The sequence below is a fragment of the Hevea brasiliensis genome, chromosome 11 (assembly GCF_030052815.1).
Source record: "Hevea brasiliensis isolate MT/VB/25A 57/8 chromosome 11, ASM3005281v1, whole genome shotgun sequence".
Classification (NCBI taxonomy): domain Eukaryota; kingdom Viridiplantae; phylum Streptophyta; class Magnoliopsida; order Malpighiales; family Euphorbiaceae; genus Hevea; species Hevea brasiliensis.
In genome coordinates, this window is record NC_079503.1 from 18,267,367 (window position 1) to 18,411,545 (window position 144,179).

At 35.4% G+C, this 144,179-nt stretch overlaps 2 protein-coding genes across 2 annotated transcripts; one reads left to right on the top strand and one right to left on the bottom strand.

Moving 5' to 3' along the window:
* Window positions 1-9,669: 9,669 nt before the first annotated feature.
* LOC131170228 (uncharacterized) lies at window positions 9,670-110,622 on the top strand. The gene is made up of 3 exons (XM_058129296.1): window positions 9,670-10,149; window positions 10,450-12,019; window positions 110,570-110,622. Exons 1-3 carry the CDS (start codon window positions 9,670-9,672, stop codon window positions 110,620-110,622), a joined length of 2,103 nt encoding a protein of 700 aa, XP_057985279.1.
* A 12,813-nt stretch (window positions 110,623-123,435) lies between these two features.
* On the bottom strand, window positions 123,436-123,996 carry LOC131170229 (uncharacterized). Its single transcript, XM_058129297.1, has 2 exons — window positions 123,826-123,996; window positions 123,436-123,696 (listed from the first exon to the last, which is right to left on the bottom strand). The coding sequence occupies exons 1-2, from the start codon at window positions 123,994-123,996 to the stop codon at window positions 123,436-123,438; spliced, it is 432 nt and encodes a 143-aa protein (XP_057985280.1).
* Window positions 123,997-144,179: the final 20,183 nt, after the last annotated feature.

Consider the following 144,179-nt stretch of genomic DNA (forward strand, 5'->3'; position numbering starts at 1 on the left):
CAAACTACCCCAGAATCTAGAAGTGAACCTTGGATCTCTGTCTCACACAATTGACACTGGCACCCCATGTAGTCTCACAATCTCATCAATGTACAATTTAGCTAGTCTGTCCAGACTGTAGTCCATCCTCACTAGTAGAAAGTGAGCACACTTGGTCAATCTGTCCACTATGACCCACACTGCATCATGATTCTTATGCGTTCTCGGATGTCCCATCACAAAATCCATTGTGATCCTTTCCCATTTCCACTCAAGCACTGGCAATGGATGTAACAGACCAGCTGGCACTTGGTGTTCTACCTTTACTTGTTGAGAAATCAGGCATTTAGATACAAAATCAGCTATATCCTTCTTCATCCCATTCCACAAATAATGTTCTTTTTACCCCTCTGTACATCTTAGTGCTACCAGGGTGCATAATAAAAGGAGAGTCATGTGTTTCCTTCATAATGATTTGTCTCAATTTCACATCATTAGGAATGCACATTCTGCCTTGGTGTAATAGTAAGCCATCATTATTTACTGAAAATTCAAATTTCTTGCCATCCTGAGGTTTTTTCATTAATTTCTGATATTTCTCATTCGTTTGTGCAGCCATTTTTATCTGATCAATCAGTACTGATTTTACTTGCCATGCAACTGTCATTTGCCCCTCATCATCAACCTCTAAGCTAGCATGTAGTGTTTTCAACTCATGTACCATGGATAAAGGAGAAACTCTCAAACTAGCAATGGTTTTACGGCTCAGAGCATTAGTAACCACATTTGTTTTTCCTGTGTAACACCCCTCAACTGTCTACAGTGTAGTCGAGCAAGGTGTGCTACATTTGGTGCCGGAGCACCCTATTTTATCTTACTTTATTCCTTTAAAAATTTTGTTCTCATTATATTTTAATATTCATTATTTTTCTATGGAGAAACCAGCGAAGTTTCCCTTGTTTCTATTACTATTTGGCATATTTCACTATTCACCTGCTTGAAATTTCAATAATATTTTCATAATAAAATTTCATCAGTTACTTTCGTAATCATCTCATCACACATTCAATTCTTATAACTCATTTGCATACATATCCATTCATACTCAATTTATGTATCAAAATTCTCAAACTTCATAATTTACATGATTTACAAGCTAATTTCATAAATTCACAATTTACATGATGTACAAATTAATTACAATACCATAATTTACATTACAATTGATTACTAATTATAAATACATAAAATAACTTTTGTGAGCCCTATCTACATGCATTGCTGAGGAGGTGACTACTTGAACACTTCTGACACTTCTACAGATCCGGACTCCAAAATCCCAGTCTAATATCCACTGGGCTTTATCTTCAGTACCTGTACGAAGGAAACAAATCCATTGGGCTCAGCATTTCTACTTAGTGGTGTAATAATATAACAAGAAAATAATATATAAAAATAAGAAAGACTGAAGTATAATTCTAAAGTATAATTTAGATCCTCGGGTATCAATTAAATTTGCTATGATATTTCTAATATCAACTATCTTATATTCTATTTTGTCCCTCTTTGGAAGTGCTGAGTTTATACAGTAATAATATTCGATATACAGATTAATTCTAGGAATATTGTATTTTTTGTTCCTGCAATTCTGAAAATTTCATTTGTACTACTTGATTCAGTTATGTTTCCATTGCTAATCTTTTTCCTCATTTCATTCAATACTTTCTAATGTTTTTAATTACTAATATTCTTAAATAATTTCAATAATTTACACTGCCCAGGTAACCTATGACAGGCTGACTAAACTGGATAACGGATTGCTGGCACTGGACACAGCGGTGCCTCGGGCCGTCATACCATGGGACGCAGAACGTCAATCATGTATGCAGTCAGTATGGCTAAAAAGCCATGATAACATATAATCAGGCATAAAAGCCATGAGTGTAGGCATAAAGCCATGAGTGCGGGCATAAATCCTTACGTAGTACTGCTAAAACAATACCCTATTGGCATGCCAATCTATCCAATCTGACACACGTGTCTAGGCAATACATGGCCACATATACCATTATTTTATTAAATACTCCGATTCTAATTTATAATCTTTTAAATTTTTATTCATAGCAAAAGCATAAATACCCAAATTTCATTCCTACATAATTTATATAATTCATTACACCATTTATGATAAATTTCAATTCACATCAATCAACTTTCATGTACCATTTGTATATCGAAATATTTTCCTAAGGCCTTCCACATAGGTCATTCTCTTAAGTCCTAGAATCATTCAAGTTTAAGAATTAAAATTTACTAATTACATTATATGTTCCAATTATAATTTCTAGTATTTTAATCTTTTTCATAATAGAAATATAAATCTCCAAGTCTAATATTTACATAATTTAGGCATTGATAATAAATATATATTCATTAGATCACCCATAATTATTCACGATCCAAAACAATGGTTCTCATGCACCATTGTATTCAAAATACTTTTTCTTATCTTTTCTCCAATAATGGGAACTAAAGTCTTATTTATACATTCATTTATTCATTACCCTATTTATATAAATTATTATTCATATTCCAAGTAATCCATGAATATTTCATGGATTTCAAATTTAGCTAAATTTTCCTTAAATCCTAATGTCACTAAAATTCAAAAATTTAAATCAACTATTTACATTATCTATATATTAACCATTACAATAGCTTTCTAATTTTTTATACTCTTTCCTATATCATTGGGGTCACTCAACTTCACCATTCACAATTTGCCTACCACATCCTATATTAACAACTACAATGGTTCTTATAGTTTGTTTTTCTACTTCACATAATTTAGTGGTTACTATTTGTAGACCCTTATTTTGTGATGAGTATGTGCATTGAGGCCGTGGGAAACCCGATGATGAAAAATTATATGAATGTAAGATGTAATTGGAGGCATAGAGCTGAATTATTAATTCTGTGGCATGATCTTGAAAAAAATAAAAATAAAAATAAAAATAAAGTTTTAGGGAAATTAATTTAATTAAATTTAAATAAAATTTTATTTTGTTTAAATTTAATATGGGTAGTTCTTAAATGAATCTAACTAAGTTTAATTGGGCTCCATGGGCCTAAGAAAGCTTAGTTAGGAATTTTAAATGAGACCCATTTAATTATTTTCTAAAAATTAAAATAACAAAATATCTCTCTCCTCCTTGGCCCCACTCTTTTCCTCACTCCCTATTGGTGCCTTCCATTTTTTCCTGTCTTCCTATTGGTTGAAACACCTCACCCATATCCCAGTTTTATTCTAATTCTGCAATCGTAGTTGTTTAAGTCATCTAAACTTTATCACCCTAAGACTCCAAACCCTACCACACCTTTTCCTCACTCCCTATTGGTGCCTTTCATTTTTTCCTGTCTTCCTATTAGTTGAAACACCTCACCCATATCCCAGTCTTATTCGAATTCTGCAATCGTAGTTGTTTAAGTCATCTAAACTTTATAACTCTAAGACTCCAAACCCTATCACACCTCTCTCCCAAAGCCCTATAAATACCCTACTAGAGAAGGGAAGAGGGGATGATGATAGGAAAGAAAAAGAGAAAATTTAGAGCTATAGGAAATTTAGAGATATTCAAGACTCTTTGAGTTCTTCCTTATTTTTTCTTTTCTTCAAGAAGATTTTCATACAAAATTTCTGGAAGGTCAGTTTTTATTGTTTTCTTTTCAAGATCTATGCCACACAATATTTTAATTCTATGGTCCTTGTCTTTAATTTATTTTATATGTTCATATTGATCATGTAATCATGTTTAATTTGAGGGGATACACAACTCTGCACATGTTTAGTTTCTTTCTCTCATATTTTTATTATTTTTCTTTATTTTCTAAATCTGTAAAAATTATATTCATATTCTACATGAAATTCCATTAATTTTATGCTCAAGAATCACTAAAAAAGCTTTAATATTTTGTAAGTTATGGCTGTTTGAAGTTAGGGTTCCTGTAAAATCTGATTTGCAGGATAGCCGACTTGTGGAGCTTATATCTCCCTTGTTCCTTAATATTTTGGTGCAAATCTAGTGTTTAAAATTAACTTCAAAATCTTATGAATCTTTTCCAATTGGCTTTTCATTCATATCTATTGTGGTTAATGAGTTATGAATTTTACAAAAAAAATATTACGATTCTATCACTTAGAAAAGTTACGATTTATGTAGACCATTCGGCTAGGGTTTTGTTTGATTTATAAATTTTATGATCTTTTATGATATGTAGGCTGTCTTCTGTAATTTTTTTTATGATTTTTAGGCATGTATAACTATTTTTAAAAAATCAGATTTCTTACTATCGTTAATCTGCTAGAATTTAGAAATTGTATATTTATGCATGTTCTTGTATTTTCTTAGGTTTTAATTGATATTTGATATATTTTTCTGTGTTCTTTTAATTCAAGAAGTGTTATGAAGTGTTTGGATCATGTTAGAAGACTTAGACTATTAGGTAGTTGTAACTAATTAGGAGTCTTAACCCTTTAGGAGACTAGAGTTAGAATCCAATGTAAATTGTTATTAATATTTTCTTTATTTCTTTTATTTTCTTTAGTTTCTTTATTTTTTATTACAAACAAAATTGGTAAGTAGCCCTAAGGTAAGTACCAAAGAGGGCATTTGCGTGGAGCTTATATGGAGCTAAACGGGAGTAAGCCAGGGATATCATTGCCATACTAGAAGAGAAAACCTTTTTTAAGGGTAGCTTGCCCCAATGGTAACTGCATTTACCAACAGGTAAGTAGCTCTAAACTTCTCGAATAACCATTGGCATGAAATCGTAGTAATAATAGTACTTTTATTTGGTAAATTAAAATTAACTTTATTTTTAATTTTACTGACTTTTGCATGTAATTAATTTAAATAAATACTTTGTAAATTAAAATTAATCTTGTTTGTAAATTAAACTAACATTGGCATGTAAATAAATTTAATTTAATACTTGGTAATTGTAAAATAAATTTGCATGTTAGAAATCTTTATTAGGTTGTGATTGTTTGGGCCTTATGTGATATTAGAATAAATTACACATGTACATAATTAACTTAGTTTAATTATACTTAGGGTAACTTGGTAAAAATTAATTAATTATGTTAAATAGAAACGTAGGGTTATTTGAAATTGAATTTGTTTGTAAATTAAATTCTCAATGATAAATTAATTTTAATCATCTAGTAAATATTATTTAAATAATTAGCAACCCCATAGATAGGAATTACTTGTGCATGAAAGTTGTATGTAAACAAAAATCCTTTTGTGAATTACTTGCGTGTGTAAGATTAGAATTGCTTTTTTAGGATAAAGTTTAATAAAGGAATAATAAACAAGACTTCTAGAAACATTAGTAGAGGACTAGCACTCGAATTAACGAAGTTAGACCAGGCGTAAGGGGTGCCTAACACCTTCCCCTTACGTACCCACTATCCCGAACCTAGACATTGGGCTATGGTAATGACGGTTGTGGAAACTCTGCAAGGAGTAAGTTGCCATCCATGACCCTCGGAAGAAACACTGAATATGTCCCGATTATTACCCGGGTGGCGACTCCTGTCTATCTATGCCTTCGTGGCATAAATCCTTAGTACCGTGGTAGTGTTATGGGAAGACGGTACTTACCAGTGGTTTGATTCTATTAGGATTGTATGAAGTGCATGTCTAGGAAATGCTGTATAAGGAGGTGGTACTTAAGTGAGACCATTGTGACTCCACCATCTTTCCTGGGCATTACCTGGTGCATTTTATATAATTTTAATGGATGATATTTCGCCTCACGCCCCCTCCCCTACAGTTTGGCAACTCCACTGGGGACTAAATGGATAGTTAGTCCAACATGTTTCTATTAGTCTAATATTATTCCTTTGTTAAACTTTTTGCACTGTACTACACTATCACACCGATCACCCTTACCCTTTTAGCCTCGTTAGTACTAGCCAAGGAGACCATGGTTCTACTTGAGCTATGATGAATTGGTGAATGCTAGCACCCCATGCCCGTACCTTCGAGTATATAAAAGAGCCACAGCTCTGGCCGTTATGCTTAATGGACAAGCTCTCGCATGGGTGACCCTTTTCCTACCCAATAAAGCCCATGAGCCATAGATTTCAACCCTAGGTACCCCGTAGATTTTTGTTGTGCTGGATTCGTATCCTTACTGTTCAAACCATAAGTTCTAGTGGTAGTTGAGATGAACCTAGGCCTATGCATAAACCCAATGTGTGTATAGGCCCAAGTCCATTTTAAAACCCATGTTAAGCAAGAGGATGCTTACTTATGGTTAAACTTTAAGGATACAAATCCTTTGTTTATAGAGGAAAGGTCGTCCTGGACCACCTCTTGTTGGTGCGTCTAGTGTACCATAGCCTAGGATAGAATTTTTTTCCTTACCCTACACGTGAGAGTTGAAGGTATAAGGGAGCGAAGATTCAGTTCTGGAGACATTCTTTTCAGTTTATCATTTAGTCTTTGGTCCGATTTTAGTTCGGTTTATAAAGTTCGATTTTGATTCAATTTTGGTCGTATTAGTACGGTTCAGTTTTGGTTTTGTAAAGGCAAAGGTAAAAATGAAAGTGCATATTCACGCATTCATGCATTGCATTTGTACATACCTTGTATTTTTTTTCTCTTGTAGTAAACATAGCTTTAGAACACATCAGGAAGACTTTTAATCAGGTCACTTGGGTTAGGGAGGGAAAGAGATTAGTAAGTGTTACACCTGCACAAGCTAAAATGGAAGACACTAAGGTCATGTTTAGACAGATGCTTGAAGAAGCTTTGAATGCCAAGATGGCTGAGCTTGAAGGAAAAATCATAGCTAACTTTGAGAAGAAGCTAGAGATGAGTGGGCCTAGTGATGTTCACATGAAAAGGCTCGAAGAAGAGACTAGTAAAAAGAAGGCCTTTAATGACGTTTGGGATGAAGATGATTATCTCCAAGACAAGGCCAAAAAGAAAGAAAAGGGGACAAGTGAGGAGATTAGAGTTGTTACTGAGATGATGGAAAAACTTCAAGCTAGTGTGAAAAAGCAAGCTGAATTTGCTGGAATGGGGCTATAAGATGCAGATGACTTTGACATCCAGTTGGATGGAAATCTACTTGAAAAATTCAAGATGCCTGATTTGGCTAAATTCAGTGGTACTGGTGACCTAAAAACCCATCTCAGGTCTTATCTTATAGTATGAAAATAACTAGTTTGACTAAGAACCAAGTCACTCAGTTCTTTTCTATGTCACTAGAAGGGGTTGCATCTTCATGGTATCATGGGCTAGAAGCCACTGTGAGAAAAGATTGGGAGGAGCTAGTTAGGAGATTGGTGCAACAATACTCCTATAATACAACTTTAGATGTTACCCTGAGAGACTTAGAGACCACTAGGCAAAAACCAAATGAAACCTTTTCAAAGTATTTATTGAGATGGAGGAAAAAGGCCATGAAGATGACCAATAGGCCTGCTGAAAAGGATCAAGTGCGATTGGTTGTGAAAAGTCTGTAGCCTAGTTATTATGAGAAACTTTGTTATTATCCCTTGGCTACCTTTGAACAGCTATATGATGCTGGGGTATTAGTGGAGGATGTATTGAACAATGAAAGGAAGAGTTATCAGCCCAAGAGGGGAGGATACCAGTCAGCTGGCAACATTACTGGGGAAAAAAAGTCATTGAGGTTCAAACCGTGTCCCGCACCCCTAGAAAGTTCTCTCAATTCAACCAACCTCTATCTAAAGTCTTCGAGCGACTCAAAGCTCGGGGCCTCCTCCAACCCTTGGCGCCTAGACCACCACCAAACCCACTGCCACCCAATTACAATGCTAACCTATACTGCCAATTCCATCAAACTCATGGCCATGACACTGATAGATGTTTTCTGCTAAAACACGAAGTTCAAGACCTAATCGATGCTAAGAAAATAGCTGACCCAGAAAATCGACCCAATACACGCACCAACCCAATGCCCAACCATAATGTTCCACCTCCACCAGGACTTTACATAATTTCCACCACCTCAATTGACCCTGACCAAATTCTCAACCTTATCCAACCTATCCAAAAGCTTGATGAACCTCGATCTATAGTGGCAATTGATATTTGGGATAGTTCCAGAGATGAGGAAGGTTTGTTAGATGTTTGGGTTGACTCTTACGGAGAGGAAAAGAGTAGGGTGAGCCACATGACCAAGAGTGGTAGATATTATCCTGATCCACCCATGGAGAAAGACAACGTGAGAGGGAAAGCCAAGGTGTTGGCTGAAGAGGACACAGATGAAGAAGATGTTTAGTTCCTTAGGCAATTGAAAAGGACTCAGGCTAGCGTAATGGTCTAGGAATTGCTATTGGCATCAGAAAAACATAGAACCGCACTTACCAAGGCCCTGAGTGTACTCAAGGTCTCCACAGAGATAACTCCAGAAGAGATTGCCAAAGTTGTGCTTATAGAAGACGGGGGTCATATTACTTTCTCTTATCATGATCTCCCAGCGGACGGGAGAAACCATAGCAGGGCTCTGTTTGTGACCGCCGACGTTAGAGGGTGGAAAGTGCCTTGTGTGATGATAGATGATGGGTCAGCCATCAACGTATGCCCTCTAAAGATTTTGCCAAAATTAAGAATTTCTATGTCTGAACTAACTGGTTTTGATCTGGTTATTAGGGCCTATGATGATTCAAAGAGAAACATGATAGGGGTATTCAAGACTATGGTTAAGGTGGGGCCTACAGAAACTGAAGTTGAGTTCACTGTGCTAGACATCCCCATGACATTCTCCTTATTATTGGGTAGAATTTGGTTCCATCCCTTAGGTGGAGTCCCCTCTACACTCCACCCAAAGATCAAGATCCCGCACCAAGATGGTATAATCACCGTCAATGCTGAAAGAGATGGGGAAGTAGCTATACTGCAAGTGGATGGTTCAGTACCAGTATTGTCTGGTTTCCAAGTTGCTAGGATCTATGGAGACTGGATGGACCCTAGGGTGGCCACTATGATGAAAGAGATGAAGTTTTTTCCTAGCATGGGTCTGGGAAAATGAGCTAATGGCTTAGTGACTTTTCCAGAAATAAAGGGGCAGATCACTAGATATGGGCTGGGCTATCAGCCAACTGAAGATGAAGAGGGACTCAAGCCCACCAAGTTTATCAGGGAGGGCGCAATTGCATGGACTGATGACCAGGAGCTGCCGCATGTTGAGGAATTAGAACAAGAGGTCAGTGCCATCAAGTTAAGGTCTGCATGGAAGCCAAGCACTTGGACCTACACCCCTAAGTTTGAGTCTGTCTTTTGTAATGCTCACAGTAGTGATACTGATATTGTTATTTCTGATGTACTTGATGACGATTTTGAGGCAAAAATAAATAATATGACTAGTCCTTTTGCTTATTTGTTTGATGTTCATCCTAATGGCTACACGCATGGCATTCATAATCATTTAGAATCTGTTTCTGTTAATGCATTAAAATCAATCTCTATTAATTTGGGTACACCAGATGATCCTAAAGACATTAAGTTAGCTGAAGATTTAACCCAAAAAGAAAGAGATAAATTTGTAGCCTTATTAATAAAGTACCAAGAAGCATTTGCCTGGTCTTATAAAGATATGCCGGGAATTGATCGAGACATAGTACAACACAAGATCCCCATAGACCCTAACATGAGGCCAGTAAAACAAAAGAAGCGTCGGCTTAGGCCAGAATGGGAAGAAAAGATAGCTCAAGAGGTGAAAAAGCTCATTGAGGCTGATTTCATTGAAGTAATTGAGTATCCCGAGTGGTTAGCCAACATTGTGCCAGTCCCCAAGAAGGATGGGCGAGTTCAGATGTGTGTAGATTATAGGGACCTGAATAAGGCTACTCCTAAGGATGATTTCCCATTGCCTCACATCGATGTGCTTGTTGACAGTGCTGCTTGCATGGCCATGTACTCTTTCATGGATGGTTTTTCGGGATATAATCAGATCCTCATGGATTTGATAGATAAAGCAAAGATAGCTTTTATCACTAAATGGGGGACTTATTGTTATAAGGTCATGCCTTTTGGGCTAAAAAATGCTAGTGCGACTTATCAGAGAATGGCTACTATGTTATTTCATGACATGATGCATAAAGAAGTTAAAGTATATGTGTATGACATGGTAGTAAAATCCCCAACTAGGGAGAGACATTTTGAGGCATTAGAAAAGTTCTTTCAGAGGGTCATCAAGTATAAATTGAGACTGAACCCTAGCAAGTGTGTGTTTGGGGTCACTTCAGGCAAACTGTTAGGGCATATGATCAGTAGGAAAGGGATTGAGGTTGACCCAGATAAGGTGAAGGCAATCCAGGAGATGCCAGCCCCGAGAACAGAAAAAGAGATTAGAGGTTTCTTAGGAAAATTACAGTACATCAGTAGGTTCATAGCTAGGCTCATAACTACCTGTGAACCAATTTTTAAGCTACTAAGAAAGAATCAGCCAGTGGTGTGGAATGAGCAATGTCAAGAGGCATTTGAAAAGATAAAGCAGTACTTGAGTAATCCACCAATTTTGTCACCACCCATCCCTAGCATCCCTCTAATCCTCTACCTATCAGTGGAAAACATGGCCCTGGGGGTAATGTTGGCACAAGAAGTAGAGAATCTGGAGAGAGCCATCTATTACATCAGTAAGAAACTCCTTGCTTATGAGGAGAATTATTCACTAATAGAAAGAACCTGTCTGGCTATAGTATGGGCAACTAAGAAGTTAAGGCACTACTTTCAGACCCATCGAGTTATTGTAGTATCCCGGATGGATCCTTTAAAGTACCTATTTGAAGTACCGACGCTAGTTGGAAAATTGGCCAAATGGTTGGTCCTACTGTGTGAATTTGATATTGTGTATGAGACTCGAAAAACCATCAAAGGGCGTGTAGTGGCCGAATTTCTTTCTGAAAATCCAGTTAATGAAGGGGAAGAAGTCGAAACAACCTTCCCGGATGAAAGTCTCAAGCTAGTAGAGGTCCAGCCATGGAAAATGTACTTTGATGGGGCCATGAATAAGAGCGGAGCCGGTATAGGGGTAGTTTTGGAAGCACTGAATGGAGAACAATTGTTAATGTCAAAAAGGCTATGTTTCCCAACCACTAATAATATTGCAGAATATGAGGCTTGCATTTGTGGCCTAGAGTCATTAATAGCTGTTGGGGCTAAAAAAGTGGAGGTGTTCGGAGATTCAATGCTAGTGGTTTCCCATGTTAAAGGTGAATGGGAATTGAAAGAAGAAAAGTTGAGGCCATACCTGGAGTATGCTAAGAAACTATTATTTAGTTTTGAGGAAGTGACAATGAAGCACATGCCTAGAGCTCAAAACCAGATGGCTGATGCTCTAGCCATGCTGGCATCCTTATGGGAGAAGGGTGATCAGAAGCTGACCCAGCCAGTTATCCTGATGAGGAGTAGAATCCCATGCTATGAAGGGTTAATAATAGCACATTTAGATCTAGAAGATGAGATGAAATTATATGAAGACATAAGAAGATATTTAGAGGTAAGAGAATACCCACAGTCAGCCAATAGTAGGGATAGAGCTACAATTCGTAGATTAGCCACTCAGTTCACTTTGGCTGGGGGGCAACTCTACAAAAGGTTCTTCGAAGGACTATTGCTCTTGTGTGTGACGAAAAAGCGGTCTGAGCAGATAATGGAGGAAGTACATGCAGGAGTGTGTGGTCCTCACATGAAGGAAAGGGTATTAGCGGGCAAAATTTTAAGATTGGGCTATTACTGGTCTACCATGGATACTGACTGCGCTAAATTTGTGAAAAGATGCCATGAGTGCCAAATCCATGGGAATTTGAATCACCTACCGTCCAGTGAACTCTACAGTATGACTTCACCGTGGCCATTCTCAATATGGGGCATAGACATTATTGGGAAGATTTCTCTCACGGCTTCTAATGGCCATAGATTTATCATTGTGGCAATTAACTATTTCACCAAGTGGGTTGAAGCTGAATCTTATAAAGTAGTAGGGGCCAAGCAGATAAGTAAGTTTGTGCGAAAGAACTTGATTTGTAGGTTTGGGGTACCCCATGAGATAGTATCAGATAACGGCAGCCAGTTCAAAAGTGATTTCTTAGAATTAATTACCGAATTCAAGATTAAGCATCACAAGTCCTCACCATACAGGCCACAGACTAATGGAGCAGTAGAAGCAGCAAATAAGAATGTGAAAACCATTCTGAGAAAAATGGTTGAAAACTATAAGGATTGGCCTGAGAAACTCCCTTATGCTCTTTGGGGTTATCGCACTACTACAAGAACATCCATAGGGGCAACTCCATTCTTTTTAGTGTATGGGACTGAAGCAGTGCTACCCATTGAGCTAGAGGTTAAATCCTTGAGAGTGATATTAGAAGCTAAGATTCCGGAAAATGAGTGGGCCCAGAAAAGATATGAAGAACTAGCTTTGATTGATGAGAAGAGGATGCAAGCCTTATATCATATGCAGGCTTATCAAAGGAAGATAGCAAGGGCCTTTAATAAGAAGGTGAAGCCAAGAAAGATCAAAGAGGGAGACATGGTTTTGAAACAAGCTCGGCCCATCCCTTTTGATCCAAGAGGAAAGTTTAAGCCAAACTGGGATGGTCCATACATAGTCAAAAAGATCTTGTCAAGAGGTGCTGTAAGAATATCAGACCTGGATGGGAATGAATTTCAAGAACCAGTCAACTTAGACAAGCTCAAATGGTACTTTGTGTGAGATAGGACCGCTAGGCTATAAACTTATAAAAGATGGTCTAGGCAAAAGTAAAGGTAAAAAAAAAAATGCTAGATTGAAAACTTGCGAAAGGCAGTCTAGGCAAAAGGAGAGATGAGAGAAGATCTGGATGGAAAACCTGAAAAGGTCATTCAGCAAGTTATAAAGCTTATTTCTAACTTTGGAAGGTTAAAAATTTAGCAAAACCAAATGTAAGAGGGAGTAATGATGTACCAGAATAAATAAAGATATTTTTATTGCATTAACTAGGAATGGATTTTATTTAATTATGATCGCGAATGTTTGTGTCTTGAGGGATACATCAAATGATTAAGTAATTAAACTGCATTATTTTGATTTAATTTATGTCTTTTGAGTATGACAGAATAGGTGCTTGATATGAATGCCCTAGTGATTGTCTAATTTCAAAAAAAAAAAAAAAAAGAAAAAGAACAAGAAAAAGAAAAGAAAAAAAGGAGCTCGCTAGGTGGAAAACCCAAAAAGGCCGCTTAGGCAAAAGTTAGAGCAAGCCCGCTGAGATGAAAATCCAAAAGGACATTTCAGGCAAAAGTTAGGGCACAGAGAATAGAGTTCATGGAATAGAAATGAGTCAAGGCAGAAACCATGGGGGGAGAGAAGAAAAAGAAAAATCAGAGGGCAATTGTATTGTGACCTTAAGGAAGTCTTTTTAGTGAATAATTTTCTTCAAAAATTTTGAGGCTAAAAGAAAGTTTCTGCAAAAAGAGGTCCCTCAGAAGACTAAGTGTTTTTTAGAATCTCTAGCAAAATCAGCATGCCCATGATAGGAAGCAGCATACAAGAAGCACAAAAATCACAAAAAGAGTTTTGAGGTCCAGTCATCTAAATTTTTTTTCAAATCATGAAATAGATATTTTTTGGTAAGTCCTTAGATGTTGTTTAGGGCGCATGACATAGTTGTGTAAGGCATAGAAGAACATGCATCAACATGTCACCTGTAGGTGTGTAAGGCGTAGCATAACATGCATCACCACAGTTTCAATTGTCGAACTACGAGGGGGTCTGATTCTTCCTCAGGATAGCGAGGGGGATACGTAGGTAGTTTAGGACTGCGGTCCAAAATACGAACCCACAACATTACATGACAAATATTTTTTAATAAGTCCTTAGACGTTGTTTAGGGCATATGGCATAGTTGTGTAAGGCGTAGAAGAACACGCATCAATATGTCACTTGTAGGTGTGTAAGGCGTAGAAGAACATGCATCACCACAGTTTCAAGTGTCGAACTACGAGTGGGTCTGATTCTTCCTCAGGATAGCGAGGGGGATACGTAGGTAGTTTAGGACTACGATCCTAAATACGAATCCACAATATTTCAAATCACACAGTTGCCACTGTCATGAGACCGTAGCTAGTCTCATGACACAGAGTGTATCGACAGAGCAAGATGCACTCAATTTTCACATGGCACAGTTATCACTGTTATGAGACCATAGCTAGTCTCATGATGCAGAGTGTATCGACAGAGCAAGATACACTCATTTTTTCACATGACACAGTTATTACTGTTACAAGACCGTAGCTAGTCTCATAACATAGAGTATGTCGACCGAGTAAGATATACTTGATCCTCATAGCCAATGTTTCATAGTTATTAGAAATTTGAGTTTCACTTTGACGAAACTTGAGCAATGCTTTCGCATTGATTTCAACTTTTGCCAAAGTGGGGGGCAAACAGTAGACCCTTATTTTGTGATGAGTATGTGCATTGAGGCCATGGGAAACCCTATGATGAAAAATTATATGACTGTAAGATGTAATTGGAGGCATGGAACTGAATTATTAATTCTGTGGCATGATCTTGAAAAAAATAAAAATAATAATAAAGTTTTGGGGAAATTAATTTAATTAAATTTAAATAAAATTTTATTTTGTTTAAATTTAATATGGGTAGTTCTTAAATGAATCTAACTAAGTTTAATTGGGCTCCATGGGCCTAAGAAAGCTTAGTTAGGAATTTTAAAATGGGACTCATTTAATTATTTTCTAAAAATTAAAATAACAAAATATCTCTCTCCTCCTTGGCCCCACTCTCTTCCTCACTCCCTATTGGTGCCTTCCATTTTTTCCTGTCTTCCTATTGGTTGAAACACCTCACCCATATCCCAGTTTTATTCGAATTATGCAATCGTAGTTGTTTAAGTCATCTAAACTTTATCACCCTAAGACTCCAAACCCTACCACACCTCTTCCTCACTCCCTATTGGTGCCTTTCATTTTTTTCTGTCTTCCTATTGGTTGAAACACCTCACCCATATCCCAATCTTATTCGAATTCTGCAATCGTAGTTGTTTAAGTCATCTAAAACTTTATCACTCTAAGACTCCAAATCCTATCACACCTCTCTCCCAAAACCCTATAAATACCCTACTAGAGAAGGGAAAAGGGGATGATGGGAGGAAAGAGAAAGAGAGAATTCAGAGCTATAGGAAATTTAGAGATATTCAAGACTCTTTGAGTTCTTCCTTATTTTTTCAGTTCTTCCTTATTTTTTCTTTTCTTCAAGAAGATTTTCATACAAAATTTCTGGAAGGTCAGTTTTTATTGTTTTCTTTTCAAGATCTATGCCACACAATATTTTAATTCTATGCTTCTTGTCTTTAATTTATTTTATATGTTCATATTGATCATGTAATCATGTTTAATTTGAGGGGACACACAACTCTGCACATGTTTAGATTCTGTCTCTCATATTTTTATTATTTTTCTTTATTTTCTGAATCTGTAAAAATTATATTCATATTCTACACGAAATTCCATTAATTTTAGGCTCAAGAATCACTAAAAAAGCTTTAATATTTTATAAGTTATGGCTGTTTGAAGTTAGGGTTCTTGTAAAAACTGATTTGCAGGATATCCGACTTGTGGAGCCCATATCTCCCTTGTTCCTTAATATTTTGGTGCAAATCTAGTGTCTAAAATTAACTTCAGAATCTTATGAATCTTTTCCAATTGGCTTTGCATTCATATCTATTGTGGTTAATGAGTTATGAATTTTACAAAAAAATAGTACGATTTTGTCACTTAGAAAGTTACGATTTATGTAGACCATTCGGCTAGGGTATTGTTTGATTTATAAATTTTATGATCTTTTATTATATGTAGGCTGTCTTCTGTAATTTTTTTATGATTTTTAGGCATGTATAACTATTTTTAAAAAATCGGATTTCTTGCTACCGTTAATCTGTCAAAATTTAGAAATTGTATATTTATGCATGTTCTTGTATTTTCTTAGGTTTTAATTGATATTTGATCTATTTTTTGTGTTCTTTTAATTCAAGAAGTGTTATGAAGTGTTTGGATCATGTTAGAAGACTTAGACTATTAGGTAGTTGTAACTAATTAGGAGTCTTAACTCTTTAGGAGACTAGAGTTAGAATCCAATGTAAATTGTTATTAATATTTTCTTTATTTCTTTTATTTTCTTTAGTTTCTTTATTTTTTATTACAAACAAAATTGGTAAGTAGCCCTAAGGTAAGTACCAAAGAGGGCATTTGCATGGAGCCTATATGGAGCTAAACGGGAGTAAGCCAGGGATATCATTGCCATACTAGAAGAGAAGACCCTTTTTTAAGGGTAGCTTGCCCCAATGGCAACTGCATTTACCAACAGGTAAGTAGCTCTAAACTTCTCGAATAACTATTGGCATGAAATTGTAGTAATAATAGAACTTTTATTTGGTAAATTAAAATTAACTTTATTTTTAATTTAACTGACTTTTGCATGTAATTAATTTAAATAAATACTTTGTAAATTAAAATTAATCTTGTTTGTAAATTAAACTAATATTGGCATGTAAATAAATTTAATTTAATAGTTGATAATTGTAAAATAAATTTGCATGTTAAAAATCTTTATTAGGTTGTGATTGTTTGGGCCTTATGTGATATTAGAATAAATTACACATGTACATAATTAACTTAGTTTAATTATACTTAGGGTAACTTGGTGAAAATTAATTAATTATGTTAAATAGAAATGTAGGGTTATTTGAAATTGAATTTGTTTGTAAATTAAATTCTCAATGATAAATTAATTTTAGTCATCTAGTAAATATCATTTAAATAATTAGCAACCCCATAGATAGGAATTACTTGTGCATGAAAATTGTGTGTAAACAACAATCCTTTTGTGAATTACTTGCGTGTGTAGGATTAGAATTATATTTTTAGGATAAAGTTTAATAAAGGAATAATAAACAAGACTTCTAGAAATATTAGTAGAGGACTGGCACTCGAATTTACGAGGTTAGACCAGGCGTAAGGGGTGCCTAACACCTTCCCCTTACGTACCCACTATCCCGAACCTAGACATTGGGCTATGGTAATGACGGTTGTGGAAACTCTGCAAAGAGTAAGTTGCCATCCATGACCCTCAGAAGAAACACTGAATATGTTTCGGTTATTACCCGGGTGGCGACTCCTATCTATCTATGCCTTCGTGGCATAAATCCTTAGTACCGTGGTAGTGTTATGGGAAGACAGTACTTACCAGTGGTTTGATTCTATTAGGATTGTATGAAGTGAATGTCTAGGAAATGTTGTCTAAGGAGGTGGTACTTAAGTGAGACCATTGTGACTCCACCATCTTTCCTGGGCATTACCTGGTGCATTTTATATAATTTTAATGGATGATATTTCGCCTCACGCCCCCTCCTATACTATTCATTTGACCATTTCCATTCAAAGGTTGACTTTTTGATCCATAATAGATTTCTTAAGTCTAAGTTCACCAATATACTACATTTTACATTTTATTTTTGTTGGCATTGGTTGCCAAATTCAATTCCTGGACTCCTAGGTTTTATTTCAAATTTTTAGAATTTGAGGTCCAAATTCACTATTCCATTGGACCTTGCTACGGTAACAATTTAACAAAACTTTTTTCATGAAAGTTGTTCCTTTATATGTCTTCTTTAATTCCCTTTTTGAATCGCTCAATTTGGAGTTTTGTATCTCAAGTTATGGCCAAATTACCATTACTGGCCGGATTAACTTGTACCCAGAATTTCTGGGCAATTTGGTTCTGCTAGATTGGTATCCTAACTTGGACTAGCAATTTGAATTGGTTATGTTCAGAATTTGAGTTTGTGTTCTCCATGAAAGTTGTTCTAAATTGTCTAAGCTTTCCATTGACATAAAATTCAGGTCATTTGGATATTTCTACAGAGTTTTGGCTAAATGAACAAACATTATTTGTTTGGTCAATTTTCTAGGGTAGTATGTATGTTTCCCAGATTAGGTCAATTTTTAGGCCATTCTATTGTGGTTTTCTGGGCATGGTTTCTTCATCAAAGTTGTGCCATTATGTTTCTTGTTTCATTTCCATTTAGCCTTGCACCAATTGAACCTACACCTCTGAAGTTACAACTGCCTAAACTTGCTGGACTCACATCCAGCCCTGCAGGTCCTATGAGGCAGCATACCCAACCTCAAATCCAAAGCTACAATTCACCTCAATTCCTCATCAACACAGCCAAATGGTCACTAATTGACTATTAGGACTTTCATTCACCAACACATGAGCAAAACCCTAAGTTTGCTCCAAACCCTAATTTCCTAAAGTTTCATTTTAACACTCTACATAGAAATTGATCTTCAAATCTTTATTTTCTCATCAAAGGCAATCATGGTACCACTTTAATTCAATTGAAAACATCAAAACCCTAGCACACCCATGGCTGCCAAAAGTTAAAAATTGCCCTAACTTGCATATCTTTGCTCAAATTCCCAAATTTCTAGCTTACTTCATGCTATTAAAATTGAATCTAAAGAAAAAGAGAATATTAAGGACTAACCTTTTTTGGTGATTTTCTAAACTTCTCCACACCTCACTTTCTTTCACTTTCTTGGTTGCCAAACATCTTAGCAAGGTCCAAGGTTAAGTTTTTATGTTTGGAGATAGAGAAAATATGAAGAGATTTGAGGGAAATTAAATGTTTAGTGGAGCATCAATGGAAGATGCCTTAGAAGAGTGAATCGGCCAAGTGAGGGAAGAGTAAGAAAGTGGCTGATTTTTACTTTAATTTAACTCTTTTTACCTTTTTTAATTAGTCTTGTTAAATTATGATTGGCTAGTAAATTTTTAATGATATCGTCCTAGGTCTTGCTTATGTGATAATTTAAATTTTATTTCATTTTTTTCTTTCCTTTTCTACTCATTTTCTATTAAATTTTTAGCAATATTTATTCATATTTTATGTCATATAATTTATTTACTTAATTGGACAAGTTGGTCAAAAATCGTCTCTGAAGGCGAAATGACCAAAATGCCCTTCATTTTGCTTAAGGAGCCAAAACTGTCTGTACCGATCTTAAAAATTCTCCTAACCATTTCTTGGCATTCTAATACTACCTAGGGCTTCTTAACTCTTCTCTAGCATCCCAGAAATTATTTCACGGGATTTCCTTGGGTTTAGGATTACTAGCTGTTAGGGCCACCCATCACCGGGGCACCGGCTCATTTAACTTTGTTGTGTTTTATTTTTAAAATTTTTTCTTAATTTTTCTTACACTTATTTGAATTATTTATGACTCCTTACTCTAGTCTAAATATAGTTCCAGATATTTTAGCTGTTCAAACTGACATCAGTTACCGGAACAGTAGAATGTACGGACTTGCTAAAGTGAGGGTGTTACAATTCTTCCCCTCTAACAAAAATTTCATCCTCGAAATTTAACGAGTGTAGGTATCTGAGATAATTCCTTAACTTTTCTATTGCTTCCTCTGTCTACTCCTTTTATATATATGGTATTATTTAGTCTTTTCGAATCTATCATTATACACTTAGGCATATCATAAAGGAATGATACTTTATCTCAAATTCACATTTGGGGCATCTTTCTCCTCTCCGGCTTGGGTGACATTTGCAAGTGGTGTTACTGTTGCACTTGGTCCTTCCACGACCTCTGTTTCGGTCCATAGTAAATTCCTCTTAGGATAATCTTTTAGACGATGGTCCATGGCCCCACATCTATAACGGGCTCCAATCAATTCCCTACATTCACCTTTATGCTAATTGTTACAATGGCCACATTTTTTTGCTAGTCTTGGTTCACTCACCACTGGTATCTCTGATTGACCTCTTCTGGGTATAGGCCTGGGTTTAGGTCTCCTACTTTGATTAAATGTCTGACTTAACTGTTCTCTCATTCTCTTATTACTAGACTGTCCAAATTTCCTCTTTTGCTGATCACCACTCCTCTTTTGTTTCTCTTTATGAACACAACTAATATATTTCTTTCTGAACTCTATCAAAAAGAATTTCGAAGTTACCTCAGCTGGTGGCACTACCTTGGTTATGACATCCCACCACCGATATGCAGCTTCTTGTAGCAGTGAAACTGCACACTCTAAACTCTGTTCTGGGGAACAATGGAGCTGCTGCAGGACTCTTTCAATCCTTTCTAACCAACACTCTGTAGCTGAAGTACCGTCCTCCTTTCTACCATTGAAATCTACAGCTCCATACTTACTAATTTTTCCCAAAGGTGATTTTTGTTGAGGCGGTGGTGGAATAGCCCCAGTCATCTGTCGAAAGAATTTAGTCATTTGCTCAAACAAGGCATGTTGGGTTTGTACAGGCACCTCTTGCACTAGTGGAGCAAGATCTCCCCAATTTCCAACATCACTCCTAATCGGGATACGGCTTACTACTTCTTCCTCTATTGCCCCCTATGATTCTAGGTCCATACTTTAACCTAAAATAATCAAAGAAAACATATCTGCATTAGTGTCACCTCGACTCATATGAATGCAATGCATGTTATGCACACTATCTCATTCTATCTATCGATGCCTAGGAACGCCTAAACTGTGCTCTGATACCAATAAATGTAACACCCCTCACCCGTCTACAGTGTAGCCGAGCAAGATGTACTACATTCGGTGCCGGAGCACCCTATTTTATCTTACTTTATTCCTTTAAAAATTTTGTTCTTGTTATATTTTAATATCAATTATTTTTCTATAGAGAAACCAGCGGAGTTTTCCCTGTTTCTATTACCATTTGGCGTATTTCACCATTCACCTGCTTGAAATTTCAATAATATTTTCACAATAAAATCTCATCAGTTATTTTCATAGTCATCTCATCACACATTCAATTCTTGCAACTCATTTGCATACATATCCATTCATACTCAATTTATGTATCAAAATTCTCAAACTTCATAATTTAAATGATTTACAAGCTAATTTCATAAATTCACAATTTACATGATGTACAAATTAATTACAATACCATAATTTACATTACAATTAATAACTAATTATAAATACATTAAATAATTTTATGAGCCCTATCTACATGCATTACTGAGGAGGTTACAACTTGAACATTTCTGACACTTCTGCAAATCCGGACTCCAAAATTCCAGTCTAATATCCACTGGGCTTTATCTTTAGTACCTGTGCGAAGGAAACAAATTCATTGCGCTAAGTATTTCTACTTAGTGGTGTAATAATATAACAAGAAAATAATATATACAAATAAGAAAGACTAAAGTATAATTCTAAAGTATAATTTAGATCCTTGGGTATCAATTAAATTTGGTATGATATTTCTAATATCAATTATCTTATATTCTATTTTGTCTCTCTTTGAAAGTGCTGAGTTTATACAGTAATAATATTCGATATGCAGATTAATTCTAGGAGTATTGTATTTTTGGTTCCTACAATTCTAAAAATTTCATTTGTACTACTTGATTCAGTTATGTTTCCATTGCTAATCTTTTTCCTCATTTCATTCAATACTTTCTAATATTTTTAATTACTAATGTTCTTAAATAATTTCAATAATTTACACTACCCAGGTAACCTATGACAGGCTGACTAAACTGGATAACAGGTCGTTGACATTGGACACCGCAGTGCCTCAGGCCGTCATACCATGGGACATAGAACATCAACCACGTATGCAGTCAGTATGGCTAAAAAGCTATGATAACATATAATCGGGCATAAAAGCCATGAGTGCGGGCATAAAGCCTTACATAGTACTGCTAAAACAATACCGTATTGGCATGCCAATCTATCTAATCTGACACACGTGTCTAGGCAATACATGGGCAAATAATACCATTATTTTATTAAATACTCTGATTCTAATTTATAGCCTTTTAAATTTTCATTCATAACAAAAGCATAAATGCCCAAATTTCATTCCCACACAATTTATACAATTCATTATACCATTTATGATAAATTTCAATTCACATCAATCATCTTTCATGTACCGTTTGTACATCAAAATATTTTCCTAAGGCCTTCCACATAGTTAATTCTCTTATGTACTAGAATCATTCAAGTTTAAGAATTAAAATTTACTAATTGCATTATATGTTTCAATTATAATTTCTAGTATTTTAATCTTTTTCATAATAGAAATATAAATCTCCAAGTCTAATATTTACATAATTTAAGCATTGATAATAAATATATATTCATTAGATCACCCATAATTGTTCACGATCCAAAACAATGGTTCTCATGCACCATTGTATTCAAAATACTTTTTCTTATCTTTTCTCCAATAATGGGAACTAAAGTTTTATTTATACATTCATTTATTCATTGCCCTATTTATATAAATTATTATTCATATTCCAAGTAATCCATGAATATTTCATGGATTTCAAATTTAGCTAAATTTTCCTTAAATCCTAGTCTCACTCAAATTCAAAAATTTAAATCAACTATTTACATTATCTATATATTAACCATTACAATAGCTTCCTAATTTATTATACTCTTTCTTATATCATTGGGGTCACTCAACTTCACCATTCACAATTTACCTACCACATCCTATATTAAGAACTACAATGGTTCTTATAGTTTGTTATTCTACTTCATATAATTTAGTGGTTACTATTCATTTGATCATTTCCATTCAAAGGTTGACTTTTTGATTCATAATAGATTTGTTAAGCCTAAGTTCACCAATGTAGCACATTTTACATTTTATTTTTGTTGGCATTGGTTGTCAAACTCAATTCCTAGTCTCCTAGGTTTTATTCCAAATTTTCAGAATTTGAGGTTCAAATTCACTATTCCATTGGACCTTGCTACGGTAAAAATTTGACAAAACTTTCTTCATGAAAGTTGTTCCTTTATGTGCCTTCTTTAATTCCCATTTTGAATCACTCCATTTGGAGTTTTTTAGCTCAAGTTATGGCCAAATTACCATAACTGGCCGGATTGACCTGTACCCATAATTTCTGGGCAATTTGGTTCTGCTAGATTTGGTGTCCTAACTTTGACTAGCAATTTGAATTGGTTAGGTTCAGAATTTGTGTCACACCCTACCCCTCTGTAAGGCATAACATGATCCCTTAGTATACCTAATGAATTACCAACTCCGTCTACTGATAATCCATTAAATACACTACAAGGGATTTTAAAAACTTTTCTTACTTCTTTTACAGTGGTGAGCACTATTTACAGGTGTGAAAGACTTTGGTGAACTGAAGTGAAACAACTAACTCATTTGATTTATTTGGAGTATCTGTAAAAATTTTGGCAAGGTGCCATTTGTATTTTGGACAAAACAGTTCATCAGAAAACCTGTAAAAAGCACTTCAATATATTTTCAAATCTCAACTCCAACATTTTTATCAACACAACACATTTCTCAAGTCAAATCCACAGTGATTTTCAAAGAGTAAGATACAAAAATATAACACAATTTTTACAAGCCAAATAACTCATAATTATTTTACAACTTTACTGTACAACTTAAATTTACAACTGCTCAAAACCAAGAACAAAATATACATACAGTGAATATACATTACAGTACAAAATGCCACATATGGTATACTCACTATACCCAAAAATCTCTCGCTGGCGGTACTAGCAGCCTAGTCTCACGCCTGTCTGTCTCTACTGCGACAATAATAAAGCTATCATTTGAGACAATGTCTCAGTGGTGCACAACATTAACCAAATACAAATTTTAAATCACAATTCATAAATCATATCAATAGTGGATACTTAAAACCATAGTTAAATTCAAGACAATGAATGTCATAAGGAATTTAAACTCCAATTCACAAATTATCAAAATTCATAATAACACAATTTAGTCAAATAGTTTAAGAATACCGTATTGCCAATTCATGCACAATTTGATCAAATAACTGAATAATACCTTTTTGCAAATCAATAATACAATTGATCAAATAACTGAATAATATCGTTTTGCAAATCAATAACACAATTCGATCAAATAATTGAATAATATCATTTTGCAAATCAATAACACAATTCGATCAAATAATTGAACAATACAATGTTGCCAATCAATAACACAATTTAGGTCATGACACAAATTTTTCCATATATGCCGTGTTGTACACCACGACAAGACATACTCACCCCAATAATCGAAATCAATGAGGGAGGAAGCTAGCTATCTAATGAGTACTCATCCATACTCACCTCAGACTGGGAAGTTAAAGAGGGAGGAACATAATCATACTCACCCCAGACTGATAAGTCAAAGAGGGAGGAATAATCACACTCACCCCATTAATAGAGGAGGAACATAATATCCGTGTCATGCCAATTGTGAGTCAAAACAATTCCAAACATTTTATTCAAATGATCCGTAAGAATCCAATAAATTTCCAAAGTTATAATTTCATTCACAAAATGGCAACACAATTCGTAATTCACTTCAATTTCCACAAAAACCATTTACAGTGCTTTTCAATCAATAAGTATCCATCAATATCATTCAAACAATTTTTCACAGTTTCAAACCATTCACAATGTTTTTCAATCAATAAGTGTCCACCAAACACATTTCCACAATTTAAAACAATAATATACAAATAGTCATAATTTATTTCAATTGAAAAATTCAAAAGAAATAGCCGTTGTGCACAAACCTCTGATATTTGTCTCTGGTCGACTCGATTTCTTTCCCTTTTGCTGAGTCCTTGTTAACTGAGAAACACAATTCGAAGTGTTTCAGTACCAAATTAAATTGTCTCTATCGATGGTGTTTGGTAAATAATGCACTGAACTCAATTATTCACTTAATCACCTAATATATCGACCCTCGTTGCGTTTTAGGTAAATTAGGTTTTAGTGTCGTTAATATGTCACATTCGATAGGGTTTTAGGTTTGGTACGTTTTACCAAAGTCATTTCCTTGTTTAGTGCATTTTAATGCAAATTGCTGGATTCCGGGACACTAGTTTGACCTAGCCGGACGATCTAGTTCCCTCAGTTTTCGGGTTTCGGTCAAAACTACAAACTTGTAGATCTATGTCTTATTGCATGCGGCGCAAAATTTCAGGTCAATCCGAGTTAAGTAGACCAAGTTATGGTCATTATACTATTGCTGGTCAATTGGTATCAATTAGGTCAATTTTTGGTCAATTTGGTCAACTCTGGTTCGGCCAGTTTTTGGACCCGAACTTGTGCAAGCTTTTTGACTTGCTTATGGTCATTTCTGGGCTTTGGTGTCTTCATAAGACTTGTAGGTATGGGTCTTAACTATGCATGGTTAAAATTTCAGGTCAATTGGACCTGTTTTGAGTGAGTTATGGCCTAAACACTCACTGCTGCCCAATTGGTCATTTTTCAGGTCCTAATTGCACCTAATCCGAATTGGTCATTTTCTTAGGTCACCTTGCAAGCAGAATTTTGGTATGTTTTCTCAATGAAAGTTGGCACATTTTGTGCCTAGTTCCACCTCCAATTGGTCTCATACCAATTGAGGTTACACATTTAAAGTTATAGGTCTATTTGCACACTGTCCTCTATATGTCTTTCAAACCCCAATTCAAACACACATATACCTTGCAATTTGGTTCACTTCCCTACCAATCTGTTTTGGTACATTACCAAAAGCATTTTCTACTTTACATTAACATTACTTTGGGCAGATTACAATTACCCTCAACACACCAAATATAATTCACATTTACAAGTTCTAAATACCATTACATACACACCTAACCATTACATATAATCTCCACTACTAATTTACATATACATTCATCAATTCTTCTATGTCAACATTCTGCCAACACTTCCATCAATACATACAATTATTCAAGGGTTCCCAAGCTGCCGAAATCTTCTTCAACACCACATTGCCCTACAATCCATCAATTCTCATCCAAGTGCCAAAATCACCATATATATGTGAAACAATTCATTAGGATATTAATTTACCATGATCAACATTATTTGTCATCAATTATATGCATAATAAATCATCAAATGTGTGACCCCATGGCTGTCCAAAAATGGCTATCTCAATAACTATTTAAACTTCAAAATTTCCTTCACAAAACTAACACCCATAACATAAACATAAAGTTTAACAAGGAAATTCTCAAAAATGTAAACTTACCTTTGTTTGTAACTTGCTAAACCTTCACCAAACTTCTCAAATTTGGTATCAATATCTTTCTTGTGATGTGTAGACCATTTTTTTATGAAGGAACTTAAAGGATTGGAGTTGAAAATGGGGAGGTTAAGTGAGCTCATGCAAAACGTCAATGGTGGATTCTTTCATCTTCATTCACGGCATGGTTGAGCTAAGTGAGGAAGATGAGGTTTGAGTGGGAGAAATATGCCCACTTATGAGTATATTTAATCCATTTAATGTTCTTAGTGGTCCACTAAAAAAAATTATATCATATAATAAGCCAAATGTGCATTTATTCCACATTAACCCATGATTTTAGCTATTTGCATTAGGTACCACTAAACTAATTTTTCATTTCATTTTCTAAGTGTAATATTATTTATTTTTAATGGACATTTAGGTCAAAAGACAATTCGGGGTGTCAAATGACCATAATGCCCCTGTTCGGGTTATGTTCCCGATTTTTCAGATACGGATTTTGTCTGTAGTTTCGATTTCTCACTTTTCTTTGTACTATTTATTTAATTTTTCTTTGATATTTCTAATGATATTTATTCTTCAACAAGGGTCTATTTAAGTCCTAAAAATATTTTCCAGGGTTCCATGATCCGAGGGCGATCAACGGTCCACGCCGTGACTTCAGGTCTGATCACCATCGCTAGGGTTCTCGCCGCTTAACTTGATCACATTTCTTTGCTATTATTTTTCCTTTATTTTTCTTGTATTTTCTTTTCTTGTATTTCATTATTTTATGTCTCCTCACTCACATTGAAGTGTGGTTCTAAGCATCCTAGCTATCCGGACAACACTGGTCATCGGAACAGCAGAACGCACTACCGAACTTAGGGGTGTTACAATTTTCCCCCCCTTAAATAAATTTCGTCCACGAAATTTTTACCCAGTAGCCATCTTACAATAGTCATACGTTTATTTCTCCTTTCTATATGATCGTAAGACTTTTAACAATCTAATACAATGTTTAATTTGTTTGTATAACACCAATCTCCTCTTACTATTGTGCTGTCTAATATTTCGGTTCATGTTCCTTCTTGAATGACCCTTGAGGTCATGTTAGAATCATTCCTCAGTCATTGGTCCTTTGACCATTCTAATCCATAGTTTTCCTCACATTCGCAATACTTCTTTGTTATATATGAATCAACTGTTCAATTCTCTACTTTCATAACTCTTTTTATCTGTCAATATTCTATAACTTACTTCCTTTTGTACTGAACTATAACCTTTCGATATTCTAACTTTTGGAGTTTTAGATCCCTAAGTAGGATTTTCAACTTAATTCCAACAATAAAATTCTGTCCTGGCATAACTACACCAAAACAGATGCCGTTGGCAACTATTCTCAGCTAGGTGTACTATCGGATAGAATGTAGCTCTACACAATAATCTCAAGTCAGTACTGTAATCTGCAGCTTACAGTATAAACATCAAGAACATTGCATAGTTACTACGATACATCCCAATAGATCAAACTTTGTTATCTTTTATTCTTTTTGAATTCACTGATATTCGAATCTTATTCTGATTACAATATCCATTAGCAATTTCTAACAGTAACCTCCTTGCCCTCATCTAGAGCAATTCCATTACTGCATCTTACTTTTACGTCCTCTTGCCTTACATTAAGTAGGCTCGCCAATTAGCTTTATAATTTATGGTGTGTTAGAAAATACTTTTCGCCGATAAACTCTTTCAAAATTAATTTCACTTATTATCACAATCCTTATCTTAAGGGCTAATCACTAATGCGTCAAAATTTATTCCCCTGTAAAGGAATAACAACAGAACATATAGTTCTAACACTAACGTAAAAATATGCAAATTCCAGGTCAAACAATACATATATATATCTTAGTTGCTAATTGAGAAAGTACCAGCAATGATGTCAAAAGTCTCAGTCTCTTTTCTGTCGTATAGCGTATACTCTAGTTGAAGCATCACCCTGTTTTGGCTGATTCACAGTAGTCTGACTTCTAGGTGTACTACCCCTACCTCTACCTTTGCCTCTACTAGCGATGGTGAACTATTTGGGGTAGAAACTTGGGTTGATCCCTTTGGTGTAGTAAATGATCGAGCGACACGGATTTACACAATCCCTAGCAAAATGACCAGTCTCTCCACGGTTAAAGCATGCTCCTACGGCTTTATAACATAGCCCACTATGTGGTTTACCATAAGTTTCACAAAGTCGATCCGACAGCGCATTTACGGGTTTCTGTTGAGTTTCTTTGATCGGATCGAGGTGGTTTACGTCCAAAAGATCTATTTCTACCGGACTTCTTACTATCTCTGCCATTATCCCCAAAGTTTTTCCTCTTTCCGGTGGGACCACTAGAACTCTGTTCTCTTGACTTTCCCTCTTTTCTGTCTTCTCGATTTCTTTTCTCGGGGGCCACTTGATTCAATTCTTTCTAATTCTAGTGCTTGAGAAATAAGTTCGGAGAAGTTGTTATGTTTGAATCCGACCACTTGTAATCGATACTAGGCTTCAAGCGGTTTCAAACCTCTTACATCTCTCCTCTTGGTAGAAAGTAGACTTCTTGCATAATGGCTTAGGCGGAAAATTCCCTTTCATACTCGACCGATCCGCCCCGTGTTTGGACTTAGGAATTCTTGCGACTACGGTCTACATAAGCATCAGGGACATATTTTTGCATGAATTCCATGAGGAAGTCATTCAATGTTAGCACTGTAGGTTCTACTGCATGTGGGAATGGTTTTCCACCAATCATAAGCATCCCCTGTAGCAAAGATCTGAGTACTCAAATCAGAGCTCCTCTGCAATGCGGTTTCTTGAATACCCTATCCATCCTCTCTAACCATTGTTCACTTCTAGAGGATCTCTGTCCTTAAACTCTGTAGCCCCATACTTCATCAATTTGTCATATTGTCTCGCAGTAGTCTGTGGTTGTACCACTGCAGTCTGTATTGGGGCTTGAGTAGGCACATTACCATCCATTTGTTGGAACATTGCAGCCGTCTCTTGGCGAGCGGCAGAAGCTGCGATGCTATGAGGGTGGTGCTACTAAACCACTGACATTATGTAGGGCTGGGGCATCCCCTTGCACCTCAGCCTCTATAGATTGATCGACTGAACGATCACCCTCTTCCATAGTCAATTCGAGGATCTTAGACCTCCTGTACAATAATACAAGGAGATTTCCTCCCGTTAGTGCATATTTATAATGTAATGTCTTGTATGTATCAAACAATGATATTGGCGGTTGTCTTGTGAAGAAAGAATATTCAAATAACAAGTGAAAACAGAATTTAAAAACTTTGCTCTGATACCACTAAAACATGTCACACCCTATCCCTCTGTAAGGCATAACATGATCCCTTAGTATACCTAATGAATTACCAACTCCGTCTACTGATAATCCATTAAATACACTACAAGGGATTTTAAAAACTTTTCTTACTTCTTTTACGATGGTGAGCACTATTTACAGTGTGAAAGACTTTGGTGAATGAAGTGAAACAACTAACTCATTTGATTTATTTGGAGTATCTGTAAAAATTTTGGCAAGGTGCCATTTGTATTTTGGACAAAGCAGTTCATCGGAAAACTTTGTAAAAGCACTTCAATATATTTTCAAATCTCAACTCCAACATTTTTATCAACACAACACATTTCTCAAGTCAAATCCACAGTGATTTTCAAAGAGTAAGATACAAAAATATAACACAATTTTTATAAGCCAAATAACTCATAATTATTTTACAACTTTACTGTACAACTTAAATTTACAACTGCTCAAAACCAAGAACAAAATATACATACAGTGAATATACATTACAGTACAAAATGCCACATATGGTATACTCACTATACCCAAAAATCTCTCGCTGGCGGTACTAGCAGCCTAGTCTCACGCTGCGTCTCTCTCTACTGCGATAAAGAATAAAGCTATCATTTGAGACAATGTCTCAGTGGTGCACAACATTAACCAAATACAAATTTTAAATCACAATTCATAAATCATATCAATAGTGGATACTTAAAACCATAGTTAAATTCAAGACAATGAATGTCATAAGGAATTTAAACTCCAATTCACAAATTATCAAAATTCATAATAACACAATTTAGTCAAATAGTTTAAGAATACCGTATTGCCAATTCATGCACAATTTGATCAAATAACTGAATAATACCTTTTTGCAAATCAATAACACAATTGATCAAATAACTGAATAATATCGTTTTGCAAATCAATAACACAATTCGATCAAATAATTGAATAATATCATTTTGCAAATCAATAACACAATTCGATCAAATAATTGAACAATACAATGTTGCCAATCAATAACACAATTTAGGTCATGACACAAATTTTTCCATATATGCCGTGTTGTACACCACGACAAGACATACTCACCCCAATAATCGAAATCAATGAGGGAGGAAGCTAGCTATCTAATGAGTACTCATCCATACTCACCTCGATCGGGAAGTTAAAGAGGAGGAACATAATCATACTCACCCTGCATCGATAAGTCAAAGAGGGAGGAATAATCACACTCACCCCATTAATGGAGGAGGAACATAATATCTGTGTCATGCCAATTGTGAGTCAAAACAATTCCAAACATTTTATTCAAATGATCCATAAGAATCCAATAAATTTCCAAAGTTATAATTTCATTCACAAAATGGCAACACAATTCGTAATTCACTTCAATTTCCACAAAAACCATTTCTGAGTGCTTTTCAATCAATAAGTATCCATCAATATCATTCAAACAATTTTTCACAGTTTCAAACCATTCACAATGTTTTTCAATCAATAAGTGTCCACCAAACACATTTCCACAATTTAAAACAATAATATACAAATAGTCATAATTTATTTCAATTGAAAAATTCAAAAGAAATAGCCGTTGTGCACAAACCTCTGATATTTGTCTCCTGGTCCTGACTCAGTATTTCTTTCCCTTTTACTGAGTCCTTGTTAACTGAGAAACACAATTCGAAGTGTTTCAGTACCAAATTAAAATATATATATCTATGGTGTAATGTAAATAATGCACTCAACTCAATTATTCACTTAATCATCTAATATACAGACCCTCGCTATGCTTTTAGGTAAATTAGGTTTTAGTGTCGTTAATATGTCACATTCGATAGGGTTTTAGGTTTGGTACGTTTTACCAAAGTCATTTCCTTGTTTAGTGCATTTTAATGCAAATTGCTGGATTCCGGGACACTAGTTTGACCTAGCCGGACGATCTAGTTCCCTCGGTTTTCGGGTTTCGGTCAAAACTACAAACTTGTAGATCTATGTCTTATTGCACGCGGCGCAAAATTTCAGGTCAATCCGAGTTAAGTAGACCAAGTTATGGTCATTATACTATTGCTGGTCAATTGGTATCAATTAGGTCAATTTTTGGTCAATTTGGTCAACTCTGGCTCGGCCAGTTTTTGGACCCGAACTTGTGCAAGCTTTTTGACTTGCTTATGGTCATTTCTGGGCTTTGGTGTCTTCATAAGACTTGTAGGTATGGGTCTTAACTATGCATGGTTAAAATTTCAGGTCAATTGGACCTGTTTTGAGTGAGTTATGGCCTAAACACTCACTACTGCCCAATTGGTCATTTTTCAGGTCCTAATTGCACCTAATCCGAATTGGTCATTTTCTTAGGTCACCTTGCAAGCAGAATTTTGGTATGTTTTCTCAATGAAAGTTGGCACATTTTGTGCCTAGTTCCACCTCCAATTGGTCTCATACCAATTGAGGTTACACATTTAAAGTTATAGGTCTATTTGCACACTGTCCTCTATATGTCTTTCAAACCCCAATTCAAACACACATATACCTTGCAATTTGGTTCACTTCCCTACCAATCTGTTTTGGTACATTACCAAAAGCATTTTCTACTTTACATTAACATTACTTTGGGCAGATTACAATTACCCTCAACACACCAAATATAATTCACATTTACAAGTTCTAAATACCATTACATACACACCTAACCATTACATATAATCTCCACTACTAATTTACATATACATTCATCAATTCTTCTATGTCAACATTCTGCCAACACTTCCATCAATACATACAATTATTCAAGGGTTCCCAAGCTGCCGAAATCTTCTTCAACACCACATTGCCCTACAATCCATCAATTCTCATCCAAGTGCCAAAATCACCATATATATGTGAAACAATTCATTAGGATATTAATTTACCATGATCAACATTATTTGTCATCAATTATATGCATAATAAATCATCAAATGTGTGACCCCATGGCTGTCCAAAAATGGCTATCTCAATAACTATTTAAACTTCAAAATTTCCTTCACAAAACTAACACCCATAACATAAACATAAAGTTTAACAAGGAAATTCTCAAAAATGTAAACTTACCTTTGTTTGTAACTTGCTAAACCTTCACCAAACTTCTCAAATTTGGTATCAATATCTTCCTTGTGATGTGTAGACCATTTTTTATGAAGGAACTTAAAGGATTGGAGTTGAAAATGGGGAGGTTAAGTGAGCTCATGCAAAACGTCAATGGTGGATTCTTTCATCTTCATTCACGGCATGGTTGAGCTAAGTGAGGAAGATGAGGTTTGAGTGGGAGAAATCTGCCCACTTATGAGTATATTTAATCCATTTAATGTTCTTAGTGGTCCACTAAAAAAAATTATATCATATAATAAGCCAAATGTGCATTTATTCCACATTAACCCATGATTTTAGCTATTTGTATTAGGTACCACTAAACTAATTTTTCATTTCATTTTCTAAGTGTAATATTATTTATTTTTAATGGACATTTAGGTCAAAAGACAATTCGGGGTGTCAAATGACCATAATGCCCTGTTCAAGTTATGTTCCGATTTTTCAGATATCTGATTTTGTCTGTTTTTCGATTTCTCACTTTTCTTTGTACTATTTATTTAATTTTTCTTTGATATTTCTAATGATATTTATTCTTCAACAAGGGTCTATTTAAGTCCTAAAAATATTTTCCAGGGTTCCCCGCAGTCCAGGGCCAGTCAACGGTCCACGCCGTGACTTCCCGGTGCGGTCACCCATCGCTAGGGTTCTCGGCTCGCTTAACTTGATCACATTTCTTTGCTATTATTTTTCCTTTATTTTTCTTGTATTTTCTTTTCTTGTATTTCATTATTTTATGTCTCCTCACTCACATTGAAGTGTGGTTCTAAGCATCCTAGCTATCCGGACAACACTGGTCATCGGAACAGCAGAACGCACTACCGAACTTAGGGGTGTTACAATTTGAGTTTGTGTTCTTCATGAAAGTTGTTCTAAATTGTCTAAGTTTTCCATTGATAAAAAATTCATGTCATTTAGATATTTCTACACTGAGTTGTGGCCATACTGTTCATTTGGTCAATTTTCTAGGGCAATATGTATGTTACCCAGATTAGGTCAATTTTTAGGCCATTCTATTGTAGTTTTCTGGTCATGATTTCTTCATCAAAGTTATGCCATTATGTGTCTAGTTTCTTGTCCAATTGGCCTTGCACCAATTGAACCTACACCTCTCAAGTTACAACTGCCCAAACTTGCTAAACTCATATTCAGCCCTGTAGGTCCTATGAGGCAACATACCCAACCTCAAATCCAAAGCCACAATTCACCTCAAATCCTCATCAACATAGCCAAATAGTCACTAATTGACCATTAGGACTTCCATTCACCAATACATGAGCAAAACCCTAAGTTTGCTCCAAATCCTAATTTCCCAAAGTTTCATTTTAACACTTTATATAGAAATTGATCTTCAAATCTTTATTTTCTCATCAAAGGCAATCATGATACCACTTTTATTCAATTGAAAACATCAAAAACCTAGCACACCCATGGCTGCCAAAAGTTAAAAATTGCCCTAACTTGCATATCTTTGCTCAAATTCCCAAATTTCTAGCTTACTTCATGCTATTAAAATTGAATCTAAAGAAAGAGAGAGAAAATTAAGCACTAACCTCTTTTGGTGATTTTCTAAACTTCTCCACACCTCACTTTCTTTCACTTTCTTGGTTGCCAAACATCTTAGCAAGGTCCAAGGTTAAGTTTTTGTGTTTGGAGATAGATAAAATATGAAGAGATTTGAGGGAAATTGAAGGCTTAGTGGAACATCAATGGAAGATGCCTTAGAAGAGTGAATCGGCCAAGTGAGGGAGGAGGAAGAAAGTGATTGATTTTTACTTTAATTTAACTCTTTTCACCTTTTTTAATTAGTCTTGTTAAATTATGATTGGCTAGTAAATTTTTAATGACATCGTCCTCAATCATGCTTATGTCATAATTTAAATTCTATTTCATTTTCTTTTCTTTCCTTTTCTACTCATTTTCAATTAAATTTTTAGCAATATTTATTTTTATTTTATGTCATATAATTTATTTACTTAATAGGAAAAGTTGGTCAAAAATTATCTCTGAAGGCGAAATGACCAAAATGCCCTTCGTTTTGCTTAAGGAGCCAAAATTGTCTATACCGATCTTAAAAATTATCCTAACCTTTTCTTGGCATTCTAATACTACCTAGGGCTGCGTAACTCTTCTCTGGCATCTCAGAAATTATTTCACGAGATTCCCCTCGGGTTTAGGGTTACTAGCTGTCTTTACCGCTACTTCCCGTTAGGGTCACCCATCACCGGGGCACCGAGTCATTTAACTTTATTGTATTTTATTTCTAAAATTTTTTCTTAATTTTTCTTACACTTATTTGAATTATTTATGACTCCTCACTCTAGTCTAAATATAATTCCAGACATTCTAGCTGTCCAGACTGACACTGGTCACCGGAACAGTAGAATGTACGGACTTGCTAAAGTGAGGGTGTTACATCTTGGCTGGTAGTCTATTAAGCAGTCATAGTCCTTAATCAATTCTAGCCATCTTCTCTACCTCAAATTCAGCTCTTTCTGTGTACTTCAATACTTTAAGCTCTTGTGATCTGTGTAGATATAACACTTCTCTCCATACAAATAATGTCTCTAGATCTTCAGAGCAAATACAATGGCAGCAAGCTCCAAGTCATGTGTAGGGTAGTTTCTCTCATGTGGTTTCAACTGGCGTGATGCATAAGCAATGACATTTCGATCTTGCATCAGTACACAGCCTAACTCATTGTGAGAAGCATCACTATAAACTGTGTATTCTTTACCTGGGGTAGGTAAAGTCAGGACTAGAGCTTCAATCAAACTTCTCTTCAATTCATCAAAACTCTTCTGACATTTATTAGTCCACTGAAATTTCACAACTTTTCGAAGTAGCTTGGTCAGTGGAGATGCCAACATAGAAAATCCCTTAACAAAGCGTCGGTAATATCCTGCTAAATCCAGAAAACTGCGGACTTCAGTAACATTCCTGGGTGGCTACCAATTAAGGATAGCTTCCACCTTGCTAGGATCTACCTTAATCCCTTCAGCTGACACAATGTGCCCTAAGAAAGAAATCTCTTTTAGCCAAAATTCACATATCGATAATTTGGCATACAACTATTTCTCTCTTAGGGTCTGCAATACAATCCTCAAGTGCCTATCATGCTCCTCTGCATTCCTCGAATATACCAAAATATCATCAATAAACACAACCACAAATTAATCGAGGTATGATCTGAAAGTAGTGTTCATCAGATCCATAAAAGTAGCTGGAGCATTAGTTAACCCAAATGGCATAACTAGAAACTCATAATGGCCATATCGAGTTCTAAAAGCAGTTTTGGGAATACTCTACTCTTGCACCCTCAACTGATAATAGCCCGATCTTAAGTCAATTTTGGAGAACACAACTGCACCCTTTAATTGGTCAAATAGGTCATCTATGCGGGGCAATGGATATTTGTTATTTATTGTCACCTTATTCAACTGCTTGTAGTCAATACACAAACGGAAAGTGCCATCTTTCTTCTTAACAAACAATATTGGCACTCACCAAGGTGACACACTAGGGCGAATGAAGCCCTTGTTAAGCAATTCTTACAACTGCACCTTCTACTCTTTTAATTCAGCAGGTGCCATTCTGCAAGGTGTAATGGAGATTGGGTCCACACCAGGCATAACATCTATTTCAAACTGCACCTCCCTTTCCGGAGGTAATCCTGGCAACTCATTAGAAAACACATCCAAAAAATCACATAATGTAGGGATGTCCCTCAATGCTGGACTCCTCACTTAGGTGTCTACCACATGTGCCAAATAAGCTTCACACCCCTTTTCTGATCATTTTTCTAGTTAGTGCAGCTGAAATAATGTTTGATGGTAATAACTGTCTCTCCCCATATATTACCACATCACCATACTGAGGGAGACCAAAAGTGACTGTCTTCAGTCTACAGTCAATCATTACATGATGCCTGGCTAACCAATCCATGCCCAAGATGATATCATAATCTCTGAAGGGCATTTCAATCAAGTCAGATAGAAAAGTATGTCCTTGGATTACCAAAGGACAATCCCTATACATTTTTTTGACCCTGACTTTTTATCCTAGTGGACTAGTTACTAACACCTCAAAATCTACTTTTACACAAGAAATAACGAGATAACCAATGATGCTGGCACTGACATAAGAGTGGGTAGAACCCGGATCAAACAACACAAACACATCTTGATCAAAGGTAGAGAATGTACCAGCCACAATATCGGATGTTTCAGCCTCTTCCCTCTGTCTCATAGCGTAGACTCTGGCTGGAGCACTGCCTTGCTCTGACTGATTCACTATGTCTTGGCTGGCTGAGGTACTACCCCTGCCCCTGCCTCTGCCTCTGCCTCTGCTTATTGGCTGTGAACCTCTAGTGGCAAAACTCTGAACAAACCCTTCTGTATTAATAGGAGGTGGCCCAAACCTACGGGCATTAGTGCAGTCCTTAGCAAAGTGTCCTGTGCCCCCGCAATTATAACAAGCTCCCATGGCCTTGTAGCATATCCACCATGATTTCTACTGCATGTTTCACATGGATAGAGAGGCAAGGAACTTCTGGTCATCTGTTGACCAGATCGAGGGGGTCTCTGTCCCGAAAATCTCCCCCTACCAAACTTTTTACCACTGTTCTATCCTCCAAAATTCTTTCTCTTACCCGTATTACCACCGGAACTCTAATCTGCTGGTTTCCCACTTTTCTCTTTTTCTATTTTCTCTTTTTCTAGTGCCCCTTCTACTTCTATTCTTTCCAAATCTAGTGCTTGAGACATGAGTTCAGAAAAATTATCATGCCAGAATCTGACCACTTGCATTCTTAAACTGAGCTTTAACCTGGCTTCAAACCGTTTACACCGGTCTCTGCTGGTGGTGAGTAGGCTCCCAGCATAGTGGCTCAGACTAGAAAATTCTCTTTCATACTCTGCCACTGTTCTACTCCCTTGTTTTAGACTTAAGAATTCCTGTAGCTTCATATCCACATAAGCATCTGGGACATATTTCTATCTGAACTCTCTAAGGAAGTCGTCCCATATCAGTACTAGGGGTTCTACCAGACTGTGGGGGATGGTTTTTCACAAATCATATGCATCACCCTGTAAAAGTGAAACTAAGTACTCAAATTTTAGCTCATCTGTGCAGTGCAGCTTCTTAAAAACTCTTTCTATTCTTTCTAACCACTGTTCTGCTTCTAACGGATCTATTGTCCCTTTGAACTCAGTAGCCCCATATTTGATTAGCTTGTCATACTACTTGGCTGTGGGCTGTGGTTGCATTACTAGTGTTTGCATGGGGCTTAAATAGGCATGTTACCAGCCATTTGTTAGAATAATGTAGCCATCTGCTGAGCGAACTGAGCAGGAAACTGCGGCATAGGAGGAGCAGGTGCAACTGACCCACTCACATTTTGAAGGGTTAGGGCTTCTCCTTGTGCCTCAACCTCTACTGATTGTTCAACAGAATGGTCCCCTTCCTCCATAGTCAATTAGAGGGTATTCTATCTCCTGAACAAATAACATAAGGAGATTTCCCTCCTTTAGTTTATATTTATAATATAATGCACTGTATGTATCAAACAATGACATTGAGCAGTTATACTATTAAAGAAAAATATTCAAATTCACAGTTTAAAACATAATTTAAAAACTTGCTCTGATACCACTTAAACATGTCACACCTTACCCCCTTCGTAAGGCATAACATGATCCCGTAGTATACCTAATGGATTACCGAACTTCGCCTACCGTTAACCCATTAAATACACTACAAGGGATTTTAAACCCTTTCCTTTTAATTGAAAATGGTGGGTCATATTTCTTAATTATTAAAATACTCAAATTGGAACTTATCTCAAAATCAAAATTATTGATTAATTTAAAATCTCCGTAATTTTTATAAAAATTTTGGTAGAGTGCCATCTATAATTTGGAAAAATAGTTCTTCCAAAAATCTGTAAAAGCACTCCCAATATATTTATTTCAACCCCAAACTCCAATATAGTTTAACTTAACTCAATTTCAACAACTCAATTCAAACTCAATTCAATATCATTCCCAGCAATTTATAAAAACAAACCTCAACATAACTGAGAATTTCATAAATTGAAATAAGAGGTTTATATTACAATATTTTTACAAATCAAAATAATTTATAACTTTATTGTGACACCCCTTACCCCTCTACATTGTAGCCGAGCTAAATATGTCACACAGTGTGCTGGTACACCATATCTTATCCTATTTCAATTTATTATTTCTTAATTTATTTATTTATAAGTCACTAAGTGAAATTTATGTCATTTATATCATTTATTGAAATTATGAATTAATTTGAGATTTTGAAAGTTTTACAGAAAATCCGGAAGAGTGCCAGCTAAAAATTGACAAAACAATTCTTCCAGACCTGAAAAATAAACACTTCCAATATATTTTTCACACATCTAGAACTCCAGTAGCATCAACACAATCTCATCAATCTCTATTTATTATTCATAACTCAGTTTCACAATTTCATTCATCACATATTTAAGATCAATTTCATAAATGAATACTCAAATATTTATTTATTAACAAAATTTACAACTCATTACATTAATCCATAAGTACATGAGTTTATACAGTGCATGTCAAAATGATAATCTAACTACAAAATCCAAAATGTCCAATGAGGCTTAGTGGCCCTACGAAGTTGCACAGTAGTGGAGGTGACTCTACACTCAATGCAGATCTAAATGATCACGCAGTCTGGGTCTGGTGGGTTCTCACTCCGTGTCTCCAGTACCTACGCGTTGCATACAGCGACGCGCTAAGAAATATTACTTAGTGGTGCCAATATAAAATAAAAATAAACTAAAATAAAATAAAATAAATGTTTATGCAAATTTGTTGTTAATATTTTATGCAGAATAAAATTTTTGGTACTTATTAACAATCTTATCAATTTGGTACATTAGTTAACAATCTTATCAATTTGGTACATTAGTTAATAATAATTTATTAAGACTTAATTTAATTGCCCAAGTAACCTATACAGTTGACCGGACTGGATAAACGGGTAAACTGGCACTGGGTACTAAGTACCTCGAGCCATCACACCATCAGTCACAAAGTGTCTCCAGGTGTGCAACAGAACAGCTAATGAGCTGTAATAATCATTGGGCACAAGGCCAAATGTATCTAGTATAGCTGAATGGCCATAGGCCATAATATCACAGAATGGCACGAAATGCCATAAATCACAGAATGGCATAATGCCATGTGTAGTACTACTAACAGAACCCTATTGGCATGCCAACCTATCCAAACTAATCACACTAGGCATACTAGAGCATGTTATAAAATTTAATTATGCAATTCTTTTCATTTGACAGACATTGGTTACTATTCACTTTGCTAGTCAACGAAAATATTGATTTTTTCATACACAATAGGTAAGTTGGTTTTAAATATACCAACATATCACATTTTGCATTCTACACATGTTGGTATTTGTTGCAAATTCAATTTCAAAACTCATTTAATGTTATTTCAATTTTTCAGATTTTACGCCTTATGTTTTCTGTTCCATTGATCATTGCTACAGTGAAAATTTGACCAAACTCTCTACATCAAAGTTGTTCCTTATTGTCTCTTAATTAATTTCCTTTTTTAAATTACTTTATTTGGAGTTTTCTAGCTCAAGTTATGCTAATTTCTTTAGGACTGACCGGATTGGTATCTACCCAAAATTTCTGGGCAGAATTGGTTCTGGCAATTTTGGTACCCTGATTTTGGCTAGTAATTCATATTGGTTATGGTCATAATTTAGGTTTGTGTTTTTCATGAAAGTTGTTATAAATTGTCTACGCTTTCCATTGATATAAAATTCAAGTCAATTGGACATTTCTACACTGAGTTATGACCATTTGAACAAATAATGTTCATTTGGTCACTTTTCCAGGGCAGCATGTGTGCTACCCGGATTAGGATAATTTTTAGGTCAACTTAGGTTGGTTTTCTGAGCCAAGTTACTTCACCAAAAATGTTGCATTAAGTGTCTAATTTCACCTCCAATTAGCCTTGCACCAATTAGAGCTACACAAGTTCAACTAAAGCTGTTCAAACACATTGGACTCTAATGGTCTAGAATTCCAGCATGAGGGCAGCATGTTCAACTCACCATTCCATGCCACAATTGGTTCAATTTTTAGGTCAAATAATATCACAAGGTCACTAATTGACCTCAGGAACACCAATTTAACCACACTTTGGCAAAACCCCCAAATTGTAATTCCAAACCCTAGCTTCAATTCAAAATTCATGCAACACCTATCAATTAGACATATATTATCAATTGGTATCTACACATCTAACATCCTTTCTAAATCTTTTAAATCCATCAAAACCCTCAAACTCTCACTCTCGTAAGGCTAGCTGAAATTCCATGAAACCTAAGCATGCATATTTACTTCATTTTTCATCAATTTCTAACCTAACTTAACTTGAATTCATGCTTAAAAGGGAATAAAGGTAAGAAATATGGCACTAACCTTGTTTGATGGAATTCCCAACTTGATAAACTTTCAATTCTTCTCTTCTTTTTACTGCCTAGAGGATGTTTAAGGTATAAGAAATAATTTTAGTAAAACAAGCAAGTGGTTTAATGAGATTTTTACAAGCAATTTCTAGTAAGAAAGAGAAATAAAAATGGAGGTATGTAGAGAGATATGGGTCTCGGCTGAACAAGGAAGAAGGAGCAGAATTTGCTTTCTTAATTTTGACTTATTTTTCCCTTTTTAAAGAAATTTAAGTGTGTTGTTGAATTGTGATTGGTCCATGAGTTTTTATTGCATCACCCTTGCATAGGCATGATGTCATATTAAGTATTTAATTCATTTTCTTTTCTTTTCTTTTTTACTCATTTTTAATTTAATTTTTAGTAATATTTATTTATATTTTATGTCATATAAATTATTTACTTAATTGGAAAAGTTGGCCAAAAATTATCTCTGAAGGTGAAATGACCAAAATGCCCTTCGTTTAGCTTAATGAGCTAAAATTGTCTATACCAATTGATAAAATTTTCTAAGCATTTTCTTGGCATTCTAATGCCATCGAAACCTCAATGACTCTTCTCTAGAGTTGCAAATATTATTTCACAAAATTTTCCTTGGGTTTAGGGCTACTAGCTATCTTCACAGCAACTTCCCATTAGGTCACCTATCGCTAGGACTACAGCTCATTTAACTTCATTGCATTTCATTACTAAAATTTTTTCTTAATTTTTCTTACTAATATTTAAATTATTTATGACTTTTCACTTTAGTCTAAATATAATTCTAGACATTCTAGCTGTCTGGATAGATATTGGTCACCGGAACAGTAGAATGTACGAATTAGTTAAAGTGAGGGTGTTACAATTCTTCCCCTCTAAATAAAATTTTGTCCTCGAAATTTACCTGATGTAAATGGTCGAGGAATCAGCTACCTCCTTGATTCTCCATGTCACACCCTACCCCTCTGTAAGGCATAACATGATCCCGTAGTATACCTAATGAATTACCAACTCCGCCTACTGATAACCCATTAAATAAACTACAAGGGATTTTAAAAACTTTTCTTGCTTCTTTTACAGTGGTGAGCACTATTTACAGGTGTTAAAAACCTTTGTGAACTAAAGTGAAACAGCTAACTCATTTGGACTATTAGTAATTTCTGTAAAAGTTTTGGCAGAGTGCCCTCTATTTTTTTGGATAAAACATTTCTTCAGAAAACCTGTGAAAAGCACTTCAATATATTTCCAATATCTCAACTCCAACATATTTCTCAACACAACATATTTCTTAACCCGAATCCACAGTAATTTTTCAAAGATTGAGATACAAGAAATATAATACAATTTTTACAAGTCAAAATAACTCATAATTTACTTTACAACTTCAATGTACAATTTTAATTTACAACTGCTCAAACCAAGAACAAAATATACATACAGTGACTATACATTACAGTACAAAATGCAAAATGTGGTATACTCATTATACCCGATAATCTCTCGCTGGATGTACCAGCAGCCTAATCTGCTGCCCTGTCCGTCTGTCTACCTGTGACAACAATGAAAAGCTATCGCTGAGACAATGTCTCAGTGGTGCACAACATTAACCAAATACAACTTTAAATCACAATTCATAAATCATATAAATAGTGGATACTTAAAACCATAGTTAAATTCAATACAGTAATTGTCAACAAGAATTTAAACTCCATTTCTCAATATCACAATAAATTTTAATAAGTCAAATCATGGTTAAATCCAAAAGACAGTGAATGTCAATAAGAATTTAAACTCTATTTCACAATTTCACAATACATATCAATAAACCACACACAGCTTAATCATGTTCCAAAGTTCAATTCGTCCCAAAAGTCAATGACTAATGAGGAATAACATAGCTAGCTAGCAAAAATATGAGTACTCATCCAATTCGTCCTCAACAGGCACACACCTCAACACTTCAACCAGAGAGGGAATTCAATTCGTACCACTAGACAAGCTAGTGAGGAATACAATCAATATACATGATAGCTGTGGTTTCAAACTATTTCCAATGCTTTTCAATCAATAAGTATCCATCAATATCATTCAAACAATTTTTCACAGTTTTAAACCATTTAGAATGTTTTTCAAGCAATAAGTATCCATTCAAATACATTTCCATAATTGAAAACAATAATATACAAATAGTCATAATTTATTTCAATTGAAAAATTCAAAAGAAATAACTGTTGTGCACAAACCTCTGATAACTGTCTCCTGGTCTTGACTCAGTGTTTCCTTCCCTTTTCCTGAGTCTTTGCTAACTGAGAAACATAATTTGAAGTGTTTCAGTACTTAATTAAACTATCTCTAACGATAATGCTTGATAAATAATTCACTGAATGCTATTATTTGCTTAATCAACCTAATATCTTGACCCTCGATGCATTCTAGGTAAATTAGGTTTTAATGTTACTAACATGTCACATTCGATAGTCTTTTAGGGTTGGTACATGTTACCGAGTTCATTTCCGTGTATACTGCATTTTCTTGCAATTTGCTGGATTCCGGGATACTAGTTTGACCTAGTCGGATGACCTAGTTCCCTCGGTTTTCGGTTTTTGGTCAAAACTAAAAACTTGTAGATCTATGTCTTATGGAACGCGGGGCAAAATTTCAGGCCATTCTGAGTTATGTAGACTAAGTTATGGTCATTTTACTATTTCTGGTCAAATTGCAGTAAAATTGGTCACTCTAGGTCATTTTAGGTCATTTTAGGTTCGGCCAGTTTTTGGATCCGAACTTGTGCAAGCTGTTTGACTTGCTTATGGTCATTTCTGGGCTTTGGTGTCTTCATAAGACTTGTAGATATGGGTCTTAACTATTCTTGGCTAAAATTTCAGGTTAATTGGACTTGTTTTGACTGAGTTATGGGCTAAGCACTAACTATTGCCCAAATGGTCAATTTTCAGGCCTTATTTGCACTTAATCCGGATTTGGTCATTTTTCAAGCTAGCTTGCAAGCAGAATTTTGGTATGCTTCCTTCATGAAAGTTGGCACATTTTGTGTTTAGTCTCACCTACAATTGGTCTTATGCCAATTGCAGCCGCACACTTAAAGTTATAGGCCTAAAACACAAACTGCCTTATTGCATTTCTTTCATACACATCAAGGATCACTCCTAACACTTACCAAACTCAATATTCAAGTCAATTCTGATTGTATCATGACCTAAACATAATTCACAACACATTATAGGTCATTTTGGCAGCTTACAATTGCATTCAACATACACCATAAAGTGCAGAATTTTTCAACTCAATTTACAACAATTCAATCACCTAACCATAACACTTTTCTCATGTCCAACTTCACACCATCATATATACACTCAAACTGCCCTAACATCCAACACAATTCAACATTAATATACCATAAACCAAGCATGAATTCCAGCATTCTTCAAGAGTTAACAACCTGCCGCAATGGTGCCTTTACATTCCATTAATTTCCAAGCTTCAAATTTCAATTCACATTTACATATACTAAGTATACATCACCCAAACAAGTTCCTATACAATATACATTTAATCAATCATTTAATTCACCATTTACAAGCAAAAATAAACTGTCTTCAAGGTGTTTCCATGGCTGCCAAAAGTACACTTCTCCATTCAACATCAAACCTCAAAAATCTCTCCATAAATCAAACACCCATAACATCCTTACAAACTTTAATTGAACAATAATCAAAAACACAAACTTACCACTTTGGAAATTCTTCAAAACTCTACAAAAACTTTCCTTTCTTGCTGCCTATCTGCTGCCCATGGTGTGGTGGTTACTTTTAGTGAATAAACCCTAACCACTTGAAGCTTGGATCATGGATGCATGAAGCTCACAAATGGGACAACAATGGTGGTTTGGGAGAAAAGTTGGATTCGGCAACTTTGAAGAATTTGTGGAAGAAGAAGATAAAATGGTTAGTGGTCCACTAATCTGTTCCATAATAATTTTTTAAGGTTTCCATAGTGCTCCACTAATCTTTTTTTAACCTTATTATAGTTTAAAGTTTACATTATTGCACTTAATCCCCACATTTCCCTAAATTTCATTACCCATTTAATTTCCTTTTTCACGGGGTCCCCAAATTTAAATACTATTTATTTTTAATGGAAATTTAGGTCAAAAGGCAACTTGGGGTGTCAAATGACCACAATGCCCTGCTGGGTTGCATTCAGATTTTTCAGAATAACAGGGTTTTGTCCGTTTTTCGATTTCTCACTTTTCTTTGTACTAATTAATTAATTTTTATTTGATATTTTTAATGGTATTTATACCTCAATTGATGTCTCTTTAAGTCCTAAAAAATATTTTCCAGGGTTCCCCGCGGTCCAGGGCTAGTCCACGATCCACGCCGTGACTTCCCGGTGCGGTCACCCATCACTAGGGTTCTCGGCTCGCTTAACTTGGTTGCATTTCTTTACTATTATTTTTCCTTTGTTTTTCTTGTATTTTCTTTTCTTGTATTTCATTATTTTATGTCTCTTCACTCATATCGAAGTGTAGTTCTCGGCATCCTAGCTGTCCGGACAACACTGGTTACTGAAACAGTAGAACGCACTACCGAACATAGGGGTGTTACAATTCTCCCCCCCTTAAAATAAATTTCGTCTCGAAATTTTGCCTGGCATTATTCTCTGAATAGTTGTGGGTGTTGTCTTCTCATATCCTCTTCACGTTCCCAAGTAGCTTCCTAGCCTGAATGATGGTTCCACAGCACTTTAACCAGGTGTATCTGTTTGTTCCTCAGCTGCTTCACCTCATAAGCCAGTATTTCTATGGGTTCTTCTTCATATGAGAGGTATGGATTTACTTCAATCTCTTCAACTGATAGTACATGAGATGGGTCTGATCTGTACTTCCTTAACATGGACACATGGAAGACACTGTGTATCCTTGCTAACTCCGGAGGTAATGTCAACCGATATGCCAAAGGACCCACTCTTTCCAGAACCTCATATGGTCCGATGAAATGAGGACTCAGTTTCCCCTTTCTGCCAAATCTCATAATCCTCTTCCAAGGAGAAACTTTGAGGAATACTTTATCACCCACTGCATATTCAATATCTCTTCTCTTCAGATCAACATAGGACTTATGACGGTCTGATGCAGCCTTGAGTCTATCTCTGATCAATCTGATTTTTTCCTCTGTCTGCTGTACAATTGCTAGATCATCTTCCTTTCACCTACTTCATCCCAACATAAGGGAGTTCTGCACTTTCTGCCATATAAAGCTTCATATGTTGGCATCCCAATGCTTGATTGGTAGCTGTTGTTATAAGCAAACTCAATCAAAGACAAGTGTGTATCCCAACTACCTTCAAATTCAATCACACAAGCCCGTAGCATATCCTCCAATATCTGAATAACCCTCTCAGACTGGCCATCCGTGCTGGGTGGAATGTTGTCTTTGAAGTTCAATCTAGTTCCTAGGGCTCTCTGAAGACTACCCCAGAATCTAGAAGTGAACCTAGGATCTCTGTCAGACACAATTGATACTGGCACTCCATGCAATTTTACAATCTCATATATGTACAATCTGGCCAATCTTTCCAGGCTATAGTCCATCCGCACTGGTAAAAAGTGAGCAGACTTGGTCAGTCTGTCAACTATAACCCATACTGCATCATGACTATTCTGTGTCCTTGGAAGTCCTGTAATAAAATCCATAGTTATTCGTTCCCATTTCCACTCTGGTACTGATAAAGGATGTAACAAACCAGCTGGAACTTGATGTTCTGCCTTTACTTGCTGAAAAGTCAGGCATTCGGAAACAAACTCAGCTATATCTCTCTTCATACCCATCCACCAGTAATGCTCTTTTAGCCCTTTGTACATTTTAGTTCCACCAGGGTGCATAGCAAAAGGAGACTCATGTGCTTCCTTCATAATGACTTGTCTCAATTTTACATCACTAAGAACGCACATTCTGCCCTAATGTAGTAATAAACCATCATTTCTCACAGAGAATTCAGGTTTCTTGCCCTGCTGGACTTCTTTCAGTAGCTTTTGATATTTATCATCACTCTGAGCAGCCATTCTGATCTGATCAATCAACACTGGCTGTACATGCCATGCAACTACTGTCTGTCCCTCATCATTAATCTCTAAACTGGCATGTTGTGCTTTCAATTCATATACCATGGACAAAGGAGAAACTCTGAGACTTGCCATAGTCTTGCTACTTAAGGCGTCAGCCACCACATTTGCTTTCCTTGGCTGATAGTCTATTAAACAATCATAGTTTTTAATCAGTTCTAACCATCTCCTCTGCCTCAAATTTAATTCCTTCTGGGTGCCCAAATACTTCAAGCTCTTGTGATCTGTGTAAATGTAGCATTTCTCCCCATACAAATAGTGTCTCCAGATTTTTAGAACAAAAATAATAGCTGCTAGCTCCAAATCATGTGTTGGGTAGTTCCTCTCATGTGGTTTCAGCTGGCGTGATGCATAAGCAATGACATTCCGATCTTGCATTAGTACACAGCCTAACCCATTGTGAGAAGCATCACTATAAACTGTGTATTCTTTACCCGGAGTAGGTAAAGTGAGGACTAGAGCTTCAGTCAAACACCTCTTCAACTCATCAAAACTCTGCTGACATTTATCTGTCCACTGAAATTTTACATCTTTCCAAAGCAGTTTGGTCAGTGGAGAAGATAACATAGAAAACCCCTTCACAAACCGACGGTAATATCCAGCTAAACCCAGAAAACTGCAAATTTCTGTGATATTCCTGGGTGGCTTCCAATTAAGATAGCTTCTATCTTGCTGGAATCTACCTTGATCCCTTCAACTGACACAACATGTCCCAAAAAGGAGATTTCTTTCAGCCAAAATTCACACTTCGACAATTTGGCGTATAGTTGTTTCTCCCTTAAAGTCTGCAGTACAATCCGCAGATGTTTATCATGCTCCTCTGCATTCCTCGAATATATCAAAATGTCATCAATAAACACCACCACAAATTGATCAAGATATGGTCTAAAGATAGTGTTCATCAGATCCATAAAAGCAGCTGGAGGATTTGTTAACCCGAATGGCATTACTAGAAACTCATAGTGGCCATACTGAGTTCTGAAAGCAGTTTTTGGAATACTCTGCTCTTGCACCTTCAACTGATAATAACCAGATCGCAGATCAATTTTGGAGAATATAGCTGCACCCTTCAATTGGTCAAACAGATCATCAATGCGAGGTAATGGATATATGCTCTTTATTGTCACCTTATTCAACTGCCGGTAATCTATACATAAGCAGAGAGTACCATCCTTCTTCTTAACAAACAACACTGGTGCTCCCCAAGGTGACACACTAGGGCGGATGAAGCCCTTTTCAAGTAGTTCTTGCAATTATATCTTCAACTCCTTCAACTCTGCTGGTGCCATTCTGTATGGTGTTATGGAGATTGGATCCACACCAGGCATAACATTAATTTCAAACTGCACTTCTCTTTCCCGAGGTAATCCTGGCAATTCATCAGGAAACACATCTGGAAAGTCATATACTGTAGGGATGTCCTTCAATGCTGGACTCCCCAATTGGGTGTCTACCACATGTGCCAAGTATGCTTCACACCCCTTTCTGATCATTTTTCTGGCTAGTGCAACCGAAATGATGTTTGATGGCAATAACTGTCTCTCCCCATGTATTACCACATCACTGTACTGAGGGAGACCAAAAGTGACTGTCTTCAGCCTACAGTCAATCATGGCATGATGCCTAGCTAACCAATCCATGCCCAAGATGATATCATAATCTCTGAAGGGCATTTCAATGAAATCAGATAGAAAAGTGTGTCCTTGGATCACTAAAGGACAATCTCTATACATTCTATTAACCCTGACCTCCTGTCCTAGCGGACTTGTTACTAGCACCTCAAAGTCCATTTTTGTACATGGAACAGCAATGCAATCGATGATGCTAGCACTCACATAAGAATGGGTAGAACCCGGATCAAATAACACAAACACATCTTGATTAAAAGTTGAGAAGGTACCAGCCACAATATCAGATGTCTCGGCCTCTTCCCTCTGTCTCATTGCATAGACTCTGACCGGAGCACTGTCTTGCTCTGAATGTTTCAATGTGCCTTGGCTGTCTGCTGGGCTACCTCGACCCCTACCTCTACCTCTGCTAGGTGGTTGTGAACTTACGTGACAGTGGCTCGAATCGACCTTCTGCAGTAGTAGGAGGTGGTCCAACTCTGCGACTACTGGTGCAGTCCTTGGCAAAGTGTCCTGTGCCTCCACAGTTATAACAGGCTCCAATAGCCTTGGAGCATATCCCACCATGATTTCTTCCACAGGTTTCACATTGGCAGGAAGGGTAGGAACCTCTAGTACTCTGCTGACCAGATAGAGGAGGTTTTTGTCCTGAATATCTTCCCCTACCAGACTTCTTACCACCTCTGCTGTGTCTCCCATAGTTCTTCCTCTTTCCAGTAGGACCACTGGAACTCTATTCTACTGATTTTCCCTCTTTCTCTGTCTTCTCTGATTTCTTTTTCTCAGGAGCTGCTTCAAACTCAATTCTTTCCAACTCTAGGGCTTAAGAAATAAGTTCAGAGAAGTTAGTGTGTTTGAAGCTGACCACTTGTAATCTGATACTGGGCTTCAAGCCGGTTTCAAACCTCTTGCATCTCTCCCTGCTGGTAGCAAGTAAACTTACTGCATAATGGCTCAGGCGGGAAAATTCTCTTTCATACTTAGCCACTAATCTGGCCCCCTGTTTCAGACTTAGGAACTCTTGTAGCTTCTAGTCTACATAAGCATCGGGGGCATATTTTTGTCTGAATTCCCTGAGAAAGTCATTCCATGTTAGCACTATAGGTTCTACCAGACTGTGGGGAATGGTTTTCCACCAGTCATAAGCATCCCCCTGTAGCAAAGATACTGAGTATTCAAATCTGAGCTCCTCTGTGCAGTGCAGTTTTTTGAATACCCTATCCAACCTCTCTAACCACTGTTCAGCCTCTAGAGGATCTACTGTCCCCTTGAACTCTGTAGCCCCATATTTCATCAATTTGTCATACTGCCTAGCAGGAGACTGTGGTTGTACCACTGGTGTCTGTATTGGGATTTGAGTAGGCACATTACCAGCCATTTGTTGGAACATTGCAACCATCTGCTAAGCGAACTGAGTAGGAAACTGTGGTACTGCAGGGGCTGGTGCTGCTGAACCACTGACATTGTGTAGGCCTGGGGCATCCTCTTGCACCTCAGCCTCAATAGATTGATCGACTGAACGATCACCCTCTTCCATGGTCAATGCGAGGATCTTAGATTTCCTGAACAAATAACACAAGGAGATTTCCTCTCGTTAGTGCATATTTATAATGTAATGTACTGTATGTATCAAACAATGATATTGAGCAGTTGTACTATGAAGAAAGAATATTCAAGTAACAGGTGAAAACATAATTTAAAAACCTTGCTCTGATACCACTAAAACATGTCACACCCTACCCCTCAGTAAGGCATAACATGATCCCGTAGTATACCTAATGAATTACCAACTCCGCCTACTGATAACCCATTAAATACACTACAAGGGATTTTAAAAACTTTTCTTACTTCTTTTACAGTGGTGAGCACTATTTACAGGTGTTAAAAACCTTTGTGAACTGAAGTGAAACAGCTAACTCATTTGGACTATTAGTAATTTCTGTAAAAATTTTGGCAGAGTGCCCTCTATTTTTTTGGATAAAACAGTTCTTCAGAAAACCTGTGAAAAGCACTTCAATGTATTTCCAAATCTCAACTCCAACATATTTCTCAACACAACATATTTCTCAACCCAAATCCACAGTAATTTTTCAAAGACTGAGATACAAGAAATATAATACAATTTTTACAAGTCAAAATAACTCATAATTTACTTTACAACTTCAATGTACAATTTTAATTTACAACTGCTCAAACCAAGAACAAAATATACATACAGTGAATATATATTACAGTATAAAATGCAAAATGTGGTATACTCATTATACCCGATAATCTCTCACTCGATGTACTAGCGAATTAAATCACGCCTGTCTGTCTGTCTACTGCGACAAAGAATGAAAGCTATCGCTGAGACAATGTCTCAGTGGCGCACAACATTAACCAAATACAACTTTAAATCACAATTCATAAATCATATAAATAGTGGATACTTAAAACCATAGTTAAATTCAATACAGTAATTGTCAACAAGAATTTAAACTCCATTTCTCAATATCACAATAAATTTTAATAAGTCAAATCATGGTTAAATCCAAAAGACAGTGAATGTCAATAAGAATTTAAACTTCATTTCACAATTTCACAATACATATCAATAAACCACACACAGCTTAATCATGTTCCAAAGTTCAATTCATTCCAAAAGTCAATGACTAATGAGGAATAACATAGCTAGCTAGCAAAAATATGAGTACTCATCCAATTCGTCCTCAACAGGCACACACCTCAACACTTCAGCCAGAGAGGGAATTCAATTCGTCCCACTAGACAAGCTAGTGAGGAATACAATCAATATACATGATAACTGTGGTTTCAAACCATTTCCAATGCATTTCAATCAATAAGTATCCATCAATATCATTCAAACAATTTTTCACAATTTCAAACCATTTACAATGTTTTTCAAGCAATAAGTATCCATTCAAATACATTTCCATAATTGAAAACAATAATATACAAATAGTCATAATTTATTTCAATTGAAAAATTCAAAAGAAATAACTGTTGTGCACAAACCTCTGATAACTGTCTCCTGGTCTTGACTCAGTGTTTCCTTCCCTTTTCCTGAGTCTTTGCTAACTGAGAAACACAATTTGAAGTGTTTCAGTACTTAATTAAACTGTCTCTAATGATAATGTTTGATAAATAATTCACTGAATGCTATTATTTGCTTAATCAAGCTAATATGTTGACCCTCGATGCATTCTAGGTAAATTAGGTTTTAATTTTACTAAAATTTCACATTCGATAGTCTTTTAGGATTGGTACATGTTACCAAGTTCATTTCCGTGTATACTGCATTTTCTTGCAATTTGCTGGATTCCGGGATACTAGTTTGACCTAGCCAGATGACCTAGTTCCCTTGGTTTTCGATTTTCGGTCAAAACTACAAACTTGTAGATCTATGTCTTATGGAACGCGGGACAAAATTTCAGGCTATTCTGAGTTATGTAGACTAAGTTATGGTCATTTTACTATTGCTTGTCAAATTGCAGTAAAATTGGTCACTTTAGGTCATTTAGGTCATTTTAGGTTCGGCCAGTTTTTGAACCCAAACTTGTGCAAGCTGTTTGACTTGCTTATGGTCATTTCTGGGCTTTGGTGTCTTCATAATACTTGTAGATATGGGTCTTAACTATTCATGGTTAAAATTTCAGGTCAATTGGACCTGTTTTGAGTGAGTTATGACCTAAAAAATAACTACTACCCAAATGGTCAATTTTCAGGCCTTATTTGCACTTAATCCGGATTTGGTCATTTTTCAAGCTACCTTGCAAGCAGAATTTTGGTATGCTTCCTTCATGAAAGTTGGCACATTTTATGTCTAGTCTCACTTCCAATTGGTCTCATACCAATTGGAGCCACACACTTAAAGTTATAGGCCTAAAACACAAACTGCCTTATTGCATTTCTTTCATACACATCAAGGATCACTCCTAACACTTACCAAACTCAATATTCAAGTCAATTCTGGTTGTATCATGACCTAAACATAATTCACAACACATTATAGGTCATTTTGGCAGCTTACAATTATATTCAACATACACCATAAAGTGCAGAATTTTTCAACTCAATTTACAACAATTCAATCACCTAACCATAACACTTTTCTCATGTCCAACTTCACACCATCATATATACACTCAAACTGCCCTAACATCCAACACAATTCAACATTAATATACCATAAACCAAGCATGAATTTCAGCATTCTTCAAGAGTTAACAACCTGCCGCAATGGTGCCTTTACATTCCATTAATTTCTAAGCTTCAAATTTCAATTCACATTTACATATACTAAGTATACATCACCCAAACAATTTCCTAAACAATATATATTTAATCAATCATTTAATTCACCATTTACAAGCAAAAATAAACTGTCTTCAAGGTGTTTCCATGGCTGCCAAAAGTACACTTCTCCATTCAACATCAAACCTCAAAAATCTCTCCATAAATCAAACACCCATAACATCCTTACAAACTTTAATTGAACAATAATCAAAAACACAAACTTACCACTTTGGAAATTCTTCAAAACTCCACAAAAACTTTCCTTTCTTGCTGCCTATCTGCTGCCCATGGTGTGGTGGTTACTTTTAGTGAAGAAACCCTAACCACTTGAAGCTTGGATCATGGATGCATGAAGCTCACAAATGGGACCACAATGGTGGTTTGGGAGAAAAGTTGGATTCGGCAACTTTGAAGAATTTGTGGAAGAAGAAGATAAAATGGTTAGTGGTCCACTAATCTGTTCCATAATAATTTTTTAAGGTGTCCATAGTGCTCCACTAATCTTTTTTTAACCTTATTATAGTTTAAAGTTTACATTATTGCACTTAATCCCCACATTTCCCTAAATTTCATTACCCATTTAATTTCCTTTTTCATGGGGTCCCCAAATTTAAATACTATTTATTTTTAATGAAAATTTAGGTCAAAAGGCAACTCGGGGTGTCAAATGACCACAATGCCCCTGTTCAGGTTGCATTCCCGATTTTTCGGTAACACTGGGTTTTGTCCATTTTTCGATTTCTCACTTTTCTTTGTACTAATTAATTAATTTTTATTTGATATTTTTAATGATATTTATACTTCAATTGATATCTCTTTAAGTCCTAAAAAATATTTTCCAGGGTTCCCCGCGGTCCAGGGCTAATCAACGGTCCACGCCATGACTTCCCTGTGCGGTTACCCATCGCTAGGGTTCTCGGCTTGCTTAACTTGGTTGTATTTCTTTACTATTATTTTTCCTTTGTTTTTCTTGTATTTTCTTTTCTTGTATTTCATTATTTTATGTCTCTTCACTCATATCGAAGTGTAGTTCTAGGCATCCTAGCTGTCCGGATAACACTGGTTACTGAAATAGTAGAACGCACTACCGAACATAGGGGTGTTACACTCCACTTCCTTGTGTTGCCTCATCAATGTCTGGGTTCGGCTCCTCTCCAGCCTCCATAGCATATACCCGTGGTGCCACCCTAATTTTGGGCCTTTTAACCATCTCAGAAATAGCCTTCTGTTAAATATCAGTCATCTCTGCTCTACTGGTCTTACCCCTTTGCCTTTGTGGGGTAGGTGCATCGACTTGTCTTTGGAGCTGTTGAACCACTCCTCTAGGGGCAATCTCTTATGAAATGATCCATAGCCCCACACTTGAAATACTCTCCCTTTAACAGTCGACATTCCCCTCTATGTCTCCTACCACAGTTCGTACATTCTAGCACTGGGGCTGATCCCCTTGTTACTATACTCGGGGAGCTAGCTATAAATATCCCAAACTGGCCTCTCTGGCCCTGTGTCTGGTCCTGTGAACCCTTAAGCTTCTTACTATCGGTTGATATACTTGACTGCCCTGATCCAAATTCCCTCTTACGTTGCCTATCTTTCCTACTCTGTTCACTTACTCTGACCCTTTCCACTTTCAGTGTAGCTTCAACTAGTTTTGCAAAGTCTGTAATGCCCAAAGCTGTTATCATAATTTTAATATTATCATTTAGCCCCTCTTCAAACCTTCTACACCTCTCAGCTTCTGTGGGGACTATCTCCCTTCCATATCTACTCAGTCTAACAAATTCTCTCTCATATTCTGCTACGATCAACTGTCTCTGCCTCAAACTAATGAACACTCTTCTTCTATCTTCTAGATATACATTTCTAATGTACTTTTTCTTGAACTCCATAAGGAAAAACTCCTAAGTAATTCTATCTGGCTGCACCTCCTGGGCTGCTGTGTCCCACCATTGATAGGCATCGTTATGGAGCAAGGACACAACACCCTCCAGGTTCTGCTCTGGGGTGCAATGAAGTTCCTTCAGTACTCTTATAGTTCGGTCTAACCAATTCTCAATTGCCACCGGATCATTTTCTTTCTTACCCACAAAATCCATAGCTCCAAACTTCCTAATCTTTCCCAAATGAGATTTCTGCTATGGAGGCGGTGGCAGTGGCTTAGCTCCTGCCACCTGTATGAAAAATTCGGCCATTTACTAAAACATGGCCTGTGGAGGCTGTACAGGCAGCTCTGGCACTAGTAAAACAGGTCCCCCCCTGCCTGCAGCTTCAGTCATAGGTGGAGCATGACTCTCCACCTCTTCATCGACTGCTCTCTGTGATGTTGGGTCCATATCCTAACCAAAATAACCAAAAACAACAAATCTGTATCAGTGTCACCTCAACACTTACAAATGCAATGCAATGGTGTGCACTTTATCTAGACCCAGAAACACCTAAATTGTTCTCTGATACCACTAAATGTGACACCCCTTACCCGTCTATGGTGTAGCCGAGCTAGACATGTCACACAATGTGCCGGAGTACCATATCTTATCTTATTTCAATTTATTATTTCTTAATTTATTTATTTATAAGTCACTAAGTGAAATTTATGTCATTTATATCATTTATTGAAATTATGAATTAATTTGAGATTCTGAAAGTTTTACAGAAAATTCGGCAGAGTGCCAACTAAAAATTGAGAAAACAGTTCTTCCAGACCTCAAAAATAAACACTTTCAATATATTTTTCACACATCCAGAACTCCAGTAGCATCAACACAATCTCATCAATCTCTATTTATTATTCATAACTCAGTTTCACAATTTCATTCATCACGTATTTAAGATCAATTTCATAAAGGAATACTCAAATATTTATTTATTAACAAAATTTACAACTCATTACATCAATCCACAAGTACATGAGTTTATACAGCACATGTCAAAATGATAATCTAACTACAAAATCCAAAATGTCCAATGAGGCCTAGTGGCCCTACCAAGTTGCACAGTAGTGGAGGTGACTCTGGAATCAATGCAGATTTGAATGACTACCTAGTCTAGGGTCTGCTGGGTTCTCGCTCCGTGTCTCTAGTACCTACGCATTACAAACAGCGAAGCGCTAAGTAATATTGCTTAGTGATGCCAATATAAAATAAAAATAAACTAAAATAAAATAAAATAAAATAAATGTTTATACAAATTTATTGTTAATATTTTATGCAGACTAAAATTTTTAATACTTATTAATAATTTTATCAATTTGGTACATTAGTTAATAATAATTTATTAAGACTTAATTTAATTGCCCAAGTAACCTATACAGTAAATCAGACTGGATAAACGGGTAAACTGGCACTGGGTACTAAGTACCTCGGGCCATCACACCATCGGTCACAAAGTGTCTCCAGGTGTGCAACAGAACAGCTAATGAGCTATAATAATCATTGGGTACAAGGCCAAGTGTATCAAGTATAGCAGCATGGCCATAAGCCATAATATCACAGAATGGTACGAAATGCCATAAATCGCAGAATGGCATAATGCCATGTGCAGTACTACTAACAGAACCCTATTGGCATGCCAACCTATCCAAACCAATCACACTAGGCATACTAGGGCATGTTATAAAATTTAATTATGTAATTCCTTTCATTTGACATACATTGGTTACTATTCACTTTGCTAGTCAACCAAAATGTTGACTTTTTCATACACAATAGGTAAGTTGGTTTTAAATATACCAACATACCACATTTTACATTCTACACATGTTGGTATTTGTTGCAAATTCAATTTCAAAACTCATTTAATGTTATTTCAAATTTTCAGATTTCATGCCTTATGTTTACTGTTTCATTGGTCATTACTACAGAAAGAATTTGACCAAACTCCCTTCACCAAAGTTGTTCCTTATTGTCTCTTATTTAATTTCCTTTTTGAATCACTTCATTTGGAGTTTTCTAGCTCAAGTTATGCTAATTTCTTTAGGACTGGCTAGATTAGTATCTATCCAGAATTTCTGGGCAGAATTGGTTCTGGCAGTTTTGGTACCCTGACTTTGGCTAGCAATTCAGATGGGTTATGGTCATAATTTAGGTTTGTGTTCTTCATGAAAGTTGTTATAAATTATCTAAGATTTCCATTTATATAAAATTCAGGTCAATTAGACATTTCTACACTGAGGTACGACCATTTGAACAAACACTGTTCATTTGGTCACTTTTCTAGGGCAGTATGTGTGTTACCCGGATTAGGACAATTTTAAGGTCAACTTAGGTTGGTTTTCTGAGCTAGGTTACTTCACAAAAAATGTTGCATTAAGTGTCTAATTTCACCTCCAATTGACTTTGCACCAATTAGAGCTACACAAGTTCAACTAAAGCTGTTCAAACACACTGGACTCCAATGGTCTAGAATTCCAGCATGAGGGCAGCATGTTCAACTCACCATTCCATGCCACAATTGGTTCAATTTTTAGGTCAAATAATATCAAAAGGTCACTAATTGACCTAAAGAATACCAATTTAACCACACTTTGGCAAAACCCCCAAATTGTAATTCCAAACCCTAGCTTCAATTCAAAATTCATGCAACACCTATCAATTAGATATACTAATCACTATCAATTGGTATCTACACATCTAACATCCTTTCTAAACCTTTTAAATCCATCAAAACCCTCAAACTCTCACTCCCATAAGGCTGGCCGAAATTCCATGAAACCTAAGCATGCATATTTACTTCATTTTTCATCAATTTCTAACCTAACTTAACTTAAATTCATGCTTAAAAGGAAATAAAGGTAAGAAATATGGCACTAACCTTGTTTGATGGAATTCCCAACTTGATACACTTTCAATTCTTCTCTTCTTTTTATTGCCTAGAAAATGTTTAAGGTATAAGGAATAATTTTAGTGAAACAAGCAAGTGGTTTTATGGGACTTTTACAAGCAATTTCTAGTGAGAAGGAGAAACAAAAATGGAGGTATGTAGAGAGATATGGGTCTCGGCTGAACAAGGAAGAAGGAGCAGAATTTGCTTTCTTAATTTTGACTTATTTTTCCCTTTTTAAAGATATTTAAGTGTGTTGTTGAATTGTGATTGGTCCATGAGTTTTAATTGCATCACCCTTGCATAGGCATGATGTCATAATTAAGTATTTAATTCATTTTCTTTTCTTTTCTTTTTTACTTATTTTTTAATTTATTTTTTAGCAATATTTATTCATATTTTATGTCATATAAATTATTTACTTAATTAGACAAGTTGGCCAAAAATCATCTCTGAAGGTGAAATGATGAAAATGCCCTTTGTTTAGCTTAATGAGCTAAAATTGTCTATACTAATTGATAAAATTTTCTAAGCATTTTCGTGGCATTCTAATGCCATTGAAACCTCAATGACTCTTCTCTAGAATCCCAAAAATTATTTCAAAAAATTTCCCTCGGGTTTAGGGCTACTAGCTGTCTTCATAGCAACTTCCCGTTAGGTCACCCATCGCTAGGACTATGGCTCATTTAACTTTATTATATTTTATTGCTAAAACTTTTTCTTAATTTTTCTTACCAATATTTGAATTATTATGACTCCTCTCTTTAGTCTAAATATAATTCCAAACATTCTAGCTATCCGGACATACATTGGTCATCGGAACAGTAGAATGTACGAAGTAGTTAAAGTGAGGGTGTTACATTTATTATACAACTGCTCAAGACCAATTACAGTACATACATACAGTTCATATACATTAAAAATAAAAATTTACAAAGGGGCATAATCTATATACCTGGCAAAAATCTAAAATGTTGTTACTTTAATTCACAAGCAGCCTACTATGCTGCTTTATTTGTCTCTCTACCTGCGACAGCAATGAAAAGCTATCACTGAGCCATTGTCTTAGTGGTGCACGACTTTAAGAAAATGATAATTTAAACAATGAATAAATCACAAATAAATCACTTGATGTATGGATACATAAAATCATACTTAATTTCAAAAGACAAAAAATTTCTAAAAGAAATTAAATTTCATTTCATAATTCACTAAATAATAATTTTAACAAGTCACACACAGCTTAACCATGATACCAATGTCCAATTCGTCCCAATAGCAAACGGCTAATGAGGAATAACATAGCTAGCTAGCAAAATATATGAGTACTCATCCTATTCGTCCTCAGCTGGCACACACCTCAACACTTCAGCTAGAGAGGAAATTCAAAACCAATTCATCCCACTAGGTACGTTAGTGAGGAATTCAAACAATTAATCATGATTGCTGTGGTTTCAAAGCATTTGAACTATTCCCAAGCACCAAAGCATTTAGCAATTTGCATTTAAATGAATTCCTCAACATTTAGGCCAACAGTATACAATTTGTTTTATTCATAATTCTCGATAGAAATAAAATCATAAATTAATTTCACAGTTTGCTCAAAATAAAATTTCAATTGAAAATCAACAAGAAATTAATTGTTGTGCACAAACCTTTTATGAGTCTCCTCTTGGCCTTGACTCACTTTCTCTTTGTCCTTTCCAATATCTTTTTCTACTAAAACACACAATTTAAAGTGTTTCAGTACTCATTTAAATCATTTCTAATAAGAAATTCCAACTATTAAATTTTTGCAAAGTTACTCCACCCACTACGGTTTATAAATTCGGGTCCTTTACATTTTTGTTCATAAAGGTACTATTCATTATACTATTCAAGTCAAAATATTGACTTTTTTCATCTTTAATATGTATGTTAGTCCTAAATGCACTCACATACCACATTTTGAGTGTCAAATTTATTGGCATTGATTGTCATTCTAAATTCAAAGTTTCCTAGGAGAATTTGTAAATTTTCAGTTTTGGGTCACTATTTTCTGCTGTTCCATTGAACTTTTTACAGTGGGAATTTGGCTAAATGTCCTTCATCAAAGTTGTTTCTTATTGTGTCTGGTTTAATTCCCTTTTTGAATCACTCCATTTTGAGTTTTGTAACTCCAGCTATGGCCATTTAACCATAACTGGTCGGATTGGTTACAACCCAAAAATTCTGGGCAATTTAGGGTTCTGGCAGATTTAAGGACCTAACTTTGGTTGGCAAATTGACTTGGTTCTGGTCAAAATTTGGGTTTAGTTTCTTCATGAAAGTTGTTCTACTATGTCATAGCTTTCCAATGCCAGAAAATTAGGTCATTTAAACCTTTCTACTGAAGGAACAGAAGCGCGAAAAATACAAGTTTATACCATTGAATTCAAAAATTTTCACCTAGGGTCACATGCATCATGCAAGATTTATTTTTATCTATTTGATTTCAATGATAAATAATATATTAAAACACTTTTAATATGTTTTTGGATCTGTATTTGCTATTTAAGATTTTAGAATTAATCAGATTAATTTTAAAACCCTAGATTAAATCAAGAATAAATACACTAACCTCTTAATGCACTGCAGTGTATTTGTGCCTTTCAGATGCGTCTTCAGGACACCAGATGTTGTCCCTCTAGCTTGTCCACACCAAGAACACCAATGGCAGCCCTTGAACAGCTTCTAAAGCTTTTTCTATTCATTAGAAAACCAAGTTCTGCCTTTTAAGAGATTAAAGATGTAAACAGGACACTAAAAACGATTTCTAGTATTTTTAATTCAAGAGATTGTTTGCTAATCTCTTGGAATTGGTGAGAGATGAAGAAGAAGAGAAGGAAGAGCCTCAAGGTGACGGCACAAATGAGAACAGCAGCTGGTTTTTTTCTTCATAACAACACTTATATAGCTAGGTTAACACATTAAACCCTTGCCACATGTCACCCTCTGATTGGTTCTAGGTTTAATTGACCCAATCACATTGTGCCAAGTGTCAAACCTATATTTAATCTTAATTTTAATCATCTTACATGATTAAAAGACATTTGGCAAGCTTATGTGTAATGCCATGTGTCACCATCTCATAGTGCCACATATCACCCTGTGAAATGACCAAAATGCCCCTTTGTCTTAATTTTGAGTTCTCAATCCAAAATAATTATTTCTCTTCTTCTAATCAATTTATATCAAATATAAATTAATTAACTAATATTTATTAATTAATTTCTCATTAATTAAATTCATATTTAAACACTTTAAATATAAATTTAACTTATACTGTATATCCAATAATATAGATTTGGTTTCAAGTCATGCTAGGGACTTTGCAATCTAATTGCAAACCAAACTTATTTAATTAATCAATTAAACTCTTTAATTAATTAATTAAATCATATTTAATTAGGTGATAACTTGTGTATGTGTGTGACTTACTAGGCTCATCACTAATTGGCAATGAGATATGATATCAACTCTTAATATCATTAGAACTCTTTCTTACCATAAATGATTTCTCTAAATCATTTTATGCACCTCATAGACCATGGTTAACACCTAGCATAGCATGCCATGGCTGCCCAATTAGTAATAAGGTTTACCTTAAATGAACCTATAATCATATGTTACCATGCACTAGAATCTCTCTGTTACAAAATCCCAACTCAAGCTGGAGTCATGGTTTATGTCAAACTCCATTTGCTATGAATATTATGTTCTCTTTTAATTCTAGTTCTTGATTAAAAGACTTTCTCATCAGAAACTCTTTTCTGATCAAATCTATCTGTCCTGGCCAAGAACTTGAAACATCAAGAACAATTAAATGAACATAGGATTTTATCCCTATTTACTTAGATCAACAGATTCCATCTTGATCAACACCTACCTCCATATATAACTAGTAGGAGCCAACACATGCCCATATACTCATACACAGTACAAGTATGAAAGCAGTATCAAACTCAAACCACCTATATACAAGATAACTGTACTATCTCAGGTCTAAAGATTATATGCACTGATATGATTTATGACAATGTATTGACAAGAGTAAACTCCATGTGCTTGTCATAAGTGTCACTGGTTCGGCCTACTTATCATTTACAAGTGCCTATCATGTTTTTCATATGGCATGAGACTCACCATTCCATCTTATTTATATCTCATATAAATAACTTGGGAACAAATATGAATACAATCTTTCTGGATAAGTCATGTCCTTATTATGAAGTATCCTCGATTGTGAACCTATTTATGATACTTTGTACTAGAAATACTATCACTCATATTCTTAACAACTTAAGAATAGAATTTCTAACAAAATATCAATGGACCTTTTCTATTACACATAAATATATTATGTAAATGGAAAAGTGGAATTGTCTTCTATTAATAAAAACATATACAATATACATACTAAATGATATGCTCTAGGCCACACTACTAACATCTACACCAAGTTAATACTATTTGAATAAGTACTATTCATATGGTCAATTTTGTATAGGGGCAGTGTGCCTAATTCGGATTTAACCTAATTTTACACTAGCTTATGGTCATTTTCAGGGCAGGGTTTCTACATAAAAATTATTGCATTATGTGTTAATTTTCATCTCCAATTAGCCTCACACCAATTGGAGTAACAAAATTTTAATTTTGGTCCCTTAAGTGGACGATGGTCAGGTTGTCCATATTGGGCAGCACCACATTCACCATTTTAACCCAATTCCAACCATTCAAACACACTCCATTTCATACCAATTGACCATTTTAGGCCTCAATTAGGTCAATTGACAACAATTCCCAAAATCCCTAATTTTTTCCCTCAATTTCTTATTGGTTAAAAACCCTAATTTTCTAATTTACACAATTTCATGAAATTAAAGTGTCCAAGACACATTTCCATACTCAATTGAACTTAATTACATGATTAATTGCAATGAAACACATCACTTCCCTCCCAACACTCATGGCTACTGAATTCCATTACTCCCATAATCTATCTTTTTTTTTTTTTACTCAAATTCTATCTTAATTCAAGTTTCTAAGCATAAATATAAAGAGAATTTAGGAGATTCATAACTAACCTCTTTTGTTGAATTTCCTCTTTCTCTAAATCTCCTTTCTTTCCTCTTCTTTTTGTTGTCAATAGCTTTACCAAGGTTCAAAAGCAAGATTTAATGAAAGAATTTAGGGGATTTATAGCTCAATTTAGGGTTTAGGAAAGCTTCACATGAGCTTTAATGGAGGAAAAATGGAAGAGATGGTGAGGAGAGAGAGAGGTCACAGCAATTGAAGAAGAAGGAAATAAAAATTTTATTTTTGATTTGTTTATTTGTCTTTTTATTTGCATAATTATCCCCCAAATTTTCAAATTATAAATTATATGATTTACTATGTCATGCTTACATGTTAGTGATGTCATAATTCACTTTAAATTGATTTTTCTTTTCTTTTCTTTTCTTTTCTTTTCTTTTCTTTTCTTTTCTTCCATTCACCTCTTCAATTTATTTTCATCTTTCAAAATACTAATTTCCTACATTTTATTAAACAATTAGGCCAAGAGTCACCTCTAAGGATGTATTGACCAATTTGCCCCTTGCCGGTCTGATCCAATTTTCCAATAACTCTGTATTGCTTCCTGAACTCTGATCTAATTATTTGACCTAGTTATCAACTCTTTTTTATGGTTCTCTCATTTCCACTAGCTTCGTAATAATTCCTAGGACTGCGGTGTCCTAATGTCCCATACAAAAATTAGGGTTACAACTGACCTCGCAGTCACGGTCACCCATCGGTGTGACCCAGGCTCATTTAACCTTTTATACTCTGTTTTTCTTATTTATATTTCACTTCCTGGTACTTACTATTTAATTTTATTCAGGGCTTTTCTAGATTGTTCAGACGTGCATCTAGACATCCTGACTGTCCGAACAAACACCGGTCACCGGAATAGTAGAATGCATAGACTGCTCAATATAGGGGTGTTACATTGTCATACTCCAATTTATTTTGAGGGATCTCCTGGAGTCCCTCCTTATCGAATCCAAAAACAGCATTGAACTTGTCCATGTTCATGACCCTATCCACACCGAAGAGTCTAAACTTAATTATGCCCCTGTCTTGTGACACCCCTTACCCGTCTACAGTGTAGCCGAGCAAGACATGCCACACAGCATACCGGAGCTCCATATCTTATCTTATTTCAATTTGCAGTCCTTAATTTATTGATTAAAAGGCTTTTGAATGAAACTCATAACATTTATATTATTTATTAAAATATTGATTAATTTAGAATTTCCGAAAATTTTTACAGAAAATTCGGCAGAGTGTTGGCTAAAAATTGAGAAAATAGTTCTTCGGAACCTGTTAAAAACACTTCCAATTAATCATATCATCAATTTTAGTCAACCACCAACACATTTCCACAATTTCTCAATAATCTCAATAATTCAAAACTCAATTTTTTTCATATCATACTCAAGCTCAATTCAATAAGAAATACTCAGATTTTATTTATTAATAAAATTTACAGATAATTACATCATCATATAATTACATGAGTTTCAAATGTACAGAACAAAAACTAATATTTATTACAAAATGTAAAATAAAAAAATCCAAAAGATGCGTAAGAGTCCTACCAAGGATGCACTGCAATGGAGGTGACTCTGGACTCTACGCAGATCTGGACTTTCACCCGATCTGAGGTCGGCTGGGCTCCTCAGCTGTGTCTCCAGTACCTATGCATCGCAAAAAGTGACGCGCTAAGCAATACTACTTAGTGGTGCCAATATAAAATAATAATAAATTGAAATAATTAAATATGCAGGTATTTTATTGATATTTTATGCAACCTAAAATTTTGGTAATTATTACTAATGTTACCAATTTGATACTTTTATGTTCATTATTTGGTAATAATTTATTAAAACTCAATTTAGTTGCCTAAGTAACCTATACAAATTGACCAGACTGGATAAATGGGTAAACTAGCACTGGTGACCAAGTACCTCGGGCCATCACACCATCGATCACAAAGTGTCTCCAGGTGTGCAACAGAATAGCTAATAAGCCATAATAAACATCAGGCACAAGGCCCGGTAAATCAAGAATATCAAATGGCCATAAGCCATCATATCATAGAATGGCCACAAGAGCCATAAATCACAAAATAGCATGATGCCATATGCAGTACTGCTATCAGAACCCTATTGGTATGCCAACCTATCCAAACCAATCATACTAAGTATACTAGGGCATGTTACAAAGTTAATTGTGTAATTCTTTACATTTGATATTTATGAGTCCCAAAAATTATTTCACAGGGTTTCCCCATGGGTACAGAGTCAACAACTGTCTTCATAGTCGCTTCCTGTTAGGTCACCCATCGTCTGAGCACCGACTCATTTAACTTTGTTGTATTTCATTTCTAAAATTTTTCCTTAACTTTTCTTACCATTATTTGGTCTATTTATGACTCCTCAATCTAGTCTAAATATAGTTTCAGACATCCTGGCTGTCCAGATAGACATTAGTCACCAGAACAGTAGAATGTACGGACTATCTAAAGTAAGGGCATTACAGCTCTTCCCCACTAATAAAAATTTCATCCTCAAAATTTACCTGATGCAAAGAGTTGAAGGAACTATTGCCTCATTGTCTCTTCACTTTCCTAAGTTGCCTCCTCAGTATTGTGGTGCCTCCAAAGCACTTTCACCAGTGGGATTTGCTTGTTTCTCAGTTCTTTCACTTCTCGGGCCAGGATCCATAGTGGTTCCTCTTCATATGTCAAGTCCAGTTGGATTTCAATTTCTTCCATGAAGATGACATGTGAAGGGTCTGAGCAGTATCTTCTTAGCACAGACACGTGAAACACATTGTGGATCTTGTTTAGCTCTAGTGGCAAAGCTAGCTTATAGGCCATTGGACCCACACGTTCAATAACTTCATATGGGCCAATGAACCTAGGGCTTAACTTACCCTTTCTTCCAAATCTTAATACCTTCTTCAAAGGTGATACTTTGAGGAACACTATGTGGCCAACTGCATACTCTATTTTTTCTCCTCAAGTCAGCATAAGATTTCTGTCTGTTTGAGGCAACCTTCAAATTGGCTTTGATTAACTTCACTTTCTCCTTAGTCTATTTCACCAGGTCTAGTCGAATAAGCTTATATTCGCCTAACTCAGTCTAACATACTGGTGTTCTACATTTCCTCCCATACAGTGCCTCATACGGAGCCATCTAAATGCTAGCTTGGTAGCTATTATTGTATGCAAATTCTACTAGTGGGAGGTATCTGTCACAACTTTCCTCAAACTCTATAACACAACTCCTAAGCATATCCTCAAGGATTTATCACATATTTCATGTTATTATTATCATTTCAATTTAATATTTGTAGCAATTCAATGAATTTTAAAGTTTTACCTGGATTACTCATTTTGATTGTCCATCTGTCTGAGGATGAAAAGCCATGCTAAAGTGGAGTTGTGTGCCCAAGGCTTCTTACAACTTTTCCCAAAATCTAGATGTAAACCTTGGATCTCTATCAGATATTGTGGAAAGTGGGATTCCATGCAGTTTAACTATCTCACTGATATACAATTTTGCTAGCTTCTCCAGTGAGTAGTCAGTTCTAACTGGCAGAAAATGTGCTGATTTGGTCAACCTATCTACTATCACCCATACTGCATCATGTTTCTTCTGGATGAGAGGTAGACCACTGATAAAATCCATGGTGACCCAATCCCATTTCCATTCAGGTATGATGATGGGTTGTAACAAACCTGATGGAACTTGATGTTCTGCCTTGACTTTCTAATATGTCAGACATCTAGTCACATAGTCAGCTATATCCTTCTTCATACCAGGCCACCAGTAGTGAGGCCTCAGGTTATGGTACATTTTTATGCTTCTAGGGTGCATAGCATAAACATTGGTGTGTACCTCTTTCAGAATGCTAGTCTTCAATTCCCTATCATCTCGTACAAACACTCTTCCTTTGTAGTACAAACGCTAATATGCTTTCACCTCATAATCAGTTTCTTTCCCTTTCGAGATTTTGCTCATAATAGCCACTAGCTTCTCATCTACCTTTTGCCCATCCTGAATCTGCTATAGCAGGTTTGGCTTTGCTTACAACTCTGCCAAAATAGCTCCATCTTGAGCTAAGGACAAACGGGCATTCAATGATCTCAAAGCTGTGATGGACTTCTGGCTCAAGGCTCAACTTGTTAGTAGTATGCCCTAGAGCATATCATTTAGTATGTATCTTGTACATGTTTTATTAATAAAAGGCATTTCAACTTTTCCGTTTACATAATATATTTATGTGTAATAGAAAATGTCCATTGATATTTTGTTAGAAATTCTATTCTTAAGTTGTTAAGAATATGAGTGACAGTATTTCTAGTACAAAGTATCATAAATAGGTTAATGATCAAGGATACTTCATAATAAGGACATGACTTATCCAGAAAGATTGTATTCATGTTTGTTCCCAAGTTATTTATATGAGATATAAATAAGATGAAATGGTGAGTCTCATGCCATATGACAAACATGATAGGCACTTATAAATGATAAGTAGGCCGAACCAGTGACACTTATGATAAGCACATGGAGTTTACTCGTCAATGTTTTGTCATAAATCATATCAGTGCATATAATCTTTAGACTTGAGATAGCACAGTTATCTTGTATATAGGTAGTTTGAGTTTGATACTGCTTTCATACTTGTACTGTGTATGGGTATATGGGCATGTGTTGGCTCCTACTAGTTATACATGGAGGTAGGTATTGATCAAGATGGAATCTGTTCCACTAAGTAAATAGAGATAAAATCCTATGTTCATTTAATTGTTCTTGATGTTTCAAGTTCCTGGCCAGGACAAATAGATTTAATCAGAAAAGAGTTTCTGATGAGAAAATCTTTTTAATCAAGAACTGGAATTAAAAGAAAACATAATATTCATACTGTGTATGGGTATATGGGCATGTGTTGGCTCCTACTAGTTATATATGGAGGTAGGTATTGATCATGTTGGAATCTGTTCCTCTAAGTAAATAGAGATAAAATCTTATGTTCATTTAATTGTTCTTGATGTTTCAAGTTCCTGGCCAGGACAGATAGATTTAATCAGAAAAGAGTTTCTGATGAGAAAATCTTTTTAATCAAGAACTGGAATTAAAAGAAAATATAATATTCATAGCAAATGAAGTTTGACATAAACAATGACTCCAGCTTGAGTTGGGATTTTGTAACAGAGAGATTCTAGTGCATGGTAACATATGGTTATAGGTTCATTTAAGGTAAACCTTATTACTAATTGGGTGGCCATGGCATGCTATGCTAGGTATTAACCATGGCCTATGCGATGCATAAAATGATTTAGAGAAATTATTTATGGTAAGAAAGAGTTCTGATGATATTAAGAGTTGATATCATATCTCATTGCCAATTAGTGATGAGCCTAGTAAGTCACACACATACACAAGTTATCACCTAATTAAATATGATTTAATTAATTAATTAATTAAATAGGTTTGGTCTGCAATTAGATTGCAAAGTCTCTAGCATGACTTGAAACCAAATCTAGATTATTGGATGTACAGTATAAGTTAAATTTATATTTAAAATGTTTAAATATGAATTTAATTAATGAGAAATTAATTAATAAAGACTAGTTAATTGATTTATATTTGATATAAATTGATTAGAAGAAGAGAAATAATTATTTTGGGTTAAGAACTCAAAATTAAGACACAGGGGCATTTTGGTCATTTCACAGGGTGACATGTGGCGCCATGAGATGGTGACACATGGAATTACACATAAGCTTGCCAAATGTTTTTTAATCTTGTAAGATGATTAAAATTAAGATTAAATATAGGTTTGACACTTGGCACAATGTGATTGGGTCAATTAAACCTAAAACCAATCAAAGGGTGACATGTGGCAAGGGTTTAATGTGTTGACCTAGCTATATAAGTGTTGTTATGATAAAAAAATAACACAACCAGCTGCTGCTCTCATTGGTGCTCCCACCCAAGGCTCTCCCCTCTCCTCTTCTTCATCTCTCATCAATTCAAAGAGATTAGCCATCAATCTCTTGAATTAAAAATACTAGAAATTGTTTCTAGTATCCTGTTTACATCTTTAATCTCTTAAAAGGCAGAACTTGATTTTCTAATTCATAAAAAAAGCTTTAGAAGCTATTCAAGGGCTTTCATAGGTGTTCTTGGTGTGGATAAGCTAGAGGGACAACATTTGGTGTCCTGAAGACGAATCTCAAAGGCGCAAATACACTGCAGTGCATCAAGAGTTTAGTGTGTTTGTTCTCAATTTAATCTAGGGTTCTAAAATTAATCTGATTAATTCTAAAATCTTAAATGGCAAATACAGATCCAAAAATATATTAAAAGAGTTTTAATATGTTGTTTATCATTGAAATCAAATAGATAAAAAAATAAATCTTGCATGATGCATGTGACCCTAGGTGAAAATTTTTGAATTCAATGGTATAAACTTGTATTTTTCACGCTTCCGTTCCTTCAATTGGCATCAGAGCCACTATATTTGCCATTTAGATTGTTGATTATATGATTTAATTGTGTGTTTTGATCATGAGATGATTTATCCATTGCTAGTTGCAATGGATGTGTGGCGGCATGCTTGAAGAACACCATCAATGGTGCGCATGGTTTGGCTTCATGGGTGGTGCAAAGGTTTGGCTTTTTAATTTACAATTGTTGTATGATCTAAAAGCTCATCCTATGTCTAATTAAATTGTTTAATTAGAATTTTAATCACACAATTAAATTTTGATTCAAATCAAAATTTTAAAAATTGTTTGAATGTGGTTCAAATCTGAATTTTAAAAGTTGTTTGAATGTGATTCAAATCTGAATTTTTAAAGTTGTTTGAATCATATTTAAATCTGATTTTTTAAAGTTGTTTGAATAATATTCAGATCTGAATTTTTAAAAATTGTTTGAATGTGATTCAAATATGATTTTTTAAAAATTGTTTGAATGTGATTCAAATCTGAATTTTTAAGGTTTTTTAATATAATTCAAATCTGAATTTTTAAATTTGTTTGAATGAGATTCAAATCTAAATTTTTAAATTTATTTGAATCAAATTCAAATCTGGATTTTTAAGTTGAATATGAGATATTCAATTTAATTTAAGTATGTATGTTTTATTTAATTGTTAAATAGTGATATGCATGATGGATGATCATGGACTATAAAAGACCAATGTGATTGGATTTATTTCTTTTATGTTTCTTTAGGATTGTAAATTAATTAATTTATTTTAATTTATTTTGGGCATGTATTATTAAGTTTGTAATAATTTTTGGGTTGTAATTTCATTTATTTAAGTTCTTGTAAATTCGCCTTGGTATGCCAAGGATTACTATGTAATATTGGATAGCAAGAAGTTTAAGGAGGTCAAGAGCATTGGCGGGTCCAGTGGGAGGAATTCAAGATCAAGTATTGATTATGTACTCTTTCAGCAACTCTTATAAAATGAATGAATGAAATGCACCTAGGAATGCTCTGATTCAATTCTTGGTGGCTCAGAATTGAATCTCTTAGAAAGTTCATGATCATACTATATTTACTGCTTATCCATGAATGCATGAGATGTATGGGAATGTATGCAATTCTATGATATATGCATGCTAAATGGATAATGTGCAAAGTGAGACCTTAATAGTAATTAGGATAACCATAAAATCTTCCAAACCAATGATTAAGTTGGAAATGCTATAATTAAAGTAAATATAACATGGGCCCTCCATTGGGGCAATTATTTTAAGAAATTTTAAATAGTTACATAAGATGCAATTAATTTAAGAGATTTTCTTAAGAATAATTGTTAAGCATGAGATGTTGTAAATATGTAAATAGTTTGGTGGCCAATATTGGATGTACCTGAGGACGTTAAAATTATTTGTATAATTACTAGCTCAATGGGATCAACTTAACTAATGCAAGATAAGTCAATAATTGATGTACCTGAGATTTTGAGCATTAGGGGCTAGGTAAAGGATTGAACCTCACATGAGATGTGATGGGCAAGGAGTTGCTCACTTACAGTTTATTGTAATTCCAATAACGGATGTACTTGAGGATAATCAATAGAATTATAAGAATTCAATCACCCACTAGAAATCTATCCAACTAGGATCTCCGTTTTCTACTTTGGAAGTGTAGGATTCGCTAAGTTAGTGGGAGGACCAATTTGATTAAAAAACCATAATCATTTTGGTTAATTACTTGATACATTTACTAATTAATCTGGTTATTTTCTGTAGTTAATTTTTTGATAACAATGAGCACAGAACAACCACCACCATTCAATATCCTTGCAAGCATACTTGATCACAATAGGTAGACAAAACCTAATCTCTCTGATTGGCTAAGAAAGTTGAAACTTGTCCGGAACCTTGAACATATAGGATATGTTCTAGATTCAAATGTTCCTGGTCCCTCACCTCCAGAGGCCACACAAGAGGAACATGAAACTTTGGACAAGTGGAAGGAGCATAATATGAGAGCTAAGTGTTACATGCTTGCTTCCATGAGTAATGAGTTACAGAAGCAGCATGAGAACATGCAGAATATGAGTAAGATCCTCCTTCACCTACAAGAGTTGTATGGTGAGCACAGCAAAAATGCTAGATATGAGATATCTAGGCAGCTGTTCCGCATGAGGATGTTTGAGGGACAGTGTAACACCCCTAAGTTCGGTAGAGCGTTCTACTGTTCCTATGACCAGTGTTGTCCGGACAGCTAGAATGCCTAGAACTACACTTCGATATGAGTGAGGAGACATAAAATAATGAAATACAAGAAAAGAAAATACAAGAAAAACAAAGGAAAAATAATAGTAAAGAAATGCAACCAAGTTAAGCGAGCCGAGAACCCTAGCGATGGGTGACCGCACCGGGAAGTCACGGCGTGGACCGTTGACTAGCCCTGGACTACGGGGAACCCTGGAAAACATTTTTAAGACTTATAGAGACATCAATTGAAGTATAAATACCATTAGAAATATCAAAGAAAAATTAATTAATTAGTACAAAGAAAAGTGAGAAATCGAAAAATGGACAAAACCCGGTGTTACCGAAAAATCGAGAATGCAACCCGAACAGGGGCATTATGGTCATTTGACACCCCGAGTTGTCTTTTGACCTAAATGTCCATTAAAAATAAATAATATTACACTTGTAAAATATAATGAAGAATTAAATTAGGGGTACCTAATGTAAATAGCAAAAAGGGGATTCAAATTGAGTAATTAACACATTTAACATATAATATTAATTAAATAAAGTTTAGTGGAGAGTTAGTGTGAATTATCTACACCTAAGTGGACAGCCACATCATTCAGCAACTTCATCTTCTTCACTCCTCTCTTCCAGCCGAATTGGAATCCCTCCCAAAACCTCCATTGCCATCCATGTGTGGAGCTTCATCCACTCAAGATCAAGCCACAATTTCTTCAAGTCTCCTTCATTAAAGTTTGAGTACACACCTTGGGCAGTATTTTGGGAGCAAAAAGGGAGAGATTTGAAGAGGTTTGACAAGCTCCACTTGAGGTATATGTCCATTTCCTTCATCCTTGCTTCATTAAAGTTTGTGTGGGTGTTATGGGTAGTTGAATTGTGGAAGGAATTTTGGAGTTTAATGTTCTAAGGGAGATGTGTACTTTTGGCAGTCATGGAAACACCTTGAAGACAGTTTATTTTTGCTTGTAAATGGTGGATTAAAGGATTGATTAAATGTATATATGTGTAGGAAATTATTTGGGTGATGTATACTTAGGATATATGAATGTGTATTGAAATTCGAATGCTTGGAAATTATGGAAATGTAATGCATGAAATGGCAGCCTGGTTTGGTGAACCATAAGGATGCTATTTCATGTTTGGTTTATGGTATATTAATGTTGAATTGTGTTGGATGTTAGGGTAGTTTGAGTGTATATATGATGGTGTGAAGTTGGACATGAAAAAGGTGTTATAGTTAGGTGATTGAATTGATTGTAAATTGAGTTAAAAAATTTTGCACTTTATGGTGTATGTTGAATGTAATTGTAAGCTGCCAAAATGACCTATAATGTGTTGTGAATTATGTTTAGGTCATGATACAACCAGAATTGACTTGAATATTGAGTTTGGTAAGTGTTAGGAGTGATCCTTGATGTGTATGAAAGAAATGCAATAAGGCAATTTGTGTTTTAGGCCTATAATTTTAAGTGTGTGGCTCCAATTGGTATGAGACCAATTGGAGGTGAAACTAGGCACAAAATGTGCCAACTTTCATGAAGGAAGCTTGCCAAAATTCTGCTTGTAAGGTAGCTTGAAAAATGACCGAATCCGGATTAAGTGCAATTGAGGCCTGAAAATTGACCATTTGGGCAGCAGTTAGTTTTTAGGCCATAACTCACTCAAAACAGGTCCAATTGACCTGAAATTTTGACCATGAATAGTTAAGAACCATATCTACAAGTCTTATGAAGACACCAAAGCCCAGAAATGACCATAAGCAAGTCAAACAGCTTGCACAAGTTCGGGTCCAAAAAATGGCCGAACCTAAAATGACCTAAAGTGACCTAAAGTGACCAATTTTGATGCAATTTGACCAGTAATAGTAAAATGACCATAACTTGGTCTAAATAACTCAGAATGACCTGAAATTTTGCCCCGCGTTCCATAAGACATAGATCTACAAGTTTGTAGTTTTGACCAAAACCCGAAAACCGAGGGAACTAGGTCGTCCGACTAGGTCAAACTAGTATCCCGGAATCCAACAAATTGTAAGAAAATGCAAGATACATGTAAATGAATTTGGTAACATGTACCAACCCTAAAAGACTATCGAATGTGACATATTGGTAACCTTAAAACCTAATTTACCTAGAACGCATTGAGGGTCGATATATTGGTTGATTAAGCAAATAATAGTATTCAGTGAATTACTTATCAAGCATTATCATTAGAGACAGTTTAATTAATTACTGAAACACTTCAAATTGTGTTTCTCAGTTTGCAAAGACTCAGGAAAAGGGAAGGAAACACTGAGTCAAGGCTAGGAGACAGTTTTCAGAGGTTTGTGCACAACTAGTTTTTAACTGATTTTGTTTGAATATTTCATATGATTAAATGACATACTTTTCTTATGTATTATGTTTAACAAGCATTGGATTTAATTCAATGATTATTGAAAATTGTTATAGTATGTATGAATTTAGCTTTGTGAAATGGTATTTCCACAAGTATTAAGCATTATTATGGATTGAATAAATTATGTTTGTGCACAATAAGTATTTCTTTTGAATTTTTCAATTGAAATGAATTATGACTATTATACATTATTATTTTAAATTGTGTTTGTGCACAACAGTTATTTCTTTTAAATTTTTCAATTGAAATAAATTATGACTATTTGTATATTATTGTTTTCAATTATGGAAATGTGTTTGAATGGATACTTATTGCTTGAAAAGCATTGTAAATGGTTTGAAACTGTGAAAAAATTGATTTAGTGTGATTTGTGAAAATTTGAAGTTAATTATGAATTGTGTTGTCATTTTGTGAATAAATTTATGACTTTAGAAATTTATTGGATTCTCACGAATCATTTGAATAAAATGTAGGAATTGATTTTGTGTTCACACTTAGCATGACAGTATCATATCATCCTTCTCCATTTATGGGCTTGTGATCGTTTATTTTCCTTCTCCATTTATGGAGTCGTGATCGTTTATCTTTCTCCCTCTCTGGTTTACCGGTTGAGGTGATTGGATGAGTACTCATTATATAGCTAGCCCCCTTCCTCATTGATTTTGATTAGTGGGGTTGTGATTGCTTTGTCGTGGTGTACAACGCGGCATTGATCGGAAATTTTGTGTCATGGCTTAAGTTGTATATGAATTGACAACACTGTGTTCGTAAATTATTTGACTAAATTGTGTTATTATGAGCTTTGATAATTTTTGAAATGGAGTTTAAATTCTTATTGACATTCACTGTCTTTTGAATTTAACTACGTTTTGATTACTGAGATTTATTGTGATGTTGTGTTAAATTCCTTATGACATTCATTATCTTGAATTTAACTATGGTTTTACGTATCTATCATTTATATGATTTATGAACCGTGATTTAAAGTTGTATTTGGTTAATGTTGTGCACCACTGAGACATTGTCTCAGCGATAGCTTTTCATTACTGTCGCAGATAGACAGATTAACAGGGCAGCAGACTAGGCTGCTAGTGCATTCAGCGAGAGATCATCTGGTATATTGAGTATACCACATTTTGCATTTTGTACTGTAATGTATGTTCACTGTATGTATATATTGTTTTTGATTTTGAGCAGTTGTAAATTAAAATTGTACATTGAAGTTGTAAAATAAATTGTGAATTATTTTGACTTGTAAAATTTGTATTATATTTCTTTTATCTCAGTCTTTGAAAAATTATTGTGGATTTGAGTTAAAAAACATATTGTGTTGAATTATGTTGGAGTTTGAGATTGAGAAAATATTTGAAGTGCTTTTTACAGGTTTTCTGAAAAACTGTTTTATTTAAAATACAGAGGGCACTCCGCCAAAATTTTTACAGAAATTTCTAATAATTCAAATGTGTTATCTCTTTTGTAACACCTCGTTTGCATAGCCTGGTAGATTTCACTGTTCCGGTGACCGGTGTCGGTCCGGATAATTAAGGGGATTAGAACCACACTTAAGACAATTAGAGAAGCCATAAACACAAATAATTAGTAATGTTCAATTAGTTAAGTATAAACAAGAAAAACAGAACATAAGAAGTTAAACGAGCCGAGAGTCACAGCGATGGGTGACCTCCTCGGGAACGACTGCGAAGTCGTTTTAAACTCAAATTTCGAATCGTAAAAAGTGACACTACGGTCCTTAGGACCCTTATGGACACAGTGGAAAAGAGAAAATCACGAAAAATAACTGTTAAGTCAGTCAAATAATTAGGTCAGGGAACCGAAAGAAATATGGAATTATTTGCAAATCGGGATGAACCGGCAAGGGGCAATTTGGTCAATTAACCCCGAGAGCTGACTCCTGACCTAACTGTTAAATAAAATCGGATAAAAGAAAATTTTGGAATCGAGAATTAAATTAAAGAACTAATAGAAAAATAAATAAAAAAAAAGAAAAAAAAGATGGAAAAGTCAAAGGTGATGACATCATGCATGATGTCATAAAGAAATTAATTAAATTATTTAGTAATTAGGATTTTTGGTCTTCTAAAAGGGATAAAGATTAAAGAAAAGAAAAGAAAAAAAAAATTTAGAAAGCCCTTCCTCTTCCCAAGTTGCCGCCCCACCTTCTCCATAAGCCCTCCATGTGAACTTCACCATTAAAGCTTGCTTCAAGCTTTTATACACCCATTTGATCTTACCTTATCCCAAATTCACCTATAAAAACTTGTTTTAGTTACTTGAAAAGGAGATTGATCAACAAAGAAAGAAGAAAAGAGGAGAGAAAATAGAGAATTCAAATTCAAGTGAGGTAAGCACATCCATTTGTAAAGTTGAACTTTAGTAGTTGTGTTTATAGCTTGATTTACTTGTAAATACACTTAAAATTAAAAAAATTTATATGGGGAAGAACAAACTAGAATTTCAGCCAGCCTTGGATGTGGGAGAGTTTGATGTATTTTGAATGAATTAAATGTTTTAGTAAGCTTGCATGAGAATGGTAGTAAGTTGGAAATGCATAAATGGGAATAAATGCAACATTTTAGTGTAATTAGGGTTTGGAGACCTAGGGTTTTGAGGCAAATTTTTGGAGAAATGCATAAATGATGACTTTGGTCTATTGTGAGATGAAAAATGGTCAATAATGACTAAAAGAGATGTGGGGAAATTGTGAGAATGAAAGTTAAATTCGTAGGGCAAATGGTAATGCTGCTGGCAGCATGACCAAGCCAACTTTGAAGGACCAAAACGGAAATTTTACAAGTCCAATTGAAATGCCACCAATTGGGGATGAAAATAGACATAAAATAGCACAATTTTCATTAAGAACCATGACCAAAAACTGACCAAAACTTAGTGAACCAATTGACCAAAGTGAAATGAGAGCAGGCTGCCACTGCATAAACTGACCAAATGAACAGTAATGGTCATAACTCGAGCTAGAAAGGTCAAAATGACTTGAAATTTTACCAGTAATTAGATAAGATATAGATCTAAAACTTTCATGAAGAACGCCAACCCAAATTATGCCATTAACCTAACCAAATGATTGAGCAAAGTTGAGTTACCGAACCTGCAAAACTGCAGATTTCCATTTGAGCAGTAAAGTTCCAATGGCTATAACTCTCTCTAGAAAACTCCGATTTAGGCGATTCTTGAACCGATGGAAACCTAAGACATAGTAAAACATTTCGTATGAAGGAAATTGGACCAAATTATGGACTTAACTTGATCAAATTACTGCATGAAGTTGGATCAAAAATCTGCCAAAACCAAAATTGCAGCATGAATAGTGCACGTGAACAGTAATTGTATTTTGGCTATAACTTGAGCTACAAAATTCCAATTGGGGTGATCCAAAAATGAGAATACACTTAAGACAATAAGGAACATTTTCTATAGAGGAAGTTTTGCCAAATTCCAACAGTAAAAGGGCCAATGGAATAGTGCAACTTGGAGCACCAAAACTGAAAATTTGACAATTTGGCCAAAAGAATTTAAGCTTTGAGAAAATGACCAAAACCAACAAATTTAACGACGAAAATGTGGTATGTGGGTGAAGTTGGAGTTCCCATACCTATTAAGGCTTAGAAAGTCAATTATTTGACTTGAATAGTGTAGTGAATAGTAACCCGAAACACAAAAATTTTGAGAACGTCGAATTTAACACGTTAGAACTAGGTAAATGTGAAGCTAAATTTATTTTGGGATTTATGTTAAGTTCTAGTACTGAAACATTGTAAAATTATGTGTTTCAGTTGAAAAGAATACCGGGAAAAAACCCAAGGAACCGAGTCAAGGCCGAGAGGCGACTCGCTTGAGGTTTGTGCACAACATCATTATGCTTTAAAATTCATTGATAAAGTGAATGAAATATGCATTTTACTTTTGCTTTGAATTGTTGAAAGTATTGAGACCTTATTTATGATGTTTTGATTTAAACTGTGAAAGTTATTGTGTATATTTGAAATGACAATGTTTAGCAAATTGTTAAGATAAGTTTTGAAACCACAGTGTCATGACCATATATTTGAACACCTCACTAGCACGACTAGTGGGGGTAATCAGTTTCGAATTTTAATTCCTTCTCTGGAGAAGTGTTGAGGTGTGCCAGTAGAAGAGGATGTGAATGGATATCCATATATTTGAGCTAGCTAGCCTTGTGATGTGATTTCTCTTTAGCCTCTGGCTATTGAGATTCTATTTGTTTCGAATGGCATGATTTAACTGTGGGTTTTATATTATGTGTTTTGATACTTCGAAATGAACGTGGTTTGCATTAAAATCTCATAATTCATGTTTTGTGTTTAATGCTCATGTTTAGTCAAATTTTTGAATAAATATGATTTTATTTTTGCATAAAGATTATTTTAGTATGTTGTGCACCACTGAGTCCTAGTACTCAGCGATAGCTTTTATTGTTGTCATGAATCTGAGAGACTAGAGGAGCAGCAGACAGAGCTGCTAAAGATTGAGGATCATTCAGCCTAAAGTCTTCGGGTATAATTTATACCCTAATTGTAAATATTTCTTTTGATGTATATATTGCACATAAATGTATGGACATGTAAAAAAATGGGTCTTGAGCAGTTGTATAAAATTTGTATAAAGTTATAATATATATTGTAGTTTGAAATTCTCTTAATGTAAATTTTGTAATGATCTATTCAAATTGTTTTGTTTCTAATGAAATATGAATGGAACTATTTTATTTAATTTGAATGAAATGGATTGTTAGTATTTTGATAATCATTGGATACTGGATTTGAAATTGAAAGTTGATAAATGTGTTGAGAAATTGTTTGAGATTGAGTTTGAAATTGAAGCAGTTGTTGAGAAAATTTTTAGAAGTGCTTTTTACAGGTATTTGAAGAACTGTTTTCTCAAAATACAGAGGGAACTCTGTCAAAATTTTTATAAAATTTGCAGAAAAATAAAATGGGCTAAAATTTCCAACTAGCTTTCAACTTAATTACATGTTAAAATACTTATTAGAAATGCTCACCACTTATCAAAAATAAGAAAATTGTTTTAAAATCCCTTGTAGGGTACTTAATGAGTTATCGGTAGGTGAAGTTCGGTAGTTCATTAGGTATTCTACGTGATCATGTTATGCCTTACAGAGGGGTAAGGTGTGACATGTTTTAGTGGTATCAGAGCAAATTTTTGAAGTATGTTTTAACATATAAATTTGTGTCTTTCTTGTTAAGTACAACTGCTCAATGTCCATAATTGTTACATACAGTGCATTACATCATGAATATGAACTAACGGAGGGAAATCTCCTTGTGTTACTTGTTCAGGAGATACCCTAACTTCAGCCTGAAATGGAAGAAGGGGATCGCTCGATTGAGCGATCTGTTGAAGCCGAGGCACAAGGAAGCCCGGCTTTACCGAATGTTAGTGGGTCGGCGACACAGCCCCACAAATGCCGCGATTTTACGCACGATTCGCCTGCAGATGGCTGTGATGTTTCAACAAATGGCTAGGGGTATGCCTGCTCAAGCTCCACCCCAACCACCTATGACACAACCACTGTCTCCAGCCAGACAGTATGACAAGTTATTGAAGTATGGGGCTGCAGAATTTAAGGGTACAGTGGATCCTTTAGAGGCAGAGCAATGGCTTGAAAGAATGGACAGAGCGTTTAAGAAACTGCACTGCCAAGATGAACTAAAGTTTGAGTATTCTGTGTCTCTACTACAAGGGGATGCATATGATTGGTGGAAGATCATCCCCCACAGCTTAGCTAAACCACCAGTGCTAACCTGGGATGACTTCATCAGAGAATTCAGACAGAAATACATCCCAGACGCATATGTTGATCAGAAATTGCAAGAATTTTTCAGTTTGAAACAAGGCGACAGAACAGTGGCAGAGTATGAGAGGGAGTTCTCCCGCTTAAGTCACTATGCAGGGAGTCTCCTCTCTACCAGCAAGGCAAGATGCAAGAGATTTGAGACGGGTTTGAAGCCCAGCATAAGGATGCAAGTTGTGGGATTCCGACACAGCAACTTTTCAGAGCTCATGTCTCAAGCACTTGAGTTGGAAAGAATAGAATCAGAAGCAACCCTAGTCAAAGAAAAATCAGAGAAAGCTGAGAAATCAGACAAAGACAAGGGGGAAAAGTCTGTAGAGTCGAGTTCTGGTGGGACTTCTGGGAAAAAGAAGAAGTTTAGTGGACCCAGCAGGGGTCGAGGTGGAAGATTTGATAGGGGCCGATTCTCCGGACAGAGACCCCCTAGGTCTAGTCGTGATCGGCGAGGGTTCACATTCTGCCCGCCCCTGTGAGACTTGTGGCAAGATTCATGGGGGGGAGTGCTACTGGGCCACTGGAGCCTGCTTTAACTGCGGAGGCAAGGGCCATTTAGCAAGAGACTGCACTAGTGCTCCGTCTTCAAGATATGGTCCAGCTCCTACTACTGCCGAGGGATCTATTCAGAGTCCTGCTCCTAGAGGTTCACGATCGGTTGGCGAGAGGAAGAGGCGGTAAAGGCACCGCTTCATGCAGCGAGGCACGATTGGTCGATCGAGGACTAGGAAGTGCTTCAACCAGAATTTATACAATGAGACAGCGAGAAGAGGCTGAGACTTCTGACGTGGTAGCTGGTATATTCTCTATCTCTGATCAAGAAGTATTTGTGTTGTTTGATTCGGGTTCAACCCATTCATATGTTAGTGCTAGCATAGTTAGTTCACTTGCTGTTCCATATATGCAAATGGGTTTTGAAGTGCTAGTAACTAGTCCGTTAGGACAAGAGGTCCGGGTCAACAGAATTTATAGAGACTGTCCTTTGGTGATCCAAGGACATGTTTTCCTGTCAGACTTGATTGAAATGCCCTTCAGAGAGTATGATATCATCTTGGGCATGGATTGATTAGCCAGGCACTACGCCATGATTGACTGTAGACTGAAGATAGTCACTTTTGGTCTCCCTTTGTACGGTGATGTGGTAATACACGGGGAGAGGCATTTACTGCCATCAAACATCATTTCAGCTGCACTAGCCAGAAGAATGATCAGAAAGGGGTGTGAAGTATACTTAGCACATGTGATAGACACCCAAGTGGGGAGTCCAGCACTAAGGGACATCGCTACTATATGTGATTTTCTGGATGTATTTCCTGATGAATTGCCAGGATTACCTCCAAAAAGAGAGGTGCAGTTTGAGATTGATGTTATGCCTGGTGTGGATCCAATCTCCATAACACCATATAGAATGGCACCTGCAGAATTAAAAGAGTTAAAAGTACGATTCAGAGTCGCTTGACAAGGGCTTTATCCGCCTAGTGTGTCACCTTGGGAGCGCCGGTGTTGTTTGTAAAGAAGAAGGATCGCACTCTCGGTTATGCATTGGTATCGGCGATTGAATAAGGTGACAATAAAGAACAGATATCCATTGCCCCGTATTGATGACTTGTTTGATCAGTTGAGGGGTGCAGCGGTGTTCTCCAAAATTGACCTGAGATCAGGTTATTATCAGCTAAAAGTACAAGAGCAGAGTATTCCTAAAACTGCCTTCAGAACCCGCTATGGCCATTATGAATTCCTAGTCATGTCGTTTGGGTTAACTAATGCTCCGGCTGCTTTTATAGATCTGATGAACACTATCTTCAGACCATACCTCGACCAGTTTGTTGTGGTATTTATAGATGATATATTGGTCTATTCGAGGAATGCAGAGGAGCATGATAGACATCTGCGGATTGTACTGCAGACTTTGAGAGAGAAACAGCTATATGCCAAATTGTCGAAGTGTGAATTTTGGCAGAAAGAAATATCTTTCTTGGGGCATGTAGTATCAGAAGAGGGTATCAAGGTAGATCCAAGTAAGATTGAAGCTGTCCTTAATTGGAGGCCACCCAGAAATGTCACAGAAATTCGTAGTTTTTTGGGTTTAGCCGGATACTACCGTCGATTTGTGAAGGGATTCTCCATGTTGGCATCTCCATTAACCAAGCTACTTAGAAAAGATGTAAAATTTCAGTGGACGGACAAATGCCAGCAGAGTTTTGATGAATTGAAGAGATGTTTGACTGAAGCTCCAGTCCTAACTTTACCTACTCCGGGTAAAGAATATACAGTATATAGTGATGCTTCTCACAATGGGTTAGGCTATGTATTGATGCAAGATCAAAATGTCATTGCCTATGCATCACGCCAGCTAAAACCGCATGAGAGGAATTATCCGACACATGACTTGGAGCTTGCAGCTATAGTGTTTGCTCTTAAAATCTGGAGACATTATTTGTATGGGGAGAAATGCTACATCTATACGAATCATAAGAGTTTGAAGTATTTGGGCACCCAGAAAGAGCTGAATTTGAGACAGAGGAGATGGTTAGAGTTGATAAAAGACTATGATTGTCTGATAGACTATCAGCCAGGGAAAGCTAATGTTGTGGCTGACGCCCTAAGTCGTAAGACTATGGCAAGTCTACAAGTTACTCCTTTGTCTTTGGTACATGAGTTGAGATCATTACATGCCAGTTTAGAGATTAATGATGATGGCCAGACAGCAGTTGCATGGCATGTACAGCCAGTGTTGATTGATCAGCTCAGAATGGCTGCTGAGAATGATGAAAGGTATCATAAGCTGTTGGAAGAAGTCCGGTAGGGCAAGAAACCAGAGTTCTCAATCAGAGATGATGGTTTACTGCTACACCAGGGCAGAATGTGTGTTCCTAATAATGTTGATTTGATGCAGATTATTTTGAAGGAAGCACATGAATCTCCTTTTGCCATGCACCCTGGTGGCACAAAAATGTATAGGGGGTTAAAAGAGCATTAGTAGTGGATGGGTATGAAACGAGATGTGGCAGAGTTTGTATCCAAATGCCTAACTTGTCAGCAAGTGAAGGCAGAGCATCAAGTACCTACTGGGTTGTTACATCCACTACCAGTACCAGAATGGAAATGGGAGAGAATAACGATGGATTTTGTGATGGGACTTCCGAGGACACAGAAGAGTCATGATGCAGTTTGGGTCATTGTTGACAGACTGACTAAATCTGCTCATTTTCTGCCAGTCTGAATGGATTATAGTTTGGAAAGATTGGCCAAGTTATACATTGATGAGATTGTAAGACTGCATGGAGTGCCAGTATCCATCGTGTCAGACAGAGATCCTAGGTTCACTTCTAGATTCTGGGGTAGTCTTCAGAGAGCCCTAGGAACTAGATTGAACTTCAGTACTGCATTCCACCCACAGACAAATGGCCAGTCTGAGAGGGTAATTCAGATCTTGGAGGACATGCTACGGGCTTGTGTGATTGAGTTTGATGGCAGTTGGGATACACACTTGCCTTTGATTGAGTTTGCTTACAACAACAACTACCAATCAAGCATTGGGATGCCTCCATATGAAGCTTTGTATGGCATGAAATGTAGAACCCCGTTGTGTTGGGATGACGTGGGTGAAAGAAAGATGATTGGACCTGAAATCGTTCAGCAAACTAAAGAGAAAATCAGGGTGATTAGAGGTCGACTTAAGACTGCATCAGACCGTCAGAAGTCCTATATTGATTTGAAAAGAAGGGATATTGAGTATGCAGTGGGTGAGAAAGTTTTCCTCAAAGTTTCTCCTTAGAAGAGAATTATGAGATTCGGCAGGAAGGGGAAACTAAGTCCTCGTTTTATCGGGCCATATGAGGTTCTAGAAAGAGTGGGTTCTTTGGCTTATCGTTTGGCACTACCTCCAGAGTTGGAGAAGATGTTGAGGAGGTATCGATCAGACCCATCTCATGTACTACCCGTAGAGGAAATTGAAGTAAATCCAGACCTCACATACGAAGAAGAACCCATAGAGATTCTGGCTTATAAGGTGAAACAGCTACGAAACAAGCAGATACCATTGGTGAAAGTGCTGTGGAACCATCATTCGGGACAGGAGGCTACTTGGGAACGAGAAGAGGACATGAGGAGACAGCACTCACAACTATTCAAAGGTTGATACCAGGTAAAATTTCGAGACGAAATTTATTTTAAGGGGGGGAGAATTGTAACACCCCGTTTGCATAGCCTGGTAGATTTCACTGTTCCGGTGACCGGTGTCGGTCCGAATAATTAAGGGGATTAGAACCACACTTAAGACAATTAGAGAAGCCATAAACACAAATAATTAGTAATGTTCAATTAGTTAAGTATAAACAAGAAAAACAGAACATAAGAAGTTAAACGAGCCGAGAGTCACAGCGATGGGTGACCTCCTCGGGAACGACTGCGAAGTCATTTTAAACTCAGATTTCGAACCGTAAAAAGTGACGCTGCTGTCCTTAGGACCCTTATGGACATAGCGGAAAAGAGAAAATCACGAAAAAGAACTGTTAAGTTAGTCAAATAATTAGGTCAGGAAACCGAAAGAAATATGGAATCATTTGCAAACCGGGATGAACCGACGAGGGGCAATTTGGTCAATTGACCCCGAGATCTGACTCCTGACCTAACTGTTAAATAAAATCGGAGAAAAGAAAATTTCAGAATCGAGAATTAAATTAAAGAACTAATAGAAAAAAAAAAAAAAAAAAAGATGAAAAAGTCAAAGGTGATGACATCATGCATGATGTCATAAAGAAATTAATTAAATTATTTAGTAATTAGGATTTTTGGTCTTCTAAAAGGGATAAAGATTAAAGAAAAAAAAAGAAAAAAAAAATTTTATAAAGCCCTTCCTCTTCCCAAGTTGCCACCCCACCTTCGCCATAAGCCCTCCATGGGAACTTCACCATTAAAGCTTGCTTCAAGCTTTTATACACCCATTTGATCTTACCTTACCCCAAATTCACCTATAAAAACTTGTTTTAGTTACTTGAAAAGGAGATTGATCATCAAAGAAAGAAGAAAAGAGGAGAGAAAATAGAGAATTCAAATTCAAGTGAGGTAAGCACATCCATTTGTAAATTTGAACTTTAGTAGTTGTGTTTATAGCTTGATTTATTTGTAAATACACTTAAAATTAAAAAAAAAAATTATATGGGGAAGAACAAACTAGAATTTCAGCCAGCCATGGATGTGGGAGAGTTTGATGTATTTTGAATGAATTAAATGTGTTAGTAAGCTTGCATGAGAATGGTAGTAAGTTGGAAATGCATAAATGGGAATAAATGCAACATTTTAGTGTAATTAGGGTTTGGAGACCTAGGGTTTTGAGGCAAATTTTTGGAGAAATGCATAAATGATGACTTTGGTCTATTGTGAGATGAAAAATGGTCAACAATGACCAAAAGAGATGTGGGGAAATTGTGAGAATGAAAGTTAAATTCGTAGGGCAAATAGTCATGCTACTGGCAGCATGACCAAGCCAACTTTGAAGGACCAAAACGGATATTTTACAAGTCCAATTGATATGCCACCAATTGGGGATGAAAATAGACATAAAATAGCACAATTTTCATTAAGGAAGCATGGCCAAAAACTGACCAAAACTTAGTGAACCAATTAACCAAAGTGAAATGAGAGCAGGCTGCCACTGCATAAACTGACCAAATGAACAGTAATTGTTCATTTGGTCATAACTCGAGCTAGGAAGGTCAAAATGACCTGAAATGTTACCAGTAATTAGATAAGATATAGATCTAAAACTTTCATGAAGAACACCAACCCAAATTATGCCATTAACCTAACCAAATGATTGAGCAAAGTTGAGTTACCGAAACTGCAAAACTGCAGATTTCCATTTGAGTAGTAAAGTTCCAATGGCTATAACTCTCTCTAGAAAACTCCGATTTCGGCGATTCTTTAACCGATGGAAACCTAAGACATAGTAGAACATTTCGTATGAAGGAAATTAGACCAATTTATGGACTTAACTTGATCAAATTACTACACGAAGTTGGATCAAAAATCTGTCAGAACCAAAATTGCAGCATGAACAGTGCACGTGAACAGTAATTGTATTTTGGCTATAACTTGATCTACAAAACTCCAATTGGGGTGATCCAAAAATGAGAATACACTTAAGACAATAAGGAACATTTTCTATGAAGGAAGTTTTGCCAAATTCCAACAGTAAAAGGGCCAATGGAACAGTGCAACTTGGAGCACCAAAACTGAAAATTTGACAATTTGGCCAAAATGATTTAAGCTTTGAGAAAAGGACCAAAACCAACAAATTTAACGACCAAAATGTGGTATGTGGGTGAAGTTGGAGTTCCCATATCTATTAAGCCTTAGAAAGTCAATTATTTGACTTGAATAGTGTAGTGAATAGTAACCCAAAACACAAAAATTTCGAAAACGTCGAATTTAACACGTTAGAACTAGGTAAATGTGAAGCTAAATTTATTTTGGGATTTATGTTAAGTTCTAGTACTGAAACATTGTAAAATTGTGTGCTTCTGTTGAAAAGAATACCGAAAAAAAACCCGAGGAACCGAGTCAAGGCCGAGAGGCGACTCGCTTGAGGTTTGTGCACAATATCATTATGCTTTAAAATTCATTGATAAAGTGAATGAAATATGCATTTTACTTTTTCTTTGAATTGTTGAAAGTATTGAGACCTTATTTATGATGTTTTGATTTAAACTGTGAAAGTTATTGTGTATATTTGAAATGACAATGTTTAGCAAATTGTTAAGATAAGTTTTGAAACCACAGTGTCATGACCATATATTTGAACACCTCACTAGCACGACTAGTGGGGGTGTCGATTCAATTTTGATTCCTTCTCTGGAGAAGTGTTGAGGTGTGCCAGTAGAAGAGGATGTGAATGGATATCCATATATTTGAGCTAGCTAGCCTTGTGATGTGATTTCTCTTTAGCCTCTGGCTATTGAGATTCTATTTATTTCGAATTGCATGATTTAACTGTGGGTTTTATGAAATGTGTTTTGATACTTCGAAATGAACGTGGTTTGCATTAAAATCTCATAATTCATGTTTTGTGTTTAATGCTCATGTTTAGTCAAATTTTTGAATAAATATGATTTTATTTTTGCATAAAGATTATTTTAATATGTTGTGCACCACTGAGTCCTAGTACTCAGCGATAGCTTTTATTGCTGTCACAGATACAGAGACTAGAGGAGCAGCAGACTGAGCTGCTAAAGATTGAGGGTCATTCATCCTAAAGTCTTCGGGTATAATTTATACCCTGATTGTAAATATTTCTTTTGATGTATATATTGCACATAAATGTATGGACATGTAAAAAAATGGTTCTTGAGCAGTTGTATAAAATTTATATAAAGTTGTAATACATATTGTAGTTTGAAATTCTCTTAATGTAAATTTTGTAATGATCTATTCAAATTATTTTGTTTCTAATGAAATATGAATGGAACTATTTTATTTAATTTGAATGAAATGGATTGTTAGTATTTTGATGATCATTGGATACTGGATTTGAAATAGAAAGTTAATAAATGTGTTGAGAAATTGTTTGAGATTGAGTTTGAAATTGAAGCAGTTGTTGAGAAAATTTTTAGAAGTGCTTTTTACAGGTATTTGAAGAACTGTTTTCTCAAAATACAGAGAGAACTCTGTCAAAATTTTTATAAAATTTACGGAAAAATAAAATGGGGTAAAATTTCCAACTAGCTTTCAACTTAATTACATGTTAAAATACTTATTAGAAATGCTCACCACTTATCAAAAATAAGAAAATTGTTTTAAAATCCCTTGTAGGGTACTTAATGAGTTATCGGTAGGTGAAGTTCGGTAGTTCATTAGGTATTCTACAGGCTCATGTTATGCCTTACAGAGGGTTTCAAAAAAAATTTTTTTACACTTGTAAATAGTGCTCACCACTGTAAATAGAAGTAAGAAAAGTTTTAAAATCCCTTGTAGTGTATTTAATGGGTTATCAGTAGACGAAGTTGGTAATTCATTAGGTATACTACGGGATCATGTTATACCTTACAGAGGGGTAGGGTGTGACAGACAGAATGTTGGGGATCATGTCCACAAGATGATTGGGCTGATTAAGCAGTTGGAACATCTTGACTTCAACATGGATTTCCAACTACAGACGGATTTGATCCTTCAATCCCTTCCTGAGTCTTTTGGGAATTTTGTGACAAATTTCCATATGATTAAACAGGAATGTACCTTAGCTGGTTTACTCAACATGCTAATTATTGCCCAAAAGAATATGCCGGGCAATAAAGGAAAAGAGGTAGCTTTGATTGCATCTTCTTCTGCTGGAAAGTCCAACAAGAAGAAGGGCAATAAGAAAAGAAACCTCAGATTCCTGGTCCTTCCAAGAAAATAGCTAAACAGAAAGGGAAGACTAAAGTTGATGGAGGCAAAGGAAAGTGTTTCAACTGCCAGAAGGATGGGCACTAGAAAAGGAACTGCCCAGAGTATCTTGCTTCTCTGAAGGACAAGAAGAATAAACCTTCGGAAGGTATGTCCATATCTTGTTATTTAGATTCTAATGATACTCATAGTTTTTCTACAACTTGGATTTTAGATACTGGTGCCAGTTCTCACATTTCTAATGATATGCAGGAACTAGCAAATAGTAGCAGCTTGCATTCTCAAGATGTTACAGTCCGGAATGGTTCAACTGTTGAAGCTTTAGCCATAAGATCTAAATCTTGTTACATGTTTGGACATATTTTGTATTTGGATAATATTTTATAGGTGCCTGATGCTTTTAAGAACATCATTTCTATATCTAGTTTGACTAGAAATGGCTATGAATTTCAATTCACAGATGATGTTTGCAATATTTATTTTGGAAATAAATATGTTGGTTCAGGTTATATGAATGAAGGTCTTTATTATTTAGATAATAATGACAAACACAAAATGAATGCAAGTGATCTAAATGAATGCAATGCCATGGTGAAAACCAACTCAAGTTCAAACATATTTGGCATTTAAGGTTATGTCATGCTGCAGAAGATAGGATTGCAAAACTGGAGAAAATGGGGATTCTATCCTCATTGGGCTCTGAGCCTACTCCAACTTGTGAATCTTGCCTTCAGGGCAAAATGACTAGATCACCCTTTGTTGGACAAGGGCTAAGGGCTGAAAATATTTTGGAGTTAATACATAGTGATGTATGTGGTCCATTTAAGGAAAAGGCTAGAGGCGGTTTTCATTACTTTATTACCTTTACTGATGATAAATCAAGGTTTGGGTATTTGTATTTGATGAAATACAAACATGAATCTTTTGAAAAGTTTAAAGAATTTAAATCTGCAGTAGAAAATCAAACAGGAAAGAGTTGAAGGAACGGAAGCGTGAAAAACACAAGTTTATACCATTGAATTCAAAAATTTTCATCTAGGGTCACATGCATCATGCAAGATTTATTTTTATCTATTTGATTTCAATGATAAACAACATATTAAAACTCTTTTAATATGTTTTTGGATCTGTATTTGCCATTTAAGATTTTAAAATTAATCAGATTAATTTTCTTGATGCACTGCAGCGTGTCTGCGCCTTTGATATTCGTCTTCAGGACACCAGATGTTGTCCCTCTAGCTTGTCCACACCAAGAACACCTATGGCAGCCCTTGAATAGCTTCTAAAGCTTTTTCTATTAATTAGAAAATCAATTTCTGCCTTTTAAGAGATTAGAGATGTAAACAGGACACTAGAAACAATTCCTAGTGTTCTTAATTCAAGAGATTGATGGCTAATCTCTTTGAATTGATAAGAGATGAAGAAGAAGAGATAAAAACCCTCAAAGTGGCGTGACAAAGGAGTGTGGCTGCTGGTTGTGTTTTATTTTCTCATAACAACACTTAAATAGCTAGGTTAACACATTAAACCCTTGCCACATGTCACCTTTTGATTAGCTCTAGGTTTAAGTGACCCAATCACATTGTGCCAAGTGTCAAACCTATATTTAATCTTGATTTTAATCATCTTACATGATTAAAAACATTTGGCAAGCTTATGTGTAATCCCATGTGTCACCATCTCATGGTGCCACGTGTCACACTGCAAAATGACCAAAATGCCCCTGTGTCTTAATTTTGAGTTCTTAACCCAAAATAATTATTTTTCTTCTTCTAATTAATTTATATCAAATATAAATTAATTAATTAATCTCTATTAATTAATTTCTCATTAATTAAATTCATATTTAAACACTTTAAATATAAATTTAACTTATATTATACATTCAATAATCTAGATTTGGTTTCAAGTCATGCTAGGGACTTTGCAATCTAATTGCAAACCAAACCTATTTAATTAATCAATTTAAACTCTTTAATTAATTAATTAAATCATATTTAATTAGGTGATAACTTGTGTATGTGTGTGACTTACTAGGCTCATCACTAATTGGCAATGAGACATGATATCAACTCTTAATATCATCAGAACTCTTTCTTACCATAAATGATTTCTCTAAATCATTTTATGAACCTCATAGACCGTGGTTAACACCTAGCATAGCATGCCATGGCCACACAATTAGTAATAAGGTTTACCTTAAATGAACCTATAATCATATGTTACCATGCACTAGAATCTCTCTGTTACAAAATCCCAACTCAAGCTGGAGTCATGGATTATGTCAAACTCCATTTGCTATGAATATTATGTTCTCTTTTAATTCCAGTTCTTGATTAAAAAGATTTTCTCATCAGAAACTCTTTTCTGAATAAATCTATCTGTCTGGCAGAACTTGAAACATCAAGAACAATTAAATGAACATAGGATTTTATCTCTATTTACTTAGAGGAACAGATTCCATCTTGATCAACACCTACCTCCATATATAACTAGTAGGAGCCAACACATGCCCATATACCCATACAGTACAAGTATGAAAGCGATATCAAACTCAAACTACCTATATACAAGATAAGCTGTGCTATCTCAGTCTAAAGATTATATGCCTTGATATGATTTATGATAAAATATTGACAAGAGTAAACTCCATGTGCTTGTCATAAGTGTCCCGGTTGGCCTACTTATCATTTATAAGTGCCTATCATGTTTGTCATATGGCATGAGACTCACCATTCCATCTTATTTATATCTCATATAAATAACTTGGGAACAAACATGAATACAATCTTTCTGGATAAGTCATGTCCTTATTATGAAGTATCCTCGATTGTGAACCTATTTATGATACTTTGTGCTAGAAATATTGTCACTCATATTCTTAACAACTTAAGAATAATATTTCTAACAAAATATCAATGGACCTTTTCTATTACACATAAATATATTATGTAAACGGAAAAGTGGAAATGCCTTTTATTAATAAAAATATATACAAGATACATACTAAATGATATGCTCTAGGGCATACTACTAACAATCTCCCACTAGCACTAGAGCCATTCATTACAATACCTTAGACCCATCTTCTCAAGATGTCAGTGTAACTGAGCTTGTGACAAAGGCTTAGTGCATGGATCAGCTGAATTTTTTTTCAGCTGATGTTATTTTTCTGCATGGCTATATCGCCTTTGCCCAACTATATATCTGATAATGTGGTAGTGCCTTTCTATGTGTTTGGATTTTGGGTGAGACCTTAGTTCCTTAGCCTGTATGACTGCTCCATTGTTGTCACAGTGTAGTGGAACTGCTGACTCAATGGAAGGAACTCTTGTAAGTTACATCACGAATTTCTTTATCCAAGCGACTTCCTTTGCGACATCGATGCGACAATATACTCGACCTACGTAGTGGAATCTGCAGTCGTGCTCTGTTTGGAACTCTTCCAACTGACTGCACCTCCATTACAAATGAACACATATCTAGAGGTAGACTTTCTATCATCGATATCTGATTGGAAATCAGAATCAGTATAACCATCCAATTGCAAATCTCCACCTCCATAAATCAAGAATAAATCCTTAGTTCTTCTCAAGTACATAAGAATATTCTTGTGACTATCGATGTTAGAACTGGATTGGATTGATACTTGCTAGTCAAACTAACAGCATATGCGATATCCGGCCTAGTACACAACATTGCATACATTAAACTTCCAATAGCCGAAGCATATGGAATCCTGGCCATCTTATCTCTTTCTTCAGGTGTCTTTGGAGACATCTCTTTAGAAAGATGGATACCATGTCTCACTGGTAACAATCCTCTCTTGGAATCAAGCATGTTAAACCTCTTTAACACCTTTTCCAAGTATAGACTTTGGGATAAACCAATTATTCTTTTCGCTCTATCTCTATAGATGCGAATCCCAAGAATATAGGTTGCCTCACCTAAGTCTTTCATGGAGAATGTATTTGACAACCATACCTTTATAGTCACAACATACCCGTGTCATTACCCATCAACAGTATGTCATCCACATATAAGACAAGGAAAGTGATAGCACTGTCACTAACCTTCTTATATACACATGGCTCATCCTCATTTTTGATAAAACCAAAGGATTTAATGGCTTCATCAAAACGGATGTTCCAACTCCTCGAAGCTTGTTTCAACCCATAAATGGATCGCTTTAGCTTGCATACCTTTGAACCATCTTGGGATTCAAATCCCCTAGGTTGTTCCATGAAAATGTTTTCTTTAATATATCCATTGAGAAAAGCTGTTTTGACATCCATCTGCCAAATCTCATAATCATAGTATGCAGCTATTGCTAATAAAATCTTAATTGATTTAAGCATGGCAACAGGCGAGAAAGTCTCCTCATAGTCGATTCCTTGCCTTTGGCGAAACCCTTTCGCTACTAGCCTTGCCTTATAGGTCTCTACCTTTCCATCAGAACCAATTTTCTTCTTGAAAACCCATTTGTTCCCTATAGGTACAATACCTTCAAGTGGGTCAACAAGATCCCAAACTTGATTCTTATACATGGAATCAATCTCGGATTTCATAGCATCAATCCATTTTGAAGAGTCTATATCTGATATAGCTTCTTCATAGGTGAGTGGATCATCTCCATGATCTACTTCTTCATGAGTAGACAACTCTTGTTCTTCTTCATGAAGAAACCATATCTCACTGGTGGGTGAGATACCCTGGTTGTTCTATGAGGAACAGCTGTAGATGTTTCATCAATGGGTATAGGTTGACTAGATGGATCTATATCCATCTAATCTGTTAGTTGGTCAGAATTCTCCAATTCTAACTCTATTTGCCTTCCTTTGCCTCCTTCTTAAACAAACTGTTGTTCAAGAAATGTGGCATCTCTACTTATCACAACCTTTTGTGAAGTAGGCAAATAAAAATAATATCCAAAACTATCTTTTGGATATCCAACAAATCGACCTTTTTCTGATCTGGTCTCCAATTTATCAGTGTTCAGCTTTTTGATATAAGCTGGACAACCCCAAATCTTAACATGCTTAAGACTTGGTTTTCTTCCATGCCATATCTCATAAGGTGTGGAAGAAACTGATTTTGATGGAATCCTATTCAGAATATACAAAGTTGATTCTAATGCAAATCCCCAAAAGAAGATTGGCATATCAGTATAGCTCATCATACTACGTACCATATCCAATAGGGTACGATTTCTCCTTTCAGATACACCATTCAACTGTGGTGTTCCTAGAGGAGTCAGCTGAGAAACAATGCCATACTCTCTCAAGTATTCATCAAATTCAGTACTCAAATATTCACCTCCACGATCTGATCGAAGAGCTTTAATATTCTTTCCTGTTTGATTTTCTACTTCAGATTTAAATTCTTTGAACTTTTCAAAAGATTCATGTTTGTATTTCATCAAATACAAATACCCAAACCTTGATTTATCATCAGTAAAGGTAATAAAATAATGAAAACCCCTTCTAGCCATTTCTTTAAATGGACCACATACATCACTATGTATTAGCACCAAAATATTTTCAGCTCTTAGCCCCTGTCCAACAAAGGGTGATCTAGTCATTTTGCCCTGAAGGCAAGATTCACAAGTTGGAGTAGGCTCAGAGCCCAATGAAGATAGAATCCCCATTTTCTCCAGTTTTGCAATCCTATCTTCTGCAACATGACATAACCTTAAGTGCCAAATATATTTTGAACTTGAGTTGGTTTTCACCATGGCATTGCATTCTTTTAGATTGCTATACTCTGGCCAGTGGAAACACTTTCTTACTGGCAATGGAAACACTTTCCTATCGGCAATGGAAACACTTTCCTGTTGGCAGTGGAAACACTTTCCTTTGCCTTCATCAGCTTTAGTCTTCCTTTTCTGTTTAGCTACTTTCTTAGAAGGACCAGGAATCTGAGGTTTCTTTTTCTTATTGCCCTTCTTCTTGTTGGACTTTCCAGCATAAGAAGATGCAACCAAAGCTACCTCTTTTTTCCTTTATTGCCTGGCATATTCTTTTGGGCAATAACCAGCATGTTGAGTAAACCAGCTAAGGTGCATTCCTGTTTAGTCATATGGAAATTTGTCACAAAATTCCCAAAAGACTCAGGAAGGGACTGAAGGATCAAATCCGTCTGTAGTTGGAAATCCATGTTAAAGTCAAGATGTTCCAACTGCTCAATCATCCGAATCATCTTGTGGACATGATCCCCAACATTCTGTCCCTCAGACATCCTCATACGGAATAGCTGTCTAGATATCTCATACCTAGCATTCCTGCTGTGCTCGCCATACAACTCTTGTAGGTGAAGGAGGATCTCACTCGCACTCTGCATGTTCTCATGTTGCTTCTGTAACTCATTACTCATGGAAGCAAGCATGTAACACTTAGCTCTCATATCATGCTCCTTCCACTTGTCCAAAGTTTCATGTTCCTCTTGTGTGGCCTCTGGAGGTAAGGGACCAGGAACATTTGAATCTAGAACATATCCTATATGTTCAAGGTTCAGGACAAGTTTCAAATTTCTTAGCCAATCATACAGATTAGGTCCTGTCAACCTATTGTGATCAAGTATGCTTGCAAGGATATTGGATGGTGGTGGTTGTTTTGTGCTCATTTTTATCAGAAAATTAACTGCAGAAAATAACCAGATTAATTAGTAAATGTATCATGTAATTAACCAAAATGATTATGGTCTTTTAATCAAATTGTTCCTCCCACTAACTTATCGAATCCTACACTTCCAAAGTAGAAAACGGAAATCCTAGTTGGATGGATTTCTAGTGGGTGATTGAATTCTTATAATTCTATTGATCATCCTCAGGTACATCCATTATTGGAATTACAATAAACTATAAGTGAGCAACTCTTTGCCCATCACATCTCATGTGAGGTTCAATCCTTTACCTAGCCCCTAATGCTCAAAATCTCAGGTACATCCATTATTGACTTATCTTGCATTGGTTAAGTTGATCCCATTGAGCCAATAATTATGCAAATAATTTTAATGTCCTCAGGTACATCCAATATTGGCCACTAAACCATTTACATATTTACAACATCTCATGCTTAACAATTATTCTTAAGAAAAACTCTTAAATTAATTGCATCTTATGCAACTATTTAAAATTTCTTAAAATAATTGCCCCAATGGAGGGCCTATGTTATAATTACTTTAATTATAGCATTTCCAACTTAATCATTTGTTTGGAAGATTTTATGGTCATTCTATTTACTATTAAGGTCTCACTTTGCACATTATCCATTTAGCATGCATATATCATATAATTGCATACATTCCCATACATCTCATGCATTCATGGATAAGCAGTAAATATGGTATGATTATGGACTTTCTAAGGGATTCAATTCTGAGCCACCAAAAATTGAATCAGGGCATTCCTAGGTGCATTTCATTCATTCATTTTACAAGAGTTGCTGAAGGAGTACATAATCAACACTTGATCTTGAATTCCTCCCACTGGTCCCACCAATGCTCTTAACCTCCTTGAACTTCTTGCAATCCAATATTACATAGTAATCCTTGGCATACCAAGGCGAATTTACAAGAACTTAAATAAATGAAATTACAATCCAAAAATTATTACAAACTTAATAATACATGCCCAAAATAAATTAAAATAAATTAATTAATTTACAATCCCAAAGAAACATAAAAGAAATAAATCCAATCACATTGGTCTTTTTATAGTCCATGATCATCCATCATGCATATCACTATTTAACAATTAAATAAAACATACATACTTAAATTAAATTGAATATCTCATATTTAACTTAAAAATCCAGATTTGAATATGATTCAAATAAATTTAAAAATTCAGATTTGAATCTCATTCAAACAAATTTAAAAATTCAGATTTGAATCACATTCAAACAACTTTAAAAATTCAGATTTGAATTACATTCAAATATTTTTTAAAAAATCAAATTTGAATCACATTCAAAAATTTTTTAAAAAATTAGATCTGAATTTTATTCAATCAATTTTAAAAAATCATATTTAAATATGATTCAAACAACTTTAAAAATTTAGATTTGAATCACATTCAAACAACTTTTAAAATTCAGATTTGAATCACATTCAAACAATTTTTAAAATTCTGATTTGAATCATAATTTAATTGTGTGATAAAAATTCTAATTAAACAATTTAATTAGACATAAAATGGATCTTAAATCATACAACAATTGCACATTCACCATCCATTTACCTTTGCACACCATTGTGATGCATCAACCGTGCACACCATGGTGTTCATCATTTGTGCCGCCACTTTGACTTTGCAACCAGCAATTGATAAATCATCTCATGATCAAAACACACAATTAAATATATAATCAACAATCTAAATGGCAAATATAGTGGCTCTGATACCAATTGAAGGAACGGAAGCGTGAAAAACACAAGTTTATACCATTGAATTCAAAAATTTTCATCTAGGGTCACATGCATCATGCAAGATTTATTTTTATCTATTTGATTTCAATGATAAACAACATATTAAAACTCTTTTAATATGTTTTTGGATCTGTATTTGCCATTTAAGATTTTAAAATTAATCAGATTAATTTTAGAACCCTAGATTAAATCAAGAACGATTACACTAACCTCTTGATGCCTCGCGTGTCTGCGCTTTGAGATTCGTCTTGAGACACGGATGTTGTCCTCTAGCTGGTCCACACCAAGAACACCTATGGAAGCCCTTGAATAGCTTCTAAAGCTTTTTCTATTAATTAGAAAATCAAGTTCTGCCTTTTAAGAGATTAGAGATGTAAACAGGACACTAGAAACAATTCCTAGTGTTCTTAATTCAAGAGATTGATGGCTAATCTCTTTGAATTGATAAGAGATGAAGAAGAAGAGATAAAAACCCTCAAAGTGCCTTGACAAAGGAGTGTGGCTGCTGGTTGTGTTTTATTTTCTCATAACAACACTTAAATAGCTAGGTTAACACATTAAACCCTTGCCACATGTCACCCTTTGATTAGCTCTAGGTTTAAGTGACCCAATCACATTGTGCCAAGTGTCAAACCTATATTTAATCTTGATTTTAATCATCTTATATGATTAAAAACATTTGGCAAGCTTATGTGTAATCCCATGTGTCACCATCTCATGGTGCCACGTGTCACACTGCAAAATGACCAAAATGCCCCTGTGTCTTAATTTTGAGTTCTTAACCCAAAATAATTATTTTTCTTCTTCTAATTAATTTATATCAAATATAAATTAATTAATTAATCTCTATTAATTAATTTCTCATTAATTAAATTCATATTTAAACACTTTAAATATAAATTTAACTTATATTATACATTCAATAATCTAGATTTGGTTTCAAGTCATGCTAGGGACTTTGCAATCTAATTGCAAACCAAACCTATTTAATTAATCAATTTAAACTCTTTAATTAATTAATTAAATCATATTTAATTAGGTGATAACTTGTGTATGTGTGTGACTTACTAGGCTCATCACTAATTGGCAATGAGACATGATATCAACTCTTAATATCATCAGAACTCTTTCTTACCATAAATGATTTCTCTAAATCATTTTATGAACCTCATAGACCGTGGTTAACACCTAGCATAGCATGCCATGGCCACACAATTAGTAATAAGGTTTACCTTAAATGAACCTATAATCATATGTTACCATGCACTAGAATCTCTCTGTTACAAAATCCCAACTCAAGCTGGAGTCATGGATTATGTCAAACTCCATTTGCTATGAATATTATGTTCTCTTTTAATTCCAGTTCTTGATTAAAAAGATTTTCTCATCAGAAACTCTTTTCTGAATAAATCTATCTGTCCTGGCCAGGAACTTGAAACATCAAGAACAATTAAATGAGCATAGGATTTTATCTCTATTTACTTAGAGGAACAGATTCCATCTTGATCAACACCTACCTCTATATATAACTAGTAGGAGCCAACACATGCCCATATACCCATACACAGTACAAGTATGAAAGCAGTATCAAACTCAAACTACATACAAGATAACTGTGCTATCTCAGGTCTAAAGATTATATGCACTGATATGATTTATGACAAAACATTGATAAGAGTAAACTCCATGTGCTTGTCATAAGTGTCACTGGTTCGGCCTTCTTATCATTTATAAGTGCCTATCATGTTTGTCATATGGCATGAGACTCACCATTCCATCTTATTTATATCTCATATAAATAACTTGGGAACAAACATGAATACAATCTTTCTGGATAAGTCATGTCCTTATTATGAAGTATCCTCGATTGTGAACCTATTTATGATACTTTGTGCTAGAAATATTGTCACTCATATTCTTAACAACTTAAGAATAATATTTCTAACAAAATATCAATGGACCTTTTCTATTACACATAAATATATTATGTAAACGGAAAAGTGGAAATGCCTTTTATTAATAAAAATATATACAAGATACATACTAAATGATATGCTCTAGGGTATACTACTAACAAGAGTTTGACATACTAAATATATACAAGATACATAATAAAAATATATACAAGATACATAATATTCATAGCAAATGGAGTTTGACATAAACCATGATTCTAGCTTGAGTTGGGATTTTATAACAGAGAGATTCTAGTGCATGGTAACATATGATTATAGGTTCATTTAAGGTAAACCTTATTACTAATTGGGTGGCCATAGCATGCTATGCTAGGTATTAACCATGGTCTATGAGGTGCATAAAATGATTTAGAGAAATCATTTATGGTAAGAAAGAGTTCTGATGATATTAAGAGTTGATATCATATCTCATTGCCAATTAGTGATGAGCCTAGTAAGTCACACACATACACAAGTTATCACCTAATTAAATATGATTTAATTAATTAATTAAAGATTTTAATTGATTAATTAAATAGGTTTGGTTTGCAATTAGATTGCAAAGTCCCAAGTATGACTTGAAACCAAATCTAGATTATTGGATGTATAGTATAAGTTAAATTTATATTTAAAGTGTTTAAATATGAATTTAATTAATGAGAAATTGATTAATTAATGAAGATTAATTAATTGATTTATATTTGATATAAATTGATTAGAAGAAGAGAAATAATTATTTTGGGTTAAGAACTCAAAATTAAGATACAGGGGCATTTTGGTCATTTCACAGGGTGACATGTGGCACCATGAGATGGTGACACATGGAATTACACATAAGCTTGCCAAATATTTTTTAATCATGCAAGATGATTAAAATTAAGATTAAATATAGGTTTGACACTTGGCACAATGTGATTGAGTCAATTAAACCTAGAACCAATCAAAGGGTGATATGTGGCAAGGGTTTAATGTGTTGACCTAGCTATATAAGTGTTGTTATGATAAAAAATAACACAACCAGCTGCTGCTCTCATTGGTGCCACCACCCAAGACTCTCCCCTCTCTTCTTCTTCATCTCTCATCAATTCAAAGAGATTAGCCATCAATCTCTTGAATTAAAAATGCTAGAAATTGTTTCTAGTGTCCTATTTACATCTTTAATCTCTTAAAAGATAAAACTTGATTTTCTAATTCATAAAAAAAGCTTTAGAAGCTGTTCAAGGGCTGCCATAGGTGTTCTTAGTGTGGACAAGCAAGAGGGACAACATCTGGTGTCCCGAAGATGAATCTCAAAGGAGCAAATACACTGTAGTGCATCAAAAGGTTAGTGTGTTTGTTCTCGATTTAATCTAGGGATCTAAAATTAATCTGATTAATTCTAAAATATTAAATGGAAAATATAGATCTAAAAACATATTAAAAGAGTTTTAATATGTTGTTTATCATTGAAATCAAATAGATAAAAAAATAAATCTTGCATGATGCATGTAACCCTAGGTGAAAATTTTTGAATTCAATGGTATAAACTTGTGTTTTTCACGTTTCCATTCCTTTACAACCACACAGTCATTGTCCTTCAGAAACTCAATCCACCGTCTCTGTCTAAGGTTGAGCTCCTTTTGGGTTGGCAAATACTTCAGACTTCTGTGGTCTGTGTAGATGTAGCACTTTTCACCATACAAATAGTGCCTCCATATCTTCAATGCGAAGATGATCACTGCTAGTTCCAGATCATGGGTAGGGTAGTTCTATTCATGTGGCCTTAGCTGTCTAGAAGCATAGGTGACTACTTTCCCTTCTTGCATCAACACACACCCTAACCCATTATGTGAGGCATCACTGTAGACCATAAAGTCCTTCCCTAACACTGGTTGTGTTAACCCTGGTGCCTCTGTCAACATGGCCTTTAACCTCTCAAAACTAGCTTGACGCTTGTCATTCCAGTCAAATTTCATATTCTTATGTAGCAACTTGGTCAGTGGAGCAACTATCAAAGAAAACCCCTTCACAAACCTTCTGTAGTAACCAGCTAGTCCCAACAAGCTTCTGACCTCAGTTGTATTTCTTGGAGGCTTCCATTCCATCACTACTTCAATTTTCTTAGGATCCACTCTAATCCCATCAGCTGATACTCTATGTCCAAGAAAGGAGATCTCATTCAACCAGAAGTCACACTAGGATAACTTAGAATACAGCTTTTTCTCTCTCAGAGTTTGCAAAACAACCCTCAAATGCTCATCATGTTCTTCTTTGTTATTAGAATGCACTAGTATATCATTAATGAAGACCATCACAAACCGATCTAAGTATGGATGGAAGATACAGTTCATAAGGTCCATGAAAGCTGCTAGTGCTTAACCCAAACGGCATCACTAGAAATTCATAGTGCCCATACCGGGTCCTGAATGTAGTCTTAGGCACATTTGCATCCCTTACCCTCAGCTGATGATACCCTGATCTGAGATCAATCTTGGAAAATATGCCTGCTCCCTTCAATTGGTCAAACAGATTATCAATTCTTGGCAATGGATACTTGTTCTTCACAATTACTTTATTTAGCTGCCGATAGTCAATACATAATCTCAAAGTCCTGTCCTTCTTTTTCACAAACAGTACCGGAACTCCCCACGATGACACACTGGGCCGTATGAACCCCTTATCTAGTAACTCTTACAACTGGATTTTTAACTCTTTCAATTCAATAGGTGCCATCCTATAAGGAGCAATTGAAATTGGAGCTGTACTCAGCATTACTTCTATAGCGAATTCAACTTCCCTTTCTGGTGGTACACCAGGCAATTCTTCAAGGAATACATTAGGGAAGTCATTTACTGTGGGTATATCAGACAGGTCTAGCTTAGCTTGCCTAGTATCAACCACGTGTGCCAAATAGGCTTCACAGCCTTTTCTCATCAATTTTCTTGCAGCAGCGACTAAGATGACATTGGACAAGAAATCTTTCCTTTCATTCACAACTGTTATCTCTTCATTCTTAGATGCTTTCAGAGAAATCCTCTTTAATTTACAGTCTACTATTGCTTGATGATGTGACAACCGATCCATACCCAAAATCATGTCAAACTCGTAGAAAGTCAATTCAATCAGGTCTGCCGAGAACTCATACCCCTGAATCCTCAATGGGCAACCTTTGCACACTCTATTCACCACCACACTGTGGCCTAGTGGATTAGTGACTAGAATTTCTTGGTTACTTTTCTCTACTTGTATTCCCCTTTCCATGGGCAACTCGATATAAATGTATGAATGCGTGAATCCTAGATCCACCAATGCATGCATAGGTATGTCATAAAGAGAAAACATACCCCGAATGACATCTGGGGCATCCTGCTCCTCTTGAGCTCTCATGGCATATGCCCTTGCTGGTGCCCTAGCCTCTAGCCTCTCAGTTGACTCTAATACTAGCCTCTATGATGTACCAACTACCTTAGATTTAATGGGCCTTCTACCCCTTTGAGCTACAGAGGCAGGCCTGTCTACTTGTGCTAGAGGAGCTGTAACAGTCCTCTGTGGACAATCTCTGATATGATGTTCTGTAGACCCACACCAGAAGCAACCACTAGTCATTCGCTAACATTCGCCCTTGTGCCACCTTTGGTAGTGTGGACAGGCCAAAAAGACTGCTAGGGCTGGTCCCCTGAAGACCGTCCCTAGACAGTTGCCCATTAAGGGTGTGGACTGGCCTCTCCTCGGTGTGAACTGAAATCTGGGCCTTTGGGACTGGCCCTGACCATGTGACTGACTGAAACTCTGAGTAGGAGGACCCTTAAACTTCCTACTAGGAGTAGAAGGTGCACTGGTCTGACCCGTACCTCTCTTTTGCTGATCCCTTTTGTTCTACTCATTAATTATGACTTTTTCAACCTTTAGTGCAGCTTTAACTAACTTTGTAAAGTCTGTAATCCCCAAAGTTGTAATCATTATCTTGATTTTGTCATTCAACCCTTTTTCAAACCTCCTACACCTCTTAGCCTCATTGGGGACTATTTCTCTTCCATAGCCACTCAAGTTGACGAATTCTCTCTCATACTTCACCATTGACAGCTGCCTCTGTCTCAAACTAATGAATTCTCTTCTTTTTTCTTCCAAATATACAATGCCCACATACTTTTTTTTGAATTCTACAAGGAAGAAGTCCCAGGTTATCTGATCTAGCTGCACCTCACTGGATACTGTGTCATACCACTGATAGGCATCGTCTTGGAGCAGGGACACAGCACCCTCCAAGTTCTGCTCTGGGGTGCAGTGGAGTTGTTTCAGTACCCTTTCAGTTCTATCCAACCAATTCTCAGCTGCCACAGGGTCATCTTCTTTCTTTCCCAGAAAGTCCACAGCCCCAAATTTCCTAAGCTACTGTGGAGGTGGTATCGGTGGCATATCTTTGGCCATTTATCTAAAAAATTTAGCCATTTGATGAAACATGACCTTTGGAGGCTGTGTAGGCACCTCTGGCACTAGTGGAGCAGGTTCCCCCCTACCTCCAGCTTCAGTCACAAGTGGAGCATGACTCTCCACCTCTTCCTCAACTGCCCTCTGTGAGGTTAGATCCATATCCCAACCAAAACAACCAAAATAAATAGATCTGCATTAGTGTCACCTCAACATTTACAAATGCAATGCAATGGTATACACTCTATCTAGACCTAGAAACACCTAAATCGTGCTCTGATACCACTAAATGTGACACCCTTACCCGTCTACAATGTGACACCCTTAATTTGTTGATTAAAAGGCTTTTGAATGAAACTCATAACATTTATATTATTTATTAAAGTATTGATTAATTTAGAATTTTCAAAAAATTTTATAGAAAATCTGGCAGAGTGTCGGCTAAAAATTGATAAAATAGTTCTTCGGAATCTGTTAAAAACATTTCCAATATAATCATATCATCAATTTCAGTCAACCACCAACACACTTCTACAATTTCTCAATAATCTCAATAATTCAAAACCCAATTTATTTCATAGCATGCTCAAGCTTAATTCAATAAGAAATACTCATATTTTATTTATTAATAAAATTTACATATAATTGCATCATCATATAATTACATGAGTTTCAAATGTACAGAACAAAAACTAATATTTATTACAAAATACAAAATACAAAATCTAAAAGATGCCTAAGAGTCCTACCAAGGATGCACTGTAATGGAGGTGACTCTGGACTCTACGCATATCTGGACTTCCACCCAGTCTGAGGTTGGCTGGGCTTCCCAGCTGTGTCTCCAGTACCTATGCATGGCAAAAAGTGACCCACTAAGCAATACTGCTTAGTGGTGCCAATATAAAATAATAATAAACTGAAATAATTAAATATGCAGGTATTTTATTGATATTTTATGCAACCTAAAATTTTGGTAATTATTACTAATATTATTAATTTGATTCTTTTATGTTCATTATTTGGTAATAATTTATTAAAACTCAATTTAGTTGCCTAAGTAACCTATGCAAATTAACCGGACTGGATAAACGAGGAAACTAGCACTGGGTAACAAGTGCCTTAAGCCATCACACCATCAGTCACAAAATGTCTCCAGGTGTACAACAGAATAGCTAATAAGCCGTAATAAACATCAGGCACAAGGCCTAGTAAATCAAGAATATCAACTGGCCATAAGCCATCATATCAATGAATGGCCACAAGAGCCATAAATTACAGAATGGCATGATGCCATATGCAGTACTGCTATCAGAACCCTATTGGCAAGTCAACCTATCCAAACAAATCATACTAGGTATACTAGGGCATGTTACAAAGTTAATTGTGTAATTCTTTACATTTGATATTTATGAGTTACTATTCACTTTGCTAGTCAACTAAAATATTGACTTTTTCATACACAATAGGTATATTAGTTCTAATAACACTAACATACCACATTTTGTATTCTATAATTGTTCACATTTGTTGCAAATTCCATTTCAAAGCTCATTGAATGTTATTTCAAATTTTTAGATTTTATAGCTTATGTTTACTATTCCATTGGATATTGCTACAGTAAGAATTTGGCTAAACTCTCTCCATCAAAGTTGTTCCTTATTGTGTCTTCTTTGATTCCCTTTTTGAATCACTCCATTTGGGGCTTTGTAGCTCAAGTTATGCCATTCTTCCCATGGCTAGCCGGATTGGCCATTACCCAGAATTTCTGGGCAGAAAATGGTTCTCGCAGTTTTGGTGTCCTGATTTTGGCTAGCATTTCGGATGGGTTATGATCAGAATTTTGGTTGGTATACACCATGAAAGTTGTTCTAAATTGACTAAGCATTCGATTTATATAAAATTCAAGTCAATTGGACATTTCTACACTGAGTTATGACCATTTGAATAAACACTGTTCATTTGGTCATTTTCCAGGGACAGCTTGTGTATTACCTGGATTAAGGCAATTTTTAGGTTAATTTATGTTGGTTTCTGGGTAGGGTTTCTCTACCAAAAATGTTGCATTGTGTGTCAAATTTCACCTCCAATTTTCTTTGCATCAATTGGAGCTACACAAGTCCAACTAGGACTGTCCAAACACACTGGACTCCAATGGTCCAAATTCACAACCACAAGGCAGTCCACAAATTCCCCAATCTAATGCCACAATTCACTTCATTTTATGTTCAAACCTTACCAAATGGTCACTAATTGACCATTGAAATGTTCATACACCATTACATGAGCAAAACCCTAATTTTGCTCAAAACCCCAATTCTCAAATTTCCAATTCTTGCACTAACTTACAATTCAATGTTCTAAGTGTTAAATTCATGTCAAGGGCAGCTAGTATACTAATTTAATTTAAAGAAAGTCATCAAAACCCTAACAAGTCCATGGCTGCCGAAATCATGGGGTGTGCATACAAGTGGTTTTCATTTCAATTTCTTACAATTCTCAACTTAAATCAACTCCCTAAACATGAATTAAGAGAGAGAGAGGAAGATTGGACACTAACCTCAATTTGAAGAGTTGTCAAGCTTGTAAAACTTCTTAATCTCTCCTTCTTTTTACTGCCTAGGAATGATGCAAGATGTAAGGACCAGCTTTTGGGAAGCAAGCTTGTGGTTTTATGGTGTGTTTACAAGGAAATTTTAGTGAGAAGGGAGAGCTTCAATGGAGATAGGAGAGAGAGGGAGTTTCGACTGGTTTTGGGAAGAAGAAGAAGGCAGATTTTTCTTTCCAATTTTTCCTCATTTAACTCTTTTTAAATTGGTTTATGAGTGCTTGTTGCAATATAATTGGTTGAGAGCCTTTTAATTACATCATGCTTACTCAAGCATGATGTAATAATTGCGCTTTTCTTTCATTTTTCTTTTTCTTTCTTTTCTACTCATTTTCAATTAAATTTTTAGTAATATTTATTCACATTTTTAGACATAAACTTCACTTACTTAAATGGACAAGTTGGTCAAAAATCATTCCTAAAGGTGAAATGACCAAAATGCTCTTCATTTAGCTTAATGAGCTAAAATTGTCTATATCGATTTAGAAAATTCTCTAAGCATTTTCTTGGCATTCTTGTGCCACCGAAACCTCTATGACTCTTCACTGAAGTCCCAAAAATTATTTCATAGGGTTTCCCCACAGGTATAGGGTCAACAATGATCTTCACAGTCGCTTCCCGTTAGGTCACCCATTACCGAAGCACCAGCTCATTTAACTTTGTTGTATTTTATTTTTAAAATTTTTCCTTAATTTTTCTTATCATTATTTGGTCTATTTATGACTCCTCACTCTAGTCTAAATATAGTTCCAGACATTCTGACTGTCTAGACAGATATTAGCCACCAGAACAGTAGAATGTATGGACTATCTAAAGTGAGGGCATTACAGCTCTTCCCCACTAATAAAAATTTTGTCCTCGAAATTTACCTAATGCAAAGAGTTGAGGGAACTATTGCCTCATTGTCTCTTCACTTTCCCAAGCTGCGTCCTCAGTATTGTGGTGCCTCCAAAGCACTTTCACCAATGGGATTTGCTTGTTTCTCAGTTCTTTCACTTTTTGGGCCAGGATCCGTATTGGTTCCTCTTCATATGTCAAGTCCAGTTGCATTTCAATTTCTTCCATGGAGATGACATGTGAAGGGTCTGAGCGGTATCTTCTTAGCATAGACACGTGAAACACATTGTGGATCTTGTCCAGCTCTAGTGGTAAAGCTAGCCTATAGGCCATTGGACCCACATGTACAATAACTTCATATGGGCCAATGAACCTAGGGCTTAACCTACCCTTTCTTCCAAATCTTAATACCTTTTTCCATGGTGATACTTTGAGTAACACTTGTCGCCAACTGCACATTCTATATCTTTTCTTCTCAAGTCTACATAAGATTTCTATCTATTTGAGGCAACCTTCAAATTGACTTTGATTAACTTCACCTTTTCCTCAGTCTGTTTCACCAGGTCTAGTCCCATAAGCTTATCTTCGCCCAACTCAGTCCAACATAATGGTGTTCTGCATTTCCTTCCATACAGTGCCTCATACGGAGCCATCTGAATGCTAGCTTGGTAGCTATTATTGTATGCAAATTCTACCAGTGAGAGGTATCTGTCCCAACTTTCCTCAAACTCTATAACACAACTCCTTAGCATATCCTCAAGGACCTATCACATATTTAATGTTATTATTATCATTTCAATTTAATATTTGCATCAATTCAATGAATTTTAAAATTTTACCTAGATTACTCATTCCGACTGTCCATCCGTCTGAGGATGAAAAGCCGTACTAAAGTGGAGTTGTGTGCCCAAGGCTTCTTGTGACTTCTTCCAAATCTAGATGCAAACCTCAGGTCTTTATCAGATATGATAGAAAGTGGGATTCCATGAAGTCTAACTATCTCACTGATATACAATTCTGCTAGCTTCTCCAGTAAGTAGTTAGTTTTAACTGGCAAAAATGTGTTAATTTGGTCAACCTATCCACTATCACCCATACTGCATCATGTTTCTTCTGGATGAGAGGTAGACCACTGACAAAATCCATGATGACCCAGTCTCATTTCCATTCAGTTATGCTGATGGGCTGTAACAAACCTGATGAAACTTGATGTTCTGCCTTGACTTGTTGACATGTCAGACATCTAGTCACATAGTCAGCTATGTCCTTCTTCATACCAGGCCACCAGTAGTGAGGCTTCAGGTTATGGCACATTTTTATGCTTCCAGGGTGCATAGCATAAACACTGGTGTGTGCCTCTTTCAGAATGCTAGTCTTCAATTCCCTATCATCTTGTACACACACTCTTCCTTTGTAGTACAAATACTCATTTGCTTTCACCTCATAATAAGTTTCTTTCCCTTCTGGGATTTTGCCCATAATAGCCACTAGCTTCTCATCTACCTTCTGCCCATCCTGAATCTACTGTGGCAGGTTTGGCTTTACTTGCAACTCTGCTAAAATAGCTCCATGTTGAGCTAAGGACAAATGGGCATTCAATGATCTCAAAGCTGTGATGGACTTCTAGCTCAAGGCATCAGCAACTACATTTGCCTTCCCAGCGTGGTAGTCAATCACACAGTCATAGTCCTTCAGGAACTCAATTCACCATCTTTGTTTAAGGTTGAGCTTCGTTTGGGTTGGCAAATATGTCAGACTTTTGTGATCTGTGTAGATGTAGCACTTTTCACCGTATAAATAGTGCCTCCATATCTTCAATGCGAAGATGATCACTATTAGTTCTAGATCATGGGTAGGGTAGTTCTGCTCATGTGGCCTTAGTGGCCTCGAAGCATAGGCGACCACTTTCCCTTCTTGCATCAACACACACCCTAACCCATTATGTGAGGCATCACTGTAGACCACAAAGTCCTTCCCTGACACTGGCTGTGTTAACACTGGTGCCTCTGTCAATATAGCCTTTAACCTCTTAAAACTGGCTTGACACTTGTCATTCCAGTCAAATTTCACATTCTTGTGTAGCAACTTGGTAAGTGGAGCAGCTATCAAAGAAAACCCCTTCATAACCTTTCTATAGTAACCAGCTAGTCCCAAGAAGCTTCTGAGCTCAGTTGTATTTTTGGGAGGCTTCCATTCCATCACTGCTTCAATTGTCTTCGGATCCACTCTAATCCTATCAGCTGATACTATATGTCCAAGAAAGGAGATCTCACTCAATCAGAAGTCACACTTGGACAACTTAGCATATAGCTTCTTCTTTCTCAGAGTTTGCAGAACAATCCTCAAATGCTCATCATGTTCTTCTTTGTTCTTAGAATACACCAGTATATCATCAATGAAGATCACTACAAACCGATCTAAGTATGGATGGAAGATATGGTTCATAAGATCCATGAAAGCTGTTGGTGTGTTAGTTAACCCAAACGGCATCACCAGAAATTCATAATGCCCATACCAGGTTCTGAATGTAGTCTTACGCACATCTACATCCCTTAGCCCCTACTGATGATACCCTGATCTGAGATCAATCTTGGAAAATACGCCTGCTCCCTTCAATTGATCAAACAGATCATCAATTCTTGGCAATGGATACTTGTTCTTCATAGTTACTTTATGTAGCTATCGATAGTCAATATATAGTCTCAAAATTCCATCCTTCTTTTTCATAAATAGTACCAGAGCTCCCCACGGTGACACACTGGGGCGTATGATCCCTTATCGGGTTATGCCTGGGGTTAGGGTTGTGGTTAGGGCTATGGTTCTTCCTATGTTACTTGCCTTATTCTTAGCCTCTAGGGTGGTGATGGTGAGTCATTCCTTCCCCTTGAGGAAGAGCCAATCCTTCCTGTGGATCTTTTGGTGGGAGCCACTAAGAGAGTTATCAAGAAAGGGGTAGGGTTTGTGAGAAAAATCAAGAGAGAGGGAGAGTTTTTGAGGGATTCTCGAAGAGGAAGGGGTTTTATATATTTGGAATGGGTTTTGCAACATTTAAATAGGATTTAAAGGGATGGGCACATCATTTGAGGAAATTTTTCATGCCTCTTCCGTACATTGTCTGTAAAGAATTACACGAGGTTACGTGTCACTACACGGGTCACCCTGTATAATTTTCTTTTTTTTCACTTTGAAGTGGGGCAGGTTACATGAGTCATGTAACACTACATGGGTCAGACTCGTATAACTTTCTGCTCCATTTTCTCCTTCTCTTTGAGCCCAATTAACTTATATGAGCCAATGTAAAATTGAATGGGGCACCCCATGTAACTTTTTGTTTCTCGAAATTCCCATTCTTTTTCTCCTTCCTTGGTTACACGGGCCATGTGTCCTTACACGGGTCACCCCGTGTAACTTTCTGAAATACATTGATGTGTGTTTTTTTATGCTCAGTAGGTTACACAAGGCGTGCTTCAAAGCATGGGGTACCCCGTGTAACTTCCTATATTAAAATTTTATGCACTTTAATTCCCTATCTCTTCAAGTTTTATTGCTAACTTGTTTTTAAATGTATGAATGAGATGCATAACAAATGTTAGCAATAGAAATACTTTCCCAATTTTGAAATTCTCTCTCTTATGTGGTTTTGACTTGTTGTCTCCATCCATTATTTCTTCTCCGCTCTTTGTTTTACCTACAATGTCTAAAGTTAGAGTTTAGGATCCCTACAAAACTTAAAGAAAACAAAAATGAAATAAACTAAAAAAGAAATTTTAAAGTCTTGGGTCGCCTCCCAAGGAGCATTTGTTTATAGTCTTTAGCTTTACTATTCCTCTTGGCTTCTTGCTGTGCAGGTGGGTTGCTGAAAGAGTGTGTTGCTCCCCTGAAGTATGTCTTCAGCCTTTAGCCATTAACCTTGAAACCTACTGAGGTTTCACAATATGGGAAGACTTGTAGAACTTTGAAGGGGCTAGACCACCTAGACCTTAGCTTTCCTAGAAATAGCTTCAATCTAAAGTTAAAAAGTAGGAAAAGATCTCCTTCTTTGATTTCTCTTCTTGTGATATGCTCGTCATGCTAGCTTTTCGTCCTCTCTTTAAAAGATCTTTGCATTTTCATAGGCCTTTTGCCTAATCTCTTGCAATTCATTAAGTTGTAGAAGCCTTTTTCTTCTAGTAGTCTTTAGGTCAAAATTGAGGGTTTGAATTGCCCAATAGGCTTTGTGCTCAAGTTCAATAGAAAGGTGGCATGACTTCCCATACACCAAGTAAAAGGGAGTGGTTCCAATGGGTGTTTTAAAAGCAGTGCGATAAGCCCATAGTGCATCATGTGATTTCATGGACTAGTCTTTCCTTGAGCGATTTGTTGTCTTTTCAAGGATCCTCTTTAATTCCATATTTGAAATCTCCACCTATCCACTTGTTTAAGGGTGGTATGGTTTTGCCATTTTGTGAGTCACTCTATATTTCTTAAAGCTTCTAACTGGTTATTACAAAAGTGACTTCCCCCATCACTAATGATTGCCCTTGGTGTGCCACATCTTGTAAAGATGTATTTCTTGAGGAAATTGATTACTACCCTAGCATCATTTATTGGTGAGGCTATTACTTTTACCCACTTTGATATATAATCTAGACCAATAAGGATATACCTATTGCCAAATGAGGATAGGAATGGACCCATGAAGTCTATACCCCAAACATCAAATAGTTCAAATTCAAGTATTCCATAGAGTGGTAGCTCATTCCATCTTGAAATGTGTCCTGCTCTTTGGCACTGATTACATATCAGCACAAAATTCCTTACATCTTTGAATAAGTTTAGCCAATAAAACCTTGCTTGTAATATCTTTGCTGCTATCTTGGATGCGCTGAAGTGTCCTCCAGAGGGTGATGAATGGCAACGCTACAGCACACTTTTTATTTCCTCCTCTAGTATGCATCTTCTAATAAGCCCATCATTACATCTCTTGCATAGCAGAGGTTCCTCCCAAGTATAGTCTCTTATGTCATGTAAAAATTTCTTCTTCATCTAGTAGGACACATTTGGTGGTAAAACTCTGCATACAAGATAATTAACAATATATGCATACCATGGGGGTTCAGAGATAGCTAAGAGGTGTTCTCATCAATTGGTAGGTCCTCGATAGAAATCCCTATGCCTTCCTGCTTGAGTCTGGAGAGGTGGTCTGCTACCACATTTTTGGTCCCTTTTTAATCTTTAATTTCAAGATTGAATTCCTATAGAAGAAGAATCTACTAGATCAACCTTGGTTTTGCTTCCTTTTTGTTCAAGAGATATCGAATAGCAGCATGGTCTGTGCATACAATAACTTTGGATCTAACTAAGTAGGATCTGAACTTGTCAATTACAAACACTACTACTAGAAGTTCCTTCTCTGTGGTTGTATAGCTGACCTATGCATCATCAAGTTTCTTACTTACATAGTAGATAGCATGAACCTTTACGTCCTTCCTTTGTCCAAGTACTGCTCCTATTGCATAGTCACTTACTGTAACACCCCTAAGTTTGGTAGTGCGTTCTACTGTTCCGGTGACCAGTGTTGTCCGGACAGCTAGAATGCCTAGAACTACACTTTGATATGAGTGAGGAGACATTAAATAATGAAATACAAGAAAAGAAAATAGAATAAAAATAAAGGAAAAATAATAGTAAAGAAATGCAACTAAGTTAAGCGAGCCGAGAACCCTAGCGATGGGTGACCGCACCGAGAAGTCACGGCGTGGACCGTTGACTAGCCCTGGACCGCGGGGAACCCTGAAAAATATTTTTAGGAGTTAAAGAGACATCAATTGAAGTAGAAATATCATTAGAAATATCAAAGAAAAATTAAATAATTAGTACAAAGAAAAGCGAGAAATTGAAAAACGGACAAAACCCGATGTTACCGAAAAATCGAGAATGCAACCCAAACAGGGGCATTGTGGTCATTTGACACCCCGAGTTGTCTTTTGACCTAAATGTCTATTAAAAATAAATAATATTACAATTGGAAAATATAATGAAAAATTAAATTGGTGGTATATAAAGTAAATAGCAAAAATTATGGGTTTAATGTGGGAAAATAAAATCTTTGATTAAACTAATGTTATTTCTACATTAGTGGACCACTAACACCATGTAAATCAATTAAAAACCTGTCATCTTCCACTAACTTCTGCACAGCCATCTTCTTCCTCAAACTTTCCCATGGCCAAGCCAAAAAGCTCCCAAATTCTCCCATGGCCGTCCAAGCTCCAACCTCCATGCGTCCATGATCCAAGCTCCCAATGGTTAAGGTTTCTTCATTAAACTTGACCACCACACCATGGGCAGTAGATAGGCAGCAAGAAGACCAAGTTTTAGAGAGGTTTTGAAGAGTTTCCAAAGTGTTAGCAACGACTCAGGGAAAGGGAAGGAAACACTGAGTCAGAGCCAAGAGGCATATATCAGAGGTTTGTGCACAACGACTATTTCTTTTGAATTTTTCAATTGAAATAAATTACGATTATTTATATGTTATTGTTTTAAATTGTGTTTGTGCACAATAATTAATTCTTTTGAATTTTTCAATTGAAATAAATTATGATTATTTCTATGTTATTATTTTAAATTGTGTTTGTGCACAATAAGTTTGACTTCTCATTTTCTACTTAAAAATTTTTAATTTAACATTATAGTTTTAAATTGTGTTCGTGCACAATACTTTTATATTCACTGCTTTTACTAGCAAATTTATGTAGAGAAATGAGTTATGAATAAGTTTTGATTACTTTGGTTTTGGGAATATTATTTGGAACTTATTGTATTGCCAACTTTGCAAATGGAAATTTTGAGATAAAATGTGATTTATGGTTTGTATGAAATATTGTGATTTGAAATTGTTTTGATTCACATTTGGCATGACACTGTTGATATATTCCTCCCTCTTTGACTTATCGATGCAGGGTGAGTGTGATTATGTTCCTCCTCATTGACTTCCCACCGAGGTGAGTGTGGATGAGTACTCATTATTCAGCTAGCTTCCTCCCTCATTGATTTCGATTATTGGGGTGAGTGTGTCTTGTCGTGGTGTACAACACGGCATGTGTGGAAAAAAATTGTGTCATGGCCTAAATTGTGTTATCGATTGGCAAAATTGTATTATTCAGTTATTTAATCGAATTGTGTTATCGATTGGCAAAATTGTATTATTCAGTTATTTGATCGAATTGTGTTATTGATTTGCAAAACGGTATTATTCAGTTATTTGATCGAATTTTGTTATTAATTTGCAAAACGGTATTATTCAATTACTTGATCAAATTTGTGTTAGGTGAATTTTGTAAATTGTGAAATGGAATTGTGAATCATTTGATTTGTGAATTGTCAATAAAAGATTTATATATCGCATTTCAAATGGTTATCGTGCACCACTGAGTAAATTTTACTCAACGATAGCTTTTCATTGCTGTCGCAGGTAGACAGACTGACAGGGCAGCAGACTAGGCTGCTAGTACTACATTGAGAGATCATCGGGTATATTGAGTATACCATATTTTGTATTTTGTAATCAGAATGTATGTTCCTTTGTATGTATATATTGTTCTTGGTTTTGAGCAGTTGTAAATTAAAATTGTACATTGAAGTTGTAAAGTAAATTATGAGTATTTTGGCTTGAAAAATTTGTACTGTATTTCTTTTATCTCAGTCTTTGAAAAATTATTGTGAATTTGAGTTGAAAAACATATTGTGTTGAATTATGTTGGAGTTTGAGATTGAGAAAAATATTGAAGTGCTTTTTACAGGTTTTTGAAGAATTGTTTTGTCCAAAATACAGATGGCACTCTGCCAAAATTTTTACAGAAATTATTAATAGTCCAAATGTGTTAGCTGTTTCACTTCAGTTCAAAAAGTTTTTTTAACACCTGTAAATAGTGCTCACCACTATATAAAGAAGTAAGAAAAGTTTTAAAATCCCTTGTAGTGTATTTAATGGGTTATTAGTAGATGAAGTTGGTAATTCATTAGGTATACTACGGGATCATGTTATGCCTTACAGAGGGGTAGGGTGTGACATGTTTTAGTGGTATCAGAGCAAAGTTTTTAAATTCTGTTTTCACATGTTATTTGTATATTCTTTCTTCATAGTACAACTGCTCAATATCATTGTTTGATACATACAGTACATTACATTATAAATATGCACTAACGGGAGGAAATCTCCTTGTATTAATTGTTCAGGAGGTCTAAGATCCTCGCATTGACTATGGAAGAGGGTGATCGTTCAGTCGATCAATCTATAGAGGCTGAGGTGCAAGGGGATGCCCCAGCCCTACATATTGTCAGTGGTTCAGCAGCACCAGCCCCCGCAGTATCGCAGTTCCCTGCTCAGTTCGCTCAGCAGATGGCCACAATGTTCCAACAGATGGCTGGTAACATGCCTACTCAAGTCCCAATACAGACACCAGTGTTACAACCACAGTCTTCTGCAAGGCAGTATGACAAATTGATGAAATATGGGGCTACAGATTTCAAGGGGACAGTAGATCCTCTAGAGGCTGAACAATGGTTAGAGAGGATGGATAGGGTATTCAAGAAACTGCATTGCACAGAGGAGCTCAGATTTGAATACTTAGTATCTTTGCTATAGGGGGATGCTTATGACTGGTGGAAAACCATTCCCCACAGTCTGGTAGAACCTACAGTGCTAACCTGGAGTGACTTTCTCAGGGAATTCAGACAAAAATATGTCCCTGATGCTTATGCAGATCAGAAACTGCAAGAGTTCCTAAGTCTGAAACAGGGGAATAAATTTTGATACATTAGTGATTAGCCCTTTAAAATAAGGATTGTGATAATAAGTGAAATTAGTTTTGAAAGAGTTTATTGGCGAAAAGTATTTTCTAACACACTATAAATTATAAAGTTAATTGGCGAGCCTACTTAATGGAAGGCAAGAGGATGTAAAAGTAAGATGCAGTAATGGAATTGCTCTAGATGAGGGCATGGAGGTTACTGTTAGAAATTGCTAATGGATATTGTAATCAGAATAAGATTCGAATATCAGTAAATTCAAAAAGGATAAAATATCGAAAAATTTGATCTATTGGGATGTATCGTAGTAACTATGCAATGTTCTTGATGTTTATACTGTAAGCTGCAGATTACAGTACTGACTTGAGATTATTGTGTAGAGCTACGTACTACCCGATAGTATACCTAGATAAGAATAGTTACCAACGGCATCTGTTTTGGTATAGTTATGCCAGGACATAATTTAATTGTTAGAAATAAGTTTGAAAATCCTACTTAGGGATCTAAAACTCAAAGGTTAGAATATCGAAAGGATATAGTTCAGTACAAAAGAAAGTAAGTTATAGAATATTGACAGATAAAAAGAGTTATGGAAGTAAAAATTCGAACAGTTGGTTCAAATATAACAAAAAAAAATGTAACGAATTTGAGGAAGACTATTGACTAGAATGGTCAGAGGACCAATGACTAGATAAATCCTTCTAACATGACCTCAAGGGTCATTCAAGAAGGAACATAAATCGAAATATTAGACAGGACAATAGTAAGAGAAGATTGGTGTTATACAAACAAATTAAATGTTGTATTAAATTGTTAAAAGTCTTATACAAATTCAAGAGAAAGAAGATTATACGATCATATAGAAAGGAGAAAATAAACGTATGACTATTGTAAGATGGCTATTGGGAAAAATTTCGTGGACGAAATTTATTTTAAGGGGGGGAGAATTGTAACACCCCTAAGTTCGGTAGTGCGTTCTACTGTTCCGGTGACCAGTGTTGTCCGGACAGCTAGAATGCCTAGAACTACACTTCGATATGAGTGAGGAGACATTAAATAATGAAATACAAGAAAAGAAAATACAAGAAAAATAAAGAAAAAATAATAGTAAAGAAATGCAACTAAGTTAAGCGAGCCGAGAACCTTAGCGCTGGGTGACCGCACTGGGAAGTCACGGTGTGGGCCGTTGACTAGCCCTGGACCGCGGGAAACCCTGAAAAATATTTTTAGGAGTTAAAGAGACATCAATTGAAGTAGAAATATCATTAGAAATATCAAAGAAAAATTAAATAATTAGTACAAAGAAAAGCGAGAAATCGAAAAACGGACAAAACCCGATGTTACCGAAAAATCGAGAATGCAACCCGAACAGGGGCATTGTGGTCATTTGACACCCCGAGTTGTCTTTTGACCTAAATGTCCATTAAAAATAAATAATATTACACTTGGAAAATATAATGAAAAATTAAATTGGTGGTATATAAAGTAAATAGCAAAAATTATGGGTTTAATGTGGGAAAATAAAATCTTTGATTAAACTAATGTTATTTCTACATTAGTGGACCACTAACACCATGTAAATCAATTAAAAACCTGTCATCTTCCACTAACTTCTGCACAGCCATCTTCTTCCTCAAACTTTCCCATGGCCAAGCCAAAAAGCTCCCAAATTCTCCCATGGCCGTCCAAGCTCCAACCTCCATGCGTCCATGATCCAAGCTCCCAATCGTTAAGGTTTCTTCATTAAACTTGACCACCACACCATGGGCAGTAGATAGGCAGCAAGAAGACCAATTTCTGGAGAGGTTTTGAAGAGTTTCCAAAGTGTTAGCAATGACTCAAGGAAAGGGAAGGAAACACTAAGTCAGAGCCAAGAGGCATATATCAGAGGTTTGTGCACAACGACTATTTCTTTTGAATTTTTCAATTGAAATAAATTACAATTATTTATATGTTATTGTTTTAAATTGTGTTTGTGCACAATAATTAATTCTTTTGAATTTTTCAATTGAAATAAATTATGATTATTTCTATGTTATTATTTTAAATTGTGTTTGTGCACAATAAGTTTGACTTCTCATTTTCTACTTAAAAATTTTTAATTCAACATTATAGTTTTAAATTGTGTCCGTGCACAATACTTTTATATTCACTGCTTTTACTAGCAAATTTATGTAGAGAAATGAGTTATGAATAAGTTTTGATTACTTTGGTTTTGGGAATATTATTTGGAACTTATTGTATTGCCAACTTTGCAAATGGAAATTTTGAGATAAAATGTGATTTATGGTTTGTATGAAATATTGTGATTTGAAATTGTTTTGATTCACATTTGGCATGACACTGTTGATATATTCCTCCCTCTTTGACTTATCGATGCAGGGTGAGTGTGATTATGTTCCTCCCTCATTGACTTCCCAGTCTGAGGTGAGTGTGGATGAGTACTCATTATTCAGCTAGCTTCCTCCCTCATTGATTTCGATTATTGGGGTGAGTGTGTCTTGTCGTGGTGTACAACACGGCATGTGTGGAAAAAAATTGTGTCATGGCCTAAATTGTGTTATCGATTGGCAAAATTGTATTATTCAGTTATTTGATCGAATTGTGTTATCGATTGGCAAAATTGTATTATTCAGTTATTTGATCGAATTGTGTTATTGATTTGCAAAACGGTATTATTCAGTTATTTGATCGAATTGTGTTATTGATTTGCAAAACGGTATTATTCAGTTATTTGATCGAATTTTGTTATTGATTTGCAAAACGGTAATATTCAATTACTTGATCAAATTTGTGTTAGGTGAATTTTGTAAATTGTGAAATGGAATTGTGAATCATTTGATTTGTGAATTGTCAATAGAAGATTTATATATCACATTTCAAATGGTTATTGTGCACCACTGAGTAAATTTTACTCAGCGATAGCTTTTCATTGCTGTCGCAGGTAGACAGACTGACAGGGCAGCAGACTAGGCTGCTAGTACTACATTGAGAGATCATCGGGTATATTGAGTATACCATATTTTATATTTTGTACTGTAATGTATGTTCACTGTATGTATATATTGTTCTTGGTTTTGAGCAGTTGTAAATTAAAATTGTACATTGAAGTTGTAAAGTAAATTATGAGTATTTTGGCTTGAAAAATTTGTACTGTATTTCTTTTATCTCAGTCTTTGAAAAATTATTGTAGATTTGAGTTGAAAAACATATTGTGTTGAATTATGTTGGAGTTTGAGATTGAGAAAAATATTGAAGTGCTTTTTACAGGTTTTTGAAGAATTGTTTTGTCCAAAATACAGATGGCACTCTGCCAAAATTTTTACAGAAATTATTAATAGTCCAAATGTGTTAGCTGTTTCACTTCAGTTCAAAAAGTTTTTTTAACACCTGTAAATAGTGCTCACCACTATATAAAGAAGTAAGAAAAGTTTTAAAATCCCTTGTAGTGTATTTAATGGGTTATCAGTAAACGAAGTTGGTAATTCATTAGGTATACTACGGGATCATGTTATGCCTTACAAAGGGGTAGGGTGTGACACTTACATTGCACATCACCTCAAATGGCAGTTCCTAATTTGGTGGTTACATTATTGGTGTAGAAATTAAGGCTTCTTTTATCTTGTAAAAGGAATCAAGGCAACTATCATCAAAGTCAAAAGGAACATCCTCATTTAATAAGTTAGTTAACAGCTTAGCTATTTTGAGAAATCTTTAATAAATCTTTTGTAAAAGCCTGCATGTCCCAAAAAGCTTCACACTCCTTTGACTGATGATGGTGGTGGCATTTTCTCTTTTATCTTGATCTTTGCCTTATCCACTTTGATTCCTTTTTTTGACACAAGGTGACTAAGAACTATGCCCTCTCTTACCATGAAGTGGCATTTCTCCCAATTGAGGACTAGGTTTGACTCCTCACATCTTTGTAGCACTTTAGACTGGTTAGCTAAACACTCATCAAAAGTGGTTTCATAAATAGAGAAATCATCCATAAAGACCTCTAAAATATTTTCAATAAAATAAGAAAAAAATAGTCATCATACATCTTTGAAAAGTAGCTGGGGCATTATGAAGACCAAAAGGCATTCTCCTATAGGCAAAAGTACCATAGAGACAAGTAAATGTGGTCTTTTCTTAATCTTTTAGGTGAATTAGGATTTGGAAAAATCCTGAATACCCATCTAAGTAAAAGAAATAGGAATACTTTGCTAGCCTTTCTACCATTTGCTCAATGAATGGAAGAGGAAAGTGGTCCTTTCTAGTAGCACTATTTAATTTTCTATAATCAATATACATATGCTAGCCAGTGACTGTCCTAGTAGAAATTAGCTCATTGTTTTCATTTTTAATCACAGTTATCCCATCCTCTTTAAGCACTATATGTACTAGATTAACCCATTTACTATCAAAGATTGGGTATATGATACCTACATCTAATAGTTTCAAAATTTCCTTTTTCACGACTTCTTTCATCTTAGGGTTTAGTCTCCTTTGATGTTTAATGATAGATTTACAGCTTTCTTCTATAGGTATTCTGTGACACTCCTTACCCGGCTACAGTGTATCCGAGTAAGCTATGTCACACGGTGTACCGACACACTCTATTTTACCTTAATTATTTTTTTTTTTTATCAAAGTTTTGAATATAGTTTGTGAAATATAGTTCATTTATTGAAATTATAATTTATTTGAGGTTCCGGAAATTTTTAAAGAAAATCCGGCAGAGTACCGGCTAAAAATGGAGAAAACAGTTATTCGGAACCTGTTAAAAACACTTCCAAATAATTTTCAAACAATCCCAACTTCAATTCATCAACAAAATCTCAATATCAAGATATCCACAACATTTCTCAATTTCAGTTCTCAATAACCTTTTCATTTCTCAAACATCCATTTCTCATAATACTCATATACAAATAATAAATAAATGCTCAAATTTTGCATTCATAGCCATAACTTTCATTATTTACATGAACATCAGAATACATTACATAAGTTCAAATACATATGAGAAAGTAAAAATTAGCTATAAAATATCAAAATGACACCTAGTGTCCTACCAATGCACTACAGAAGTTGAGGTGACACGGACACTGTGCAGAACTGCCGGACAGACTCACCCAGTCTGCGGTCTACTGGGCTCATGATCTGTATCTCCAGTACCTACGCGTGGCAAAAGCAACGCGCTAAGCAATAATGCTTAGTGGTGCAATAGTATAATAAAAGAAAATAGCAAAAAAATAAGTATGTATAGAATGTGTATGATTTCTTTGTTTGGTATTGGTGTATCCATTATTTCATTATCTTTGTCCACTTTCATTCATTTGGTTGCCCAAGTAACCTACACTAGATGACTGGATCGATAACGGTAACCGCACCGGGTATCAAGTACCTCGGGCCGACACACCATCGGTCACATATGCATCTCCCGGAGTGCAACAGAACAGCTAACAAGCTGTGATAACAAAAGGAAAAAGGACAAATCTCAAAACAAGGTCAGAATGTCTAAAAGCCATAAAATCACAGAATGGCAAATTGCCATGTGCGATCGCTAATCGAACCCTATTGGCATGCCAAACTATCCAAACCAATCTTGTTAGGTATACTAGGGCATTTGAAACTTTTAAATTCTTCAATTTGTGAATTTCAAGTTTTTGTGTTACTATTCACCTCATTGGTCAACAAAAATGTTGACTTTTGGATAGACAATATGTACATTGACTTTGGCACTCCCAATATACCACATTTTACATTTAAAACTTGTTAGAATTGGTCACCATTACCATTTCTAACTTAAAACCAAGAGGGCAGAAAATTTCAGTTTTTGAAGCATAAGTTTACTGTTCCATTAAGCACTGTTGCAGTGGGAATTTGAAGAAATGAAAAACATGAAAGTTTTTCCTTATTTTGTCTAGTTGAATTTCCTTTTTTGAATCACTCCATTTGGAGTTTTGTAACTCCAGATATGGCCCAAAAACCACATCTGGCCGGATTTCCAAAACTGCAGAATTACCAAATCTACAGTACCATGAACAGTGACTGTGATTGCATATTTGAATAGGTTCTGGCCATAATTTGGGGTAGGTTTCTTCATGAAAGTTGTTTGTCTATGTCTTAACTTGTTGCTGTAAAAATTTCAGGTCAATTTACCATATCTACAGTAAGTTATGACCAAATGAACAGTTACTGTTCATTATTGTTCATTTGGTCATTTCTGCAAGTGCTGTTGCAGGGTATCCGGATTGGGACCAACTTTTGGTCCTCTTGCTTTGGTCTTTTGGGCATGGTTTCTTCAGAAAAAATGTGCCATTATAAGCCTAGTTTTATGTCCAATTGGCCAAACACCAATTGGACCTACACAGCCAAAGTTATGGCTGTGTAAGTGGGCTGGAATTTCAGCCACCATGCTGCTGTCTTTAGGCAGCCTACCATTCCACTTTGCCATGCCATTTTTCAGTCCAATTTATGGTCAACATACCTCAAATGGTCACTAATTGACCATTAAAATGTTCTTTAACTATTTCATAAGCCAAGTCAAATTTTCATTCCTAAACCCTAGCTAAATTTCAAAGTTTTCACAATTTCCCTAATTAACTCTTTCATTCTCTATATATATATGTATACACTTTAAACCTAAGCTCTAGTTCACTCTAAGTCCATCAAACACTCCATTTCTATTCCTTCAATAGGGCTGCCGAAAGGCATGGCATACATACACATAATTTTTTTCATTTTAGTTACAATTCCTTACTTATTTTAAGTCCCTTAGCATAGAAATAAAAAGCTTTAGGTGTATATATGCACTAACCTTTAAGTGGCAGAATTTTCCCCAAGCTTAACTTCACTTTCCTTCCCTTTCTAGGCTGCCAAAAGGTTATGCAAGGTGCAAGGATAATTTTTAGTGAAAGGAGTAGGAGGAATTATAGTGAAAAGAGAAGAGAATTGAAGCTTTGGTTGAAATCAATGGAGGGAGATGGGGAGAGGGTTTTGGCTGGCTTTTGGGGAGGGAGATGGCTGCTGTATTTTTGGTTATTTTGGTCTTCATTTAGTCTCTTTTATTAGTTGGTCAAATGGTTACTTAATTGTGATTGGTGGACAATTTTAAATGACATCACAATGATGTCATAAATTGCATATATTGTATTTTTCTTTTCTTTCCTCCACTACTCATTTCCAATTTAATTTCTAGTAATGTTTATTCATATTTTATGTCATATTAATTATTTACTCAACTGGACAAGTCGGCCAAAAATCACCTCTGAAGGCGAAATGACCAAAATGCCCTTCGTTTGGCTTAACGGGTCAAAATTATGCATCAGATTGAAAATTTTTTCTAGGTATTTTCTTGGCATTCTAATGCCATGGGAACCTCAATGACCCTTCTCTGGAGTCCCAAAAATTATTTTATGAATTTTTCCCCGGGTCTAGGGCTCCTCGTTGCGAGAACCGCAACTTCCCTCTGGTTACCCATCGCTAGGGCACCGGCTCGTTTAACTTGGTTGTATTTTATTTCTAAAATTTTTACCAAATTTTTCTTATTAATATTTGAGTTAATTATGGTCCCTCACTTTAGTTTAAATATTTTTCCGGACATTCTAGCTGTCCGGACCGACACTGGTCACCGAAACAGCAGGATGTACGGAGTAGTTACCGGGAGGGTGTTACATATTCTATGCATATAAATGGAAGGGCTAATTCCTTGAAAGTCTTCTATTGTACACCCTATAATTCTACTATGGGTCCTAAACTCCCTTAAGAGCTTTTCCTCTTCTAAACTAATTAGGCTGGCACTTATTATAATAGAATAATTGGAGTTTAAGTCCAAAAATGCATACCTTAGAGCAAAAGGAAGAGGTTTCAGTTCTACCTATTTCTTAGCCTCTTGTGATTCAGCTTTGGGTTGTGACTCCTTTAACTCTTCCACTTATAGTACTTGAGCTAAGGGTAGAGGTGGGCTAGCTTCAATGGATTGTGCATAGGCTGTAATTTCTTTGTTGTCATCATCCACTATGTTGCTGTGCACTATGCATGCTTCAAAAGGATCTTCAGGATATTTCTTATGGAATTGCTCTTCAATTAGCTTGTCTATAATATCAACCCTTAAGCATTCATCAGGATCTAGCTTATGTTTCATTGCTCTGAACAAGTTGAATTCTACTTTCTCCTCTCCTACTTTAAGAGTTAACTGCCCATTTTTAACATCTATGATAGCTCCGACGATTGCCAAGAAAGGTCTTCCCAATATGATGGGAATTTAAACATCTTTTTCCATCTCCAGGACAATGAAATCAACAGGAATAAAAAATTTGCTTACTTTGATGGAGATGTTCTCCAAGACGCCAATAGGGTACTTAACAAACCAATCCGCCAATTGCAATGAGATCGTAGTTGGTTTAAGCTCTCCAACATTCAGCATTTGGCATATTGACAGGGACATCAGACTCACACTTGCACCAAGATCACAAAGGGCCTTGTCTATGTTCATGTCGCCAATCAAACAAGGTATAGAGAAGCTTCCAAGGTCCTTAAGTTTTGGAGGTAGCTACAAGATGGCACTGCATTCCTTCGTCAAAGCAACAGACTCATAATCCTCCAGCTTTCTCTTCTTTGAGAGGATTTCCTTTAAGAACTTTACATAGGATGGCATCTGTGATAGTACTTCAGTGAAAGAAATGTTAATATAAAGTTTTTGCAAAACTTCTAAAAACTTTTCTAAACTGTTTCTCTAATTTGGCCTTCTGGAATCTTTGAGAAAAAGGTAGAGGGGCTGGTATGGTTCAGGTAGCTTCTTTTTCTTTTTCTCCTCCTCATCCTTTTTAGCTTCCTTCTCTTCCTCCTTTGTTTGGTTATCATAATTACCAGAAGCTTCTTCCACTTATTTTTATTTGTCTTCTGGTTTTTTATTTTCTAAAATTTTGCCACTCCTCAAAGCTACTACCTTGCAATGCTCTTTAGGGTTCATCTCTAGTTGACTTAGCAGCTTACCAATGGCTTTGCCTGATGAAATAGCTTGCTGAGCAATTTGGTTCTCAAGCATCTTATTATGAGTAGCTAGTTGGTCCATTTTGTAAGCTAGTTGGTTTATCATTTCATTCTGCTATTGTTGTGCTACTAAAAAGCTTTCCATCATGGTCTCCATGGTCAACTTGGATTTAGGTTGTTGAGGTTGAGGAGGTGGTGGTGGCAGTGGTGGTCTATATCCCAACTACTTGTTAATAGGCTGATTCTGCTAGCTCTACGAGTTTAACCATGTAAAGTTGGGGTGGTTCCTCCATCTAAGGTTGTAAGTATTTGAGTATGGGTTATTAATCTACCTCTGATTGCAGTTTCCTTCATTATTCACATAGTTCATTTGTTCTATAGAAGGCTCACCATAGTTGCTGCATTCAGTAGTCATATGGCCTCCTCCACAATTGTCGCAGTGTTGATTACTTGACCTTACTGCATTGGCTTGCATATTGTTAAGTCTCCTTGTAAGTTGGTCATATAACGCCCTCACCGTAGGTAGTCCGTACATTCTACTGTTCCGACGACTAATGTCTGTTCGAACAGCTAGGATGTCTGGAACTATACTTAAATGATAGTGAGGAGGTATAAAATGATGAAATACATGGTAAGAAAAATTAAGAGAAAATAAAAAAGATAAAGTGTAATTAGGTTAAATGTGTTAGAACCGTAGCGATGGGTGACCGCACCGGAAAGTTACAGCAAAGGCAATTGCCAACTCCAAGACCGTGGGAAAACCCAAGAAATAATTTTGGGGACCTAATTAAAGGTCTACAGAGGTATAAATGACATTGGAAATGTCAAAGAAAATTTAGTGAATCGGTACAAACGAAAATGAAAATTTAAGAAATCGGCGGATCAAGGATTTAATCGATAGTACCGAAAAATTTGAAATACAACCCGAAGAGGGGTATTTTGGTTATTTGACACCTAGAGTTGACTTTTGACCTAAATGCCCATTAAAAATAAGTGGTACTAAATTTTGAAAATCCCATGAAAAATGAAATTAAATATGAAATGCAATTAAAGGAAAAGTGGGGGATTAATTTGCAAATATGGAAACTTTGAATTATAATAATAATAAACCTAAGTTAGTGGACATATATAAGCACATAAGGACAAGTCCACCACTTCATTTTCAATTCATCTTCTTCATTTTCTCTTCTTGGCCAAATGGTTTCCTCTCAAGTTTCCTCCATGGCCGGCCAACCATGCAAGCTCCATCTTTCCATCTTTAAGCCATGATCTTTGCAACTTCCTTCACTAAATCTTATCCATACATCTTGGGAAACATATAGGCAACAAAAAGGAGAGGAAATTCTAAGGTTTTATCAAGCTCAAAAAAAGGTTAGTGCTAATTTTCCCTCCCTTTTTTAATTAAACTTTGAATTAATGTTGTAATGAGTTGATTTATTGAGAAATTTGAAGAATTGGATGGGTAATTGACGGGATTCAATTTCAACAGCCATGGAAGCTATGGGATTTTGATTGATTTGTACATGTAATTGATGATTAGTGAGGCTGATTAAGTAGTTACATGTATTAGGATTTAATGGTATATGTAATTTTGAGGTTGACTAATTTGAATTAGGGTTTTGATTTTGATTTGGAGACTTTGTGTGTAATTGCTTGAATTTGGCAAGTGTGTAATTTTTGAACTTTGGGCAGCCTTGATTTCCATGAGAATAGGTTAATTCATGTATGTAAATGATGAATTATGATGTTGATTAAGATATTTATAGGTATTAGAATTTAATTGCATGTGTTAGGTATAAATTGGGACAATTTAAATTAGTGTTGAACAAAGTATTGAAAACTTTGAGTAATGGTTCAAATTGGCAGCCTTGAGGTACTTAGGAGAGTGATAATTTCATAAATGTAAGTGTTGATTAATGGTGTTGATGAATAAGTAGATGAGGCTATAAGTTGATTAATGAAAATACTTGTATTAGAAATTGATTGAATGTGAATTATTGACTTTGACCATGGAATTAGGGATTTTGGATTAATTATTAGGGACTTGATAACTCTACTGGAATTTCACCTAATTGAGATTTGATTGATGATAATTAGAAGTGCCATGAATGTTTGTGGAGTTAGGAGATGGAGAAATGAATATTGGGAGTGTAATTTTCCTGCAGGTTATGAAATTGTTGAAAATAGTGTGTAATTTGAGCTATAATTGACCTTGTGTGACTCTAATTGGTATGAGGCCAATTGGAGGTGAAATATGACCTAAAACACTCCATTTTCCATGTAGAAGTCATATCCAAATTCTTCCTAAAAAGTGATCAGAAGTTTGCCCAAATCCGGATTGCCATTTAGTGAACCCAGAAAATGACTAAATGAATAGTATTCATTTATTTGGTCATATCTCACTATAGACAGGTCCAAATGACCTGAAATTTATACCATTGGAAAGCTTAGACATAGGGCTACAACTTTTGTGAAGATCACAGACCCAAAAATGCCATTAACCAAGTCAAATTGCTTGCCCAAGTTGGGGTACCAAAACTATCCAGAACCAATGCAACCTAGAATTGCCAAATAAAGGCCACTTGACCAATTTTGGTAAAGAGAGCATAACTTGGTGCATACAACTTCAAATGCCTTGAAACTAGTGCCAAAATTTCAATAAGACATAGACCTATAAGATTAGTATTTTGACCAAAACTCGAAAATCAAGAGAAATAGGTCAATTGGCTAGGCTAATTTAATGCATAAATTCTGGAAATGTGCAAAGGTAACCATTGAATCCAACATATTCATTTAAGTATATCTTCCACTAGAAGTCTTCAAATGAAATCAGCCATACCAATCTAGAAAGCTAAGAAATAAACCTAAAACTTTATTTTAGACATATTCCTCAACTTATGAATGTAAAAAGCTTAAATTATAGGTCAAATTTACTGACCTAATTGAGGATTATGTTAGTATAGGATATTTGAGTCTAGTCCAATAATGTGGCTATAATAAATTCTAAAAGATTTGAAAAATTACAACTAGAAATTTTGAGTGACCATAAGACATAGGGCAATAAATCCTATGAAGAACACTAAGCCTAAATGTTACTGCAGGCTGTTCAAATAAATTGGCAAATCTCAATACCAAAACTGCCTAGTAAGGGAACCAAAATTCAGAATTGACCTAGTTATGGTTATTTGACCATAACTTGAGTTATACAAATCCAAATGACATGATTCAAAAAGGAAAATAAAGACAAGACATAAAGGAACAACTTCCATTGAGGAAGTGTGGCCAAACAGTAGCCACAAATTGCTCAATTTGATATGTAAAAACAAGACATTAAAGTTAAACCTAAAGAAAGATTCTAGAAATAAATTATTGACTTATCCCTAATAAGTCATTACATGCTAAATTACATGAAATAGATATGTAGGACACACTTTTCCCACTTTCCCACTATAAGGTGACATGAAATCAGTTGGTACATAAAATATAAAATTTCCTAAATGGTTTGCTAAACACATAAGTCATAGGAAAACACACTTAGAACCTATGTTTCCATCATGTATGAAATAATAATATTATAAATATGTATAGTACATGACATAAAATAATGAAAGTGATAAATACATAAGTTATATAAATATATACTTAGGACCTATGTTCCCATTATAATGACATAAAAATTGTATAAAGCATAGATAGTACATGAAGTGAAATAATAATATGTTATGAACCCTTAATAGTACATAGCATGAAATAATAAAACTATAAGTGTTTAATAATACTAATTTGCCCAAAGTATACCTAGACTTATATATATAGTTGGATCGATTGGTATACCAATTAGGGACTACAGATAGCAGTACTGCCTACATGAATAATCATTGATTGACAAAATATGTCTGATATGATTTCTGATCGCTGGCCTTGTGCCTGACAGACAGTTGTATACAGGCTATTATATGCCTGCCCACTGGCCTTGTGCCTGACATGATAGATGCCATTGTGCATAATTGTATTTCTGGCTTTAACAGCCTGCCCACTGCCCTTGTGCCTGACATGACAGTTGTATACTGGGTAGACATATGGAGGTCTAACCCGTATACTCCCATGTATCCAGCATTTTAGTTTGTTATAGGTTAATTGGGCACAAATACACTGATATGACATGAAATACACTGATATGACATGAAATACACTGATATGACATAAAATACACTAATATAACATGAAAGACACTGAAGAAATTTTAAAGACTCTAACATGAGTTTAAAAAGATAGAGAATGAAATAAATACACAGAAAAGATATTGCTAATTAATTTATTCCCAAAGTGCAGTAAAATATGCAAATGATCTAGAATTTCAAAAGTTTACACATAATTATTATTTATAATTATTTAGTTGAATTTCTTTAAGATTATGCACCACTAAGCAATTTGCTTTAGCACGTTGGATTTTCCATTGCGTAGGTACTAGAGACTAGACACAGCAGCCGCCATAATAGCAGCCGCCATAGTAGTATTCTGATTACAGTTGTCCAGATCTGCTACAGTCCAAAGTCCAGAGTCACCTCATCAGTTATAATACTTTGGTAAGGCCCATGTATAGACTAGTATTTTAGTTCATTGTGTATAATTATGATGCAATTACTAGTTTGTGATGTAAATAAAAATTGTAATTATATATATTTTGGGTTGTAAATAAAGTTATGAATTTCTATATGAATGAATGAATGAACCTGAAATTGTATGAGTAGAAATGACATGATATGACATGTAGAGATATGAAATTGTTTTAACAGGTAACTAGTGAGACCCGCTAGATGTTAATTAAACAGAGGAGGTTCTACCCGGGTATCCACAGAACTTAAATTGAGACAAAAAAAAAAATTTCACCACATATTTTCTATAAGTTTAAAATTAATAATGAACATGACATCATAAGATAGGGTGCTCCAGCACCGAATGTGGCATTCCTCGCTCAACTACATTGTAGATGGGTGAGGGGCGTCACAGGTCAAATTGAGCATTGATCATACTTACGGCATCTTATTCTAGGATCCATGTTGTTCTCCTCATATCCCCCCTCTTGTTTGACCATTCGAAATTATAATAGGCAACCCTCTTTAGAAGTTTAAGAGCTTTAGTTACTATCTTTTCCATGAGGTCTCATCTAGCAACAGAATCAACTGTACTCCTTATAGATGGTAACAATCCATTATAAAAGTTTTGAACTAGGAGCCAGTCTTCTATACCATGGTGTGGGCACTCCCTTTGTAGGTCTTTATACCTCTTTCATGCATCATAGAGTGATTTTTCTTCCCTTTTCTTGAAAGTGTTTAGCTTTATTCTCAATTTAGTAGTTTTTACAGGTGGGAATTACCTTTCTAAGAAAGCTTGTGAAAGATTGTAACACCCTCACATTAGATAGTTTCATACATTCTACTATTCTGGCGACTAATATCTGTTCGGACAATTGGAATGCCTGGAACCAAACTTAAATCACAAAGAGAAGTCACAAATTAAATTAATAAAGATCAAATGAGGTTGGAGGAAAATAAAAGAAATGGAGTATAAATCAGTTAAATGAGCTTAAGTTCCCAACGATGGGTGACCTATTCGAGAAGTGACTGTGAGTTCAGTTGCTACTCCAAATTCATGTGAAACTCTATGCAATCCTTAATTAAGGATTAATTGAGGAATTATTAGGAATTAATAAATCAAAGAAATGTAAAGGAAATAAGCACAAATAAGTAAATTAAAACCTAAGAGACCAACGGGTTATGGACTAGCTCGATATTAATGACAAGATACACTATAACCCCATGAAGGGTATTTTGATCAATTCGCTTGAAGAGTTGAATTTTGACCTAAATTTCATTTAAAATGAGTGTGATTAATGTATTAGAATGGGATTAAATTAAGTGAAAAAAGTATGAAATCTAAAAGAGGACATAGAAGGAATTATAGAATTATTATAAATATAAATAAAATTATAATAAAAATAAAATTGAGATATTTGATAATAAGACAATTTTGACTATTTAAGATGATTATCTATTAAAATACATTATTATTATTATTATTAACTCATCTTCATCTTCTCCTCTCTCTCACTTTGCCTTCCCCATTTCCTCACCCAAGCCTCCATTTTTGCTTCATCAAGCTTCCCCAACCCTACAATTTCTTCACCATTTCCATAGCATATCATTTGAAAACTTTAAATTTGACCTTGATTGGAAGAAAGGAAGTAAGAACATCTAAAGGAATTGAAGATTTAGGAAGATTGGAAATTTACCATTTGAGGTAAGTAAAGATTTAAGTTTAACTAATTGTGAATTTATATATTTTAAGCTTGATTCTTGAAGTTTTGATGGAAATTGATGAAAAATCATGCATGATATTGAAGTGGAGAATTTCAGCAAAGAGGGTAGGAGTTAGGGTTTATGAGTTTTGATCTGATTAAATTGATTCTTATGCTTGAATTGAAGTTATAAGCATGATTAGGCAATTGAATTGGATTGAAATGAGAAGATGACAATTAGGGTTTGTATGAAATCAGGGTTTTGATGGTATGAAACCTAATTGATGTTATTAGATGTCGATTATGACCAATTGAAGTGTATTTGTTAAGAAACAAATTTGGTTTAATCAAGAAGCTAAGGGAATTGAAGTTGTGCTTGATGTGCTCTAAATGTTGAATCTAGACAGCTTGAGTCTAGTGAGGTTATTAGCTCATAACTTGAGCTACATAACTCCAATTGATGTAAAACTAATGGAAAATGAAACCTAAGACCAAATTCTAAAACTTTCATGTAGAACACTTGACTAAAATACGGCAGCAAGGTACCTCAATTAGAGCTAGAATATGGCAATGAAAATCTAGAACCTGGAAAATTGATCAAATAAATAGTACTTACTCAATTAAGCATAACTCACTCTGTAAAACTCCAAATTGAGTGAATCTTGAATCTTTGTAATCTTGAGACATAGGTGAACAATTCATATGAAGACCATAATGCCAAATTATGCTTGTAACCCACCCAAATTAGCTAAACAAAGTAGGACTAGAAACCTAACTGGATTATGGAACTAACCTAAAAAACTGAAAAATTGCCACCTGAACAGTTTTAGAAAAATGCCCATAACTGAAGCTACATAGATGTAAATTAGGTGATTCTAAAGCCAAAATACACATAAGACATAGAACTACAACTTTCATGTTTGGACCTAGACCCAGATGTGAGGGCAAATTGGTTGAAATGTTAGAGAAATGCAGAATTTCAAAACTGAAATTTCCTGCAACTCAATAATTTTGCCTTATGACCTCCGGGTAGTAAATAGAGTATAACTTTGTTTGTACATCTCCAATTGAGATGCTAAAAAAAGAATTAAAAACTTAAGATAAAGGCCTAAAACTTTGTTTTAGAGACCTAATCCTAATTTTGAGCTTAAAATGCCTGGATATGGAATGCAAATTTAAGGTGAAAATCTAGAAAACCTAAAACTGCAGGATAAGGCAACCGAAATAGTGTCTAGTATTTTGACCATAACTAATGACTTAGACCTCCAAACTAAGTGATTCAAAATAGTAATTAAAATAAAAACATAGAAAAACAACTTTCATGAAGATTACTTTGATAAATTATGACTAAAACTAGGTTGAAATTAGGTTCAAAGGTCATGTATGATGTTGCCCTACAGTTGGGTATAGTTAAAATGTGTAGCAATCTTAGGAATTTAATTGATTAGCTATGAGAGGAAGTTGGAATGAGTATTAAAACCTTGAAATTTTGTATTTTTAGTGTAGGAGAAATTTGGAACAAAGGGAGAATTAAGCCCAAGAAAGAAGTTTAAGTTAAGGTTTGTGCACAACTTGAGTTTCTTTTGTATTTTAACCTTGTAAATGTGAATTTGCCTTATTCTTTGAGAAATATTTACTTTTTTTGGAGAAAATTTTGAATGTTGAAAATATTTTGAATTTATTATTGTGTTGAAAAGGCGAATAGTGGCCAATGATACTATTGTATTTTGACATTCTCAATTCTACCCTAAAATTTTATCTATTTATATTGCATGAGTCATCATGTAGGCATTGGATCTTTATCATGAAATTTAATTATAAAGAGTAATATGTACATGGTTTAATAAGGAAGAAAGAACTTGTAAGAAGACAATAAAATGTTGGGAGGCAAATTAAAAGATATAAGGACTAATTGAAGTAAATGATAATTTTTAGGGTAGAATGTATAAAGAGAGATTGGTGACCATTGGACAAAGCCTATTTAACCGTTGGAAAAAAAAAAATTGGACTTATCCCTTTAAACCCCAATTGGTTGCCCCTCTCTCCCTCACTTTCCCATCTTCTTTCTTTCCTCCAAAACCATTTCCTCACAAATTTGAAGAAGAATAAGACCAAGAAAGTAAATCTAGTTTAATTCTTACCTTAATCCTCACAAATCAAGCCTAAGGAAGAAAGAGGGTGCAAGCTATTGAAGTTGTAAATAGTCATCTTCTTTTAGGGTTTTGAGTAAAAGAATTGAAGAGAAGAGGAATCAAGTGATTCTACTACAGGTTAGTGCTTAAACTCATCCTTGTTGCCATGTTATATGTGTGAATTTCTTATTATTTGCTAACTAGATGAATTTAGGGTTTGAGATGTGTATGAAATTTGAATTTTGTTTAGGTGAGGCTGCTGGACAGTCACATTCAAAAATTTATCACTTGAGCTGGGAAGGTCAAAATGATGTGATTTTTGTGGCAAATGAAACTTTGAAGAGTACCCTAAAACTTTGTAGTTCAATGTTAGCCTTAATTCTGATGATAGAATAGAGTTTGAAACCAAAACATTTATTTGCTCAAGTTTGGAACTAGTCTAGCAGATTCCAGCAACAAGGGACCTAATTTTAGAAATTCATAACTTGAGCTAAAAAAAACTCGAAATAGGGTGATTCTTGCGGCATTGGAAATCTTAAAAGAGCTTTAAAACTTTGTAGTTATGGCCAAGAATCGATTCTACTGTTTTTCTATTGAAATTCATACATTTTTGTTACTGTTCACACTAAGATAGAATTATGGGCAGATTGTATATTTTTGCTTATATCTTGAGTTGTAGAGTAGATTTTGCCATGATTCCAATTGGAAAACACAATAGACATATGAAAGTTGATTTCTCCAAAATTTGGTATCAAAATTCTATCTCTATGAATTTTGGTGAAATTTTGGATTTTTTTGTTCACCTTGCCAGGAATCTACAGTTTTCTGCAGTAAATGGTTTTAAGTGTCGTAAACTTCTTATGTAAGTTTGTTTGAGTATTTCCCATTGAATTGCGAAGTAAACTTTGATTGGAATAAATTTAGGTGAAATTTTGGCTATTTATGGCAAATATGAGCACATGAAATACATATACAAACAGGATAATTGGAAAAGAATGTAATATGTATTCTTAACCCTATTAAACTTCAGTAGGGGTCGTAGGTTAGTATAAAGTGCGGCATGCCATATATATATATATATATATATATATATATATATATATATATATATATATATAATTAGCAATACTGCAACCACAGAATACATGATATGAATCTTCTAGCGCATGGTGCCCTACAGTTATTGGCTTTTGAGCCCTACAATTCTGACACTCTATGCCCTACAGTTACAGTTTTTTCTTATCTAGCTAGGCGATCCTGCTAAGAGTTTATAAGGCCTGAAACATAACGAATATGGTATAATTTGATTAATACTTTTCATTTGATATGTTTTTTTTTAAGTCTTTTTGAATCTTGCTTATGAATATGCATGATTGTTAATATTATAGAAATTATTGTTTCAAATGCATATTATTTTCATGCCTGCTTAATTTTTTTTTATGGATGAGTTTAGCACCACTAAGCATAAGCTTAGCACGTTTGATTTTCCCCACACGCAGGTAGCAAAGAGCAGACGCCAATAGAGGGGCCACAGTAGTATGCATCAGCTTCGAAGCACATTAGACATTTTGTAATTCTCTTTTCCATTGAACCTTGGAAAAGTTGTAAAATGTTGGCATGTACATTAGAAATAGTTGATGTAATCAAGTAAATCATTTTGTATCAAACGTCTTATCTTTTATGTAATTTATAATGTTCATTGCAAACTTTATCTTTTTAATGATTTATTTTTATTATGGATGTATTTAAAATGATGTTAAACATGGTTTGGATTTGATGATATAATTTTAGAAGTGTTTTGAGTTTGGTTGGTATTGAAAAGAAGTTTGGAGGTAAAGGTTGGTTTATTTGGAAGTGTTTATTTCATGTTTAATAGGAGAAAATAAAGGAAAAATAGGGAAAACTCTTGCAGTTTTTCCTCTTGTATTTTTGTATAAAATATGCTTTTAGAAAACAAATTATCTTTTAAAAATAATGCTACCTCCGAAAAATTAAAATAGTTTATTCTATTACTTAAAAAAATGTTTTAAATAAAATATTTTGCATTTCAACATAGTTTTTGGCATTCCCTACTCAGCTTGTTATTGACTAGGTACGGGGTGTTACATTATAGCAAGGGTGTGGCCGGTATGATTGTGTTTTAGAAGTGTTTGAAAAATTATTGTGTTGCCAACCTATGTGTTGAATTATGATGACTTGAAATGCTTGGATATTTGAATGGAAATTGTTTAAATTGTTTTGAAATCATAGTTGGCATGACAGACTTGTTTGCTTCCCTCATTAGTAACAGCTAGTGAGGTTGAGATTGTTTATATTACCTCCCTCTCTGGATTGTCAGTTGAGGTTGAGATCGGATAAGTTCTCATATTTGCTAGCTAGCCCTCCCTCATTAATAATGGTTAGTAAGGTTGAGATAGCTTTGTCGTGGTATACAACACAGCATTGATCATGAAATTTTGTGTTATGGCTTAAACTGTGTGATTATTGGCAATACTAAATGTTTCTAAATGTGATTTGTGATATTGGCTATTTCTACATAATTTGAGAAATGAGTTATTGAAGATGTTGATATTATTTTTGTTTTTCTTGGAATTGTGAATAAGGAAATGTTTTGTTGCGAAATGATTTCATGATTTATGATGATTTTACAAATTATTAAGTTGTACACCACTAAGTGAAATACTCAGCAATAGCTGTTTCATACAATCGCAGGTAAAGGAAAAGAGAAGGTTGTCGAGTGAGATTACTAGAAGATAAAAGCGGTCTGTTTAGCAGGTATATCTTAGGTATACCCTTGTAAATTGTAATTTTGATGTAATTAATGACTAATGTAAAAATATTTGAGCAGTTGTACAAAAACAATATGAATTTTTATTTTGTTATTCAATGAATGTAATTTTGTAATTATGAATTCCTTGAAATGTGAACGGAGAATACTTTTGTTGAATTATGTTTTGATGAGATGTGAACTTTCATGAGTTGTGAATTACTTATACTGCACAGGTTTTAAACAGGTTTATAAATTTTTAGATTGTTGAAATTTTAGTCATCACCATGCTGATTTTCCGCAAAAGCTTTCGTTAAATTTTAAAATGCTTATTTTAATTCTTAACGATTTTCACAGTATTTTTCTCAACTTTGCATCAATAAGTTTACTTCTAAATGAATTTGAATCGGTTAAAATCTCTTGTAGTATGTTTAATGGATTATCGGTAGACAGAATTCGGTAATTCATTAAGCATATTACGGGATCATATCATATCTTATGGAAGGGTAAGGCGTGACATTCATTAAGCACAGAGGGCTTAAAATTTGAATATACTGTGTCACTACTTCAGGGAAATGCATATGAATGGTGGAAGACCATCCCGAATAGCTTGGTGGAGCCCCCTATCCTGACCTGGGGTGACTTTCTATTGGAGTTCAGGTAGAAGTATGTCCCTGACACATATATGGATATGAAACTTCAAGAATTTCTAAGCTTGAGATAGGGGGATAGAATAGTGGCAGAATATGAAAGAGAGTTTTCTCAATTAAGCCACTATTGTAACACCCCTAAGTTCGGTAGTGCGTTCTACTGTTCCGGTGACCAGTGTTGTCCGGACAGCTAGGATGCCTAGAACTACACTTCAATATGAGTGAGGAGACATAAAATAATGAAATACAAGAAAAGAAAATACAAGAAAAACAAAGGAAAAATAATAGTAAAGAAATGCAATCAAATTAAGCGAGCCAAGAACCCTAGCAATGGGTGACCGCACCGGGAAGTCACGGCGTGGACCGTTGACTAGCCCTGAACTGCGGGGAACCCTGGAAAACATTTTTAAGACTTATAGAGACATCAATTGAAGTATAAATGCCATTAGAAATATCAAACAAAAATTAATTAATTAGTACAAAGAAAAGTGAGAAATCGAAAAACGGACAAAACTCGGTATTACTGAAAAATTGGGAATGCAATCCGAATAGGGGCATTGTGGTCATTTGACACCCCGAGTTGTCTTTTGACCTAAATGTCCATTAAAAATACATGATATTATATTTTTAAAATGTCATGAAAAATTAAATTAGTGGTACCTAATTCAGACAAAAATATGTCCCTGATGCTTATGTAGACCAGAAGTTACAAGAGTTCCTAAGTCTGAAATAGGGGAGCAGATCAGTGGCTGAGTATGAAAGGGAATTTTCCCGCCTAAGCCATTATGCAGTGAGTTTACTTTCTACCAGCCGGGAGAGATGCAAGAGGTTTGAAACTGGCTTAAATCCCAGTATCAGATTACAAGTAGTCGGATTCAAATACACTAACTTCTCTGAACTTGTTTCTCAAGCCCTAAAGTTGGAAAGAATTGAGTCTGAAGCTGCTCTTGAGAAAAAGAAATCAGAGAAGACAAAGAAAGAGGGAAAATCAGTAGAACAGAGTTCCAGTGGTCCTACTAGAAAGAGGAAGAATCATGGGGAAAACAACAGAGGTGGCAAGAAGTCTAGTAGGGGAAGACATTCAGGACAGAAACCTCCTCTATCTGGTCAGCAGACCATTCCCGCCAATGTGAAAATTATGGACGATATCATGGTGGGATATGCTATAAGGCTATTGGAGCCTGTTATAACTGTGGAGGCACAGGACACTTTGCCAAGGACTGCACCAGTAGTCGCAGAGTTGGACCACCTCCTACTATTGCAGAAGGGTCAGTTCAGAGCCCTGTCACTAGAAGTTCACAACCACCCAGCAGAGGTAGAGGCAGGGGTAGAGGTAACCCAGTAGGCAGCCAAGGCACTGTGAAACAATCAGAGCAAGACAATGCTCCGGTTAGAGTCTACGCAATGAGACAGAGGGAAGAAGTCGAGACATCTGATGTTGTGGCTGGTACCTTCTCAACGTTTAATCAAAATGTGTTTGTGTTATTTGATCCGGGTTCTACCCATTCTTATGTGAGTGCTAGCATCATTGATTGCATTGCTGTTCCATGTACAAAAATGGACTTTGAGGTGCTGGTAACAAGTCCTCTAGGATAGGAGGTCAGGGTTAATAGAATGTATAGGGATTGTCCTTTGGTGATCCAAGGACACACTTTTCTGTCTGATTTCATTGAAATGCCCTTCAGAGATTATCATATCATCTTGGGCATGGATTAGTTAGCCAGACATCATGCCATGATTGACTGTAGGCTGAAGACAGTCACTTTTGGTCTCCCTCAGTACAGTGATGTGGTAATACATGGGAAGAGGCAGCTATTGCCATCAAACATCATTTCGGCTGCACTAGCCAGAAAAATGATTAGAAAGGGGTGTGAAGTATACTAGGCACATGTGGTGGACACCCAAGTGGGGAGTCCAGTATTGAGGGACATCCCTACAATATATGACTTTCCAGATGTGTTTCCTGATGAATTGCCAGGATTACCTCCGGAAAGAGAGGTGCAGTTTGAAATTAATGTTATGCCTGGTGTGGATCCAATCTCCATAACACCATATAGAATGGCACCAGCAGAGTTGAAAGAGTTGAAAGTACAGTTGCAAGAATTACTTAAAAAGGGCTTTATCCGCCCTAGTGTGTCACCATGGGGAGCGCCAGTATTGTTTGTTAAGAAGAAGGATGGCACTCTTCGTTTATGTATTGTTTGACCTGGAGTCTGAATACTTTTATGTTAGTGTTAGAATTATATGTTCTGTTGTTATTCCTTTACAGGGGAATAAATTTTGATGCATTAGTGATTAGTCCTTTAGGATAAGGATTGTGATAATAAGTGAAATTAGTTTTGGAAGAGTTTATCAGCGAAAAGTATTTTCTGACACACCATAAATTATAAGGCTAATTGGCGAGCCTACTTAATGTAAGGCAAGAGGACGTAAAAGTAAGATGCAGTAATGGAATTGCTCTAGATGAGGGCAAGGATGTTACTGTTAGTAATTGCTAATGGATATTGTAATCAGAATAAGTTCGGATATCAGTGAATTCGAAAAGGATAAAAGATAGGAAAGTTTGATCTATTAGAATGTATCGTAGTAACTATGCAATGTTCTTGATGTTTATACTGTAAGATGTTTATACTGTAAGCTGCAGATTACAGTACTAACTTGAGATTATTGTGTAGAGCTACGTACTACCCGATAGTACACCTAGATGAGAATAGTTGCCAACGGCATCTGTTTTGGTATAGTTATGCCAGGACAGAATTTAATTATTAGGAATAAGTTTGAAAATCCTACTTAGGGATCTAAAACTCAAAAGTTAGAATATGGAAAGGTTATAATTCAGTACAAAAGGAAGTAAGTTATAGAATATTGACAGATAAAAAGAGTTATGGAAGTAGAGATTTGAACAGTTGATTCATATATAACAAAGAATTATTACGAATGTGAGGAAGACTATGGACTAGAATGGTCAGAGGACCAATGACTAGATAAATGATTCTAACATGACCTCAAGGGTCATTCAAAAAGGAACATGAACCAAAATATTAGACAGCACAATAGTAAGAGGAGATTGGTGTTATCCAAACAAATTAAACGTTGTATTAGATTGTTAAAAGTCTTATGCAAATTTGAGGAAAAGAAGATTATACGATCATATAGAAAGGAGAAAATAAACGTATGACTATTGTAAGATGGCTATTGGGTAAAATTTCGTGGACGAAATTTATTTTAAGGGGGGGGAGAATTGTAACACCCCTAAGTTCGGTAGTGCGTTCTACTATTCCGGTGACCAGTGTTGTCCGGACAGCTAGGATGCCTAGAATTACACTTCAATATGAGTGAGGAGACATAAAATAATGAAATACAAGAAAAGAAAATACAAGAAAAACAAAGGAAAAATAATAGTAAAGAAATGCAATCAAGGTAAGTTAGCCGAGAACCCTAGCGATGGGTGACCGCACCGGGAAGTCACGACGTGGACCGTTGACTAGCCCTGGACTGCGAGGAACCCTGGAAAACATTTTTAAGACTTATAGAGACATCAATTGAAGTATAAATGCCATTAGAAATATCAAAGAAAAATTAATTAATTAGTACAACGAAAAGTGAGAAATCGAAAAACGCACAAAACCCGATTTTACCGAAAAATGGGGAATGCAACCTGAACAGGGGCATTGTGGTCATTTGACACCCTGAGTTGTCTTTTGACCTAAATGTCCATTAAAAATACATGACATTATATTTGTAAAATGTCATGAAAAATTAAATTAGTGGTACCTAATTCAATTAGCAAAAATTAGGGACTTAATGTAGGAATATGGAAAGTTTAACATTATTTATTATTAACCTATGTTAGTGGAGCACTAAGAAAATTATTATATACCATATAATACCCTAAGTGGACAGAAATGTCCACTAAAATTCTGCAATTCATCTTCTCCACTTGAAAAATTCATTTGGAAGAATGAAAGTTCTCAAACCTCTCCCATGGACGCACCATGCATGGAGCTCAAGTTCTCCATGATCAAGCCTTGATTTCTTGCAAGTGTCTTCATGAAAAATGATCCTCATACCATGGGCAGTAGATAGGCAGCAAGAAATGAAAGTTTTTGTGGAGTTTTGAAGAATTTCCAAAGTGATAAGTTTGAGTTTTTTATTATTGTTTTATTAAAGTTTATAAGGATGTTATGGGTACTTGATTTATGGAGAAATTTTTGAGGTTTGATGTTTAAAGGGGATGTGTACTTTTGGCAGCCATGGAAACACTTTGAGGACAGCTTATTCTTGCTTCTAAATGGTAGATTAAAGGATTGATTAAATGTATATGTGTGTAGGAAATTGTTTGGGTGATGTATACTTAGTATATGTAAATGTAAATTAAAATTTGAAGCTTGGAAATTGATGGAATGTAAAGGTACCATTGCGGCAGTTTGTTAATTCTTGAAGAATGCTGGAATTCATGCTTGGTTTATGAAATAATAATGTGGAATTGTAATAGTGGTTATGGCAGTTTGAGTGTATGTATGATGGTGTGAAGTTGGACATGTAAAAGTGTTATGGTTAGATGCTTAAATTGTTGTAAATGAGTTGATAAATTTTGCACTTTATGGTGTATGTTGAATGTAATTGTAAGCTGCCAAAATGATCTATAATATGTTGTAAATTATGTTTAGGTTATGGTACAACCAGAATTGACTTGAATGTTGAGTTTGGTAAGTGTTAGGAGTGATCCTTGATGTGTATGGAAGAAATGCAATAAGGCAGTTTGAGTTTTAAGCCTAGAACTTTGAGTGTGTGGCTCTAATTGGTATGAGACCAATTGGAGGTGAAACTAGGCACAAAATGTGCCAACTTTCATGAAGGATGCTTGCCAAAATTATGCTTGCAAGGTAGCTTGAAAAATGACCAAATCCGGATTAAGTGCAAATAAGGCCTGAAAATTGACCATTTGGGCAGCAGTTAGTGTTTAGGCCATAACTCACTCAAACAGGTCCCATTGACCTGAAATTTTGACCATGAATAGTTAAGACCTATATCTACAAGTCTCATGAAGACACCAAAGCCCAGAAATGACCATAAGCAAGTCAAACAGCTTGCACAAGTTCGGGTCCAAAAACTGGCCGAACCTAAAATGACCTAAAGTGACCTAAAGTGACCAATTTTGATGCAATTTGACCAGCAATAGTAAAATGACCATAACTTGGCCTACATAACTCAGAATGACCTCAAAATTTGCCCTACGTTCCATAAGACATAGATCTACAAGTTTGTAGTTTTGAACAAAACCGAGGGAACTAGGTCGTCCGGCTAGGTCAAACTAGTATCCCGGAATCCAGCAAATTACAAGAAAATGCAAGATACATGGAAATGAATTTGGTAACATGTACCAACCCTAAAAGACTATCGAATGTGACATATTGGTAACCTTAAAACCTAATTCACCTAGAATGCATCGAGGGTCGACATATTAGGTTGACTAAGCAAATAATAGAATTCAGTAAATTAATTATCAAGCATTATCGTTAGAGATAGTTTAATTAAGTACTGAAACACTTCAAATTGTGTTTCTCAGTTAGCAAAGACTCAGGGAAAGGGAAGGAAACACTGAGCCAAGGCTAGGAGACAATTATCAGAGGTTTGTGCACAACAGTTATTTCTTTTGAATTTTTCAATTGAAATAAATTATGACTATTTGTATATTATTGTTTTTAATTATGGAAATGTGTTTGAATGGGTACTTATTGCTTGAAAAGCATTGTAAATGGTTTGAAACTGTGGAAAAAATTATTTAGTATGATTTGTAAAAATTGAAGTTAATTATGAATTGTGTTGCCATTTTGTGAATGAATTTATGACTTTAGAAATTTATTGGATTCTCACGAATCATTTGAATAAAATGTTTGAAATTGATTTTGTGTTCACACTTAGCATGACAGTATCATATCATTCCTTCTCCATTTATGGGGTTGTGATCGTTTATTTTCCTTCTCCATTTATGGAGTCGTGATCGTTTATTTTATCCCTCTCTGGTTTACCAGTTGAGGTGATCGGATGAGTACTCATTATATAGCTAGCTCCCTTCCTCATTGATTTCGCTTAGTGGGGCTATGATTGCTTTGTCGTGGTGTACAATGCGGCATTGATCGGAAATTTTGTGTCATGGCTTAAGTTGTGAATGAATTGGCAACACTGTATTCTTAAATTATTCGACTAAATTGTGTTATTATGCGATTTGATAATTTGTGAAATGGAGTTTAAATTCTTATTGGCATTCACTGTCTTTTAAATTTAACCATGTTTTGACTATTGAGATTTATTGTGATATTGTGAATTGGAGTTTAAATTCTTATTGATATTCACTGTCTTTTGAATTTAACTATGTTTTGATTACTGAGATTTAATGTGATATTGTGTTAAATTCCTTATGACATTCATTGTCTTGAATTTAACTATGGTTTTATGTATCCATCATTTAAATGATTTATGAATTGTGATTTAAAGTTGTATTTGGTTAATATTGTGCACCACTGAGACATTGTCTCAGCGATAGCTTTCCATTGCTGTCGCAGGTAGACAAACAGACAGGACAGCAGACTAGGTTGCTAGTGCATTCAGCGAGAGATCATCGGGTATATTGAGTATACCACATTTTGCATTTTGTACTGTAATGTATGTTCACTGTATGTATATATTGTTCTTGGTTTTGAGAAGTTGTAAATTAAAATTGTACATTGAAGTTGTAAAGTAAATTATGAGTTATTTTGACTTGTAAAATTTATATTATATTTCTTTTATCTCAGTCTTTGAAAAATTATTGTGGATTTGAGTTGAAAAAAAAATTGTGTTGTTTAACTGTTGAAGTGGAGATTGAGAATTATATTGAAGTGCTTTTACAGGTTTTCTGAAGAACTGTTTTATTCAAAATACAGAGGGCACTCCACCAAAATTTTTACAGAAATTACTAATAGTCTAAATGTGTTAACTATTTCAAGTCAGTTCACAAAAAGTTTTTAACAACCTGTAAATAGTGCTCACCACTGTAAAATGAAGTAAGAAAAGTTTTAAGATCCCTTGTAGTGTATTTAATGGGTTATCAGTAGACGAAGTTGGTAATTCATTAGGTATACTACGGGATTATGTTATGCCTTACAGAGGGGTAGGGTGTGACATGTTTTAGTGGTATCAGAGCAAAGTTTTTAAATTCTGTTTTCACCTGTTACTTGAATATTCTTTCTTCATAGTACAACTGCTCAATATCATTGTTTGATACATACAGTACATTACATTATAAATATGCACTAATGGGAGGAAATCTCCTTGTGTTAATTATTCAGGAGGTCTAAGATCCTCGCATTGACTATGGAAGAGGGTGATTGTTCAGTTGATCAATCTATAGAGGCTGAGGTGCAAGGGGATGCCCCAGCCCTACATAACGTCAGTGGTTCAGCAGCACTAGCCCCCGCAGTACCGCAATTTCCTGCTCAGTTTGCTCAGTAGATGGCTGCAATGTTCCAACAAATGGCTGGTAATGTGCCTACTCAAGTCCCAATACAGACACCAGTGGTACAACCATAGTCTTCTGCTAGGCAGTATGACAAATTGATGAAATATGGGGCTACAGAGTTCAAGGGGACAGTAGATCCTCTAGAGGCTGAACAGTGGTTAGAGAGGATGGATAGGGTATTCAAGAAACTGCACTGCACATAGAAGCTTAGATTTGAATACTCAGTATCTTTGCTACAGGGGGATGCTTATGACTGGTGGAAAACCATTCCCCACAGTCTGGTAGAACCTGCAGTGCTAACATAGAATGACTTTCTCAGGGAATTCAGACAAAAATAT

Excerpts from the sequence above, each read along its gene's own strand:
- LOC131170228 (XM_058129296.1), top strand. The coding sequence starts at position 9,670 with ATGAGGCCAGTAAAACAAAAGAAGCGTCGGCTTAGGCCAGAATGGGAA. Across the intron at positions 10,150-10,449 it reads AAGTATATGTGTATGACATG|CTACTAAGAAAGAATCAGCC; the intron begins GTAGTAAAATCC and ends CCAATTTTTAAG. Across the intron at positions 12,020-110,569 it reads AGTAGGGGCCAAGCAGATAA|GTGGGTTGCTGAAAGAGTGT; the intron begins GTAAGTTTGTGC and ends CTTGCTGTGCAG.
- LOC131170229 (XM_058129297.1), bottom strand. The coding sequence starts at position 123,996 with ATGAACATAGACAAGGCCCTTTGTGATCTTGGTGCAAGTGTGAGTCTG. Across the intron at positions 123,697-123,825 it reads TGGAGAACATCTCCATCAAA|TTAACTCTTAAAGTAGGAGA; the intron begins GTAAGCAAATTT and ends AAAAATGGGCAG.